Source organism: Schistocerca piceifrons, chromosome 9, assembly GCF_021461385.2.
Source record: "Schistocerca piceifrons isolate TAMUIC-IGC-003096 chromosome 9, iqSchPice1.1, whole genome shotgun sequence".
In the NCBI taxonomy this organism is placed as follows: domain Eukaryota; kingdom Metazoa; phylum Arthropoda; class Insecta; order Orthoptera; family Acrididae; genus Schistocerca; species Schistocerca piceifrons.
The window spans coordinates 120,315,766-120,459,944 of NC_060146.1; the positions used below are offsets into that span (position 1 = coordinate 120,315,766).

Genomic DNA, 144,179 nt, shown 5'->3' on the forward strand with positions numbered 1-144,179 from the left:
TGGGCAACTTCACTCACAGTGCGGTCATGGGCCCGTCCAAACACTACAGCTCTTTTCTGGCATTCTACAGGGTGGCGCACGAAATGTGTTACCAATTGTTTCTTTCACAATTTACGACGCACATTAGATATCCCGCTGGGATCTCTACAGCAACACCAGCAGAGCTTGGAAAAATAAATGAGTTAATTCACGATACTGCCGCTAGGAGACTAGTAAGCAGCAATGGCTGACAATGGAAGACTGACGACACAGCAACGATCGGCAATTGCGTTCCTTTTTCATGAAACGAAAAGTCTTGTTGTGACACAGGGGCGTTTTCGACAACAGTTTAACACGCGATGGGTCCCTTGCAAGAAGACAATCCACAGGTTGTACGATAAATTTGTACAGGAAGGATCAGTATTGGAAGCGAAGCGACCTCGGCCTAAGCCTGTTTGTTCGCCGGAGAAAATTGAAGCGGTACGAGTTGCCGTACAGAGAAGTCCCGGGAAATCGTGTAGAAAGGCAGCAGTGCAACTGGGAATATCCAGACGCTCCGTTCAACGCATTCTTAAAAGTGACCTTCATATGTACCCATACAAGATAACCTGTGCACAGAAGCTCACTGAAGAACACAAGCACCAGAGACTACTGTTTGCTCAGCGGGCGGAATATGGGGAAGAAACTCTCAACAGCCGGCCGCGGTGGCCATGCGGTTCTAGGCACTTCAGTCCGGAACCGCGTGACTGCTACGGTCGCAGGTTCGAATCCTGCCACGGGCATGGATGTGTGTGATGTCCTTAGGTTGGTTAGGTTTAAGTAGTTCTAAGTTCTAGGGGACTGATGACCTCAGATTTTGAGTCCCATAGTGCTCAGAGCCATTTGAACCATTTTTTTGAAACTCTCAACTACGTTTGGTTTTCAGACGAGGCGCATTTTCATTTAGATGTTGTGGTTAACAAATAAAATGTACGCTTTTGGGCCACTGAAAACCCACAAGTGCTTCATGAACGACAACATTATGCTCCAGGATTACAGCGTGGGCAGAAATTTCCAGTCACGGACTTACTGGACCCTTTTTCTTTCAAGAAACTGTGAACAGCGAGCGTTATTAGAGCATGCTTCGCAATAGCTTCATTCCACAACTTCTTGCTACTGCCTGGCCCTTCATCACGCAGTGGTTCATGCACGATGGAGCAAGGCCACATACTGCAAACACTGTGTTCGAGTTTTTACACGAGCATTTCGACATGTGGATCATTTCACTCAGGTTTCCAGGTCGCTTCAATGACGGACAAAATTGGCCCCCCAATAGTGCAGACCTCAATCCATGTGACTTTTTTCTTTTCCCGAAACGTCCACGTGATTTAATGGAGCTTGCAGTGAAATTACGGAAGACATGTGCCGTAGCGTAATCACTAACTTGAGTGTTCGTTTGAAGGAAGTTAGGAAACGAAATGGTGGACATATTGAGCATGTGCTGAGTTAGAACAAATCTCCATGGACGGCTCTTCATTGTAGTATATGTTCCTTTCACATTGTATTGACAATTAAGTTTATATTCAAAAACAAAATGGTAACACATTTCGTGCGCCACCCTGTATTACGACTCCACGTCAGCCCACCTTACTGACAGCCTTTATAGCCAAATTTAGTGAGCTCACTGATGCTGTACGGCAACAGTATGGAAAATGTGAACACTGTATCTTTATTGAAGAGTGCATAACCTTCTTTTTCTTGGTGGATCAGCGATTTCGACACTATTTTACAGTCAAAATGGATGCGCAATATCGCCCCCAATATTTCGTCCGCCACGTCCTCGTGCGGCCCCTGTCGAGTGTGTTGCTCCGGGTTTTAGTGAGCAGAAGAGTCCTCAGTTTCCGCTGGAGCGACGTAAGGTAGGCAACAAAAGTTTATCTTGCGTATTACGTGTGTACTGGAATGTTGCTTTTTCTGTTTGTTTCGTGTCACACGGGGAAGATGGTGGCAAAGTGATCCAACGATGCCGGCCGGGGTGGCCGAGCGGTTCTAGGCGTTACAGTCTGGAACCGCGCGACAGCTACGGTCGCAGATTCGAATCCTGCCTCGGGCATGGATGTGTGTGATGTCGTTAGGTTAGTTAGGTTTAAGTAGTTCTAAGTTCTAGGGGACTGATGACCTACGAAGTTAAGTCTTATATTGCTCAGAGCCATTTGAACCATTTTGATCCAACGATTCTACTGAAGCAGCAGCCGGCAGTCCGGGTCACTAAACAAAATGGTGCCTGCGGTTCGCGACGGCGAGAACATCGCGCCATCGGTGCCAAACCTTCTCTGCGCATTCCTATCAAATGGATGTTTGGTGCTGATTTATGTATAATGTTTCGGTTCACAAAAGATCTTGAACATGTAATGATCACTGACGTCTTATTAATAAATAGTGTGTTAATTTAAATATGTGTTCACTACATACGTTGAGTAGCGCAGCGATCCTACCAACAATCAAAGAAATTGTTCAATTCTACGGTCTTTTATGTAATACTGATATTTTTACAGAAAAGGACTTTAAATTTGACTTTCGTTGATCAGTTATGGCTCCTTTGGGGCTGTCTATTTTTAGAACTTTTGGAAAATCGGAACATATACTGAAGGATTAGATCTATGAAGAGCAAGTAAAAACTAACTAATTTGAGAAAAACTGTTTGCGTTATAAATCTGTAAAAATAGAAAGAGAGAAATCTTAATTTCTTTAGTGACTAATTTTGAACAAACCATTGAAATAGTTTCGATTAATTATTTAATTTGGTAGTAACTCAAGAGTTAATATCAGAATAGCACAGTTACAAGGACTTCGTCTCAGGTCAAAGATCCTATGGTAATTTCTCAATAACAGTTTAATATTCGATTTGGGTTCTGCGTTTAAGTGATCAAAGTGACAGTTAAAAGAATAACAGATCCCAAATTCTCACCGAATTTTGGTACAAAACCAGCTTGAAGCGATATACTTAATTATTATGCGGCGGCATACTCAGACAGTATCTGCGGCTGATCGAGGCTCTACGGCGCGACGTGTCATTCTTTTGGTTAACAACTAAGGGTCAAGTGGTTCAAATGACTCTAAACACTATGGGACTTAACATCTGAGGTCTTCATTCCCCTAGAACTTAGAACTACTTAAACCTAACTAACCTACGGACATCACACACATCCATGAACGAGGCAGGATTCGAACCTGCGACCGTAGCGGTCGCGCGGATCCAGACTGAAGGGCCAGACTGAAGGGCCTAGAACCACTCGGCCACCGCGGCCGCAAATAACTAAGACAGTTCTTGCAGTACGGTGGCGATTTACATAACGTTTTAGGAGCAGTCCCTTCTCGGCTAAGCAGACTAATCGATAGCGGTAATATAGGAAGAGATACGAATCCATTCTCCTTCAATAAGAACACAGAGTAATGTGAACAAGTATAGGCATCAGTTGTTGTCCTGAGGATTGTCACGGTTAGTTATATCCAAGAAAGAAGCTATCAATTATTTTCTGATCCGTCCGAGGGAAGAAAACAGCACTCAGTTATATACAGAGGAAACCGGCTCATCTTATCTGCATTTATGCAGTGACGGGCGCTCAAACCCGTGGCACTGAAGATAGAAAAGCATATAATTATTTACATTACGCCAAGCAAGAGAATACACAGCCGGTGAAGTACATCATCGCGGCATAAGTAGGAGGCGGCCCCCTTTAGAGCTACAGCTGTGCCCCTCGTCACCTCCCCAGTTCTCTCAAAGACAGCGTCCCCTCCCCCCTCCCCCTTCTCCCACACCCACTCCACCTCCCCCAACGTAACAAGTTAAACCCGTCAGTAGTGTATGATTCGAGAGTGGAGCAAGTGATCCGTGAAGGTTTGGTGGTTATATTCCCTACACGGCAGAGCCATTCTACGCTGTATGCTCCAAAGAACATGCCAATATAGATGCGTACATCTATACTGTATTTATGAAGCCAAATACATCAGACAAAAATGGAAAATACCATTTTATACGATACAATAAAAACTCCCTCCAAACAGGCCATGGAAGGCAAAATGGCACCGACCGACCGCCATGTCATCCTTAGACGTTTTGCGTCACTGAATGCAGATATGGAGGGGCATATGGTCACCACACCTCTGTTCTGGCCGTTGTGATTTTCTGTGACCGGAGCCGCTGTTTCTCAATCAAGCAGCTCCTCAACTGCCCTCACAAGGGCCGAGTGCACCCCGAAATTACAAGGTAGAAAAGATATCGTCTCCAACAGTTGAAACCTTCTCAAAGTCTACGGGATGTAACACGGCGCCAGATGAAGGCAGTGAGCTATAAACCCTGCAGTCCAAATGGCATGGCTGACCAGCATGCGACAAACTGTGGAGACGCAAACTGTCATGGTTCAGTCCAAGGCTGCTATCGACCAATGTGGTTTTGGAAGATTTCCCACATTCATCCAGTCGTACACTTAAGCAGACAAACCCAAAAAATGTACGTTGACAAACACACATCATTAAACATTAAAAATAGTCAATGCGTGACAAAATCACGAAAAAAGTCGGTGATCATACAACATAGCGTCTACCTACACGTAATTCAGTTGCTGACCAATCTGTAGGCCCAATTTCCTCTTGATATTTTCGAGGAACTGCATTATATTCATTTACAAAGTATTCCATCTTCGATAAGTAAACGTTCGATTTTCCAATCGCATCCACGATAGTTTTTTTCAGGAGATTAGACCTAAAACCTTTTACTAAAGATAGATGCCCTGGAATTATTAGAATAATAACGCTCTTCGTCGCCTTTTTAGTTAAATGCTTCGCCCTGATTTCTTCATCCTATGCTGTTTGTCGCTGCTGATTGTCAAATCTTAAGAGGTTTCTAAACTCATGTGCAGGATGATATTAGTCCCATTTCGCCTGTACAGGCAGGTTACGGAACGACTCGTAATCGCCGGCCGCGGTGGTCTCGCGGTTCTAGGCGCGCAGTCAGGAACCGTGTGACTGCTACGGTCGCAGGTTCGAATCCTGCCTCGGGCATGGATGTGTGTGATGTCCTTAGGTTAGTTAGGTTTAAGTCGTTCTAAGTTCTAGGGGACTGATGACCACAGCAGTTGAGTCCCATAGTGCTCAGAGCCATTTGAACCATTTGACTCGTAATCATCCGTTATGCTGGGACGAATGAACATCACGTACTATGAAACATGTACGTAGTTCTTGTGGGGCGCAACAGATTCAATTCGTACTTTGTCGCAGACTGACCTCGCGCCAAGTTTCACACCAGTTACATCGTAAATTGCTTGTACGTTCCGTGAGTCATAATTGCGATCTGTCGTCGTGATGCGGGACAATTCCACTACACTTTCTCAATGAAGATTATGGCTACATGCTGATCGTTTTTATGATTTTGAACTGTTTTTTCTCCATGCATACAGTGATTTGTATTTAACTATGGTGAGTGTATCTATCTTAAATATATTCTCTCTCTCTCTCTCTCTCTCTCTCTCTCTCTCTCTCTCTCTCTCTCTCTCTCTCTCTTCGTCTAAGAATTTGGTAGGCAGATATGATTTCAGTTCGCGTTTGAAGTTAACTGTATTGTCCATTTAACTGCTTTTATCACTGGCAGGCAGATGGTCAAAGATTTTTCTAGCTGAATACCTCACTCCTTTCTCAGTCGCAATAAGGCTGAGTAATGGATAATGAAAATCATTTCTCCTTCCAGTATTATTCCATTCGTAAAATACGAATGTTACTGTTGATTTCAAACCGTGATCCTTGAGAACAAACTTCACAAGGAAGAAAATGTTCTGTGCGACTTTTGCCAGCATGTCCAACGGTTTAAAAAGCTGTCTGCAAGATCTTCTAGAATGTATAAAACATGTCATCCTTATTACACGCTTCTGTGTAATAAACCCTTTTTTCCCTCAATGAAGAGTTACCCCAGAATGTTATGCCATAAAACATCAGTTATTGGAGATAGCAAAACGAAGTCAGCTTTCTTAAATTTTTACCTCCATTCTCTAACATTATTGGTAACGCAAAAGTTTCAGACCTAAGGCGTTCAGTGAGCTCTGTAACTTGTCATTTACAGTTCAGATCGTTATCAGTATAAACAATTGAGAATTTAGGAAACCTCTTTCATTTATTGATGTTCATGTGGTCTTCAGTCCAGAGACTGGTTTGATGCAGCTCTCCATGCTACTCTATCCTGTGCAAGCTTCTTCATCTCCCAGTACATACTGCAACCTACATCCATCTGAATTGCATAGTGTATTCATCTCTTGGTCTCCCTCTACCATTACCATTTTTACCCTCCACGCTGCCCTCCAATACTAAATTGGTGATCCTTTGATGCCTCAGAACATGTGCTACCAACCGGTTCCTTCTTCTTGTCAAGTTGTGCCACAAACTTCTCTTCTCCCCAATCCTATTCAATACCTCCTCATTAGTTATATCATCTATCCATTTAATCTTCAGCATTCTTCTGTAGCACCACATTCCGAAAGCTTCTATTCTCTTCTTGTCTAAACTACTTATCGTCCACGTTTCACTTTCATACATGGCTACACTCCATAGAAATACTTTCAGAAACGACTTCCAGACACTTAAATCTATACTCGATGTTAACAAATTTCTCTTCTTCAGAAACGCTTTCCTTGTCATTGCCAGTCTACATTTTATATCCTCTCTACTTCTACCACCATCAGTTAGTTTGCTCCCCAAATAGCGAAACTCCTTTACTACTTTCTCATTTCCTAATGTAATTCCCTCAGCATCACCCGACAATTCGATTACATTCCATTATCATCGTTTTGCTTTTGTTGGTGTTCATCTTATATCCTCCTTTCAAGACACTGTCCATTCCGTTCAACTGCTCTTCCAGGTCCTTTGCTGTCTCTGACAGAATTACAATGTCGTCGGCGAACCTCTACGTTTTTATTTCCTCTGCATGGACTAGCTACTCCGAATTTTTCTTTTGTTTCCTTTACTGCTTGCTCAATATACAGATTGAATAACATTGGGGAATGGCCACAACTCTGTCTCACTCTCTTCCCAACCACTGCTTCCCTTTCATGCCCCTCGACTCTTATAACTGCCATCTGGTTTCTGTACAAATTGTAAATAGCGTTTCACTCTCTGTATTTTACCCCTGCCACCCTCAGGATTTGAAAGAGAGTATTCCAGTCAACATTGTCAAAAGCTATCTGTAAGTCTACAGATGCTAGAAACGTATGTTTGTCTTTCCTTAATCTCTTTTCTAAGATAAGCCGTAGGGTCATTTTTTGATATACTGTTTCTATTTCTGCGGTCAGGCCTTGTGCCATCCCTTAAAGTATAATTTTTTGAGTTAATGTAGTACCATGTATCGAAACCAACTCAAGGGCGTCACAAATGTGGGAAAGCCAACACAAATTTCCGTCATACACGGACAGTGGTCGTATGGGATCCGGCGGATCCAATGGAGCATGCCCACTGAGCCACAGCTCCAGCAGCTCTGGACCAGGAGCAGCCTCTGTCGCTGCGATGTAGGACGGCCGCCGGCAGCCACACTGGCCCACTTGCACATGGAGCCGTTTTATTGCGGGACACTATGCAGACGCTGCCTAGTCGCGGCTCTGCCACCATCGTTAATGCGTTAGTTCACAGAGCCTCTCCCATGTTGACATTGAGAGCTAAATTCCATTTCTTGATGCGTTATTTGTAATGAGTTTTCGTACGCTTGAAAAAATAAAATTTAAGTGAACCTTCTGTTTACTATGTTAACGTTTCGCTGAACATTTCTGCTCCTGTCGAGTTTTCCTACGACAACAATTGCTGCACCACTCTGCAGCCCGCCTCTCCTTTCCATTGTGTACGAAGTCATATACAACGGGTAATTCATCACTTAGGGGGAAACTACTGATTACACAAAATTGGACAGTGATACAGTCTGTGGCGTCCACTTCCAGACATGCCAGTGGTCAGCAAACTGGACTCGCATTTGGAAGGACGACGGTTCAAACCCGCGTCCAGCTATCCAGATTTAGATTTTCCACGATTTCCCCAAATCACTTCAAGCAAATCCCGGGATGGTCCCTCAGAAAGGGTACGGCTGATTTCCTTCGCCGTCCTTCCCTAATCCGAGATTGTGCTCCATGTCTAATGACCTCGTTGTCGACAGCACGTTAAACACTAATCTACTCCTAGCCCCCCTTCCTCCCAGACATCCCGCAGTCAACTCTCCAGTGGGTTGGTTATTCCAACTGCCACTTCACAATTCATGCGTTTGCTAGGGAAATAATTGCAAGTGAAGAATTCCAGAAGGTAGTACTAAGGTGTAGACATCGTTTGGTTCACCGATGGGGCGAAAACAGATCAAGGCGTTGGGGCAGGGTTGTACGGGGTTCAGCCAAGATTGGAGAGCAGCATCTCTCTATGGAAACTGGCCTCTGTATTCCAGGCCGAAATTACTGCAATCAGGGCATGTGTGGAGGAGAATATGAGTAGGTGCTCCAATGGCCGTAGCATCTACATCTATTCAGACAGCCAGGCAGCCCTGAAACCATTAGCGGCTCCTGCAACAAGATCTAAGATTGTTGCAGATTGCCACAGGGCTCTGGTGGAGCTAGGAGGAAGCAATAGGGTGTACCTAGGGTGGTTCCCTAGCCACTCAGGGATCTGTGGCAATGAACAAGCCGATAGATTGGCTAGGATGGGGGCAACAACTCCATTTATTGGACCGGAAACTGTCTTGACAATCATCAAGGCTATGATCAAATTAGAACTACGGAACTGGCTTTGGAAACAGCTCGTAGGATATTGGACAAAGGTCCACAAACAAAAACATGGCCAAGCCTTGTTTTAAAAGAAGCTCTGTAACCCTGGGATTGAACAGGAAAGAGATCAAACTCATGACTGGACTGATGACCGGCCATGGGAACTTCAAAAAACGCCTACACACAATGGGTATAATGGAAGAGGATCATAAATGTAGAATCTGTGATGAGGGTGAAGAAACTGCATCACACCTAATCGTTGAATGCATGGCATTGGAGAGTAAAAGATATAGAATCTTCGGGACAACTAGACCTGAAGAAATTGTGTCTAACAAAAAACTGGTAGAGGGACTCCTTGCACTATTTAAGGGCACTGGTTGCCTTTACTAGATATACAGGGTGCGATACCGCACGATAAACCTAGCTTCGGTGTGGGCAGTGGCGGGTTAGACATAAGCTGTTTCAGCTCTCCTGTTAAAATCAATCAATCAATCAGTCAAGGTGTAGACCTACAACAAGAGAATGAGGGTGGGGGAACTATTAACCAATTAAAGTGCTAGTGGGCTAGAAGTCTACTAGTATCAAACAACAGCGCTAATTAGAGAAATAAATTTCTCAGAATGTATCTTTGGAGCACCGCAGTGTATAGAAATGAATTATGGAATGGGGGAAAACCGGAAGCGGAGAGGACTGGTGGTGTAGAAGGTTGTTGAAAATTTGGTGGACTGAAAAGAAATGAGAGCCTTTGCAGAATCGGCGAGAAAAGAAATGTGGGAAAAAGAATGACATGAAGAAGAGGCAGGATGATAAGAGGGCTATTTTTATTTCAGCCATAGATCGGTCGCGAAATTAAAACCACAGGGAAAATCCGGTGAAGCTTTGTGCAGGTGTGTTGGGCAATGTCACTAGAATGCCCTTCTGTCGCGTCACATTGAATTTTATGTTCTCAGTGCATAGTCAGCAGATATACGTAGAATGTAGTGCAAAGTGCGGAATCCTGCTGATCGGTTTCGCCTGAATTCATGCAGCCCACATAACCTGTCATGCAGTTCCTTCTTCATGATTATGGCCGGGTACAAACACAATGCAACAACGACGATGCTGCTGCGTTTATGATGGGAAGTGTTTGATCACCCACCACACAGACCGAACTTGGCTCCATCTGATTATCATCTCATCGCTCACGTGAACCGCAGAATGTGAAAACAGCATTTTCGCACATACAGCGAGCTGCAGACCAGAAAAGGTAATAGGTGGAAATGATAGGCTGCTGCCTTGGAAAGCTGTTAGCACGTTAACAAAAAAAATGTTCAAATGTGTGTGAATTCCTAAGGGACCAAACTGCTTAGGTCATGGGTCCCTAGACTTACACACTACTTAAAATAACTTAAACTAGCTTATGCTAAGAACAAAACACACACACACACACACACACACACACACACACACACACACACACACATATACACACATGCCCGAGGGAGGACTCGAACCTCCGGCGGGAGGGGCCGAGGACGTTAACAAATGTCTGAGTGAGGGATATCTAGAGAACCAACTAGAAGGCATAGCTAACTGTTGAACATTTTTGTATATATGATGATAGTAACTGTTCTCGAAAGAACAGACACCACTGATGACCGTGCAGCTTCTCTAGAATAAATGATAATTAATAAATGATAATTAATATCTGTTCTTTCGAGAACAGTTACTATCTTCATATACAGTTCAATGGCTACCCGGACATTGATCTTCGTCTGTGCGAATGCGCACAGATTGCGCGAAATCTTACGGGAATCATCACCTTAGTGGGCGCGAGTAATGAGTGGATGGGCAAAGTATCTATTAGGAACATTACGTATGTAAATTGTGGACGCTTGGGAATGTGAGTCTCACGGGAAGCGTGCAAGGGATAAGTCCCTGAAGTCGCGCTTTTTATCTGTGTCCTCGGTGGCTCAGATGCATAGAGTGTCTCCTATGTAAGCAGGAGATCCGGGCTTCGAGTCCCAGTCGGGGCACACATTTTCAGCTGTCCCCATCAAGGTATCTCAACAACACCTGTCGGAAGCTGAGGGCCTCAATTAATTATCATTTAAAACTGTTTTGATTCTCACTGTGGATTCCAACTCGCGAGCGATGGGAGGTTGAAAAAAATTGGGCGTCGTATAACATGCATTAAGACATCGGGTAATAACTTCCCTCAGCTTTCGTATTCTCCTGACATGGCAGCCAATGGCTGAGGGTAAAAACTGTAGGTGAAGACACAGATTAGAACATATCCAACGAGTAACTGATCACGTTGTGTGCAAGCAGCTTGCGATGTCCGCCCCTGGTAGCAAAGTGGTCAGCGCGACAGAATGTCAATCCTAAGGGTCCGGGTTCAATTCCCGGCTGGGTCGGAGATTTTCTCCGCTCAGGGACTGGGTGCTGTGTTGTCCTAATCATCAGCATTGCATCCCCATCGACACGAAAGTCGCAAAGTGGCGTCAACTCGAAAGACTTGCACCCGGCGAGCGGTCTACCCGGCGGGAGGCCCTAGTCACACGACATTTACTCCGGGATGGAGGAATTGGCACAGGAGAATAGTTTGCGGGAGGCCGCATCAAAGCAGTCGGAAGACCGATGACTGAAAAAACAATGGTGTCGTGCTAAGATTATGCTCGCAAGAGGCCAGGAACATTCTACCGAAATCTCCTTATGCGGGCTGTCAAGCCGAAAAATAGCGGAAATGTGTCCAAGGCAGTGTTTTTGCTCCACTACATTGCATCAACTCATTCTGCAGGGTCTCTGCTTCTTTGGGCTGCCAAATTTTCCCTCAGCTCTCGTTTTCTCCTGATATGGTAGCGAATGACTTCTTCCTCTTTCCTTGGACTAAGAAACTGTTGCGTGGCAGGCAGCTCCAGAGTACCAGGGAAATTATTTTCGAGGTGGAACCTTGCATGGACAGTCAACCTGGGCAAGTACCATAGTCAAGTTTCTTGGTCGCAGTTTAAGTTTTTCGGGGTGATAATTAACAGTTTGCGACTAATGCTCATAATGTAAATGTGACGAGATGAAGCAGACGTCGTTCACGGTATTGCAGGTTATCCATTTGAACGAAACACGGAAATCGTGGCTGCTTTAAGAAGGCACGTAAACGATACTAATCTACAGGTCAAGGTGTCATACGACTTTCGCTATTGCACAAAGAGTATCAAAACAAGAAAGCAAAACGTCATTCATAAAGACACTGATTCTGTGCGACGCTATGTACTTTACGGCTTCCCCTCTAAATGTCTGCTCTCCCTCTGCATCCAGAAGACGTGTGTCGGAAGTAGTAATATCTTTCACGGCTGTTGCTGCAACGTCTTCTCCAGGAATTTCAGTAGTAAGTGTACAACACCTCTCTTGTAGCGTTTATCATTGCTTTTGTTCAGCAACCCCGCTACGATTTGGCGCTGAGTAATCAAACTCGTACCCAAATGTGCCGCTGTTATTTGCATCTTTTGTATCTTTTCTATTACTCCCACCTGGTAGAGGCTCCAGTCTGATGCGCAGTACTTTTATGTGTAGCTGCACTTTATTTATTTACTATGACAAGATAATGGCGAACAGGCCCTCTCTTACCTCTGTTCAGGTATTCCACATATTTTGTACTTACTATTGCCTGCATCTTCATTAGCACATCAGTGGTTTTGTTATGATTAGTGATGGTGTGTAGGGAAACTATTGCATCTGCTACAACATCAGTTGCCCTCCCGTGTCTGCAAATGGTTCAAATGGCTCTAAGCACTATGGGACGTAACATATGAGGTCATCAGTCCCCTAGACTTAGAACTACTTAAACCTAACTAACCTAAGGATATCACACATGTCCTTACCCACTTAAACCTATTTAACCTAAGGACATCACACACATGTTTTTTGCTCGCGTATCATGTCATTTCTGGAAACCCAGAATCTACTCTGTAGGAATCAACATGGATTCCGGAAACAGCGATCGTGTGAGATCCAACTCGCATTATTTGTTCATGAGACCCAGAAAATATTAGACACAGGCTCCCAGGTAGATGCCATTTTCCTTGATTTCCGGAAGACGTTCGATACAGTTCCGCACTGTCGTCTGATAAACAAAGTAAGAGCCTACGGAATATCAGATCAGCTGTGTGCCTGGACTGAAGAGTTTTTAGCAAACAGCACACAGCATGTTGTTCTCAATAGAGAGACGTCTACAGATGTTAAAGTAACCTCTGGCGTGCCACAGGGGAGTGTTATGGGACCATTGCTTTTCACGATATATGTAAATGACCTATGACCTAGTAGATAGTGTCGGAAATTCCATGCGGCTTTTCGCAGATGATGCTGTAGCATACAGAGAAGTTGCAGCATTAGAAAATTGAAGCGAAACGCAGGAAGATCTGCAGCGGATAGGCACTTGGTGCAGGGAGTGGCAACTGACCCTTAACACAGACAGATGAAATGTATTGCGAATACAAAGGAAGAAGTATCCTTTATTGTATGATTATACGATAGAGGAACAAACACTGATAGCAGTTACTTCTATAAAATATCTGGGAGTATGCGTACGGAACGATTTGAAGTGGAATGATCATATAAAATTAATTCTTGGTAAGGCGGGTGCCAGGTTGAGATTCATTGGGAGATTCTTTAAAAAATTTAGTCCAACAACAAAGGAGGTGGCTTACAAAACACTTGTTCGACCTATACTTGAGTATTGCTCATCAGTGTGGAATCCGTACCAGGTCGGGTTGACAGAGGAGATAGAGAAGATGCAAAGAAGAACAGCGCGTTTCGTCACAGGGTTATTTGGTAAGCGTGATAGCGTTACCGACATGTTTAGCAAACTCAAGTGGCAGACTCTGCAAGAGAGGCGCTCTGCATCGCGGTGTAGCTTGCTGTCCAGGTTTCGAAAGGGTGCGTTTCTGGATGAGGTATCGAATGTATTGCTTCCCATACTTATACCACCCGAGGAGATCACGAGTGTAAAATTAGAGAGATTCGAGCGCGCACGGAGGCTTTCCGGCAGTCGTCCTTCCCGCGAACCATACGCGACTAGAACAGGAAAGGGGGAAATGGAGGTAATGACAGTGGCACGTAAAGTGCCCTCCGCCACACACCGTTGGGTGGCTTGCGGAGTATAAATGTAGCTGTAGATATACACTCCTGGAAATTGAAATAAGAACACCGTGAATTCATTGTCCCAGGAAGGGGAAACTTTATTGACACATTCCTGGGGTCAGATACATCACATGATCACACTGACAGAACCACAGGCACATAGACACAGGCAACAGAGCATGCACAATGTCGGCACTAGTACAGTGTATATCCACCTTTCGCAGCAATGCAGGCTGCTATTCTCCCATGGAGACGATCGTAGAGATGCTGGATGTAGTCCTGTGGAACAACTTGCCATGCCATTTCCACCTGGCGCCTCAGTTGGACCAGCGTTCGTGCTGGACGTGCAGACCGCCTGAGACGACGCTTCATCCAGTCCCAAACATGCTCAATGGGGGACAGATCCGGAGATCTTGCTGGCCAGGGTAGTTGACTTACACCTACTAGAGCACGTTGGGTGGCACGGGATACATGCGGACGTGCATTGTCCTGTTGGAACAGCAAGTTCCCTTGCCGGTCTAGGAATGGTAGAACGATGGGTTCGATGACGGTTTGGATGTACCGTGCACTATTCAGTGTCCCCTCGACGATCACCAGTGGTGTACGGCCAGTGTAGGAGATCGCTCCCCACACCATGATGCCGGGTGTTGGCCCTGTGTGCCTCGGTCGTATGCAGTCCTAATTGTGGCGCTCACCTGCACGGCGCCAAACACGCATACGACCATCATTGGCACCAAGGCAGAAGCGACTCTCATCGCTGAAGACGACACGTCTCCATTCGTCCCTCCATTCACGCCTGTCGCGACACCACTGGAGGCGGGCTGCACGATGTTGGGGCGTGAGCGGAAGACGGCCTAACGGTGTGCGGGACCGTAGCCCAGCTTCATGGAGACGGTTGCGAATGGTCCTCGCCGATACCCCAGGAGCAACAGTGTCCCTAATTTGCTGGGAAGTGGCGGTGCGGTCCCCTACGGCACTGCGTAGGATCCTACGGTCTTGGCGTGCATCCGTGCGTCGCTGCGGTCCGGTCCCAGGTCGACGGGCACGTGCACCTTCCGCCGACCACTGGCGACAACATCGATGTGCTGTGGAGACCTCACGCCCCACGTGTTGAGCAATTCGGCGGTGCGTCCACCCGGCCTCCCGCATGCCCACTATACGCCCTCGCTCAAAGTCCGTCAACTGCACATACGGTTCACGTCCACGCTGTCGCGGCATGCTACCAGTGTTAAAGACTGCGATGGAGCTCCGTATGCCACGGCAAACTGGCTGACACTGACGGCGGCGGTGCACAAATGCTGCGCAGCTAGCGCCATTCGACGGCCAACACCGCGGTTCCTGGTGTGTCCGTTGTGCCGTGCGTGTGATCATTGCTTGTACAGCCCTCTCGCAGTGTCCGGAGCAAGTATGGTGGGTCTGACACACCGGTGTCAATGTGTTCTTTTTTCCATTTCCAGGAGTGTATTAAACTTTGAGAGCTAAAAGCAATGGACGCGAGAGACGGGGTAAAGGAAGGAGAGCAGGAGGAACATACTTAAAACAACAAACGAAGTTTGCGGCAAAATAGCTGACTGGGGAACAAAGAAAGAAGCGGAACTGAGGGCAGGTAGGCTTTCTCTTTCGTTTACTGTGGGATGAGATGTATGTAATCTTTGATCCAATATGCTGGGGTGCTTGCGCGGTGAGGAGTCGATGAAGTAGACACAGGGTGTGGCCGCCGCGAAATTGTCCGGGAGCAATCAACATAACTAGGCGTAAGATGCAATGACATCGTCAAGTAGGCGGATGATGCATATGTAACGCACAGGGCTAGTTCTGACCGACTAAGGTGATCACACCCGTGCCGTATCGGAGTCGCTCCATGTGATTAATCTCCACCGTGTAATCGAACAGTAACGAGTCGTTCGTTCGGTCCCTGTGCAGGGGGTTAGATCTCTGTACGTCAATGACCAACAGCCAGTGTCTGTACCTAACATATATCCGCACGTTTCCTCCACTTCACTGAAGTCTTCTGGCGTTGCTGGCTACTTTTAGACAAGTCCATATTTCACGACAGTCTTTATGGAGCATCCGATAACGACCACTTGGTTAGTACCCGATGTGATCAAAAGTATCCGGACACCTGGCTGAAAATGACTTACATGTTCGTGGCTCCTTCCATCGGTATTGCTGGACTTATATATGGCGTTGGCCCATCCTTAGCCTTGATGACAGCTTCCACTCTCGCAGGCATACGTTCAATCAGGTGCTGGAAGGCTTCTTGGAGAACGCCAGCCCATTCTTCACGGAGTGCTGCACTGAGGAGAGGTATCAATGTCGGTCGGTGAGGCCTGGCACGAAGTAGGCGTTCCAAAACATCTCAAAGGTGTTCTATAGGATTCAGGTCAGGGCTCTGTGCAGGTCAGTCCATTACAGGGATGTTATTGTCGTGAAACCACTCCGAAAGAGGACGTGCATTATGAACAGGTGCTCGATCGTTTAGAAAAATGCAGTCGCCATCCCCGAATTGCTCTTAGACAGTGGGAAGCAAAAAGGTGCTTAAAACATCAATGTAGGCCTGTGCAGTGATAGTGCGACGCAAAACAACAAGGGGTGCCAGCCCCCACCATGAGAAACACGACCACACCTCAACACCACCGCCTTCGACTTTTACTGTTGGCAATACACACGCTGGCAGATGCCGTTCACTAGTCATTCGCCATTCCCACACCCAGCCATCGGATCGCCACATTGTGTACGGTGATACCGCAACAAATTGGTCCAAATGGCTCTGAGCACTATGTGACTTAACATGTGAGGTCATTAGTCCCCTAGAACTTAGCACTACTTAAACCTAACTAAGCGAAGGACATCACACACATCCATTCCCGAGGCAGGATTCGAACCTGCAACCGTAGCGGTAGCGTGGTTCCAGACTGAAGCGCTTAGAACCGCTCTTCCACACCGGCCGGCCGTGATACGCTACTCCACACGTTTGTCCACTGTTCAATTGTCCAGTGTTTAAGCTCCTTACATCAAACGAACCGTTGTTTGACATTTACCGGCGTGATATGCAGCTCTTGGGAAGCCACTCGACCATGAAATCCGCCGGACGATGTGGCCGAGCGGTTCTAGGCGCTTCAGTCCGGAACCGCGCGCCTGCTACGGTCGCAGGTTCCAATCCTGCCTCGGGCATGGATGTGTGTGATGTCCTTAGGTTAGTTAGGTTTAAGTAGTTTTAAGTTCTAGGGGACTGAGGACCTCAGATGTTAAGTCCCATAGTGCTTAGAGCCATTTGAACTATTTTGAACCATGAAATCCAAGTTTTCTCATCTTCCGCCTAACGCATAGTACTTGCAATGGATCCTGATGCAGTTTAGAATTCCAGTGTGATGCTCTGGATAGATGTCTGCCCATTACACATTACGACCCTCTTCAGCTGTCGGCGGTCACACATCAGTCAACAGGGGGAGTCGGGCAGTACGCTTTTGTGCTGAACGTGTTCCTTCACGTTTCCACTTCACTATGAGATCGGAAACAGAGGACCTAGGGATGTTTAGGAGTGTGGAAATCTCGTGTCCAGACGTGTGACAGAAGTGACACCCAGTCACCGGAACACGTTCGAAGTCCTTGAGTTCCGCGGAGCGCCCCATTCTGCTCTCTCACGATGTCTATTGATTACTGAGATCTCTGATATGGAGTACCTGGCAGTAGGTGGCTGCACAATGCACCTAATATGAGAAACGTATGTTTTGGGGATGTCCGGATACTTTTGATCACATAGTTTGTGTGCATAAGTTCGGCGACCCTTCTAGAAAACAGGAACGGTGTATGTGTGTGAGTTTTTCTCCCGTGGCTCGCTACTCTTCGTTATGACGGCGACCTCGCGGCTGCAGGCTGGATCGCCGCACAGCCCTACGGGCAGCGTCCGAAGCTGCGGCTCCGATCCCCCCACCTGATCTCGCGGGGACGCCGCGGACGTGAGAAGCACCCCCGGCCCCCACCACGGCGGAAGGCCTTCCGGCCGCTATATAACCGGTCCCTGGACTCCAGGCGCGCCTCACTGGACCGCAGCCAGTGCACAGTGGACGCAGCCCCATCTCCAGACGCCATGAAGATACCGGTGAGTCTCTAACAGCTGCGCTGCCCCGTCAACTTTCTCCGTATCCCGTGACATAGGCTTACCACTCAGTGCACCTGACGACGTGCCTCTCCAAAGTCAGGTTCGTATTCCTTTACTGATACCGTTAAAGCCAGAGATAAAGGCAATAATGTACAAGCAGAGTTTCGTTACTTCCGAAAAGCACTTGACTCTATTCAGAACCTAAGCTTATTTTTAAGGAAAGTAGGAATATAGGAGCCATCAAACAAAATTTGTGACTGGGCTGAGGAGTAATGAAGCGGAATGTTGTCTTGGATGGAGTGTCACAAACAGAGGTAGAAGTAACTTCGAGTGTGCTCCGGCTAAGTGATAATAAAGGAAATAGATACCGTCAGTGAGTGCGATCATTGTGGATATTTGTGATTCAGTCAGTATAAAAAATGGTTCAAATTGCTCTAAGCACTATGGGACTTAACATCTGCGGTCATCAGTCCCCTAGAACTTAGAACTACTTAAACCTAACTAACCTAAGGACATCACACACATCCATGCCCGAGGCAGGATTCGAACCTGCGACCGTAGCAGTCGCGCGGCTCCGGACTGAGCGCCTAGAACCGCTAGACCACCGCGGCCGGCTCAATCAGTATAGATCGGTTAATATATTATATTAATACATTGAGTAATCGATTATTCAAAAATAGTCTTTATTATTATTGTACCGCCAACCGGCTTCAACCCGACGTAGGGGTCATCTTCTGGGCGTTTACACCATTGGTCGACTGCTGGTGGTGTCACTCCTGTCTAGTATAGTTTCCTGCCGTTATGTAGACAGGAGTGGCACCACCAGCAGTCGACCAATAGCGTAAACGCCCAGAAGATGATGCCGATGTCGGGTTGAAGCCGGTTGGCGGTACAATAATAATAAATGCGATGTTTTTGAATAATTGATTATTCATACTAATCGCTGCTTCATCTCCACAACCATGTTGTCCAAAAATCAATATATTGAGTGATGTGGAGCGTTTATTGTTTATTCACAAGATATTCGGAGAAGTCTGATGGGATCCTCGCTGTCCATCGCTTATCGGGACTACACTAAAAAAAAAAAGTTAAGATGATGGTTCTAATGCTTCATGTTGTACATAGTCTTCCCCAGACTCGAGGACAACGTACAGAATGTTCACACAACCACGTGGAACTGTCAGGAAAGTCCTTCTTCAGGATTCTGTTCAACTCGCGTGTCTCATCGGCTTGAATGTCGGCTTTGTTGTCAAAGCGTCAGCCTTTCGTGCGAATTTTCCATTTTGTCGTTTTGTGGCAGGTTCTTATTGGTATCACCAAGTCTCGTCACTCGTGCTGAATTTTTCCAGAAAGGAACTGTCCACGTGTTGCATTTTAATCAAGTCGCGGCAGGCGTCCACGCGTCGTTCCGTTTGTTCGGGAGTCAAGCAATATGGGATTAACTTTGCACGTACAGGGTGCATCTGAAAAGTACGGTGAATGGTCTCAGAAAATAAAGGGAACAAGAGTTACAAACGAAGTAGCTTAACCGGCCTTCAGAGCGATCAATTGCAGCTACAACAAACTTCTGACGTCGCTGGTGAGGTTATTGCAAACTGAAACTTCCCGTCAGATTAAAACTGTGTGCCGGACCGAGACTCGAACTCGGGACGAAATTCATCGGGTTCTACGGACTGACGCTTCACGTTGCTCGCAGCATGGTTCATCTGCTTCACCCTGCACCGATCTACCGGATACTCCATCTGACTGTTTGTTTAAAAAATTACCATCTCAGGGCACCTCTTGCATCCATGCACCGCCGACACCTTACACGAGATGAGTATTAAGCGTGGCTTCGTTTGACTACAGTAGTCTGAAAAGAGTAGGCTTGTAATATTTCTCCAAACTGTGGCCTTAAGATTTAAGTCGCAAATTTCATTTTCTATGATTAATGACGTTATACAGAATGAGATTCTCACTCTGCAGCGGAGTGTGCGCCGATATGAAACTTCCTGGCAAATGAAAACTGTGTGCTGGACCGAGACTCGAACTCGGGACCTTTGCCTTTCGCGGGAAAGTGCTCTACAAACAGAGCTACCCAAGCACGACGCACGTCCCGTCCTCACAGCTTCAATTCAGCCAGTATCTCGTCTCCTACCTTCGCAGAAGAGCTTCTGAGAAGCTGGGAAGGTAGGAGACGAGGTACTGGCTGTGGGGATGGGTCGTGAGTCGTGCTTGGGTAGCTCAGATGGTAGAGCACTTGTCAGCGAAAGGCAAAGGTCTCGAGTTCGAGTCTCGGTCCGGCACACAGTTTTAATCTGCCACGAAGTTTCGTATCAGCGTACACTCCGCTGCAGAGTGAAAATCTCATTCTTATTGCAAACTGTCAGTAAACGCGTCTTCTGGAATCGTTCGAAGCACCGAGGTCACGCGTTACTGGTTATCCGCATCATTATAGAATATGAGACCTGGTGCTACCTGTACGACTCTGAGGCAAACCGACAGCCAGTGCCATTGCGCTCATCGTCTTGCTTCCCAAAAAGCGTCGCCTGACAAAGTCCAAGTTCAAGATGATGCTGTTCCTCTTTCTCGATAGCAACGGCTCGAAGCATCACGAATTTCAACCCGAGGGAGGCAGGGAAGACGATAAACACCGTCCAATTGACTGTCGCTTGGTCTCTGGATCGTAGTGGCAGCACCAGTTTTCATTACCTTCAATGATGTGGATATCCAACAACGCGTTACCACAACACTTCGAGTGATTCCACAAAACGCGTTTGCTGACAGTTTCCAACAGCTTTACAACCTTTGTCAGAAGTGTGCTACAGCTAATGGGGATTACTTTGAAGGTCAGTAAAGGTATTTTGTTTCTAACTCTTGTTTCTTTTATTGGGTTGGGTTGTTTTGGGGAAGGAGACCAGACAGCGAGGTCATCGGTCTCATCGGATTAGGGAAGGACGGGGAAGGAAGTCGGCCGTGCCCTTTCAAAGGAACCATCCCAGCATTTGCCTGGAGCGATTTAGGGAAATCATGGAAAACCTAAATCAGGATGGCCGGACGCGGGATTGAATTGTCGTTTTCCCGAATGCGAATCCAGACTGCTAGCAACTGCACCACCTCGCTCGGTTTTCTTTTATTTCCTGAAGCCGTTCACCGAACTTTTCAGACTCACCTTGCACTCTTCTCTTCTTCAAAACATTCTGCAGAATGTCTTGAACAGCTGATTTCGAGCTATTGCTCCATTGCTATTTCTGACGCGACAGCAATGATCATTACGGCCGCACGTCCACTACCTAACAATGCGTGCTCACTAGTCGAATGCACACCTATTGTTTACAGTTGTTAGTTCGAGCTGGCACCGTAGTTACTGCGCTGGCGACATACGCCAGGAATAAAATCTCTCTCGGAACGTTTTCGGACGGAATGCTCAATGAACTGGCAGACAGAGTCAACAGTAAGACCACACTTTCTGCGTATGACGCAGGTATCTGTAATGAACTGTTATCGCAAAGAAACATAAGAACTACTGACTTGTTGAAAAGGTTTCAGACTGCTGCAAAGATTGCCCAGTTACCATAACATTCCGTTGACAATACGAATAGTACAGCATTCAGCGGGACCACGGGTGGCTCGTCACCCCATTATTTTACTTTATAATTAATTTCAACATTACAAAACTTTTAGAGTGAAATAGGCCCACTGTTATTAACATATAAACACTTTAGAGCAATCTAATGACGACAATTAGCGTATTGTGCTGTAGGAGAAAGAAGATATGAAAATTTCTCTTCTATGGCCACTGCAAAGGGGCCTGAGCATTTTGCACGAGCTATTTTCGTTTTTCTGTCTTTATGATGTTTGGAGCACAAATAATGACATCTTGCTTGCTATTGCAGTTTCGTGGGTCTGCAGTTTTTGTTGGCAAAGTTAGCAGTCTTAGGAATTTTCACAGTGTTTCGACTTTCGTTTTTACTTTCCTTAGCTGTTACAATAGCTCATAAAAATCTATTCTTACCGTTGATAATGTTCTTTGGTGGTGCCTCCTCCTTTTATTGCTCCTGAAGTTGCAACTTCGGTCTCAGAAATGCGTTCACGTTATCTTTCTAAATTATCTTCCTCGTTTGAAAATGTCATGTCCACTGCTATTGTTGTCGTCCTTCCTCCAAACCATTTCCCACCAAATCTTCAAACCTTCGATCATTCACATTTACAACTTCCATGCTTGAAAAGCTTATGAAAGCTACAAGTCTAGCAAAGAAATTTCAGCTACGTAAATTGTAACAGGGGTGACTTAAAAAACCTGATGGTTGTATGATCTCATTTGGCGGTTGAAGGAAACTGATTAGTAGCACTACAGGTCAGTTACTGATTTATGCAATTATGGCAAGGGCATAGATAGGGGTGACAAAAAAATAAAACTATCATAGCAAACTTTACGAAAGAAACAAACATCACCCCTGTTATCACCGGAGGGTTAAATGTTCGTAAACGTAGAATTGTGTTTTTTGTAAACCGCAGAACTGCTGTTACTTCAGTACAAATGTGTCACTCTTATTATCAGTATACTCTGACAAATTCCAGCGAATATTAATATCTAGGAATGTGAAATGAAAGGATCACAGAAAGGCTCAGAAGATGTCAGACTGTTTCGTTGGTAGAGTACTGGGGAAATGCAATCATTTTACAAAGAAAATTGCTTACAAAGCTGTTGTGCGATCCATCGTAGAATTTTGCTCAGATGTGTTGGTTCAATACCAGATCTAACAGAACAAACTGAATGTATGAAGAGAAGAGCGGTTTGAATGGTAACAGGTTTCTCTGAGCTACGATGGAGCAGCATGGAAACGCTGTTGTGATCTGAAGTTTGAAACACACGAGGATGTCGAAAGAAGGTGCAATCGTATTTAACTAAAATGGGGCCATTCCTGGAGCAAAAACGGTTTAGAAAGTGGGCATGCGCCACCTACGGAGCTCGATCACACAGTCGTGTTTGTTCGTATGTCCTGCATTTAGTTACTTTAATCATTGGATGTCTCTTCAACCTCTGCATCTTTCAGCACTTATTTCAAACTGTTGGCAAGGAAGAAGCGTGCAGTTGGTCCATCACTCGTAAGACGCTTCAGCACGTGGCTGTAATCGTTCCTGTTGTCTTTCTCCTCTTTGTCGTCATCTGTAATGGTTCTAGTAGCAAATACATTGCAGTTCAGGTGACCTGTAATACTTTTTTGAATGCAGATTAGTCACAAGTAAAAGTACGTACCAGAAGAGGAACCGAACCACTCATTACCAAATTTCTTTCCCTACAACTATATCTAGTGTGACAGGCCACTTTTAAATGACCGATGCCAACGTGTCCCAAACTGGATATCGCGTTGGTTCGTTTTGGCTCATCAACGAGAGCTATAACGACGCGTTCTTATGGCGGTTCGAACGCTTGAAGCCGGCCGTTGTGGCCGAGCGGTTCTAAGCGCCTTAGTCTGGAACCGCGCGACCGCTTCGGTCGCAGGTTCGAATCCTGCCTAGGGCACGGATGTGTGTGATATCCTTAGGTTAGTTAGGTTTAAGTAGGTCTAAGTTCTAGGGACTGATGATCTCAGATGTTAAGTCCCATAATGCTCAGAGCCATTTTCTTTGAACGCTTCAGGTTTGTGTCATCTAGATTCTAGAGAATGGGGTAACCACATACCAAAGAGATATAGAGGAGACAACAATAAACAGCATGCAAGAATTTTTTCCATCGCTTGTAGAATGACGGAAATCATAGGAGATAGAAAGGTGATTTCGCATAAAGCTAGACAGCCTCCTATATTCATAGTCGACAGCCTGCGAACAGTGGATGCTGGCGAACACGTAGATTTCGTCTTCCTAGATTTCCGTGACGCGTTTAACACTGTACGGCGACGTAAACGGTCAAAGCACCACCATACGGACTACCTTCGGAGAAATGTTAGCCGGCCGGAGTGGCCGAGCGGTTCTAGACGCTACAGTCTAGAACCGTGCGACCGCTACGGTCGCAGGTTCGGATCCTGTCTCGGGCATGGATGTGTGTGACGTCCTTAGGATAGTTAGGTTTAAGTAGTTCTAAGTTCTAGGGGACTGATGACCTCAGATGTTAAGTCCCATAGTGCTCAGAGCCATTTTAAGCATTTACAGCAGGATTAAGATCACACGATCAAGCATGGCTACAATGGTATCGTGGAAGAGATGACTGGAAAGTGGAATGGTCTTTAGTGATCAGAGTAGGTTCTGCCTGTATCGCCTAAATGGACAAAGACATGTATGGCGTATGACAGGTAAACGGCTCATTTCAGAGTGCATTCGCCCACGACGCACAGTTGCCATCTCAGTCTTTAGGGCAGGGCCGGCCAAACGCTGCACAGTGTGCAGACGTGCGGAAGTGCTGCACATGTACGCACGTGTGCGACAGCGACATCTGTTATTAGACATGTGTCCTAAATGAACGGCGGTGGCTCCACTTCCCTCTTTATGTGGTACACGCAAGAGCTTGTTTGTGAACGATTTTTCTCGGTGATGAAAATGAATAAATCAAGGTTTCGATCAAGCAGAAGTGATGAAAATCTTCGCAACTGCATGCGTTTGTCAATGAGCCGTGCTTTTGCGCCCGATTTTAACCATATCATTTCTCATGACGAGTGATAAACGTGTTTGGATTTACTCCTTTCATAATTAAAAATTATTGCTTACTAATTGTGCATTATTGCCTCATTCTGCTCCATGTTACATTATTATCAGGAAAATTGGTCGTTAAACCGATTGTTCCAATGTATACTTACATTTAGGGTTTTTTTTAATGTGTGAAGGGCTACGCTCAGCTGAAGTCGATAAAACATAACATTCATCTAATTGTCGGTTATTATGGAGATTTCAGACGGAACAGATGAAAGATATAGCAAAAATGGTATTGAAATAACAGGTGATCATCGAGAGGTCTGCGGTTATCATTCTGTTCAGTGGTCAGTGAGACATACATTATGTGGGTGTAATGGAGGCCACCGAGAATTAGTTATAGGAAACCTTGCATTAGTTTAATATTATTTGAAATCATGAATAAGGTTCGTTGGAAGTCGCTAAGTGCTCTCTTTCTTAAATACTAGATCAAAAACATTACGCGTATTTACGTGCCGTCAGTCAAGCTGCCTTAATAAAAACCCACGGTTGTTAATTGTACTGCTTGTCTTACTGGTTTAAACTGTTAACATAAAAGTAGACGCCTCAATGAGTAGACTGTGACAGTATTTTAAATGTTTAATACGCGAAATGCCTTCCAATGGTTGGCTTGCAAGCTGTGGAAAGAGCACTAGAATGCGCCGGTACGGAGTATCCCAGCAAGTGGATAAAGCGACATCTGTGGGTAGAAACATGCACTACATGAACGCTGACGGCTGCGGCGTGCACGCTGTGACCCGGAAGTTGCACATGTGCAGGAGCACCGCACGCGTGCAGAATTTCTGGCCGGCCTTGCTTTAGGTTGTGGGTAGGTGGGGGGAGGGGGGGATGGACAACAGTTACAATTCACGATTACATTTGCACAGGCCGTTAACGCCGTGCTGCTACCATTTGTTCGACAGGAAGGTGATGTACAAAAAAAATCACGACGAAACACCTCCTGCTGCAAGACGCGGTGCCCTCCGTCGTGTGCAGCAAGCGCCCTGGCCAGCAACATCACCACAGCTACCACCAATTAAATACTTACGGGACATGATGGAATGGGAACTTACTCGTTCTTCAGAACTACTGCCAAACTGGAACAAAAGGTGCAATATGTTTGAGATAATCTATCGGAGGATGTCATTCGTCACCTTTATGATCGTTTGCATGCGACAATATACGTCTGCGTTGCTACCAGTGTGCTGCTGCGACGATTTGGGCACCCTTTTTGGAAATTTGTGGTAAGTTCCTATGCGAGCAAACTGCTGAGGTCATTGGTCCCTAGGCTTACACACTACTTAATCTAACTAACTTGCGCTAAGGACAACATACACACTCATGCCGGAGGGAGGACTCGAACCTCCGACGGGGGGAGCCGCGCGAACCGTGGCTAAGCGCCTCAGACGACGCGGCTACCCCGCACGGCGGGCATCCTTTATTGTGGCGTGTATAATACGTTAGATGTCAGTTCATTATCAAATACTTCTACAACCATGAACCACGTTTGCCTCACTTGTCAATAAAATGACCTCATCGTCGAGGATGTTGCATACTTTTTCTGCATTGGCTTTATACAGGGTGTTACAAAAAGGTACGGCCAAACTTTCAGGAAACACTCCTCACACACAAAGAAAGAAAGTATGTTATATGGACATGTGTCCGGAAACGCTTACTTTCCATGTTAGAGCTCATTTTATTACTTCTCTTCAAATCACATTAACCATGGAATGGAAACACACAGCAACAGAACGTACCAGCGTGACTTCAAACACTTTTTTACAGGAAATGTTCAAAATGTCCTCCGTTAGCGAGGATACATGCATCCACCCTCCCTCGCATGGAATCCCTGATGCGCTGATGCAGCCCTGGAGAATGGCGTATTGTATCACAGCCGTCCACAATACGAGCACGAAGAGTCTCTACATTTGGTGCCGGGGTTGCGTAGACAAGAGCTTTCAAATGCCCCCATAAATGAAAGTCAAGAGGGTTGAGGTCAGGAGAGCGTGGAGGCCATGGAATTGGTCCGCCTCTACCAATCCATCGGTCACCGAATCCGTTGTTGAGAAGCGTACGAACACTTCGACTGAAATGTGCAGGAGCCCCATCGTGCATGAACCACATGTTGTGTCGTACTTGTAAAGGCACATGTTCTAGCAGCACAGGTAGAGTATCACGTATGAAATCATGATAACGTCCTCCATTGAGCGTAGGCGGACGAAACTAAAATGAGCTCTAACATGGAAATTAAGCGTTCCCGGACACATGTCCACATAACATCTTTTCTTTATTTGTGTCTGAGGAATGTTTCCTGAAAGTTTGGCCGTACCTTTTTGTAACACCCTGTAGATGTAGGAATTTTTCGGACGCACATGCCCTGGAATGAGAAATACGACAGTCATCTTTAGGCCTTCCTGCTGTTCACTGCGTTCTGCGCTATAGACAACAACATCGACTGCGAACGGTCTCATGGACCTATTTACATTATGCACAACAGCATTTATATATACTGCAAACGGCAATCGTCCTATTGCGATTTCTTGGTGCACTCCTCATATTGCCTGTACGTCTGTTAATCACATTGAGAGCGATGTTTTGAGTTCCAGCTGCAAGAAAGTCCGGAATCCAATTACACATGTGGTCCGGAACTTGGGAAGCTCCTATTTTATTCGCTAATCGACAATGTGAAGATATAAGAAAGCCTTCCCGAAAGAACGCGACATCATCCTGGGTGCCGATGTTTACGGCGCTCAGAAACTCATGGGCCCGCAGAGAGAGCTCTTTTTCGCAAGTTTTGTGGAACGCATTTTGATTTTCAGTGATTTTTGTGATTTTTCACTCTCCTAAACGTCACAATAAATGAGAGTAGAACGTATTCCATAATTTTACGAGAAAATGAAATCTGCGATATAGGCCTTTAAGCATGAGCATCTGTCCTGTGACTATTGTTGGAAATGGGAATAAACTGCGCTTTTTCCGGTCGCTAGGGACCCTGCGCTGCTCCAGCGATCTACGATAAACTACTTTTAGGAGGGCAGCAACTTCTTCCTCGTAATCTCTGTGGAAGATTATAGCCGTCCCACCTGTTTATTATGCGTTTCAACTATAAAGCGAGTGTAGTTATTTTTTCGTGCCGCGATCACTCTCTCAATATCTGCCATTTAGGTCGGCTAAATAAACATATCTTAATCGCATAGAAATCGTTGTAACGTCCCCTTCGAAAAATTATAAACGACTGTGCTTAAACTGACACACAATATTTTTAGCGCAACGCAATCTGACTTTCAATAATCCCTACAAAAGAATGGCCCCGACTAACATTAACCTATACCTTTCACAAATCACTTACCTCACAAAAATCTTCGTTACTCGAACTACTGCAATACAGCGAGCGCCACTACTGCCGGCTAAATAAAAGATTCAAACTACTGAAGGCACTAACTACTGATAGGCACAGTTAGGAAATGAAAGATTTTGATAGAGAACAGACAATGTATTTACCTTAATAGTGTTCAAAAGTCATAATATATATAAAAGTTCATGACATCCAATCTGATGGACACACGTCCATATCACCCGCTCTCAAAACTCCGCCATCTCTCTCCCCACATCCAGCACTGCTGGCGGCTCACCTCCAACTGCGCAATGCTACGCGCTGTTAACATCCACCTGCCCAACACTACAATGGCGACTATTCCAACAATGCCATCCAGCCACAGACTGCACAAAGCAGAGCCTGCGATTTTAATACAAAACGCTACGTGGCATCACCAACATAAAAATCTAAACATCCTACTTAAAACGTCTGGGATTACTGGCAACAGTGGGCAAAGCGAAACAGCCAACATGGGCTTAGTTTGGTATCTCTAGGGGATCTATCAGTGAACAGTGGCATATGCAATACGGGATACTTGAGGAACCTTGCGGACTGTCTTCTCCGTCTAAGTGAGACAATTATCAGCAGTAGATAACAACCACTTTGGTTTTAGGAAAGATACAGGCGCCAGAGAGGCAATTCTGACATTGCGGTTGATAATGGAATAAAGAAAAATCAGGACACGTCCATAGGATTTGCAGACCTGGAAACATCGTTAGATGTGAAATGCTGCAAGGTGTTTCAAATTCCGAAAAAAATAGGAGTAAGCAATAGGGAGAGACAGGGACTAATACGGGTGGACGACCAAGAAAGATGTGCTCGGATTAAAAAGGGTGTAAGACAGGGGTGTGGTATTTCTCCCCTACTGTCGAGTCTATACAACGGAGAAGTAATGTTAGAAATTAAAGGTAGGTTCAGGGGTGGGATGAAAATTGAAGGTGAAAGGATATCAATGATAAGGTTTACTGATGACATTGCTGTCTTGAGTGAAAGTGAAGAAGAATTACATGGTCTCCTCAATGGAATGAACAATCTAATAAGTACAGAATATGGACTGAGACTAAATCGAAGAAACGTGGAAGTAATGAGTAGTACCAGAAATGAGAACAGCGAGAAACATAACACTCGGACTGATGGTCTTGAAGTTAAGGAATTCTGCTGCCTAGGCAGCAAAATAACCAATGACGGACGGAGCAAGGGAGAGATCAACAGCAGACTAGCACTGGAAAAAAAAGGGCATTCCTGGCCAAGGGAAGTCTACTAGTGTCAAACATAGACCTTAATTCGAGGAGGAAATTTCTGAGAACTTGGAGCGCAGCATTGTATGGTAATGAAACACGGACTGTGGGAAAACCGGAACAAAAGAGATCGAAACATTTGAGATGCTACAGACGAATGTTGAAAATTAGGTGGACTGGTAAGGTAAGGAATGAGGAGGTCCTGCTCAGAATCAGAAAGGAAAGGAATATGTGGAAAATAGTGGCAAGGAGAAGGGACAGGATGATAGGACATCTGTTAAGACATCAGGGAATGACTTCGTAGTACTAGAGGGAGCCGTAGAGGGCAAAAACTGTAGAGGAAGACAGAGAGTGGAATACATGCAGCAAATAATCGAGGACGTAGGCTGCAAGTGCTACTCTGAGATGAAGAGATTGGCGCAGGAGAGGAATTCGTGGCGCGCCGCATCAAGCAAGTCAGAAAACTGATGAGTCAAAAAAAGAAAATGCGGTGTTGTACGTTTCTAGGGACGTGTTCCCTGAGAAGTGACCTTTTTTTTCAGATTCTCAAGTTATGAGAAAACACGTCACTATTCTGTGCATTTGTTGGCTTTCTATCCATTCATCAGTTGGTTACGAAGACATATCGACGCCTTGCTTCGAAAGCTGCTTGAGCGGTGGAAGATGTGTGGGGCCGCGAGAGAAATCTATGGTGATCGGTGGTGTTCTCCGCGGCCGGTGACATTCTCGCGCGGTCTGTCCTTTACGGGGACGCGCCACCACTCCGGTGCGGATGAACTCACCACGTCCCTCGCCTGCGCGATCTCTCCCTGCGCTGCGACGAATCGGCTGTCCAGCTTTCTCCGCGCACCTATCGACGTTGTCGCTTTCTGAGTGGCCTCAGGACTCCCAGGAGGCAACTGGGCAACATTATCGCTCTCATTCTGGAAAAAAATGGCAATTCGGTTGTAACGGAGACATCATTGCTCCTCGAAATGACGAAGAAAATTCTGTTTTCCACCACGATCGCAAATAATTTCAACGAGAAGTTACCGGTTTCCCTGATATGCAAACGATTAGATTTTCAGAGCATTCACACAAGGTTGGCGCCGGTGGCGACACCTACAACGTGCTGACATGAGGAAAGATTCCAACCGATTTCTCATACACAAACAGCAGTTGACCGGCGTTACCTGGTGAAACATTGTTGTGATGCCTCGTGAAAGGCGGAGAAGTGCGTACCATCACGTTTCCGACTTTGATAAAGGTCAGATTGTAGCCTATCGCGATTGCGGTTTATCGTGTCGCGACATTGCTGCTCGCGTTGGTCGAGGTCCAATGACTGTTAGCAGAATATGGAATCGGTGGGTTCAAGAGGGTAATACGGAACGCCGTGCTGGATCCCAACGACCTCGTATCACTAGCAGTCGAGATTACAGGCATCTTATCCGCATGGCTGTAACGGATCGTACAGCCACGTCTCGATCCCTGAGTCAACAGATGGGGGCGTTTGCAAGACAACAACCATTCCACGAACAGTTCGACGAGGTTTGAAGCAGCATGGACTATCAGCTCGGAGACCATGGCTGCGGTTACCCTTGATGCTGCATCACAGACAGGAGCGCCTACGATGGTGTATTCAACGACGTACCTGGGTGCACCAATGGCAAAACGTCGTTTTTTTTCGGATGAATGCAGGTTCTGTTTAAGGCATCATGATGGTAGCATCCGTGTTTGGCGACATCGCGGTGAACGCACATTGGAAGCGTTTATTCGTCATCGTCATACTGGCGTATCACCCGGCATGATGGTATGGGGTGCCATTGGTTACACGTCTCGGTCACCTCTTGTTCGCATTGACGGCACTTTGAACAGTGGACGTTACATTTCAGATGTGTTACGACCCGTGGCTCTACCCTTCGTTCGATCCCTGCGAAACCGTACATTTCAGCAGGATAATGCACTACCGCATGTTGCAGGTTCTGTACGGGCCTTTCTGGATACAGAAAATGTTCGACTGCTGCCCTGGCTAGCACACTCTCCAGATCTCTCACCAACTGGAAACGTCTGGTCAATGGTGGCCGAGCAACTGGCTCCTCACAATGCGCCAGTCACTACTCTTGATGAACTGTGGTATCGTGTTGAAGCTGCATGGGCAGCTGTACCTGTACACGCCATCCAAGCTCTGTTTGACTCAATGCCCAGGCGTATCAAGGCCGTTATTACGACCAGAGGTGGTTGTTCTGGGTTCTGATTTCTCAGGATCTATGCACCGAAACTGCGTGAAAATGTAATCACATGTCAGTTCTAATATAATATATTTGTCCAATGAATAACCGTTTATCATCTGCATTTCTTCTTGGTGTAGCAATTTTAATGGCCGATAGTGTATGTGCGTGAGATAAAAGTGAAGGTATATGGGTAACGTCAAAATTAAAACGTGTGTGGTACAATGATATCATACGGCAAGCGGGAAGCACTAGTTAAGTCCGTACATCTGTACTCCGCAATCCACCTTGCGGAGAGTGGCGGAGGATACTTTGCGCATGACTGCCACTTCCCTCTCGTTAGTGCTCCTGAACCGGCGCGCGATAACTACAATTTCTGTCAGTTCAGTGTGACCTCGAGTACGTCTACTGTTACCTTAGCAGAGCTTGAAACTACCGCTTCAGTCATTTGTAAAGTTCTTTTTGTTTAAAACACGACCAGTTTCGGGTTCTTACGTGCCCATCATTAGGTGTTATCCAGAAAATAAACAAAAGACCGAAGCTAATAATGTTGCGATCTGCAACGCGTATTTCCGACTCTCTATGAGAAATACGTTACATTTACATTCACGTGAGGCCACTGCTATCGCTGCATCAAGCGTTGGTCCCCAGCAGGTTTCTGCTACTTTCCTCTATACGGTACCATTGTCAGCGAACTACATGGATTCTGATGTCGTGTGCACCACGGCGAGCAAGATGGCACCGTGATTAAAACTTGGAGGAGTGCATTTCAATTTCCTGTCCGTCCACATAGATTTGCTGATTTGCTGTTTGTATTGTTTTCGTAAATTCCTCAAGACTTGTCCTTGTAAAAAATGCGGAAGATTTCTTTTCACTACCTACGCATACGTTGATGACCTCATTTTCGACATGTTGCACTGAACTCTTCCTTCCCTGGATGCACTGCACATCCCCAGAATCCTCACAGTGAATCGTTGCTTAGGATTTCAGATGTTCGTCCGATTTCGTGTTATTGTAGTGAAACTGAAGTGATCGTATGGCATTGTTGGCCAGGAGGTCCCATTCATGTTCGACCGCCAAGTGCAAGTCTTATTTTAGTTGGCGCCACATTAGGCGACTTGCGGCCGATGATGAGAATGAAATCGCCATGAGGACAACACAGCATTCAGTCCCAGACCGGAGAAAATCTCCAACCCCGCCGGGAATCGAACCCGGGCCCAGTGCATGGGAGGAAAACACGCTACCACTTAGTTAAATAGGCGGACGTGTTATTGAAGCAACCCCAGGTGATAAATTTTGTGACATACTTAAGAAACTTGTAACGTAGTACCGGCTTGTTCTACCTTCACAATGCGGATACTGTGATGCCTTTTATTGCTGCCTACTGGCACTGCCACCACAACGAAAGTGTAATGTCCTTTTCCTACGCCAAGCCAATATTCTTCCCCTCGTCGAGATACGTGAATGCGAGGCGATACAACACTGTAATAAGGTCAATATTTGTTGATAATGTCTGCTCTTCGCAATAATTTGAGTGTATATTCAGGTTACGCAAATCTTTTGAAGAGTCTTTCTTTAATAAGTTTAAATCCGAATTATTAGTATTGGCTAGCTGCGTTGTTTAGCAGTTGCCGCCAAAGATGCTCATTAACAGTTACTAGGCGTTCTAAAAAAATTGATAGCTTTGATTTGCGTAGCACATGGACACCGAACTAATTTCTTCAAAAGTCACAGGGTTCATTTAACACAGCACGATGTTTTGTCCTTTGAAAATTGTTCCCTTTAATATTAATGTGGAATAAACTATTATCATTATTATTATTATTGTCCAGAGACAATCCAGTACACGGTTCGCTTCTCATGATATCTGTTCGAAATCGTGGGACACTATAGTTGTTCCTTAAGTCGGTTTTTATTAAAACAGTTTCTTTGATACGATTCACTACTATGAAGGGTCACACTCAAGCCCGATAATAAGTGTCCAAACAGGGTCTGTAATCGAAAGTCAAGTTGCGACGCGTTGTTTGAATGGTAGCTTCGGCAACAACTGAAGTTTATAAATTGGAATTAATGATATTTATCTTTTATCGATTGAGATGTTCGCTGGATGTTAACGTTGTCGCAGTTCTGTCAGTTTTCGTGCTTTCGGCAATAAATTTAACCAACAGAAAGTTACTTTTAATTAGCCCCGCTTCCAGTGAAGTTAACTGTTTCACACAGTGGTGCATAAACTTAGGAGACGGCAATACTCAAGACTCAAACGCTAAAAACTCGGATACTAAAATCTCGATCACAGACACTACTAGACACTAAACAGTTTCAAACGCTAAAGACGTTGCAAAACGTCCGTTGGGTTTATGGCTCTAACCACTATGGGACTTAACATCTGAGGTCATCAGTCTCCTAGACTTAGAACTACTTAAACCTAACTAACCTGAGGACATCACACACATCCATGCGCTGGGATTCGAACCTGTGACCCTAGCAGCTGCGCGGTTCCGGACTGAAGCGCCTAGAACCGCTCGGTCACAGCGGTCGGTGGTTGGATTTATATAGTAGTCGTGAAATAAAGGGCACGTTCTTTGGGAACTCTTTGAAAAAAAGCCCCTTGCTATTTTGCATATGATGCTCTATTTCATTGGCTCTTATTTAATTTTCTCTACTTTAAAACCGGAATCCATGATTTTATATGAAGTACAGGAATTGCCCGTGGCCAGTTCGAATAAATTATAATTTCAAGTAAGACCTGATATATAACGACGGGTTATAATGCGAACCGGAAACTTCCGAGTAGAGTCCTCAGCCGCAGATAGCACCGAGGCCTCTGCAGGGGGCCACGGGTAGGTACGTATTGAGCATGATACGCAGGTACAAGCAGTATTTCTCAGGACGTACGACTCGGCGCTTCCAGTGGGTCAGTAACCCGCTACACCTGTTCCGCTGTTGCCTGGATGAGCGGCCGTAACCTGAGCCTGCGAGAGAAAGTTGTGGCCACTCCGGTGCGAAGCACCTGCCGTTACTTCCAGAGGATACGCGTAGCGGCCACTGCCACATGTCTCGGGTCACAAGAGGTACCGTTACAGACACACACACAAACACACAATCTGCAGTGACCGTCCCTCTCTTACTGCATGTTTTTATTTGAATCTACACATAAGAGTCAAAGAAACTAGTAGACCTACCTAATATTGTGTAGGGCCCCTGCGAGCACACAGAAGTGGCGCAACACGAAGTTGCGTGGACTCGACTAATGTCTGAAGTAATGCTGGAGGAAATTGGTACCGTGAATCCTGCGGGGCTGCCGTAAGTCAGTAAGAGTACGGGGGGGGGATCACTTCAGTACGTAGCAAGGCATCCCAGATATGCTCAAAAATTTAGTGACCACCGGCCGTGTTTAAACTCAGAAGAGTGTTTCTGGAGCCACCCTGTAGCAATTCTGGACGTGTGTGGTGTCGCATTGTCCTACTGGAATTGCCCAAGTCCGTCGGAATGCACAACGTACATGAATGGATGCAGGTGATCAGACAGGATGCTTATGTACGTGGTACCTGTAAGAGTCGTATCTAGACGTATCAGGGGTTCCATATTACTCCAACTGCACACGCCCCACACCATTATAGAGCCTCCACCAGCTTGAAGAGTGCCCTGCTCACATGTAGGGTGCATGGATTCATGAGTTGGTCTCCATACCCGTGTATCTCCATTAGATCGACACAATTTGAAAGGAACGGCAAAAATCACTGCAGAACTGAATGTCGCGCTCTGAAATCCTGTCGTCTACGTCTACGTGATTACTCTGCTATTCACAATAAAGTGCCTGGCAGAGGGTTCAATGAACCACCTTCAAGCCGTCTCTCTACCGTTCCACTCTCGAACGGCACGCGGGAGAAACGATCACTTCAATTTTTCTGTGCGAGCCCTGATTTCTCTTATTTAATCGTGATGATCATTTCTCCCTATGTAGGTGAGAGCCAGCAGAATGTTTTCGCAGTCGGAGGAGAAAACTGGTGATTGAAATTTCATGAGAAGATCCCGTCGCAACGAAACACGGCTTTGTTTTTGTGACTATCTCCCCTATTTCGCGACAATACAAAACGAGCTGCCCTTCTTTGTACTTTTTCGATGTCATCCGTCATTCCCATCTGATACGGATCCCACACCACACAGCAGTACTCCAGAATAGGGCGGATAAGCGTGCTGTAAGCAGTCTCTTTGGTAGACCTGTTGCGCCTTCTAAGTGTTCTGCCAATGAATCGCAGTCTTTGGTTTGGTCTACCCACAATATTATCTATGTGATCGTTGCAATTTAGATTATTTGTAATTGTAATGCCTAAGTATTTAGTTGAATTTACAGACTCCAGATTTGTGTGACTTATCGCGTAATCGAAATTTAGCGGATTTCTTTTAGTAGGTCTAAGGCGCTGCAGTCATGGACTGTGCGGCTGGTCCCGGCGGAGGTTCGAGACCTCCCTCGGTCATGGTTGTGTGTGTGTTTGTCTTTGGATAATGTAGGTTAAGTAGTGTGTAAGCGTAGGGACTGATGACCTTAGCAGTTAAGTCCCATAAGATTTCACACACATTTGAACTTTTTTTTTTCTTTTAGTACTCATGAGAATAACTTCACACTTTTCCTTATTCACTTTTCGCTCCATACAGATATCTTATCTAAATCATTTTGCAAGTTGTTTTGATCATCTGACGACTTTACAAGACGGTAAATGACAGCGTCATTTGCAAACAATCTAAGACGGCTACTCAGATTGTCTCCTATGTCGTTAATATAGATCAGGAACAATAGAGGGCCTATAACTCATCCTTGGGGATATTACTTCTGTTTTACTCGGTGGCTTTTCGTCTATTACTACGAACTGTGACCTTTATGACAGGAAATCAAGAATCCTGTCGCACAACTGAGGCGATACTCCGTAGGCACGCGGTTTGGTTAGAAGACGCTTGTGAGGAACGGTGTCAAAAGCCTTCTGGAAATCTAAAAACATGGAATCAATTTGACATCCCTGTCGATAGCACTCATTACTTCATGAGTATAAAGAGCTAGTTGTGTTTCGCAGGAACGATATTTTCTAAAACCGTGCTGACTATGTGTCAATAAATCGTTTTCTTCGAGGTACTTCATAATGCTAGAATACGCGCTAAAGAAACGCGAAGGGAGCTCCATAGGCAGGGGACTGCAGGTCGACCTGGAATTGCAAAGCCACTCATCAGTGATACAAATACTTGTTGCAGAAACCAAAAATTCTGGACTATGGAGTAATGGAAGAAAGTCATTTGGTCGAATGATTCTTGTTGTACACTGTTTCCAACTTCTGTCGAGTTTACGTCCCAAGAATGAAACATAGGAGCCATTCGGTTACGATTTCGGCATCATTGTCGAGGTTTTCTATAGGCCAATTGGTTACTCAGCAAGGTTGCATTACTGCCAACGATTATGCGATCATTTGGGCGGATCAGGTGAATCTCAGGGCGTAGTGTTTGTTCGCCAATGCTGATGTGTTCCATAAGGACAGGGCTCCTGTTGTCGCACCCCGAATCGTTCACGACCAGTCTTTTCAGCACAAGGATGAATTGTCGCATCCCCGCTGGGGACCACAGTTATCACATCTCAAAACTGTACAGCCGTTGTGGTTTACTTTGGAAAGAACGGTGTGTTATACCTATCCACCTCCACCATCATTAACAGAACTTGCCTCTATTTTGCAGGTAGAATAGTGTAGGATTCCCTTGAAAACCATTCAGGATCTGTATTTATTCATTTCGAGACGAATGGAAGCTGTCTTCTGTGCCAGGGGTTTTCCTACACCGTATTAGGGATCATTATGTGTCGTGTTTCCGGTGTTTGAATGTTTTTGTTATTTCAAGCCTTTTCGACACTTTTTCACCCTGACACCCTGAAACGCCCCCTTGGAAAAATTAAGCATGACTATGCTGGAAACTTCTTACGTTATTTGATTTTCAAACAGCTGATCAAAACTGGACGTACTCAGACAGTTCTCTCTTTACTTATTCTGATCCTCACTAAACTGACACACAATATTTTTTAGCGCAACGCAATCTGATTTTCAATGATCCCTACAAAAGAATGGCCCTGACTAACTATAACCTATACCTTTCATGAATCACTTACCTCACAAAAATCTTCATTATTCGAACTACTGCAGTACAACGAGCGCCAATACTGCCAGCAAAATAAAAGATTGTAACTACTGAAGGCACTAACTACTGATAGGCATAGTTAGCAAATGAAAGATTTTCATAGAGAACAAACAATATATTTACCTTAATAGTGTTCAAAAGTCATGACATCCAGTCTTACAATTCCGCCGGCCGGTGTGGCCGTGCGGTTCTAGGCGCTACAGTCTGGAACCGCGGGACCGCTACGGTCGCAGGTTCGAATCCTGCCTCGGGCATGGATGTGTGTGATGTCCTTAGGTTAGTTAGGTTTAAGTAGTTCTAAGTTCTAGGGGACTAATGACCTCAGAAGTTAAGTCCCATAGTGCTCACAGCCATTTCTTACAAATTTCCTTTTCCTGACGGACACACATCCATATCGTCTGCTCTCAAAATACTGCCACCTCACTCCCCACATCCACCATTGCTGGCGGCTCACCTCCAACTGCGCAACGCTACGCGCTGTTCACTTCCAGCTGCCCAACACTACAATAGCGAATATTCCAACAAAGTCAACCAGCCACGGACTGCACACAGCACAGTCAGTGATTTTCATACAGAGCACTACGTGGCGTTACCAACGTAAAAACCTAAACAGCCTACTTACAAACCCCACGAAATAATGAAAGGATAAAAAATTATCGCATATTGCATATTCACCTTGAGAGAGAACAGCTTGTTCCATCTCATTATAATTAGCTTGTTCCATCGCATTATGTTGAATGCTATACATGTTTGCGATAGTTTCATCATTTTTTCAAATTTAAGAAGTGATATAACTCTAGTGAAAAAATGGACTACCTGTTTATTTAATTCATAACTACATAAATGCACTTCCTCTCCTTAATCCCTCTACATTGCCTTGGATTAATTAACTTCGAGTTTGTATTAAGAGTTCATCTGCTAGTAGTGGCAAGGCATAGATGTGGTCACTCTGTGGGATGGTTAGTGCCAACATAAATATGGGGTAATGACAGCGATGATGCACCTGTTTGCCATGGGTAGTTCGGGGCTGGCAACAAGTTCCCCTCCGCTCCAGGGCGGAAGAGAACGACCGGAGAGGGCAGCCATGACAGGGCCACTATGGTGGAAGTTGTTGAACTTAGCGAGCGGAATCGAGGGCGATCTCCGTCTTTGACGCCAATTTCTTTGTAGGATGTGGTATAATTTATTATATTGTTGCCCCATTAGCTGAATGGCAAGCGTGTTGGACTGCCACGCACGGGGGCCCGTGTTCGATTCCCGGCTGGGAAAGGAGATTTTCTCTCCTCAGGGGCTGGGTGTTGTTCTGCTGTCCTCATTGTCATTTCATCTCCATTGTAGACCGGCAGGTCGCCCAATGTGTCGTCGCACTCAATAAGACCTGCACTTGGTGGCCGAACTTCCCGACTGGGAACTCAAGGCCACTGACGCCATACGCTCATTTCCATTATTATATTGTTATTAATCAGCTCTTTCTCAGGATGGAAGTAGTTAGCATGTCTTTACGACCATCCATTTTTTTGAGAAATTTTACCTGTAAAAAATTAGAATTTTCAGTTAGGATTTCTTTTCCAGAGGTAGGCATGGATGGCTCACGTTATCCACTTGCAGTAAAGCAATCAGTAAGTGCCTTCAGTACACGAGAGCAGCAATTGTATCAAAAATCATATAGTTCCACTTTTAGCAGTAGCGTCTTGCAATTTTTAAATTTCTTACTGGTCTTGCTAAAGTAACGCCTAATTAGCTTAACACCTGTTCGTAACTGCTGATGAGAAATTTAGACGACGATTCTCTGTGAAACCTGCTAGGATATGCGTGTGTTTTGTATGAGTTACTTAAGGCTCTAAGCGTGTGACGTAATTTTTTTAGCAAATTTATAAATGTTGCGCACGGATCTCTTATGATTAACCCCCATTTGCAAGCAGCAACCTAGACGATGCTCCACGTCCTAACTAATTGGTAAATAATAGGTTGTGCGTGTGAATATTTGCATAGATTGAAAAACAAGAATGAACAGTGGGATGAGTACAAAAAATTAGCCGTTGGTGTCGATCACCCACGTCGTGTTGAATTGCACCGCCAGCGAGCCATCAGCTCGTTCTTGAAAATAGTTAAGGCGAGGATGCTTGCGTGTGCTGTAAACTGTTAATTTGCGTGTTCCAAATTTTGTAGGATGTTTTTAGTTTTAAGAATTTTTTTGTGTGTATACGAGATACGCTTGTGTCTGCTTTGTTCCCCTGTTTTCCGGCCAAGAATCTTTGCTATAATTCTGACTAAGGGAACGGTGCTGAGAAGTACTGGAGAGAGTGACCATTGAGGAGCCGAAGCGCGGTTCATTAATTCATAACGATTCGGTCCAAGTAATAACATGGGGTGCGAATTTCAATCACTGTCCAAACAGACGGACTACAGCTTCAGCAACGTAGATCCCTCCCCTTTTCCAGTGCACAATACCAAAAAACGAGACCAGACTTCGGATAGTATAGGAACCTTCAGTGTGAGAGAGTGTTGAATAGATTTCCGATAATATGGGCACCTTTAGCTATAAATAAGATAGAATTTATTCATCAGGTTACCTTCCATTCAGAAGGCTGTTGCACGCAGCGACTGTTATATTGAATTGTAAATAATAGATCTCGGCTATCAGTCATCGTTTTGAAACTTTATTGGCAGATCTAGATTTCAATTAGAAACTAGCCATTCAATTTTTTGATCAATGCATGTAGTGCCTGCTGGTCAGGCTTCATCCAGAGTTCATTGAATACTATTCGTCTTTGCTTTATTAACTGCAATTGTGAGATATCTTAAGTAGCGAGTAAAAAGAGATGGTTAAAATATTTGTAAAGTTTCTGGGTAAGTAATTAAAAATGTCGTATGTACTTAACTTCATGCATTGAGTGACTCATCGTAACAACCCCATCCTGTGTAGAGAACAATGTTGGCACTAAGATGAAGTCATGATAATCTGACGGGAATGAAAATTAACCAGGATAGATAATATATATCATGTTGGAGCGTGGAAATTAATTACTTGCCCACTTGGTTGCTTGAGCCTTCACCCGCGTTATCCGTTGCGAAATATTAATATAATAATCAGCTAATCACTCAGATACTAACCTTGGGCCACTCCCTTTCAATGAATCCTTCCAAGCATTGAACCAAGTGGGTAAGTAGCGTGTATATTAGATGCCTTGGTACACACGCAATTGGCACGCTCCAATATAGATTGAGAAAGTGAGAAAAAAAGATAGTAACGGAGAAGGTAACCGTTCAACCTTTGTGGAACTAAAACTTTGGCATCAGGCACGACATTTAGCTTATTACTTCTTCACTGCTCACTCTATTCATAACATAACTAGCAGACAGTATCTGCATGTAACACGGAATGAACCTGGAAAATTATATCATTGTACGACACGTACGAGGGTTATTCGGAAAGTAAGGAACGATCGGTCGCGAAACGGAAAATACAGTGAAAATCTGATGAAGCTTTGCACAGATGCATTGGGCACTGCGTCTAGTATGCCTGTCGATCGCATCATGTCGATCTGTTCAGTTCTAAGCTCACAGTGAGAACGTAAAGATGGTTAGAAAATAGCGTCTCCGGCCAAGTATGAGGGCCTGGCGAAAGATTTCGCCTGAAGCTATGCAATCCACATAACATGACTGTCATGCGGTTTCGTTCTGCACGACTATTTTCGGCCGTACTCTGCAGGGGCAATGAAGATGCTCCTGCAGCATTTTCGATGGGACTTGTTTGATCACCCACAGTACAACCCGTAACTGGCTACCCCTGGGGTTCATCTCTGCTCAAATGAACCGCTGGCTATGAAGACACTATTTTGACACATACAACGTGCTGCAGTCGAGAGTAAAAAACTGTTGAAAAGCACTGGCGGCTGTCTATAATGAGGGAATAGAAAAGTTGGTACAACGCTACGGCAGATGTCTAAGTCTGAGCGGCGACTGTGTAGCTGGAAGGTGTAGCTAACAGTTGCAAGTAAAACAGTTTTGATTTTCACTGTGGTTTCCATTTCGCGACCTATCGTTCCTCACTTTCCGAATAGCCCTCGCAGTTTAGGAGATATGACGTCATTAACGTCGAGAAAAGTGAAAAAAAAACTGTTCAGTGTTCGAGTTTTTAAGGAATCGGGGTGGGATTGTATGTATTGTATGTTATGGGGACCTGGAAACGACGGAGAGGCCCCGTCCCCGCCGCAGCCACAGTGGTCCACAACTCCACGACCACCACCGCAGTCCGCTTCACCCCTCCACCGCCCCACAACGAACCCAGGGTTATTGTGTGGTTAGGCCCCCGGTGGACCCCCCCAGGGAACGTCTCACACCAGACGAGTGTAACCCGTATGTCTGTGTGGTAGAGTAACAGTGGTGTACACCAACCTGGAGAACTTGTTTGCGCAGCCATCGCGGACATAGTGTAACTGAGGCGGAGTAAGGGGAACCAGCCCGCATTCGCCGAGGCAGATGGAAAACCACCAAAAAACCATCCACAGACTGGCCGGTTCACCGGACCTCGACACAAATCCGCCAGGCGGATTCGTGCCGGGGACCAGGCACTCCTTCCCGCGTGCAAAGCCGTGCGATAGACCACTCGGCCAACAGGACGGGCTTGGGTGGGGTTGCTAGTGCAAACTATTGGAGCAGGTATGTTGGCGCTATACAACACGTAAGCAGGCTGAGCATTACATCCCAAGCCTCCTGTCACTCCCTGGACGTCAGACGCTGTCACTTGCTCTGCTGGTGTTGAGTTGGTAGGACTGTGCCCTGGCCGCGCAGGATTAGCCGAGCGGTCTAACGCGCTGCAGTCATGGACTTTGCGGCTGGTCCTGGCGGGGATTTGAGTCCTCCCTCGGTTGTGTGTTTGTCCTTAGGATAATTTAGGTTAAGTAGTGTGTAAGCTTGGGGACTGATGACCTTAGCAGTTAAGTCCCATAAGATTTCACACACATTTGAACATTTTGAACATTTGGACTGTGCCCTGCTGCAGGTGTTCCTGTTGCTCGCCGCCTGCCTGTGTGCCCGCACCACGGTGAGCGCCGCCCCCACCACCACGGAGGCGACCCCTGCGGACGCCGTCACCACGACGCCTTCTCCTGCAGAGAACGCTGCGGACGAGGAGCGAGAGGCCGTCGTCCCAGAGGAGCCGGTGTCCGACAACACCGCCCTCGAGTCGGAGAAGGACGTCGAGGTCGAGGTACGTCACTCACTGCTTTATTTCTATCCTTCATTTTCGTTTCATGACCCCGCCTATGAGGAACGTTTGCTGGACCTGTTGGATGGAAAACAGTCTAGTGAGCACACATTATGGGTTGATGGTAAATCGAAGAAAGATGAAAGAAGTGAGGAGTAACAGAAATGATGTTAGCGATAAAATACAAATCCGAGACCACAGACAAAGAGAAAAAAGAGAGATAAACCCACAGCGGACGAACCAAGGAGGACACGAAAAGTAGACTAACCTAGTCAAAGGAGGCACAGGTGTCCAACAGAAATCTGCTACTATTAAACACAGGTCTACATCTACATCTACATCTACATTTATACTCCTCAAGCCACCCAACGGTGTGTCGCAGAGGGCACTTTACATGCCACGGTCATTACCTCCATTTCCTGTTCCAGTCGCGTATGGTTCGCGGGAAGAACGACTGCCGGAAGGCCTCCGTACGCGCTCGAATCTCTCTAATTTTACATTCGTGATCTCCTCGGGAGGTATAAGTAGGGGGAAGCAATATATTCGATACCTCATCCAGAAACGTACCCTCTCGAAACCTGGCGAGCAAGCTACACCGCGATGCAGAGCGCCTCTCTTGCATAGTCTCCCACTTGAGTTTGCTAAACATCTCCGTAACGCTATCACGCTTACCAAATAACGCTGTGCGAAACGCGCTGTTCTTCTTTGGATCTTCTCTATCTCCTCCGTCAACCCGATCTGGTACGAATCCCACACTGATGAGCAATACTCAATAAGCCACCTCCTTTGTTGATGGACTACATTTTCTAAGGACTCTCCCAATGAATCTCAACCTGGCACCCGCCTTACCAACAATTAATTTTATATGATCATTCCACATCAAATCGTTCCGCACGCATACTCCCATATATTTTACAGAAGTAACTGCTACCAGTGTTTGTTCCGCTGTCATATAATCATACAATAAAGGATACTTCTTTCTATGTATTCGCAATACCTTACATTTGTCTATGTTAAGGGTCAGTTGCCACTCCCTGCACCAAGTGCCTATCCGCTGCAGATCTTCCTGCATTTCGCAACAATTTTCTAATGCTGCAACTTCTCTGTATACTACAGCATAATCCGCGAAAAGCCGCATGGAACTTCCGACACTATCTACTAGGTCATTTATATATATTGTGAAAAGCAATGGTCCCATAACACTCCCCTGTGGCACGCCAGAGGTTACTTTAACGTCTGTAGACGTCTCCCCATTGATAACAACATGCTGTGTTCTGTTTGCTAAAAACTCTTCAATCCAGCCACACAGCTGGTCTGATATTCCGTAGGCTCTTACTTTGTTTATCAGGCGACAGTGTGGAACTGTATCGAACGCCTTCCGGAAGTCAAGGAAAATAGCATCTACCTGGGAGCCTGTATCCAATATTTTCTGGGTCTCATGAACAAATAAAGCGAGTTGGGTCTCACACGATCGCTGTTTCCGGAATCCATGTTGATTCCTTCAGAGTAGATTCTGGGTTTCCAAAAACGACATGATACTCGAGCAAAAAACATGTTCTAAAATTCTACAACAGATCGACGTCAGAGATATAGGTCTACAGTTTTGCGCATCTGCTTGACGTCCGTTCTTGAAGACTGGGACTACCTGTGCTCTTTTCCAATCATTTGGAACCTTCCGCTCCTCTAGAGATTTGCGGTACACGGCTGTTAGAAGGGGGGCAAGTTCTTTCGCGTACTCTGTGCAGTTTGAGAAAGAAATTGCCTGAGAATGCACTGGTGGCATTCAGTAAGTAATGCAACACTTTTTTCTGCAAGGACCTTGATTTTATTCAGGATTCCAATACACCACCATATTATTCCCCACTGTTTCGGCTATAAAACTCTATTTTTCAACATAATCTCCATTGAATGCGACATCCTTACGCCACCTTACTGGGAAGGCAGATATGCCGGCATGGTACCACTCTGCTGGTCAAAGTCAGAGCCAACTTCTTGCTGCCTCAATAACCTCCCCATCATCCACGTACTGCTTTCAGCCGAGTGCATCCTTGGTTGGGCCAAACATGTGGAAGTCGGAATGTGCGAGATCTCGGCACACTCCTTAGAGTACTCCAAGTGATGGACGACTGTGTCAACACTAATAACAGAAACGTTCACTTTAGCAACCAGGTGTTTTATTGTCATCAATCTATCACTTCCAATGAGAGTGTCCGCACGTTCCAACACTGAAAGAGTCACGGCTGTGTGCGGTGAGCTTGCACGCGAGAGAATGTACAGGACTGCGGGACCTTGTTGCGGTGAGGACAGACGCCTCGCCCAACGACTTATCGTGCTTTTCTTCACTGCCAGATCTCCGTAGACATTCTGTAAGCGCCTACGAACATCTGCGATGCTCTAGTTTCCCGACAAAGACCAAAAAAGAAAACTCAATGGTCGGCCGGAGTGGCCGTGTGGTTCTGGGCGCTACAGTCTGGAACCGAGCGACCGCTACGGTCGCAGGTTCGAATCCTGCCTCGGGCATGGATGTGTGTGATGTCCTTAGGTTAGTTAGGTTTAGGTAGTTCTAAGTTCTAGGCGACTGATGACCTCAGAAGTTAAGTCGCATAGCGCTCAGAGCCATTTGAACCAAAACTCAATGACAGGTCTCTCCTTGAAACGCACCTCTGTCACAGACGGCAGTTTGAATCCTACATACTGCGCCCCCACCTTCGGAAATTCATAAAACTACAGGAGGTGAAGCAGGAATATTTCAAAAATTTTTTTTACAGAAACTGGCCTAGGAAAGGAATGTTATAGCACTTATTGAACTATTCTCGCACGTTTGAAGCATAGCATTGTGTGGTAGAGAATGGTGGACAGTGTGAATACTGGAAAAGATGAAATTCGAAGGGTTTTGGTTGTAATGCCACACAAGGATGATAAGAAATTATGTTTCCTGTAAAATATGCGAGAATAGGAATATGTGGGAAACACTGACAAGAAGAAGAGACAGGATGATAGGAAATGTATAAAGACATCGGGGAAAAATTTCCATCTCACTAGAGGGAGCTGTAGGAGGTAAAAACTGTAAGAGGCGGCAGAGACTGGGGTGCCCCGTCAGAACGAAGAAAGCTATACGAGGCAGGGTCTATTAAAGATAGAGAAAAGTTAGGCTGGTAGTTTTAATGCTTCGGGTGGTCTACTTAGTCCCCTTTCACTTGAGTATAACGCGCAGAACGCTCACACATCCACGTGATTCTGTCAGGAACGTCCTTCTCTGGGAAGTTGTTCTACTCGCTTGTCACATTGACTTCAATGCCGGTCATGTCATCAAAGTCTTGACCCTTCGTGTGACTTTATGCACTTTGTCCCTTTATCGCAGGATAATATTGGTAATACCAAATCTTATCATGTGCGATGATTTTTTCCACAAAAGACTGCTCGACATTTTGCATTTCAGTCGATTTGAGACATGCGTCACGCGTCGTTGTTTTTGCCCAGGAGACTTAGTACACACTTCTCAATTCTTTAACACATTCTGAAGACTGCCTTGAATGCTCTGTGCACAGATATTACTCCACTGCAATTTGTGATGTAACAACGTTGACACACTACGGCCGCATGTCTATTACTTAACACAGCCTGCCCGCAACTGAGTGGAATGGTTAGTTCAAACTGCCACCGTAGTACCGCGCTGACACCGCTTCTACACCAGGCACAAATTCAGCACGGAAACTTGTTGGACGGAGAGAGAGAGAGAGAGAGAGAGAGAGAGAGAGAGATTCTAATTCTAGTAACTTAATAGTTCTTGAACGAGCTAATCGAAGAGCAGGCGTGAAATTCAAGGGCTTGCACCACGCCGTTGAGCCGCAGGAAATTATTATCTCAGAAGTAACAAGTAAGACGACGTAGCAAGCAATTCACAATAGAAAGGCGCTGATAACGTTGCAAAATATAAACCATGAAACCTGGACACTATTCATGAAAAGCTATGTTCGGAGGACAGATCTGATCTCAGAGGCACAGGTGGAGCTCCAACATCAGTAACTCGGCTCTCATGGCATTACATCACGTCTGCTGCTTACGTGCGACAGGTGCGGAAGCGGTATGTTACGAGGGATTTGAAAGATGTTCCCAGCATGTTTGCACTTTCCCCTCTGCCACTAAAGGTGTGAATTGTGAAACGTTGTGGAAAACCTTGCGGCCACATAGAGATATGCGACATTCTCAACTGTCGCTCGCTATAGACGTTCACTCAGCTTCACAAGTGTAACGATGACATGTTAAAATCTATCCTCAAAATATGTTTCTATCTTACGGCGTAATTCTGCCTTTGGTAAGACGGTTACAATGACACGAGTAATTTCTCCGAGTCGTTCTACCGAGCGAGGTGGCGCAGTGGTTAGCACACTGGACTCGCATTCGCGTCCGGCGATCCTGGTTTAGGTTTTCCGTAATTTTCCTAATTCGCTCCAGGCAAATGCTGGGATGGTTCCTGCGAAAGGGCACGGCCGACTTCCTTCCCCGTCCTTCCGTAATCCGATGAGACCGATGACGTCGCTGGTTGGTCTCTTCCCCCAAAACAATCCAACCCGAATCAATCTACATGCTGAGCTCTGCCGTACTTCTGTAAATTAGTCTCTCTTTGCTATATCTACCAGTTGTACGGAGTCCGCTATTCTTTATGATTTAGGAAATTTATTTTAACTTTGAGGCAGCATTCCCATTAGTAACCTGAGGAACGCAAGCAGTGTAAGCCATCCGTCTTAGAATCGTCTAAATATTCTCGTGTGTATTACAGTTTTTTTTTTTTTTTTTTTACTGTTTATGCATCGTAATTTCTGAGGAGGAGATTGGACACCAGTTCATCATTTACCTAAATGACAGATGAAAACCCTCTAAGGAACCACATCCAAGGTGTGAGTGTATCAGACCTATGGTCGTTTCCACTAAATTAAACTCCTTTCCTTTAGCACAATCTTCACCGTTATTTCCGATGGAGAATTTTATTTGTTGGTCCGCCGCTGAAAGTGTTCTACTGGAAATAGTTCCACGTTTTTTGTTGTTGTTGTCTCAGTCTGATGTTTGATACAGGTCTACATGCTAGCCTGTTCTCTGAAAGTGTCTTCTTCTCTCCTTGTCTACCTTGGTCTCCCTCTACAATTTTTAGCCCCACGCTTCAATCCATTACTACACTGAATATTGCTTGTTCTCTCAGGATGTGTCCTGTCAACTGTTCCCAGATGGCGGTCGCTACTATATTTCCCATAACGGAGATGAGTGTGACTGCGTACTTGATCACCCTGAATTGTTTGAGCTTGTAAAGCAGAGAAACTGACATCATTTTCGGTATCTGTTGTGTCAAATTCTTATTTTCTACAAAGACGTTATTTTGGAACGTTATGGACTGACACCTGTAATCAGTTCGTGTTTGATCTTGAGTGAGTTATAATGTGCAGATACACTATGTGATCAAAAGTATCCGGACCCCTGGCTGAAAATGACTTAAAGGTTCGTGACGCCCTCCATCGCTAATGCTGGAATTCAATCTGGTGTTGGCCAACCCGTAGCCTTGATGACAGTTTCCACTTTCGCAGGCATACGTTCAATCAGATGCTCGAATGTTTCTTAGGGAATGGCAGCCCAATCTTCACGGAGTGCTGCTCTGAGGAGAGGTATCGATGTCGGTCGGTGAGGCCTGGCACGACGTCGGCGTCCCAAACCATCCCGAAGATCTTCTATAGGATTCAGGTCAGGACTGTACAGGCCAGTCCATTACAGCGATGTTATTGTCGTGTAACCACTGCGCCACAGGCCGTTCATTATGAACAGGTGCACGATCGTGTTGAAGGATGTAGTCGCCATCCCCGAATAGCTCTTCAACAGTGGGAAGCAAGAAGGTGGTTAAAATATCAATTTAGGCCTGTGCTGTGATAGTGCCACGCAAAACAACAGGGGTGCAAGCCCCCTCCATGAAGAACACGACCACACCATAACACCACCGCCTCCGAATTTTACTATTGGCATTACACACACTGGCAGATGTTCACCGGGCATTCACCATATTCACCATGCCCACACCCTGCCATCGGATCGTGATATTGTGTACCGTGATCCGTCACTCCACACAACGTTTTTCCACTGTTCAATCGTCCAATGTTCACGCTCCTTACATCGAGCGATAGTCGTTTGGCATTTGCCGGCGTGATGTGTGGCTTATGAGCAGCCCCTCGACCATAAAAAACAAGTTTTCTCACCTCCCGCCTCACTGTCATAGTACTTGCAGTGGACCCTGATGCGGTTTGGAATTCCTGTGTGATTGTCTGGATAGATGTCTGCCTATTACACATTACAACCCCCTTCTACTGTCAGTCAACAGACGTGGTCTGCCTGTACGCTTTTGTGTTGTACATGCCCCTTCACTTTACAACTTTACAGTCACGTCGGAAAGAGTTAATCTAAGAATGTTTAAGAGTGTGAAATCTCGCGTACAGATGTATGACACAAGTGACACCCAATCACCTGACGACGTTCGAAATCCGTCAGTTCTGCGGAGCGCCCCATTCTGCTCTCTCAAGACGTATAATGACTATTGAGGTCGCTGATATGGAGTACCTGGCAGTAGGTGGCAGCACAGTACACCTAATATGAAAAACATATGTTTCTGGGGGGTGTCCTGATACTTTTGATCACATAGTGTATTTTTTCCTATTTGTTATTGATTATATGGATGATTTGTAAAACTGAGTTTTAAAAGAAGTGTTTTTGACTCATTTTAATGCTGAAGACTGTTACAAGATAATTAAAAATACGTTACCAAAAGGGCCTTAGCAATAAATATGAGGGCTATTCGATAGGTCACAAAGTGGAAACCACAGTGAAAATTAGTTTCATCTTGTAGTTACATCTTTAAGGGGGTAGGACGTCAAACGGGCCGACTTGGAGCAGGAGAGGCACCACAGGACATTTTAATTTCCACTGTCTATACTTTTACAAATAAATTCATAAAACTTTGTCAGCATGACCAGGAAGTATTCAGAACTCACACTCATCGCAGTGCAAGTTCGAAAACATAACAGAATGATTTTTGTTACTGTTGTGTCGGTAGCTGTGCCGACACCGTGAAGTTAATTGCTGAAAAGGAATGCTAGACTAACGCTGTAGCCGATAGTGCACGCACTGCTAAAGCAAACGGGCGTGAAGTCTGGAACATGAGAACTTATAAATGAATAAGAAGAAAAGTAGGTAGATGCTTAGTACTTATCTTTTATTTAGGCCTTGGAATACATCTCTCTTGAATACTTGTAAGCTATAGGCACTGATACAACTGGCGCCTTGCTAGTTCGTAGCCATTAACTTAGCTGATGGCTATTCTGTCTCTCGGCTGATGAGAGAGAAAGGCTTCATACATCTGGTCGGTAGCTAGGTTCTCGTACAACTGGGGCTGTAGCTAGGTTCTCGTACAACTGGGCGGTAGCTAGGTTCTCGTACAACTGGGCGGTAGCTAGTGCTCTCGTACAACTGGGTGGTAGCTAGTGCTCTCGTACAACTGGGGCGAGTCCACTCTCGTATCACGAGACCTGCCTTGGTGGTGGCGCTAGGTCTGCGATCACAGTGGCGACACGCGGGTCCGACCTGTACTACATGGACCGCGGCCGATTTAAGCTACCACCTAGCAAGTGTGGTGTCTGGCGGTGACACCACATTCCTCCCCCGCAAATCGGCGAACGGTCGTGAGATAAGGCTTCCGCCCGCCGTGGGGAGGACCACATGTTGACGTATGCGATGAGGTGGGGAGCCTAACAACAGGCGAGGCTGTGCCACCCGCACCCGGCCATCCGGTCCGAGGGGAGCTAGGAAACGCCTGCAAAACTAGTCCAGGGTGCACGTCAACATGCGGTGTATGCGCCCGTAATAAGACAGGAGGGACCGAAGGGTCGATTTCCATGGCGTCGGGGTAGCCGACGCGCGATGACGTCATGTGGTCCGGAGCGGGCGGGAGTTCCATGGCGGAGGACAGCTGGTCACGGGAAGCGATCGGCGGCGCGTGACCCTGGGAGGCGCTTGGCGGCTGCAACGAAGCGTCTAATGCGGGCGACGCCGGCGGGAGAACAGGCGGCGGCGGCGGCGGCTGCTGCTGCTGCTGCGGCGGCGCGTCGCCATGGGGCAAAATGGAAGGCATCGTCGGTAACACCTGGGGATGAGGCGAGCCAGTAGATGGGTCCCCAGGGCGCTGACCGGACGGCACCGTCGCTGAAAGCAGACGGGGAGCGGCAGAACCCGAGCGACGACAGAGGCGCAGCTGATTGAGATGCCGACGCACCTCACCAGAGGCCCCCAAAACCAAATACATCGCGCGGCCGAGGCAGCGAAGAATGCGCCCTGCGAGCCAACGCCGTGAACCTCGATAGTTGCGATAAAATACAACTTCGCCTGGAGTAAAAGCAGGAGTCTGCCGCTGCACAGGAACCTGATGCGGCGGATGCAGCAAAGACATCAAGGTGCGATGAGGACGACCGTGGAGCAACTCAGCCGGCGAGCGACCATCTCGGGGCTGAGAGCGATACGAAGACAAAAAGAGCAACAACGCGTCCTCCCGAGAATGCGACTCTTTCAATTTCAACATCTGTGACTTGAAAGTCCGGACCAATCGTTCAGCGGCACCGTTGGACTGAGGCGAAAACGGCGCGGATGTCAGATGTTGAATACCATTGGCCTGGCAGAATGACTGAAATTCTGCGGACGTGAATTGTGGGCCATTGTCGGAAACAATAGTCTGCGGAAGACCTTCTATGCAAAAGATAGCAGACAACGCTTGGATGGTGGCGGAGGACGTCGTGGAAGACATCCGGACAACAAAAGGAAAATTACTGAAGGCATCGACCAGAACCAACCATCGAGCATTCCAGAATGGACCAGCAAAATCAATGTGCAAGCGTTGCCAAGGGGAAGTGGCTTTTGGCCACGCAAAGACTTTCCGCGGCGGTGCGGATTGTTGTTCGGCACACGCCGGGCACGAAGAACACATATTCATAATCGCAGCATCGATTCCGAACCAAGTACAGTGCTGACGAGCAAGTTGTTTCGTTCGCACTATACCCCAATGTCCTTGGTGAAGAAGCCGTAAAACAGAGGACTGTAACGAACGTGGGACCACGACTCTGGACTGATCATTATCAGAACGCAACAACAAAACACCACGTCGAACAAAAAGTCTCTCCTTGTGAGCAAAAAATCGGCGAACCAACGGATCCTCGATCCGAGACTTTGACAAAGGCCATTGCGTAGCAACAAAACGTAAAACAGTAGCAAGGACAGGGTCAGCAGCTGTGGCTGTAGCGACACGACGAAAATCAATCGGAAACGATTCGACCACTTCATCGGTTTCCGAATCAATGAACATGCAAGCAAGTTCGGAAGAATCGAATGCTGTATCCTCAGCAACAGGCAAACGGGACAACGCATCGGCGTTTCCGTGCTTAGCAGTGGACCGATACAAGATATCGTAGCGGTACTGCGAGAGGAAAATAGACCAGCGAATGAATTTCTGCGCTGTACGTGGAGGTACAGGCTTGGTCGGATGAAAAAGCGATGTCAAAGGTTTGTGGTCTGTGATGATGGTAAAGTGACGACCATACAAGAAATCATGGAACTTAGTAACACCAAACACGAGAGCCAAAGCTTCTTTCTCTATCTGTGAATAATTTCTTTGCGCAGACGAGAGCAATTTGGACGCAAAGGCAATAGGGCGATCATGCGAGCCAACTTTGTGCGCAAGCACAGCACCGATCCCGAAATCCGATGCATCTACCATCAACAAAAGGGGTTTCTGGGGATCGAATGGCGTAAGGCAAGTATTAGAAAGCAACGCCGATTTCAACTGGCGAAAGGCGCGTTCACATTCCGGCGTCCAGACGAACGGAACACCTTTACGGCGTAAGCGATGAAGCGGAGCTGAAATGGAAGAGGCATTGCGCACATATTTATTGTAATAATTAATTTTACCCAACACACTCTGTAGCTGTTTCAGATTTTGAGGGGAAGGCAAATCTTGTATGGCACGGAGGTGCTCTGGACTTGGATGTATGCCTTGGGCATTAATGACATGTCCCAGGTATGGTAAGTCACGAGCAAAAAACACACATTTGTCCTTCCTCAAGCGAAGACCATTTTGCCGCAAGACCTGAAATAATGTTCGTAAATTCGCAAGATGATCTTCTTCTGTCTGTCCGGAGATCACTATATCGTCCAGATAGTTTGCTGCAGTAGGGACCGACGCACAAATAGTTTGTAAATATTGCTGAAACAAGGCAGGGGCGGATGCACACCCGAATGGCAGTCTTTTGAAGCGGTACAATCCAAGATGCGTGTTAACCACCAATACGCGCTGGGATTCGTCGTCCACCGGTATTTGCAAGTACGCATCGGCTAGGTCCAACTTTGAAAAATATTTTCCCGGGCACAGTTTAGCAAAAAGATCTTCCGGGCGGGGCAAAGGAAAAGTAGCAGTCACTAGCTGTGGATTCACTGTGGCCTTGAAGTCCACGCAAAGTCTCAATTTTCCGGAAGGTTTTGGCAAAATGACTAAGGGTGAGGCCCAGAGAGAAGCTTGCACACGTTCAATTACACCCTGTGATTCGAGATCGTGTAACGTTCTTGCGACCTCATCACGCAATGCGTGGGGAACATTGCGCGCCCTGAAAAATTTCGGTTGCGCGTTTACCTTCAGTTCTAAATGTGCTTCATAGTTTTTAGCGCAACCTAAGCCCGGTGCAAAAATGTCTGCAATTCGTCACACAGCCGAGAAACACTGTCTGCAGGCACAGTCTGATTCACTGATAGGACCTGATTTACAATAGACATGTTAAACAACTGAAATAAATCGAGACCAAACAAGTTCACTGCAGAAGAAGAACGAAGAACGTAAAATGACACAAGTTTTGTTAGTCCCTTGTATGTTGCAAGAAGGCTGCACTGTCCTAACACAGGAATTTTCTGTCCGGAATATGTAGTTAGCTTAACATTTGCGGAACGCAACGGAGGTTTGCCCAGTTGTTTGTACGTGTCATGATTGAGCAATGAAACTGCAGCTCCGGTATCGAGCTGGAATGGTATCACTTTGCCTTCAAATTCTAAGTCCACAAAAAGTTTATTGTCCTGCTGACGACAAGAGCGACTGTTTTGTGCAATTGGAACAGACACTGGTACAGAATCACTGGCTAATTGACGTGATTTCCGGCGACGTCGACGCACAGTTTTTGTGGGATGAACACAGTTACTGTTAGAGAAAGTGTCACTGGACGAAGCGGAATTAACGACATGAATGTCCATAGGCGAAGGTCCACGAGCCTGTGTGTCCCTGGTTCGATTCCGGCGCGAAGCAAAGGGCCTGGAATGATTGTGATTGTCTGATCGGAGCTTTTTCTGGCAAACACTTTGAACATATCCTTTCTTATTGCAGAAAAAGCAAATAGCTTGGCGTGACGGGCAATGTTCACGCGAATGTCTAGTAGCACACCGCGGGCACGATTGCACTACATGTGTGTGCTGGCGCGGCACACCTGGCTTAGCGCGCGGCGGCAGCTGTGCGGACGGCCGCGAGGGCAGTTGACCGGGCCGCGTTGCGCGAGCGCGCCCGGCGGGCCGGTTAATGTTACACACAGCTGGCGAAGTTACAAAAGATTCCTGAGCACAGTCAAGTGTGTCCTGTCTATCCAATATGTCTATTACTTGTTGAAGGGAGGGATTAACTAGTTTCAAAATTTGCTCCCGTATGCGAACATCAGAAACGTTCTGTGCAATTGCATCACGCACCATGGTATCTGAATAAGAAAGACCACAGTCACATTCAAAGGCACAGTCCCTAGTAAGTCCTTGCAATGTTGCTACCCACTCCCTATTAGTTTGACCGGCCGTACGGTTTGTACGAAAGAACGTATACCGTTTTGCAACCACATTAACTGTTTCTTTGAAATAGGCATCTAATGCAGACAAAATTTCCTCGTAGGACAGAGTTGCTACGTCGCGTCGGGGAAACAATTTCACTATCACACGGTATGTGGACACACCGACACAAGAAAGCAAAAACGGCTGCCGCTCATTACCTTGAATTCTGTAGGCAGCGAGGTGGAAGGCAAACTGGCGGGACCACTCTTGCCAGGTCTCTTGGTTCGGGTCGTAGTGCCTAAAAGGCGGTGCAACGGCAGGTTGTGGCTGCGGTAGCGGTGAAGCGGCTGCGGCCGCATCGGTGTGCAGCGCACGTTGACCCTGGACGAGCTGTCCAAGGGCATCCAGTAACGCCTGCGTCTGCTGATTCTGCAAGCGATAAAATTCGGACAGTACATCTGGAGAATGTGGCGAAGCCATGACACAATTAAATGTAAGCAATCAGAAAAAGTTCACTTTTCCCTCGTCGCCAATAAATGTTGTGTCGGTAGCTGTGCCGACACCGTGAAGTTAATTGCTGAAAAGGAATGCTAGACTAACGCTGTAGCCGATAGTGCACGCACTGCTAAAGCAAACGGGCGTGAAGTCTGGAACATGAGAACTTATAAATGAATAAGAAGAAAAGTAGGTAGATGCTTAGTACTTATCTTTTATTTAGGCCTTGGAATACATCTCTCTTGAATACTTGTAAGCTATAGGCACTGATACAACTGGCGCCTTGCTAGTTCGTAGCCATTAACTTAGCTGATGGCTATTCTGTCTCTCGGCTGATGAGAGAGAAAGGCTTCATACATCTGGTCGGTAGCTAGGTTCTCGTACAACTGGGGCGGTAGCTAGGTTCTCGTACAACTGGGCGGTAGCTAGGTTCTCGTACAACTGGGCGGTAGCTAGTGCTCTCGTACAACTGGGTGGTAGCTAGTGCTCTCGTACAACTGGGGCGAGTCCACTCTCGTATCACGAGACCTGCCTTGGTGGTGGCGCTAGGTCTGCGATCACAGTGGCGACACGCGGGTCCGACCTGTACTACATGGACCGCGGCCGATTTAAGCTACCACCTAGCAAGTGTGGTGTCTGGCGGTGACACCACAGTTACATGTGAAATTTCATCATTTTTTTCACTTACTAATGTCAGTACTTGTTGCTATAGGTACACTTTTCTTCATAAGTAAGAGAGATTGTTCGATGAATTTTGCACAGCATACAAACCATACTTAAAGATATATGAAACTCTAGAATTTTCCAAATCTATTAAAAACTGTGGTAAAAATTGAGGTATTAACTACAAAATTTGTGTTTTTTTCTAAACATGAAGTTTAAAATACAACAGCTCATTCGTTTTTTCATAAATTAAATAAATTCTAGAGTTTCATACACCTGTAATTATGGTATGTATGCTGTGCAAAATTCATCGAAGAATCTCTCTAACTTATGAAGAAAAGCTATAGCAACAACTGCAGCCATTAGTAAGTGAAAAAAATGATGAAATTTCGCATGTAAAAAAAAATTATTTTGTTGTGTTTTCGAACTTCCACTGCAATGAGTGTGAAACCTGAATCCTTCCTGGTGATGCTGACACAGTTTTATGAACTTATATGTGAAAGTATAGACAGTGGAAATTAAAATGTCGTGTGATGCGTCTTCTGCTCCAAGTCGGTCCATTTGACGTCCTACCCCCCTTAAATAGTTGTCGCTTTGACGTAGACTTTTTTCGTGGCGTTGTAAAGACTTTCCAGTACCGTCGTCACATAAAGCAGCCGCCTGTGCCTTCCGCCAATTCTCTGCAGTGGTCTGCCTTTCATTGTTTGTGCCAAAGTGTTGTCTTCGTAGCCAGCGTTTGATCTGAGGAGAGATGAACAACGGAGGCAGCCAATTAAGGACTGTATTGTGGGTGATCGAACATTTCCCATCGAAAACCCTGCAAGAGCGCCTTCATTGCCCATGCAGAATGCGGCTGAAAATTATCTTGGAGAAAGAAACGCATGACATGTATGTTATGTGGGCTGCATAGATTCAGGGGAAATTTCTCACAAGATCCACATACTTGGCGGGAGACACTGTTGTTTTAGGCATTTCTGGGTGATCACTTGGCGCTCTGAACTGAAAAGAGCGACGTGAAGCGATTGACAGGCACACTAAAGACACTGCCCAACACATCTGTCCAAAGTTCCATCGGATTTTCACAGTGGTTTCTATTTCGCGCCAGAACGGACCTTACTTTCCGAATACCCCTCGTATACAGTTACCGCTGAGTTAAAGCCATATCTGAGTATTCCACTAATGACCCCAACCTCTGTCACAACCGACCCTGGCATGGGGGTCTGATGTGATAAAATAATACGTCATCTAGAATTGGTCCTGTGAAATAGCTGTTCCATCCAGGAATAAACTTTCGGAATTGATATGAACACAGATGTACACACAAAGATAATTGTGACATAGAGGTGACACTATGGACGGAGATATAAAAATTATCACAATCGTATCCAGTTTGCCCTTCGAGATTTCAGCGCCGTTTTCCTAGCTATTTATTACACTGTTGTCGATATTTCGTTTGACACACCCTCGCAGAAATTGAAGCTGTATCTGACCCAGACAATTGGGAATTAAGGAAAATGGGAAGGACCACGCCCACAAATCAACTCGCTGTTATTTCATGTAAATAACAATTTATTGATTTATTACTTTTGAATACATTGTTGGAGCGAACAGTGATCAATGTGTTACAAATATTTTCTATCAAAAACAGTCTTGATCACAATTTATTTATTACGGTGATCGGTTTTGACCACTACTGTGGTCATCTTCAGACCAATGAGTAAGAATGTCCTTCTGGTGGAGAATCAGCAGTAGTGATTCTCCAGGAGTAGGAGGTTCTTACTCATTGGTCTGAAGATGACCACAGTAGTGGTCGAAACCGATCACCATAATAAATAAATTGTGATCAAGACTGTTTTTGATAGTAAACTTAAAATTTAACTTAACATCAAAGAAATAAATACTGAAATTTAAATCATAAGGCCACATTTTAAAAGAAATATAACATACTTTTAATAATTATAATACGAAAAGAGGAAGATATGTAAAAGTTCAGGTGAAATTTGCAATTTAAATCTTGAGGCCAGAGTCTGAAGGAATATAACATGCTTTTTTAATAATAATAATAATAACAGGAAAAGTTCAGGTGTAATTTGCAGATTAAATCTTAAGGCCACAGTTTGGACTAATATGATTACAAAGTTACTCTTTTCAGACTACTGTAGTCAAACGAAGCCACACTTAATACTCATCTCGAGTAAGGTGTCGGCGCTGCATGGATGCAAGAGGTGGCTTGAGATGGTAATTTTTTAAACAAACAGTCGGATGACCTATCCGGCAGATCGGTCCAGGGTGAAGCAAGTGAACCAGGCTGCGAGCAACATGAAGCGGCAGTCCGTAGAACCCGATGAACTGCGGTGTCACTAACCAACGATCGGAAGACCCAGAAGTAGCCCCTCTCCACAGCCGGAGGCCCCACTAGCTGGCGGACACGAAGAAGCCAAGCCCCACCAACCGACCTAAACGCCCCACACAGCCAAAGTCCAACAACCAATTTCCTGTGTCGGACGGATGCGGCTTTCGCTGACCAACTTGGCTCAAACAGTCCAACATAGCTCTCACATAGCGACCAGATGTCACAAATAACTCTACTCTAATGTGCAACTCCGGTGTCTAAGACCAACTGTCTCTCCCTCCCAGAGACATGCCGCCAGCACTTCCTCCTAGGCCGACTTCGACCAAAGACAGAAAATAAACAGATAGTAAATGAAAACTGTGTGCCGGACCGAGACTCGAACTCGGGACCTTTGCCTTTCGCGGACAAATGCTCTACCATCTGAGCTACCCAAGCACGACTCACGCCCCGTCCTCACAGCTTTGCTTCTGCCAGTATCTCGTCTCCTACCTTCCAGAGTGAAAATCTCATTCTGGAAACATCCCCCAGGCTGTGGCTAAGCCATGTCTCCGCAATATCCTTTCTCTCAGGAGTGCTAGTTCTGCAAGGTCCGCAGAAGAGCCTCTGTGAAGTTTGGAAGGTAGGAGGCGAGGTACCGGCAGAAGTAAAACTGTGAGGACGGGGCGTGACTCGTGCTTGGGTAGCTCAATTGGTAGCGCACTTGCCCGCGAAAGGCAAAGGTCCCGAGTTCGAGTCTCGGTCGGGCACACAATTTGCCAGGAAGTTTCATGTCAGCGCACACTCCGCTACAGAGTGAAAATCTCATTCTAGTACAATATATGTTAAAAAATGACGAAATTCCTCCAGCTGTATTAAGGTGTTGGTTTTATTGGCGACTAGTTTCGATGTTGTTACAACATCATCTTCAGGCCAATACTTGTTGACGGCAGCTGTATTTGTCTAACACTAGTAGTCAGTCGTGAGATAGGCGTGTGATGGAACACGCCTGTCTCACCACTGACTACTAGTGTTACACACATACAGTTGCCGTCAACAAGTATTGGCCTGAAGATGATGATGTAACAACATCGAAACTAGTCGCCAATAAAACCAACACCTTAATACAGCTGGAGGAATTTCGTCATTTTTTTAACATAGATGGTAAACTGGAGCCGGTGCCGCCAGACAAGACCAAACCGAAGTAAAGTATGACACCACGGCTTAGTACCAACAGGGAAGCACAAATGCTGTGTGGTGACTGGCGTCTCTGTTGACAGGTGAAGAGCGACGACTCTAGCAAAGGCAAGCGCACCATCGAGGGCCAGGTGTCGTACGGCGGCGGCGGCAACGCCCTGGGCGGCTTCGGCCTCAACCCGCAGCTTCAGACCTACTACCAGCAGTACGCCCGCGGACTCTTCCAGCAGGAGCCCAAGAAGTTCCAGCACTACTACTACAAGGGTGAGTCTGTCCGCGCGCGCCGTTGCGTCTCTGTGTAGGCACGTGGTACTTGTACAAATCTCTTTCGTACATTGGTCGAGCGATACTGGCAAGGCAAACGCCCCATCGCATCACCCCGAGATTAACAAGGAGAGGCCACGACGTTTGGAACGCGCAATTTTCTCAATAAGCGTTACTGAGAAAATCGCAAGATACTTTCGGTCGTCAAATATACCGGGTGATCAAAAAGTCAGATTTGAAAACTTAATAAACCACGGAATAATGTAGAGAGAGAGGTAAAAATTAATACACATGCTTGGAATGAGATGGGGTTTTATTAGAACAAAAACAAACAAACAAACAAACAAAGTATTGCTTGACGCGTGAAAGATCTCATGCAAGTGTCGTTTGGTGATGATCGTGTGCTCAGCCGCCACTTTCGTCATGCTTGGCCTCCCAGGTTCCCAGACCTCAGTCCGTGCGATTACTGGCTTTGGGGTTACCTGAAGTCGCAAGTGTATCGTGATCGAGCGGCATCTCTAGGGATGCTGAAAGACAACATCCGACGCCAATGCCTCACCATAACTCCGGACATGCTTTACAGTACTGTTCACAACATTATTCCTCGACTACAGCTATTGTTGACGAATGATGGTGGACATATTGAGCATTTCCTGTAAAGAACATCATCTCTGCGTTGTCTTACTTTGTTATGCTAATTATTGCTATTCTGATCAGATGAAGTGCCATCTGTCGGACATTTTTTGAACGTTTGTGTTTTTTTGGTTCTAATAAAACCCATGTCATTCCAAGCATATGTGTCAATTTGTACCTCTCTATCTACATTATTCCGTGATTTATTCAGTTTTCAAATTTATACTGACTTTTCGATCACCCGGTATACCTATCCGTGCCCGTTTTTACCAGAATGCGGCGGCAGCCGAGTGGGTAGCGTTCAAGCCCCGTAATCGCTTGATCAAGTCCCGTTCGTAATTTGATTTTTTATTTTTAACACAGTCATTTTCTTTACTATTTATATTACTATTGATACAATTGGAAAAATACGTGTAATCGGACGAACTTTTATTAAATTTACAATGTTATTTGGCAGTCTACAAATTTTTATTGTCACAAATAATATAATATTCGTAACTATCGACTAGTAAACGACCAAACGCATAAAGTGATACTGAAAATGTATGTTTATCCGTGATTTGAGAAATCCCTTATACCTGGAAGGAGTCCGAAACTGTTTGTTACCTCAAAGTTTTGACCGGCACAGACGGCTTTCGAAAGATGTACAATTAATCATAGCTTTCGACATTACGAGTACAATGGCAGGATCGTATTTTTCGTAAAAACATGGAAAATACTAAGTTAAACGACACCAGCTGCATTGAATAAATGCTGTTTCCGAATACGCAAGGTCTTTTGAGGTTTTTCGTGGAAAAACAAACCTCGTTCACATCTTCAAAAACCTCTCTTTCGACCGATAATTTGGAAGCAAACCATGCATAACGCAGCATTTCCTCAAATATCGGCCCTGATAATTGATCACGCAGTATCGAGTGTATTTTAATAGCGTCTTCACGAGAAACAATTTTTCGTTCTTTTTCGATTAAATATGAACAGTTTTGAAGACACGGACAAGCATACATTTTCAGTATCACTTTATGCGTTTGCTCGTTTACTAGTCGATAGTTAGGAATATTATAATATTTGTGATAATAAAAATTTGTAGACTGTCAAATAACATTGTAAATTTAATAAAATTTTATCCGATTACACGTATTTTTCCCATTATATCAATTTTAATATAAATAGTAAAGAAAATGACTGTGTAAGAAATAAAAAAAAACTGACGAACGGGACTCGATCCAGCGATTACGGGGCTTGAACGCTACCCACTCGCCTGGCGCCGCTTCATGTAAAAATGGCCACGCACAGGTATATATCTGACTACCGAAATTATCTTGCAATTTTCTCAATAACGCTTGAGAAGTACGCGCTACTGCTTACACATTTTGTTGTCCTAATGGAGTACTACGAGTGTACGAAGTTTACAGTAAATCCGCGTTCCAAACGTCGTGGCCTCCCCTTGTTAAGGTAAGATGGCTGGTGGCTGGGTGTTGTGTGCTGTCCTTAGGTTAGTTAGGTTTAAGTAGTTGTAAGTTCTAGGGGACTGATGACCATAGATGTTAAGTCCCATAGTGCTCAGAGCCATTTGAACCATTTTTTTTTTTTTTTGGTAAGATGGTGCAGTGGATAGTGCATCAAAAACTGAACACAGATCAAGCATGGAAACAGGAAGAAGGTATACTGAACTACGAAAAATAACAGAAACAGTGAAGGGTTGAAGAACGACAATGACAATAAGGAACAGCGTGGGATAGTAATGGCGTCGTGGGTAAATGCTCCCGCCTTTTTGGGCTGCCCAGAGCCGATCCGTGTTCAAAACTCCATACTGCCAATTTTTTTTCACACCATTATGAACTGTCCGTCTGGTCACTGAAATGTTTGTTCTCTTTCTTGTAGTCTTGGCAGCTCTCATACTACACATTTGTTATAGAATATGCGTCATGTGGTAAGAATACGTTAGCGTCGCAAGTAAATGTGATGAATAGCGAGAGTACGCGAGATATCACATAGACGTCTCACAGAAATGAAAACAACAAATAAGCGGGTGTGAACTATGTTACAACAAAGGAATGCAAGAGTCAAAACTTCCAAAACGAAACGCAACTTAAAACACGTTAAAAACATACACTCCTGGATATTGAAATAAGAACACCGTGAATTCATTGTCCCAGGAAGGGGAAACTTTATTGACACATTCCTGGGGTCAGATACATCACATGATCACACTGACAGAACCACAGGCACATAGACACAGGCAACAGAGCATGCACAATGTCGGCACTAGTACAGTGTATATCCACCTTTCGCAGCAATGCAGGCTGCTATTCTCCCATGGAGACGATCGTAGAGATGCTGGATGTAGTCCTGTGGAACGGCTTGCCATGCCATTTCCATCTGGCGCCTCAGTTGGACGAGCGTTCGTGCTGGACGTGCAGACCGCGTGAGACGACGCTTCATCCAGTCCCAAACATGCTCAATGGGGGACAGATCCGGAGATCTTGCTGGCCAGGGTAGTTGACTTACACCTTCTAGAGCACGTTGGGTGGCACGGGATACATGCGGACGTGCATTGTCCTGTTGGAACAGTAAGTTCCCTTGCCGGTCTAGGAATGGTAGAACGATGGGTTCGATGACGGTTTGGATGTACCGTGCACTATTCAGTGTCCCCTCGACGATCACCAGTGGTGTACGGCCAGTGTAGGAGATCGCTCCCCACACCATGATGCCGGGTGTTGGCCCTGTGTGCCTCGGTCGTATGCAGTCCTGCTTGTGGCGTTCACCTGCACGGCGCCAAACACGAATACGACCATCATTGGCACCAAGGCAGAAGCAACTCTCATCGCTGAAGACGACACGTCTCCATTCGTCCCTCCATTCACGCCTGTCGCGACACCACTGGAGGCGGGCTGCACGATGTTGGGGCGTGAGCGGAAGACGGCCTAACGGTGTGCGGGACCGTAGCCCAGCTTCATGGAGACGGTTGCGAATGGTCCTCGCCGATACCCCAGGAGCAACAGTGTCCCTAATTTGCTGGGAAGTGGCGGTGCGGTCCCCTACGGCACTGCGTAGGATCCTACGGTCTTGGCGTGCATCCGTGCGTCGCTGCGGTCCGGTCCCAGGTCGACGGGCACGTGCACCTTCCGCCGACCACTGGCGACAACATCGATGTACTGTGGAGACCTCACGCCCCACGTGTTGAGCAATTCGGCGGTACGTCCACCCGGCCTCCTGCATGCCCACTATACGCCCTCGCTCAAAGTCCGTCAACTGCACATACGGTTCACGTCCACGCTGTCGCGGCATGCTACCAGTGTTAAAGACTGCGATGGAGCTCCGTATGCCATGGCGAACTGGCTGACACTGACGGCGGCGGTGCACAAATGCTGCGCAGCTAGCGCCATTCGACGGCCAACACCGCGGTTCCTGGTGTGTCCGCTGTGCCGTGCGTGTGATCATTGCTTGTACAGCCCTCTCGCAGTGTCCGGAGCAAGTATGGTGGGTCTGACACACCGGTGTCAATGTGTTCTTTTTTCCATTTCCAGGAGTGTATGTTTTGACAGAGCACAGAAACTGTGTGATTATAAAAACGTTACGTTCATTTTTTGCAGATTATGTAACAAAGTATTATGTTATCGTCATTTCGTTGCGAGTGATCACATTCACACTCACACGAACATCTATATCGGACAAGGAGGTATACCTCACTTACTTACCTTTCGTAAGGGTTAGGTGCATCGATAGCAGATTCCTATTATGTGACACACGCACCGTCACTAGTGCCATGCCGGCCGGTGTGGCCGTGCGGTTCTAGGCGCTTCAGTCTGGAACCGTGTGACCGCTACGGTCGCAGGTTCGAATCCTGCCTCGGCCATGGATGTGTGTGATGTCCTTAGGTTAGTTAGGTTTGAGTAGTTCTAAGTTCTAGGGGACTTATGACCACAGATGGTAAGTCCCATAGTACTCAGAGTCATTCGAAGCATTTGAACTAGTGCCATGCATGACACAACAAACGTGTTTGCCAATGCAGGATTCTGTTGACTTGTCGTCTTGTCATCAAACATTTGGGTTCCCATTCGAAAGCCACTTCCTTTCGGCTGCTAATAGAGTACTAATGCAGAATCAGATGCCATTATAAGTATCTTCCTTATACCTTGCTGTTGCAAACGGACGTTACACCACTGAAATAGACACAAATTTCAATAAAGCCAACAGCGGAAAAAAAGGCACATCGGGTATCTGAACGTAGGTCGTCCGTATGGAAGTCCAACACCGAAACCACATAACCACGACATCACTTCTGCTCCCGTCTGCTCAAAATTGCACTTCTTGCACCATTCGCTGTTTCTATTTTGTTTTGTTTTCACTGTCCAGTACAACTTGCCCATGTTTTCATGCTTGATCTGTGTTCAGTTTTTGACGGACTGTACACTGAGTGTTCTGTATTTGCTCCCTTCGTATCAATAGCGACTGCTTCACAAAATATCATTCAGCCGGTGTACGTGATAAAATGATTCAAATGGCTCTAAGCACTATGGGACTTAACATCTGACGTCATCAGTCGCCTAGACTTAGAAGTGCTTAAACCTAACTAACCTAAGGACATCACACACCCATGCCCGAGGCAGGATTCGAACCTGCGACCGTAGCAGCAGCGCGTTTCCAGACTGAAGCGCCTAGAACCACTCGCCTACAGCGGCCGGCTGTACGTGTTCCATTATCTGTTGCACAGCATTATATACACATTCATATATACTTGATTACTAACAATAAAGGATTACTTTTTCATGTACACTCTTCATTCATTTCTCCACACATTCTGACAACATAACAACTTCGCAGGGTTGTTAACGAGTACCTCAGGGGTTTCAGAACTACGACTGTGCGAAAACTGCAAGGCCTACGGAAAACAGACGCATATCAGTGAACAGAGCATCTGCTCAAGTTTTCAATCAGATTACAGGTGCTGAATATGGGTTTCATTCGTGACTCGACAAACGTCAATACGGGCGTTGAAATGTTTCAAGTCTCTTACATGATTGCCTGCAAAGGTGCGAGTCCAACATCGTTTGCAATTCGGTTCGTTGGGTTGCCTCTATATGCTAACAGCTCGACATCGCCTGCAGCGCCTTACCTGGACTCATTACCCTGTCGGTTGAACCCTAGACGACAGAAAAACGTCGTCTGGTCAGATGAGTCCCGATTCAGTTGGTAAGAGCTGATAGTAGGGTTTGTGTGTGGCGCTAACCTCACGACGACGTAGACACGAGTTGTCAACAATGAACTGTTCAAGCTGATGGTGTCTCCATAATGTCTGTGTTTACATGGATTGGACTAAGTCCTGATTATGTTTGGCTACTTAGAGACAATTTGCAACCATTCATTTAGTTTTAAGTAAATTTCCATACCTCAGCAACCAATAAAGTCATCAACTTCAGACTTGAATGGATCTCTGGCGTTAATATTCGAAAGAGTTGGTGGAGCGTAGTTAAGCTCTTTGTGCTGGAACGGACGTCATTATGAAGAAGGTTTGTGTATGATTTAGGGACTCAATACGCATAAAAAGCGTTCAACTACTTCTCTCCGACAATATCTTCTCTGCTACATGCTCAAAGGCGATGGATGCTGTCTCTCTGTGAATATCGATGTATTACGCAGTGAACTGCGTATTATACCATTGCACGTTCTGACCAGATCGTCCAGGAATAGCAGAGAGCCATAATTTTCTGTTTCCGTGATGAATTACATATTCCCACCAATTGAATTCAGATGGTCTAAGAAATCTTGTGCGAGACGCCACACTATGAAAGTATGGTAAAAATTTCTCCAAAAGCTTTTTAAATGCTACTGACTTAAGTGCACCTTCTCCTCCGTAAACACTGATGGAGAAACAGCGAGTTACGTTCGTTGTCCAGTTCGAATCGTGCTCGGATGTACACGATTGGGCGCAGTGCTGAGACTTCATTGAATATTCAACAATCTGGGAAAACTTAAAGAACGCCGCAAACCACTGTACAGCGCATGGCAGTGGGTGCTTCGTAAAATACTTAACAAATCACAATTTCGATTTAGAAAGGGTTGCTAAATTGATGATACAAATTCACTCAGCACATTTATCAAGAATTAACTAATAAAAAAACATCGGTCGGTATTTTCTGTCAACTTTTGAAAAAATGTGGCTGTAAATCACATAATTGTGTTACAACAAACTGTGTTTTAATACATTTTACAGTACAGATAAGAGATGGATTGACTTATACACAACAGAAAGATCTTCACAGCTAATCAACTGTGGACTGTCAATATTTTTCTGAATGGGGAGGCATCATTATTAATGGCGTTCCTCAACTTTGAATATGGACTCCACTGTTATTTGTGAGATACGTTAACCATTTTCCATTTACTCGAAAGGAATTAGGTATTTCTGAAGATGACACAAAAATTACCGTCAGAACCAGTAGATTTACAGCAACATAGGAAGTTTTAAATAATGTTATTAGAAGGATTACTGACGTCTTTTCTATATACGAGTATGGTCTCTCTTAATATTAAGAAAACGAAATATATTTTATTCTTCTCTTAAAAAGGTACAAGAATAGCAGTGACAAATTTACTACATGAGAAGGAATTATATTTTCAGAACTTTTGGTTGTACATAATGATGAAACTCAAATATAAAGAAAATACATGTCAGAGTTTTTGATACAACTGTTATTCATGACATATTATTTCAAAACTTGGAGAAACATAACTCAGCAAATTTTTTACTTTTTTATTTTCATTCAGCATTACATACAAACATATAATACTTAAATACATACGTACATATCCAGCGGTCACAGGCTCTGCCGACCATGAGCTTCTTACGCAGATTGCCTCCATCCCGGTCTGTTTTGTGCTCGGTTCCTCCACGTGTCTTCAATCTCCAGGGCTGCCAGGTCGCCCATCCAGCGTCCTGTGGGGCATATCATGTTTGGTTTCCCCTCGTGCCTTCTTCACCTGGCTTTTTACTGGAGTCTTTTGCTCTTCAGCTCCTGTAGTATCGTTGGTTGTTGCATCAAGAGGTACATTTCCTCACTCTGCTTCCATCTCTATTTTCCATTAGATTAGATTAGATTAGTGCTTGTTCCATAGATCATGAATACGATACTTCGTAATGATGTGGAACGTGTCAGGTCAATAAAAGGCGTCTATACAAGATATTACATTACACAAAATGTTACATGATACTTAAGATTTTTAATTTTTTTTTTTTTTTTTTTTTTTGTGGGTGTTGGGGAAATCGCCCACTCACTATATCCAAAAATTCATTTAATGAGTAGAAGGAGTTGCCATTAAGAAATTCTTTTAATTTCCTTTTAAATGCTATACGGCTACCTGTCAGACTTTTGATGCTATTAGGTAAGTGACCAAAGACTTTTGTGGCAGCATAACTTACCCCCTTCTGAGCCAAAGTTGGTTTTAACCTTGAGTAGTGAAGATCATCCTTTGTCCTAATGTTGTAGCCATGTACACTGCTTACTTTTGAATTCGTTCAGATTGTTAATAACAAATTTCATAAGTGAATATATATATATATATATATATATATATATATATATATATATATATATATATATATATATATATATATATATATACACTCCTGGAAATGGAGAAAAGAACACATTGACACCGGTGTGTCAGACCCACCATACTTGCTCCGGACACTGCGAGACGGCTGTACAAGCAATGATCACACGCACGGCACAGCGGACACACCAGGAACCGCGGTGTTGGCCGTCGAATGGCGCTAGCTGCGCAGCATTTGTGCACAGCCGCCGTCAGTGTCAGCCAGTTTGCCGTGGCATACGGAGCTCCATCGCAGTCTTTAACACTGGTAGCATGCCGCGACAGCGTGGACGTGAACCGTATGTGCAGTTGACGGACTTTGAGCGAGGGCGTATAGTGGGCATGCGGGAGGCCGGGTGGACGTACCGCCGAATTGCTCAACACGTGGGGCGTGAGGTCTCCACAGTACATCGATGTTGTCGCCAGTGGTCGGCGGAAGGTGCACGTGCCCGTCGACCTGGGACCGGACCGCAGCGACGCACGGATGCACGCCAAGACCGTAGGATCCTACGCAGTGCCGTAGGGGACCGCACCGCCACTTCCCAGCAAATTAGGGACACTGTTGCTCCTGGGGTATCGGCGAGGACCATTCGCAACCGTCTCCATGGAGCTGGGCTACGGTCCCGCACACCGTTAGGCCGTCTTCCGCTCACGCCCCAACATCGTGCAGCCCGCCTCCAGTGGTGTCGCGACAGGCGTGAATGGAGGGACGAATGGAGACGTGTCGTCTTCAGCGATGAGAGTCGCTTCTGCCTTGGTGCCAATGATGGTCGTATTCGTGTTTGGCGCCGTGCAGGTGAGCGCCACAATCAGGACTGCATACGACCGAGGCACACAGGGCCAACACCCGGCATCATGGTGTGGGGAGCGATCTCCTACACTGGCCGTACACCACTGGTGATCGTCGAGGGGACACTGAATAGTGCACGGTACATCCAAACCGTCATCGAACCCATCGTACTACCATTCCTAGACCGGCAAGGGAACTTGCTGTTCCAACAGGACAATGCACGTCCGCATGTATCCCGTGCCACCCAACGTGCTCTAGAAGGTGTAAGTCAACTACCCTGGCCAGCAAGATCTCCGGAACTGTCCCCCATTGAGCATGTTTGGGACTGGATGAAGCGTCGTCTCACGCGGTCTGCACGTCCAGCACGAACGCTGGTCCAACTGAGGCGCCAGGTGGAAATGGCATGGCAAGCCGTTCCACAGGACTACATCCAGCATCTCTACGATCGTCTCCATGGGAGAATAGCAGCCTGCATTGCTGCGAAAGGTGGATATACACTGTACTAGTGCCGACATTGTGCATGCTCTGTTGCCTGTGTCTATGTGCCTGTGGTTCTGTCAGTGTGATCATGTGATGTATCTGACCCCAGGAATGTGTCAATAAAGTTTCCCCTTCCTGGGACAATGAATTCACGGTGTTCTTATTTCAATTTCCAGGAGTGTATATATATATTGTTTTCGGTTCTCCTTTTAACAGGTGCTGTAATTCTTCCTCGCTTTCATTGTGAATAGCAATGTCATCAGCGAATCTTATCACTGGTATGCTTCGACGCTGAATTTTAACCCCACTCCTGAACTTCCTGTTATTTCCGTCCTTACTTCTTCAATGTGCAAGTAGTATACGGTTTAAGAAATATTACATCCCTGCCCTATACCATTTTTATCTGAGCTCGTCGTTCGTGGTCTTACGTTCTTGTTATGTAACTAATTATCCAGTATTAGCGACGTTCCAGAGACCTGGTACCAGATTTGTCCATCTTTTGCAGGAGAGAGCAGCCAACCCGACCAGGAGCAGTTGCTGAGGCAGTACTACCAACAGCTGCAGGCGCAAGGCACCGCCAAGGGATCGTCTACGTCCACGGCAGGTGAGGCACTGATTAAGAACAATACGTCTACACGTCTCCCGCTTAATAAGTTAACGCGGCACGGGCATTCGGGGCGAGCACCAGGAGTCATCACCACGTTGATCTTTCCACCTATGGGACTCGAGAATTAAGTCTTCCCAAGATAAAATAGTTCAAATGGCTCTGAGCACTATGGGACTTAACATGAGGTCATCAGTCCCTTAGACTTAGAAATACTTAAACCTAACTAACCTAAGGATAGCACACACATACATGCCCAAGGCAGGATTCGATCCTGCGACCATAGCAGCAGCGCGGTTCCGGACTGAAGCGCCTAGAACCGCTCGGCCACAACGTTCGGCTTCCCAAGATATACTGGAGAACATTTATGTCAGGTACACAACTGTACTGTGCTGGTGGCTTGACAAATGCATGTAGCGTATAATGTGGTGTTTATGAAGGAAGACAGTGATGCCCAAAGACAATAAGTGTACCCTTCCTCTTAAATATTTCTCTTAAACAACATTAAAGGAGCCTTGCAGCTTAATGTCTCCATACAATGGGGGTCAAATCATGTGGCTTCACCTGTCATTACCCAATGGAACGATGTCTGGGACATTGATACAAAGTTTGGTGAACACAAGCCTTGGGACTAACGAACTTGTTGTTGGGGTTGTTTGGGGGAAGAGACCAAACAGCGAGGTCATCGGTCTCATCGGAATAGGGAATGAAGTCGGCCGTCCCCTTTAAGGAACCATTTGCCTGGAGCGATTTAGGGAAATCACGGAAAACCTAAATCAGGATGGCCGGACGCGGGATTGAACCGTCGTCCTCCCGAATGCGAGTCCAGTGTGCTAACCACTGCGCCACCTCGCTCGGTTTGGGACTAACGAACGATCATCATTCATCCACCCCACACTCACTTATGCAAATATAGCAAGGATCTCAGCTTGTCTCCAGTTCCTTGTACGTCATTGACTTAGCCTCTCTTTCCACCTTCTCCCACCAGTATCCTGCATCGGCTCAAATGTTTTTCGCACCAAATCAAAACACCTTGATCAATGTCACCTATGCCACATTCCCCACATCCTCCATTATTTACAATCTAAAGCTGCCGTCGCACCTGTCGCAGCACATCACTTCTTTCTTTTACCTCCATACAGCCATTTAATTCTCTAGGGATCTTTTAACAACTTCCATTTTCGAGGCCGTGAGAAAATTCTTGAGACCTACTGATCCAATTAACTACGGCCTACCCTACCTGCCTCATTCCAAATGGAAGCTCCAAGACAATCTGTGTATGACTTATCGTATTCAAGCACCCAATCGTATAACCCAACTACCAGTTCAATACCTTGAAACACATCATTTTTATACGCCATCTGAATTATATATCTGCAGTATCCAGATGTTCCCACAGCCTTCCTGGTCGGAGATTTCGAGTGTTGCATTTAATTACTTTATTCACTACCGGTTCCAATCAACATTATCGTATTCATCTGTTTTGAACAGTCACTCACCTTGTGCCAACCCCTAAGTTTTCAATTATTTGTTTGATATACGTAAGAGACCTATACTCCCGTATTCCTGTCTTCAAAATGGTTCAAATGGCCCTGACCACTATGCGACTTAACTTCTGAGGTCATCAGTCTCCTAGAACGTAGAACTAATTAAACCTAACTAACCCAAGGACATCACACACATCCATGCCCGAGGCAGGATCCGAACCTGCGACCGTAGCGGTCGCTCGGTTCCAGACTGCAGCGACTAGAACCGCACGGCCACTCCGGCCGGCATCCTGTTTTCCCCTAAACTTTTCTACTTCCTTCTTTCGTCGATTTGTTGAAGTATTTTGTCTGTTACCCATGGTGCCTTCTCAGATATCTTCCTTGTACATATGTTCAACTTGTGTGATCGCCTATTTTAGAGATGTCCATTCTTCTACCGTTGAACAGATCATTGTGACATTCATTAACGCACAGTCTCTAAGGCCTTTCAGAATTTCAAATGCCTTTCATCGTTACTCAGTACTGCAGCACTTTCCACATTGATTCTCCTGAACGGTTCAACTTCAGCCTGTACGCAACTGAAATTGATGTCCGCGTGTCTGTAAAGGCCGGCTACAGTTCAGCAATAAGCTTCGATATACTTAACACTAACTTACTCGTAGAGTACACATCCACACAGTATTACTCCAGCCGTCATCTACCTGTACTGCCGAACGTATGTTGATTATGAGAACAGTGTAGGCGCGTGACAGTTGTTGCAATAGTATGTGAATGTGTGTAGTACTGTAAGCGTATTAGTGTTGAGTATACATAAAGTTACTCATGGACTGTAACCAGCGCCTGGAAGTGATGCACTACGGACCAGAGTATGAACTTCGTCTTCCGTACCTGATGGGTTCATACAGAATGAAACTCGCGGTGAATGAAGTGGCTTTAATCAGCAGCTGAAGGTGTGGGTCGCAGTGTCATTCTCGAACTGTATCACAGCTGTTAAGAGACGCTTATCAGAAACGTTCCCATTATGTCACTCAGCAGATAAATGTGCATCGCCATCCTTCTGCCATAAAGTAATTGCTGGTTTACCATTTTAATGTTTGTTTTCGTACCACATTAAATTTTCTGTGCCAAAGGCCAAATACTAGCAAGCGTGCCTACAGCCAGCCAAATCCAGACACAGTGGATTGTAAACGCCGTGAAAGTAACTAGAAAAGCAAGAATTTTAATCCACACTTCCCACATGGCCATGGCTAGAGAGATGTATATGCAGGTCTTCACTTTTAATGTCCTTCGCTTATATCCACATTTGTCCGTACTGTAGCCCAGATGTGTGGTCGCCAATCTCAATGCCCACTTTTGATCCATTCCGTGAGGGAGGAGAGGGGGGGGGGGCAGCATTGTGTTTGTGGCACAAGCCTCCAGACAGGTCTCTAGGTGGTTGGGGCGCAATGCGGCTGCTTCCCTGGCTCTTGCGAGTGTCTCTGGGTGGCAGGTGTTCTCTCTATCCCACACATTGTCTGGGCCCGGCTGAGCACGTCGTCTGGCTGATTCATTGCAAGTGTAAACGTATCTTCAGGGAAGGTCAATGTAAATACAAGTGTTTAACTGAGGTTTTGATTAATGATGACGTACATTCAAAGTTCTCTGATGCTGTACATCCTGTGATATACCACAGTAGTGGAATGACCATGTCTAAAACGGCCAACAACAAACATTAGACAGAACGAAATTCAAAACATCAAATACTATGGACAGATGGTGTAGATAGAAACTATACGTTGAGCATCTTGTGAGACAGGTATGATAGAAATTAGAAGTATATCTATTTGCATACCATGGGGATCCAGTATTAAAGTCAGAGTGTGACAGAGATTTAGATGGCTTGTAATCAACACAAAATACATTAACAAAAACGTAAATGTTGGTTTGTTCAAAATAATGTATATCTGAATGTTTTTGACCGATTGCTTTGAAACAACGTTAAATTCTAATCCTGGCGTGGTTTTAGCTACCTAAATTTTAATATATGCATATTTTTAATACCTATTATATATACAATATATAAATAGGGCAGACATTGTTGCCAAACATCACTTCCTGATAGCAAGTTATATTTTTGGATTATTGCTTTGTGGTTAGAATACTACCACACAACCTAAATGTGCAATAGCAATAAACAAGGCTCAAGGTCAGACAGGGGGGGACGAGGAGATGAGCGAGGGGTGGCAGGAAATAGATGTAGAAAGGGGGGAGGAGTAGTTAGCCAGAGAGAGGGGGCAGGAAGAGATGAGAGCGGAGGATTTTATGGGCTGAGAGAGAGGGAAAGAGAGGGGCAGCACAAGACAGAGAGGGGAGAGGAGAAGATGGACAGAGTGAGGGCGAGGAGCTGGTGGACAGAGAGAGGGGGAAGTAGGTGGAGACGGAAAAAGAAAGGGAGCAGGGGAAGAAGGACAGAGAGAGAGTGGAGAGAAGAAGATTAGGATGTATATCAAATTTTCATACATGTTAGAAACGTGTGCTTTCTCTTTCCTTTCATTTTCATTTAAGCAGACTGAGCCACAACAACATGGACAGGTACAGCTAGTGATAAAATTCTGACCGAATATCTAAAATCATTATAGGAAGTGACAAACTATTAATAAGAAGGATGTGTGAGAGAGTTGACATATCTTTGGACTTTCATATGAATGTCAACTTCACAAGCGTGAAGGCGTCATGTGCAGAAAAATTATAGATCTGGACGTCAGGCATCCATGTCATGTACCAGAATAATGTACAAAAGAATGGAGAAGAAAATTAAGGATGTGTTTCTTAACAATAATTTCGAGCTTAGGAAACTTAAGGACACAATAAAAAGAGCTCTGACAAGACACTTGATAACTATGTAAGCTTAAGGCTGAATAGGGGAAACAGGCTACTGTCACCTCACACAATATAGAAGGAATGCAAATAATGAGTAAATGGTTAAGGAATCTTAAGCTCCTACTTCCACCACAATACTGGATATGCCTGTGCAGCGTCACTACCCTTATATTCCTGCACACCTGTGCCTGTGCTGAAGCCAGCTGTGTGGTTGCCGACAGCCGTGGCAGCACAGCAGTATAGCAGCGGCCAGCAGACAGCCGGGGACAGCACGACACAGCAGGTGTACTACAGCCGGCCCCAGGCCGCTGTCCCCACCACCCACGCCACCTACAGTCAGCCTGCCACCGCCACCACCACGCTTTCGGCCAGCTCCCCCTACCTGGCAGCAGCCCAGCAGCTGTACCACCAGCCCGCGGCAGCTGTCGCCTCGCCATATCTCGCTGCTGCTGCCACACCAGCTGTTAGTGCCGCAGCACCGCTGTTCTATCAGGTATACAGTCTCAGCTCAAAAGAGCCGTCACTGCAGACTAGTCACATCTATGTTGCTTCAAGATTCAACAAAGTGGTGTGAAAGTACACTGTGTCGTGTAATTTATGACATTTTCCATCAGGATACTCGTAATGTCACTAAGATAACTGTTTGTGGTGTTTTCATTACAGTGTCTGACAGAAACATAAAGCACCCAGAACGGGAGGAGGGAACCTAAAGTAGCTCCACAGCTGGAAGGCGTTTATGATGTTACTTTAGTGATTACAAAATCGAGTTAAGTTTATGAAGAACACAGCAGTATGAACTCTATATGGCCTCGATGCATGCACTGATTCAGTAGAAAAGGGTGTTATAAAGCTATTGTTTCCTCTCCTCAGGCAAACTGCCCTACAACTGTTGTAACTAGTCCTTGATATCCTGGATACTGGCGATAGGACAGAATTAATGTCCGAGCTTGTCCCACATGTGTTCCAATGAGGACAGACTGCAGACCTTGCTGGCCACAGGAATAAGACAGCACCATGTAGACCATTCATAGACATGTGCCGTGTAACGCTAGCACTGACCTGTTCAAAAATAGCGCCCTGATACTGTCGCATCCAAAACATGGGCACACACGAAGTCCTTGACGTATCGTTTTACCGCCAGAGTTCACTCGGTCAATAAAAGTCAGATCTGACGTCACAGCCGATGGCTTCCCACACTGTGACTCCAAGAGTAATACCAAACCTCTGCGAAACGCCAGAAGAATGGGACATTTCTCCAGGAGGCCATCGTATTCGCTGATAATGGTCATGAGTGGTAGTGCAGTCCTGCACTGCTATTCATTGTTGACACAATAACACACCAGGCAGTGCAAGCTTCCCAGACATGGGTCTGCAGCTTGTGGTCTAGTGGTTAGCTTTGCTACCTCTGGATTACGGGTTCCTGGGTTCGATTTCCAGCTGGGTTGGGGTTTTCTCTGCCCAGGGACTCGGTGTTTGTGTTGTCTTTATCATTTCATCGTCACCATTGGCTAGACTGCACTGCATTAGGACTGGGACAGTGTACAGGCGCTGATGACAGCGCAGTTGAGCGCCCCACAAACCGAAGATCATCATCACATCCCAGACATGGGAACACTAGAAACGCAGCCGTTTCTGTTGCTATGTTAGTGATGCCTTGTGCATTTGATGATAACACCCTACTCTGCCTGTCTCCAACCAGTTTTGTTAGATCATACAGAGAATAGTGCAGGTTGAAATGGCTCTGAGCACTATGGGACTTAACTTCTGAGGTCATCAGTCCCCTAGAACTTAGAACTACTTAAACCCAACTAAACTAAGGACATCACACACATCCACGCCCGAGGCAGGATTCGAACCTGCGACCGTAGCGGTCGCGCGGTTCCAGACTGTAGCGCCTAGAAGCGCTCGGCCACCCCAGCCGGCAATAGTGCAGGGAATCAATTACTTGTTCTAGACGGCAGATGCAGATGCAAATGCGTTATGATATGCTTCTGCGTAACACGGAAATACTCCCTTGTGGAGGTCAGACATGGTCACCAGGACCTTGACGACTCGTATACCTGCTCTCACATTTCCTTGCACTCCAAAATCGGGCCCCTATCACATCTGGAAGCTCCATAAATCAGGATAAAGCACGCCTTGACCACTTAGACCAATGCAGGTACGCACTAAGACCCCTATGTAACTCTGCCACGTGCTGACAACGCTATTTCACACAAGTATGTGGAATCTCCGTGTCCTTAACACTGATCACTGATCACTGATGAGCTGATGGTGTTCACGCCCTTATACACACTAGCACTCCTGGTAACAGAACTAAACACGAACATCTCTAATGCAACTCTTCTGGCTGTTCTACCTGTCAGGGAATTGCATCCACATCAAAGGTGTGGACGCGTATGAAGTTACATTAACATCTGATCATGTTTTCTGGTTACTTCACTGTTTTGTTATGCTTTGTAATTGCCAAATTATGCGGTGTTTTTATCAGATAAGTGAATATAAAGTTTTAAACATGGCTGCACGTTCAGAGACCGTTTGTAGGTTACATTTGCAAGAAATGAGCCCTCGGTCACTATTTTTAGACTTGATTAACCTGGTTTCGACACTACAGGAGTACCTTCATCAGAATTGAAAACATTTAAAGTGGCCTATAACATAGTCACAGAGTTATAGAGTAAGACATTTTTATATAAGGAGTGAATAACAGTAAAAGACAGAGGCAGTACTTACATGTCACTTATAAAATAATTAACACGCCAAAAGGGCTTTAGTCACAAAATATTTAAGATGGATTACGTGAAGGTGGGCCACTATGGGCTACTCATACTCGTACGGCCACAGGATGCAGACTGGCGTATCAATCGAGGCGGTCATGGAAAAGTGAGAATGAGTTATCAACCAGTTTTCAAGGTGTTTCACGACATCATGAACACGAGAACGTTAACCGCACGCTGGTTTTCGTGACTGCCCACAAGCACTCAAACAGCCTGCCTAACCGAGGCTGCAGTGGAAATATTGCAGCCGTGTCAGGCCAATACAGACAACTTCAAATGGTTCAAATGGTTCAAATGGTTCTGAGCACTATGGGACTTAACTTCTAAGGTCATCAGTCCCCTAGAACTTAGAACTACTTAAACCTAACCAACCGAAGGACATCACGCACATCCATGCCCGAGGCAGGATTCGAACCTGCGACCGTAGCGGTCGCTCGGTTCCAGACTGTAGCGCCTAGAACCGCTCGGCCACGCTGGCCGGCCAGACAACTTCCTTTGCCACCTAATCACCACGGACGAGTGTTGGCTGTGACCCTGAAATGAAGAAGCGAAGAAGTGGTGAAAAAAGGTGAATTTAGGCAAGGTGTTTTTTGGAACGGTCATGGCGTGATGGTAACAGGTTATACTCCATTTTGGGTGGTGCTGGCAAAATCTGACGAGTTTAAGGGAAGCTGTCGGACGAACCGCCACGATGAAAATTGTAAGGGAGGGTTTTTGCTCCATGGTGCACAGGATGCACTCAAATATGCTGCTTTTTTGGACTAAATAATTTTGCATCAGTCCCCATTTTCTCCTGACCTTGCACCCAATGATTATGTCCTCTTGTCTTGCCTGAAGAAACCATTGAGTCGTAGGCACATCCAGAAAGAGGAAGAGGTGATTTTCAGGGTCGAACTTCCCTGAACCGCGAAAACGCGGAGGTCTGCAACCAAGGCTCTGCCAACTCATCCACCGTTCTGAAAAACGTGCCGCAAGAAAGGTGACAATAGAAAGAAAGACAAACAACAAGTTCGACGGTCACAAATTTATTCTTTTCAGGTGATTACAAAATATATGTGATTACCCATGTATAAGCAAACATATGATTGGAAATTCATATGATGTTTCTTGTCTTGATGTTAAATATCAACAACTATTCAGAGAACAATACATGTCTAATTGATGTAAATTTCATTTTGATCTCAGTAATGTTTACTGTGTTTGCAGATTTTGTCAACTTTTATGTGCTGTGTTCATTGTGACTGCAGTCAGACTGTCTCACTGGTAACAATTGCTATCTTACAGGGAGGAGTATCAGCAGGTGTGAACCCACTATCGGCGCTGCTGCAGCCCCAGGGTCTGGGACTTGGACTCAACCTGCCTGTGATCATCCTGAGGGTCCCCTCAGCTGGACACGGCCCAGCCACGGCCACTCTGCTGGGAGGTGCTGGCACTGCTGACCCCCTGCAGGCGCTGCTCTACCAGTACATGCAGCAGCAGCTGGCCACTGTAAGTAGCTACCAGAACAAGCACAAGCAGCTGACAGCTCTAAGTATATACACTCCTGGAAATTGAAATAAGAACACCGTGAATTCATTGTCCCAGGAAGGGGAAACTTTATTGACACATTACTGGGGTCAGATACATCACATGATCACACTGACAGAACCACAGGCACATAGACACAGGCAACAGAGCATGCACAATGTCGGCACTAGTACAGTGTATATCCACCTTTCGCAGCAATGCAGGCTGCTATTCTCCCATGGAGACGATCGTAGAGATGCTGGATGTAGTCCTGTGGAACGGCTTGCCATGCCATTTCCACCTGGCGCCTCAGTTGGACCAGCGTTCGTGCTGGACGTGCAGACCGCGTGAGACGACGCTTCATCCAGTCCCAAACATGCTCAATGGGGGACAGATCCGGAGATCTTGCTGGCCAGGGTAGTTGACTTACACCTTCTAGAGCACGTTGGGTGGCACGGGATACATGCGGACGTGCATTGTCCTGTTGGAACAGCAAGTTCCCTTGCCGGTCTAGGAATGGTAGAACGATGGGTTCGATGACGGTTTGGATGTACCGTGCACTATTCAGTGTCCCCTCGACGATCACCAGTGGTGTACAGCCAGTGTAGGAGATCGCTCCCCACACCATGATGCCTGGTGTTGGCCCTGTGTGCCTCGGTCGTATGCAGTCCTGATTTTGGCGCTCACCTGCACGGCGCCAAACACGCATACGACCATCATTGGCACCAAGGCAGAAGCGACTCTCATCGCTGAAGACGACACGTCTCCATTCGTCCCTCCATTCACGCCTGTCGCGACACCACTGGAGGCTGGCTGCACGATGTTGGGGCGTGAGCGGAAGACGGCCTAACGGTGTGCGGGACCGTAGCCCAGCTTCATGGAGACGGTTGCGAATGGTCCTCGCCGATACCCCAGGAGCAACAGTGTCCCTAATTTGCTGGGAAGTGGCGGTGCGGTCCCCTACGGCACTGCGTAGGATCCTACGGTCTTGGCGTGCATCCGTGCGTCGCTGCGGTCCGGTCCCAGGTCAACGGGCACGTGCACCTTCCGCCGACCACTGGCGACAACATCGATGTACTGTGGAGACCTCACGCCCCACGTGTTGAGCAATTCGGCGGTACGTCCACCCGGCCTCCAGCATGCCCACTATACGCCCTCGCTCAAAGTCCGTCAACTGCACATACGGTTCACGTCCACGCTGCCGCGGCATGCTACCAGTGTTAAAGACTGCGATGGAGCTCCGTATGCCACGGCAAACTGGCTGACACTGACGGCGGCGGTGCACAAATGCTGCGCAGCTAGCGCCATTCGACGGCCAACACCGCGGTTCCTGGTGTGTCCGCTGTGCCGTGCGTCTGATCATTGCTTGTTCAGCCCTCTCGCAGTGTCCGGAGCAAGTATGGTGAGTCTGACACACCGGTGTCAATGTGTTCTTTTTTCCATTTCCAGGAGTGTAGTAGTACATGTGTCAGCTGTAAGTAGATAGTGACAGACGAAATAGCAGCTGGCAGCTGTACATATCTACCAGCACATGAAAAAGCAGCTCACTGCTGTAAGTAGATATTTGAAGATGAAGCAGCAGCTGCCAGCTGTAAGTAGCTATAGGCATATGCATAAGCAGCTAGCTGCTGTAAGCAGATACCACTAGATGCAGCAGCATCTGGAAGCTTTAAGCAGCTGCTAGTACATGCAGTTGCAGCAGTTGGCAGCTATAAATTGCTACTAGTATATGCAGCAGCAACTAGCTGCTGTAAGTATATACCTGTACAACAACAGCAGCTAGCTGCTGTAAGAATGTGCCAGTACATATAGCAGTAGCTGGCCACAGTAAGTAGTTACCAGCACATGCCCAAGCAGCTGGCTGCTGTAAGTAGAGATGCAAAAATGCAGCAGCAGCTGGCAGCTGTAAGTTGCCACCAGTATATGCAGCAGCAACTGACAGCTCTAAGTAGAGTAACTGTGCCACATCACTGTGTGCATTGGCTGAGCGTGACTGCCTTCAAAATCAAAACATGACTTACAGCTGTTAAGTGAACAGTCATACAATAGAACATGTTTTCGTAACATACTTCCATCCTGTGCTGTCATATGGAATAAAAATGTGTGTTTTGAAGAGATTTAGTCCATTTCATAAAATTACACAATTTTATTTCAAGACTAATTGATACCATCTAAATATATAATGTCGTTGGTACTAGTGGAGTCCAGCCATTCACTTATAAAGATGAGAAAATCCTGACCTTACGTTTCATATATGAATAGTTTGTATTGGCGCTCAATGCTTTGTTCTTGAGCAAAATAAGACTTAAATACTAAATTCGAAAAATTGGTGAGATTCACCAAAATTTTGGTCATGTTGAAACTGAAAATTATTTATATTAGAAAATAACTGGAACTTGTGCAATACTCAGAGAATTCGATACTAAGCACTTAAAAATTATGAAAACAGTGCCACTGGAATATGAAAGTCCAGACTTTTGCAGAATTCAGTCCAAGTGCTAAATTGAAAAAGATGTATCACTGTAGTGCTGTGATGAAATAAATACTTGCCTATTATATAGTTCAGGGTCTATTAGGCCGTTACAGTATATTCTAAATCCACTGTTGTCCAAAATTACTAAAAGCAAACAGAATTTACTTTTATATCTTGAAGACGTGCTGACACTGTGATAAACAATTTTCTTAAAGCAGATGCTGCCACCTACTGCGAAAATGCAGAAACAAAAACAAATCACAAGGTGTAACGTATATACTACAACCAGGAAGAGCGTGTTTGTTTTGTTAACTGAGCCACACAAAACATAAAATCTGTGTTTAGCACACCTCCTACATAAGCACTGAGCAGGTTACCAGTTTTTATTAGTTTCACCAACATCAATGAAAAATATTTTTAATTACTATGGATATGTCTGCTTTACTAAATGTCAGAGAAAGACGTCATGCATTCAGGTTTTTATCATTTGTTTTGCCAATGAAAACCAGCGACAACAATTTCTCACAATAAAAATTATGCAGTTGACTAACTAATCGAATGTAGCTTATAATGATAACTAAATAAATTCCACTAACGTGCAAATGATATTAAAAATAATAATGGATCTATTCCTGCCACTGAGGTAGGAGTAGTATGAGATATTACAGGGCTCCCGACAGTGGCCGAAATCAGTACTATTTCATTAGTGATGCTATCTTACGATTTACTCCTCTTTGTTATGGCTGTACCTCTGACAATATTATGGTGATAAGACAATCCCTCATTTTTCATTACTTTCAAATGAGATTAACTCACATATTACCAAAATAATTTGGTTTTAATAATTCTGCAATCGATTCGAAGGTCTTGCATTTCTTACTAGTTAAATTTACATGCCTAAACTAATGTCTTCTTGCTGAAATTTTTCACACCGACTAAATTTAGACACGTTTTCCTTAAAAATAAGAATAGGGCATAGAGTTGGTCATGGGTCAAATTTTTGTTCTTTTTTTAAGCCTCTTTTATTATTAGAAGTGAACAGCTTGACTCAATTAGTATTGACGATATAGGACCAAGTCAAGAAATTTTCAAATAAAGACAGTATATTTTCTACATAAATCAAGAAAGTAAGTTAAGTTTGGCACCTCACGATGTGAACACTGTCACATACTCATTATAAATTGGAACGTTGTCACTTACGCCTCTGGGGCCTAGAGAGGATTGTGTCGATCAAACTGGTGTGGAACCTTCTGGCAGTACCTAAGGTTCCACAACCAAGCAGGAAAGAGAGAGGAATGTTCGCATTGCTTTATGGGAAGACGGAGACTGTGATCTGGAGTAATCTCTCACGACTGACCACACCACAAAGTATAGTAACTTTAAAGTTATCTAACTTGGTATTAGAAATACAGGGTGTTTCGAAAAGATAAACGATATTTCACAAAATTATATCTGCTACATGAATAAGGACAGAAACTTGGGGCAAATTTAAAGTCACACATAGAACTGCAAAGCTATTGCTATCAAAAGAAGTACCCTATACAATAGGTCTCACACAACTGTGAAGTAATTTTGTGACTTAGGTTTAGTACCAATGTTTTCATTTGCCTTTTACAACTGTTCATTGTTGCCTTCACTGGTGCATAAAAAACGTACAGGCAACAGTTAAAGTAGTAATTCACTTCTGCCAGTGGGTCCAGGATTACTACACACAGTAGTGTTACTATGTGGTGTCACAGTTCATCCAGAGTTGTTAAAACGCTAGTTGATGCTAGCAGTCAGTGCATACTTGCAGTAGTACATCAAACGGATAACAATTCTAGACAGCCTTAAGATGAAGACATACTTACTTCTAAATGTATGCAAATAGATTAAAGCAATAAATACATGAGTGGGAAAACATGGTATGACAATAGTCTTTCTTCTCTGTAAGAAAATATATCACACCTGATGTCCCCGTTTAGCATTATAGAGCGAACATGAAAGAAAATAAGGTTCCAGTGTGCAGTAAAATCTATGCCAATGTGAGGACGTAGCTAAAACATGTTATGGAATAACATAATAAATAAAAAATAATTACGCAATTTAGGCAGTATCATTTGTGAAACTTTCAACGACTGTAAGATACATATGAGCTCAAAATAAAATGGAGAATGAAGTAACCACTTCTCTATTAAAATCACTTGCTTAGTTGGCCTCCACTCTGAAACTCAAACCACCTAAGATAAATGATGCACATTTATCCATACACTTTGCTGCCTTCAGTAAAATATTTCATAAAGCGAAGGTAAAAAAAACCTCACCCAGTTATACTTGCAGAAAAAAAAAGTAACAAATAAACTATAGAAATACATCTTTATCCTAACACCTGATAGATGACACCTGACACTCGATGAAAAATTGAAATACACTCAGCACATGACTATAATCTTCCATAAAAATCTCTTCTAATGTCATGATAATGTTTTCTTTCGTCTTCCACATTTTTCTAAAGTATTAGTCATGGTTTGTTTTGTTCTCGGATTTCAGTTGCTACAATATCTATCAGTAATACATATTTACATTTGTGACTATGTGATTGAGGTAAATAAAGAGGTAAGCTGACAAATGAAAAGACTGTCTAAGGCTTCTATCATTCTTGCAGCAGTCATACCTCCAGCAGCCCCTGGTCTCGGCGCCTGCGTCTCCAGTGTACGCTGATGCACAGGCTCAGACACAGCCACAGCTGCAAACTCAACAGCTGAAGACTGTCTACATCCAGCCCCAGGCTCAGCTGCACGTGCAGCAGCAACAGGCACAGCAGCAGGTGCAAGGCCTCACAGCTGACAAGTACCAGCAGCAGCTGCAAGGCCTCACAGCTGACAAATACTCACAGCAGCTGCAGTCCATCACAGCTGACAAGTACCAGCCACAACAGCAGCTGCAGCAGCAGCAGCAGCAGACGGTCTACTACCAGGCACAGCAGCAACAGCAGCAGCAGCAGCAACAGCAGCAGCTAGCTGACAGGTGAGTTTACAGCAGGACTTCAGGGTAACCAGATTCTATAAAACTTACAACTATGAGCCACACTGTCTTACAAAATTCCATCATTATTGTCAATGGGAAAGTGTTAGTACAATTCTCAGTCAATGAACGTCTGAGTGATCAGAAATGGTTGCGCTACATTGGCTTCTATGCAGTGGTCATAGGTCATTCGATTGTTACACAGTGACACATCACACTTATGACATATATATCAGATCGGTCATGTTCACCAAGTGTCTTTGTACTGATTCAGCATGTTACTAAGTGTGATTAGCTTACACACACTTTTTGTTTCATAGATCTATAGTGTAGAGAGACTCACGGATGTAGAACACATCATGAAACAAGTAAATATAACATGTATTCGTAAATCAGGAGCTGCTAATATTCCTTCCACAGAACTAATGTGAAATGGCCGCCTTAGATGCGGAATATGTTACAAATCTGAAAGATATTTTCATTTACGAGATAATAAAAATTTTTACACAAAAAATATAAATGTACTTACACTGAGGTGCAAATGGTAATTATTACGCAACTGAAGCCACAAATCGTCAAAGAGAACAGTTTAGAGCACATATTTACACTAATTACGTAACTGCACAGAAGTCAGATTTTATGCTACACTCATTTTTATTACTATCGATGTTATATCAACCGATTCGACTAAAATATTTATTAGTGGAGGAGAAGGAGCTGTTGACCAGTACATCACATAGGCTGATGATAAAATGAACTTCATTAGTAGTGAAACTTCTTAAGGCTGCTGGTGTGTAATTGCACTCAGAAGAAGTAGTTAATATCCCTAGTTTTTGAAACAGAGAGAGCTATGACTTGATCAGACACAGCTATCTGGTGTTTATGTACAGCTTTTTCACAAAATAGATCCAATGCTACAGTTGTATCATAATGAAATTTCAGGGAACATAAACAGTGTCTGAAATTTTCAGGAATTATCAATACATATATATATATATATATATATATATATATATATATATATATATATGAAAACTAATTTTTTTGGTTCTGTACTGTCTATAATGATCATTAAAACCAATGTGGAGATGTTTTACATAACAAGGAGACACAGTGCTCACTTTACTTTTTCCACAATTTGTAGCTTCAAATTTCTTAATGAGTTTTACACCTGGTTCCTCCATGGGGATGTATGAATGAAAGGAAATCAACGTCTCTGCGGCTTTAACATAATTCAAAGTCTTATTATACACCTAAATTGTCTGTGTCTGTGAAAGTATTAGCTGATTTCGAATTCACTTGTTCCCACTGCCTCTTCTGTTGCTAAGAACATGTATTACTGTCTGGTACAAAAGAAAACAAAATGTATGTGATTTAGTTTTTTAATTACCTTTCCCATTTGTACCTGAATTATTTTTAATGGACTGTACTGTTTGAGTAGCTCAAACTTTTATAAACTTGTACACCCAAAGTTTGTAAATTCACTTACCTTTACTTCTGTACTTCATTTTTGTTGGTAGTAATCCATTTTCATATTGAAGGCCATATTCTACTTTTATTCCTACAAAAACAAAGGAGGGTACATCTGTTGGAAATTACGTCCTAATTCTTACTATACCATTCCCAGAAATTTTATCTACTGCTGTCTGTAAGAAAGAGTAGTTGCAGAGCTTTCTCGTTTGCGCAAGTACTAAGTGTACATAGCTATAATTAATCAAAAGGTCGTTCATATGTATAACATATTTGCATTGTCCAGAAATTTAACCATGTGGTACTACATTCGTCGTTCTCCAGAACCAACACATTCTTTCCTTGTTTTAATTGCACCAAGAACCAGCTTTTTGGCTCAATCAGTTAAATGTTATCCAAATCATTTGGTGATAACCTCATTAAACTCATCAAATATGGGTTTTTTCATGATCCAAACAATCAAAAATTAAATAAAAACTTCATAATGAATACCAATTTGTGATCTTTTGTTTTTAATGTCTGTTACATTTGGTAACTGTATAAATGGTATTCTCAGCCAAACAGTGGTTCTGCATACCAAACCATGAAGTATAAAGTAAATTGTTTCTGGCTTAATGTATTACAACACAAGTCAGAAATTTAGCATCCCAAATGTAAAATGTCTTCAAGGGAACTATATGACAGTTATAGACATCTTTCACACCACATTTTTAGAAAGATGTTTACTGCTGGCATGTTTTAATGTGAGTGACATTTAAGATGTGTCAAATATCATGCAAAAGACATAACTAAAGTGTTATAAAACTTTGCAGAATAAGAGTGCATAATTTTATTTGATAATGCATATTTTTGAGATTTTTTTGTAGTTGCAGTAGTTTAAGAATTCAGTGCTACTTCTGGTTGCAAAAACTGTTGTAGAACTATATTCTCAATAATCTCAGTTCTCCTTAAAACAACCTTTATGACCCTTGTTTCTTATTACACTGGCAAACCAATTATGAAATTTGAATATAATTTGTGACTTATCAGTCACAGAGTTTAATGTGATATTTTCATCGGTACTAGCTGTTTAATGTCTCTTTGTTGTTATAGATTTCGCTTTTCTGCCAGAATTATGAATTTTTCATGAGATGCATATATATGAACCTCATCAAAAGTATTCTTAAAACAGTGTTGCATATGTTCTAAAATGCAGTGGTTCTGGTAATCCCATACGTTTCTCTTTTCCATCGACAACATATTCTACTCCACTTAACAATTAATTCATTTAGCTGTCTTTTCTATTAGATTTTCTGGACTGTTCTCTACTTTCAAATAATGTTACAAATTCATTATGAAGCACTTTGACTTTTACATTAGAAAACTCTTATTATATATCACATCCTTCCCTTATATTTGTTCAGCATAAAACACTGTGCTCTGGTATCATTAACGATTGTATGGAAATGTCTTGTAACGGTAGGGTTCAACATTATTTATTTTCAGTAATTATTCACCTTAGAGCAACAGTGCGTTAATAATAGGGAGCGTATTAAATTTTTAAGAATGAGTTGTCTGTGAAAATGTTATGGATCAGATTTTCTTCTCATGTGACAAGTGGCTGAACAACTGTTATGGATATCTTACAAATAAGTGATAGTTTTCTTGTAGAACTCTGCGTTCTGATATAATTATAAAAGAAGCTTGCTTCTGTAAAAACTCATATGTACACTTTTCAGGGCTCTTAGCTACACAAACTCTTTTCTTTCTCTTTAGTTTGCGTGCACGTTTTAAATATGTATGTTTTCCACCTATTGTAGTGTCAATACCTGCAGAGGAAGGTAGCCTGTAAGAAAAGCATTCTGATGTCTAAAGACAGATGTAGGGCAGAAAATAGTTTTAGAAAAGTAATAACTGTTTCAAGGAAAGTGTGGCTGAATGGGTGGTTTTCTCTCAGTACTTCAATCTTCTAAGTCAGCCTGGGTAAAATAATATCAGTACATTCCACATGGAAGTCTGAAACTCAATATCAGTCCTGCAACTTTTTTGCTACATTGCATTTTAAATAAAAGGTTTGACTTCATTTCATAAGTTGCTAGCAAGTAATTTCACATGTTTGTGTGATGTTCACAGGTACCGTATCTACACTCGCCAGCCTACAGACGACAAATATGGCGGTGCATCAGCTGTGTACAGCGCCAAGAAGGCTGCTGCAACCAAGGGACGCAAAACTGCTGAGTCCGAGTATCCCCATCAGTACAAATTTGTGTCTGCTTGAAAAGGGTCCTTATTTTCCAGTGGAAAGGATTCTGTACATTCCACTGTTGGAAAGACACTTTACATGTCCTTTACATTGCATATCACGAACAATATGTTATTTATAAAATTGTCATATTACATTGGTCTTACATCTGAAAGCTGATCGATGTGTGCAACAACATTTCGGACATGACTCTAACAAAAAAAAAATTGTTCTGTCATATAGTAATATATTGCAGCCATTCAGCTCCCGTCTAACATCATCAGGTTTCAGTTATGATGGTTACCCATTCATCTTACACAGTTTTGTTGAATGTGAACAGAAGTCCAAGGAAATAATATCTGAAACAACCAACTGACAGAAATCCAGAACGCATTATCTTTATGATCTCATCCTGCTAAACAATCCGTTACATAAGATACGAAAAAATAAATGTGGCAGGCAAAAGTAGTGTACTTGGTTTCCTTCAGAATCAGATGGATCAGTGTGGGTTCATATTATCTATATAAATCACTGTCCATATATGTATTGGTTTTCTGCCAAGATTTATTTCTGTTATTGAATTTTCTATCATATCTTGATGATTTAAAACTTTTGAACAATGGATCATATACACTGACATTTATATCACATATTGGTATTTGTTTCCAAAAAATGTAGTATTTAGACACAGAAAAGAATTTCTGCAACTTTTAAAGTCTGGAAACACTTTGAAAGAAATGAAGGAACGTTTTTAGAGGTCAAAAATATAATATTTTTCATTAACAAACTATCTCAATTCTTCTATAATAGAGGAATCAGTAGTGGAAAAATATGTTCACCACATCTCCCAAAATCATGACAACCATACTTCATTGAGAATCTCTGACTTAGTCATAAGCAGACACTTGCTTACAAAAGAAAGTTTGTCTGATTTTTGTATCTATATTGTGTGCCAAGTTATCTACATCATGTAAAGCAGTGTTCCACAAGTTAGAAGACTGAGAAGCTTCTGTTACATAGATCTAGAAGTGGATACTTCTTTGAAGAATACTTCAGTAGCTTTCTAATGTAAAAAGCTGAAGTCTAAACATGTAAATTAATTTTTACAAATGTTGCTACCTTAAATGATCTGCATCTTTGTATTTTTTTGTTAATTTTCTGTATTTTTGTTATGTATTTTTATACTTTTGTAATAAATGTCTTTTGTATAAAATGATAATTGTAATTTGTTGTGATCCTTCCTCAGTGAACCTACAAATAGCGATTTTCTAATTATGAGCTGTGTTGATGGTTTCAGTATAATAATATAGAACAGAAAAATCTACAGAGTGCTGAAATCACTTTGATACATAGACTTATCCTGCTAATTTATCCGTGAATGTGTATAATAATCTAAATTGCCTTGGCATAAAAATATCTGTAATTATTTGTCTACTTTTGAAACATGGATCGCACAAGTTTATAACATGAATTCATTTGTTAAATGTGATAAGTCGTTAAAAGAAATCGTTTTATGATTGTGATTAGGAAGGTAGTCAAATATTTTCACTCATAAAATTCATTTTATTGCGAACTACAGGAAAATTTAATGATCTGTTTGTGGGGCTAGTTACTCATTTAGAACTGTAATTGATAGTCTTCAACAAATCCTACAGGATAAATATGTATTGTAAAGTATACAAATTCATAACTTTGTGCCTAAAAGATTATAAAGACTTAATTGAGCGCCACATGTAGTTTTTACATTGTACCAATCCATAATGGAAACTCTGTTACCAAATTATGTGATGCTAGAAGATATTAAGGTTGGAAACATTAATGAACGAAAATAAGCAAAATATTTCAACTTAATGATTTAAACTGTTGTTACACTGACATAAAGCACGAAAGCCACTGAAGCAATTAATGGAGGAAGTGACATAGCTTGTCATGATACCTTGAAAAATGTCTGTGTAATTTGGTGTAGTACATCAACATTTAAAAGACTGATGAACGACAACATCTTAAGCAGCAAACATCTTAAAAGCTGAGAGGTGTTAGTGGCAAGTCAGTATTACATTCTTTGATAACAGGAAAAGGAACTGTACCAACAGCTTCATGACCTTCATATAGGAGCATGAAATTAACAGTTCAAGAGGAAGTGAAACATAAATTTTCTTGAGTCGACCATACTAATATCAGTGGTCACAACACAGTTCCTAATGATGGTACTTACAACCATACTGTCATTAGAACAACATTGCTGAAGGAATTACGATTTGGGATGGTCAAACATCAAATGAAATACAGAACAATTAAAAACAAGGGAAAGCACTGTTTAATTAGAAAAACTGCTTGATATCCTAAGTCTAAGTACACAACTCTAAACTCTGGAAGTAGATAAGTACAACAAAAAAGTATGAGCATTCAATATGCATAGCTAAATTATACCAAAAGATGCCCAACTGAAACACCAGTTAAACAGGCAAAAACTTCCATGTGCAGAAAGTAGAGGAAATGGAGTCATTTCACATTCACTATATTCACTCATCAATGGAATGTAATACTAAGCATAGCATTTTAAAAAAAATTGGTACATAGGTGTCTCAACATTTTATGTATGTAAATTAGAGAATTTAAGATAAGTTTTAGTTAGATACAGTGGAAATTAGCAAAATTCAGTGGCTGTATAAATAAGACATCTGGTCAGGGGAGTAGAGTGTTATAGATACAAAATCGTGTAGGGGTAATGAGGGAGTAGATCTAATAATGAATAGGAAAACAAGAATGCCAGCAAGCTACTCTAGCAGGGAAAGAATATGGACTGGAGGAAACGAATGCAAGAAGAAGCTACCTGATAGAATTTTGCATGGAGCATAATTTAATCATCGCTAACGCTTGGTTTAAGAATTATGAAAGAAGGCTGTGGAAAAGACATGGAGACACTGGAAGGTTTCAGATTCATTATATTATGGTGAGACAAGGATTTTGGAAACTGTAAGACATTTCCAGGGGCAGATGAGGACTGTGATCAGAATGAATTGTTATGAACTGTAGATCAAAACGGAAGAAATTGCAAAAAAATGGTAGGAAATTAAAGAGATGGGACTTGGATAAGTTGAAAGAATCGGGTTTTGTTGAGAGTTGCAGAGGTAGTAGTAGGCAACGATTGACTGAAACAGGGAAAAGGAATTCAGAAGAAGATGAAAGAATAATTTTGAGAGATGAAATAGTTATGTCACCAGATAGGTAAAAATACAAGAAACCCTTGAAAGTCACAAGAGACATTGAATTTTATCGATGAAAAGATAGTATATAAAAATGCTGCAAATAAGGAGATGAAAGGGAATACAGACATCAAAAACGTGTGACCCGCCGAAAGTCCGAAGTAGTTACGCAGAAATGGCAAGAGGGCAAATGAAATGCGTGACTAAAGAAGCATGCCTAAGCAGGGGAAAGATAGGGACCGCCTATTGCAAAATGAAAGAGACTTTTGGAGTAAAGAAAGCAGTTGTAAGAATATCAGGAGCTCAGATGGAAAATCATACTAAGAAAAGAAGAGAAACCTGTGAAGTGGAAGGAATATATTAAGGGTCTATACTGAGGAATTTAGCGTCTAGACAATATTATCGAAAGACAAGAGGAAGTAGATGAAGATGTGATGGGAGATATGAAGAATTTGCCAGAGCACTGAAAGACCTAACCCAAAACAAAACCTCTAGAGTAGATGACATTCCTTCAGAACAACTGATATCCTAAGAAGAGCCAGCCATGTGATGTGCAAGGTGTATAAGATGGCCGAAATACTCTCAGAATGTAATAATTCCAATTACAAGGAACGCAGATGCTGGCGGGTGTATTAACAAACTACCACATAAATAAGTCACAGTTGCAAAATAATGACACGGTCATGGAAAAATGTAAGAATTGTTATAAGCTCATCTTGGGGAAGATCAGTTTGAACTCTGTAGAAATGCAAGAGCACCCGAGGAAATACTGACCCTACAACTTATCTTAGAATATAGATAGAAGAAAGACAAACCTACGTTATAGCTTTTTCATTTTTAGAGAAAGTCTTTGATAGTGTAGACTGGAATACATTGTTTGAAATTCTGGAGACGGCAGGGGTACAGTACAGAGAGTGAAATTTAGATGAAACTAGTAAAGAAATCAGACGGCAGTTATAAGAGTCAAAGGGCATGAAACGAAAGCAGTGGTTGAGAAGTCAGACGGGGCTACAGCCAATCCCTGATGTTATTCAACAAGTCTATAGAGCAAAACGTATAGGAAAGGAAAGAAAAAACTGGAGAAGCTATTAAAGTTGAGGGAGAAGAAATAAAAACTTCAGGTTTGTCGATGACATTGTGATTCTACAGACACAGCAAAGGACTTGGGAGAGTGGGTGAGTGGAATTGGCAGTGTCTTGAAACAAAAATAGAAAACGAACAGAAAAAACAAAACGAAGGTACAGGAATGTAATCGAATTAAATAAGGCGATTCTGAGAGAATTAAGTTAGGAAAGAGGCATTGAAAATAGTAGATGAGTTATGCTATTAGTATTTAGACAGTAAAATAACTGATGATGGCCGTAGAAGAGAGGATATAAAATGAAGACTGGCAATGGGAAGAAAAAAGAAGATAAATTCCGTTTCATGTTTTATGTGTTGAGAAGTCTGATTAAAAATTATATGCAGTATAGTTTTGTGGCATAACTTGGTTGAAAGAAGGTGTTGATTGACACCACACATTCTGAGACGTCAAGGAATCGTCAGCTTAGTATTCGATTGAAGTGAGGGAGAGGTCTCGTAGCAGCAGCAATGCTGCAGAGTTCTGTGAGCTGACACAGCTTCAAATAAGAAGCGACATATTTCAAATTGTTTAGCTTCGAATCCTACATTTTGTCCAAGTCTGTGTATTTATCAGGCCATCTTTAGTGTGAGTAGGAAATGTGATTGCTGTGTTCAGATATGAGTCAAGCTGCTGAGCCTTTGCTCACAGCTAAAGGTAGAGTAGGCTTCAGTCAAGCAGAATGAGGCTGTTACCAATGAGCATCAGTGTAAGGGGAGATCTTAGGACGCCCAGAACGACGTACATGTTCCCTGGCCGGTCCACTACTGTGGCTGCCCTGAATACTGCCTGTACTGAGGTTGATTCCTCATACATGGTCGAATTGGAAGCCGTTTCAAGGTGTGGCTGGCAGCGAAAGGCTTTTGTTAAGGGCCGATCAGAGTGCCTCCATGCTTCATTTGGCCAACACGATTCAGGCACTATCTGTGGCTGACAAAGTCACTGAGCCACATGAAGTCGCCTGACCTATTCCAGAGGAAGCCTCTGGGTCCATAGCGTCTGGGCATTCATAGAGGGTGAAATTTCTGGTAGTTGGGTGTTCTAATGTTAGGTGCATGATCGGGCCATTTAGGATGACTGCGAAGGAGGGGAAGGAGTCCAGTCTGTGTTCTGTGTGCACACTGGGAGATGTGATTCCAGAGGTGGACTGGGTGCTTCTAGATGTCATGAAGAGCCCAGGGTGCAGCCAACTGCCGGTAGTGGGTCAAGTTGGTACTGACGATGTTTGATCCTTAGGTTCAGACGACTAGCTTAAGTAGTAAAGGCTGCCTGTCTTGCTTGCGAGATGGTGGAGAACACCATCTGGAGCATCATCCACAGAACCGACTGTGGTCCTTTGGTACAGAGCCGAGTGGAGGGTCTGAATCAGAGGTTTAGACAGTTCTACGCCAATGTAGGCTACATTGTCTTTTACATGCGCTATAGGATTCACTAAATGGATCAGGAGTTCACTCCACAGCAGGAAGCGGCTAATGGGTAGCGGGGCTGCGTGGAGGGACTGGACGGTTTTTAGAGGGTTTCAAGAAAGTGCAGGAAGAGCTTCAGTTTCTAAGGGTACAGGACCAAAACAATATGAGGGTAGACATACATGAACAATACTCAAGAAACGGGCGAACAAGCGCCTTATAAGCCACTTCTTTCGTGGATGAGTTACATTTCCTAAAGATTCTTCCGAAGAATCTGAGTCTTGTGTCTGCTTTTCCCACTATCTGTTTTATATGATCATTCCACTTAAGGTCGCTCTGGATAGTTACGCCTAGATGTCTTCCGGCAGACGCTGTCTCCAGCTGATTGCCATCAATAGTGTAGCTGTACAGTAGTGGATTTTTTTTCCTATTTATAGGCGCAATATGTTACATTTATTTACGTTCAGGGTCAACTACAGAGTCTGCACCATTCATCAATTCTCTGCGGGTCGTTCTGCAAATTCTTACTTTCTTCCGGCGTTGCTACTTTGGTATAAACAACTGCATCATCTGCGAATAGCCTTAAAGAGCATCCGACGCTTTCTACTAGATCATTTAGATATATTGTGAACAGCAACGGTCCTATCACACTTCCCTGTGGATCTCAGGGAGGAACCGAGTGAGCTGAGTTTCGCAGGATCTCTGTTTGCGGAATCCATCTTGATTTCTACAGAAGAGATTTTCATTTTCCAATAACATCAGAATTCTGGAGCATAAAACATGTTCCATAATTCTACAACAGATTGACGTTAACGATATAGGTCTGTAACTGTGTGTACCTGTTTTACGGTCTTTCTTAAAAACTGTAGTAACCCTCCTTTTTTCCAGTCGTTAGGTACTTTTCGTTACTCAAGCGATGTAGGATAAATTACTGCTTAAAGGGGAGCAAGTTCTTTCGCATAATCTTTATAGAATCTTATAGGTATCTCATCTGTTCCTGAAGCATTTCCACTAACAAGCGATTGTAACTGATTTTCAACTCCGCGATCGGTTATTTCAATGTCTGTCATTTCGATGTTCGCACGACGATTGAAAGGAGGGACAGTGTAACGATCTTCCGTGGTGAAACAACTTCCAAACACGGAATTCAGTATTTTGGCCTTCTCTCTGTTATCTTCCGTTTCAGTGCCGGTGTTGTCACGGAGAGAGAATGAATAGATGATTTTGACCCACTTACTGATTTTACATACTACCAAAATCTCTTAGGGTTTTTACTCAGGTCGGTTGACAACGTCTATCTTTCGAAATCATTGAACTCTTCTTTCACTGATCTCTGATTTTCGCTTCTTTCACCTTTTGTTTGTCACCTAGGTTTTTACTTTCCTTGAATCTGAGATGAAGTGCTCTTTGTTTACGTAGAGCTTTTCTAACACTGCTATTAAACCATGGTGGATCTTCCCCATCCCTTAAAACCTTACTCAGAACAGGTGTAGGGCATGTTGAACGGTGCTTTGGAATTTTTCCCATTTGTTCTCCTCATCCTCATCCTCATCACAGAATATTTGATACTGACTGCTGAGGTATTCTGAAATTTGTATCCTGACACTCTTGCTAAGCAAATATATCTTCCTACCATTCTTAACATTCCTTGTAGGACCCGTCATCATAGATGCTGTCACAGCTTTACGATTACTGGTACCTTCATCTACGTTGACTGATTCGATAAGTTTAGGTCTGTTTGTTCCCAGAAGGTCTAAGACGTTATTGTCAGGAGTTGGATCTCTATCTACTCAAGGTAATTTTCTGACAAGACATCCAGAACAATACCACACGATTCCCTGTCTCTGGCGCCGGTTTTGATGGCATAACACTCCCAATCTATACCAGGCAAGTTGAAGCCACCCGCTATTACAACGGCATGGTCAGGAAAATTACTAATGATATTCTGCGTGAAGAGTTTGACAGAGCACTGAAAGAACTAAGTCGAAACAAGGCCCCGGGAGTAGACAACATACCATTAGAACTACTGACAGCCTTGGGAGAGCCAGTCCTAACAAAACTCTACCATCTGGTGAGCAAGATGCATGAGACGTGCACGCCACACGTACTCCGCTACCCTAGTAGCCGCTTCCTGCGTGTAGTGCACGCCTGACCTACTGAGCTGAATCAAACCAGTCTCAGGACTGAAGACCACAACAACAACAACATTCTGCAAACTCTGTCTGAAGAGCTCGACAACTACAAATCCTGGACCAGGTGGTCTATAAAAGCATCTATTCACCGTTTTTGAGCGTTCTTTGTTACTCAGTTTCACCCAGATTAATTCACATTTTTTACTGTAATAAACACGCCGCCACCATTGGTGACTAACCTGTCCTTACGATAAACATTCCAGTCTGAACTCAGGATTTCGTTGTCATTGACGTCTGACTTCAACCAGCTTTCTGTTCCCAATACTATGTTCATTATAATCTTCAATGAGCGATACTAATTCTGGGACCTTTCCTTGGATGCTCCTGCAGTTTACTAAAATCGTATTAACCTTTTCTATTTCTGATCTGCGAGGACCAAGATTCTCTGTGGTCGCTGTGGCTGGTATAACAGGCAAGTTGTGTTTGCTCCCAAAGGAGGGGTCCTCTAACCCGATAGCGGTCGTGAAATTCCCATCCGATACAGTCGCAGAGTCGTCTGAGCCTCTGGTTTAGACCTTCCACTATGTTCCAAAGCAGAGGACCGCGATCAATCCTGGGTACGATGCTACAAATAAACAGCTTAGTCTGCACCCCGCGTGCGTTGCTAGCTGCCTTTACCAAACCAGCCAGCCGCCGAAAGGAGCCGAGGATGGCCTCAGAACCGAAGCGGCAGGCGTCATTCGTGCCGGCATGTACCACTACATGCAGCCGGTAGCACCCAGTGCACTCGATAGCCGCCGGCAGGGCCTCCCCCACATCACGGATGAGACCTCCCGGAAATACCGAATGCGCACTGGAATACTTTCCCGCCTTGCCTGCTATCTCCCCCAGGGGCTCCATCGCCCGCCTAACATTGGAGCTCACAATGGCCAGCATACCCACCCTCTCTACTTGTCCGGGCTGGCCAGAAAAATCGACCGTTGACCCAACAGGAGAGGCATCCCATGCTGGCTCAGAGTTATCATCAACACTGGGTAGCACCTTTTACCTATTGCTAAGACGTAGGGAGCCAGCCGCACAGCTTGCTCCCTCTCTCATCTTCCGCCCAGTGACACGCGAACCCACCACTGTCTGCCACCCACTCTAGAGTGAGAAGGCACCGGTCAAATGTTGCGTATCGGAAGCCGCAGCGACGTCCGGGCCACCAGGGTATTCCAGTGACACCAAGGCTGTCGCAGGTCTCGTCACTGGCGCCCGACGTCACCGCAACTTCGAGCATTAGCTGGAAGCTTGTCGACGGTAGCCAACGCAGCTTCCAGCTGTTTACGGACAGTAGCCAACTCTCCTTGTATCCACTCACAACAAGCACAGTCCCTAGTCATATTGTGTGTGTGTATAAAATAGATATGCTAGCGCTACTGAGTTTGGAAATATACCAAAGCAGAATAAACTAACAATAAAAGTTGGTGTGAAGATTTCCCACTGAACTCTGAGACCGCAAGCTATTAAACAGAAATAAATTTCTCTATATGGAAAATTCACAATACGAAGCCGAACTACACAGCGATATTCACAAGATTTACGCAAAAACAAAAAAACTACGATCAATTTTTTAATCACTAGTCTGCAGAGTAAAATACACACGTTCAGTTCACTCCTTTGCAGAAGCACGTCAACAGAAATCAAAGTCTAAATTAATTTTCAGTTAATCACACAAGTGCTGCTGCTGCTGCTCAGCTGCGCGTCCTCTCAGCTCGGCGGCTGCCGTCGACAAAACTTTTACAGACGATCTAACAGTGTTCAGATGGGATACATCCGATATGTAGTGTTTATTGCTGTCAGACGTACTTTATCTCGTAGTGAAATTGAAGTTGATAGTTCTTATGAGTTAGTATCGATAGAGGTTGTACTTGACGACCGGAATAAATTAATAATTGGTTCTCTTTACCGAGCCCCCAGCTGAGGTGATAAGGTTGCTGAACAATTGAAATGAAACTTTCATTTCGAATAGGTAACCCCCTCATTCAATTAAAGCTGATGGTGACTTCATTTTCAATCAACCCTCGATATATTAGTGAAAATACATGTTTAACGTCGGTTGTAGGCATATGACGTCGTCCATGAAGGTACCAAAAGCCTTCTCAGAAAATCATTTTGAACATTTAGTTCAGGAGCCCACCAGAAGTGTAAATCGTTGCGAAAACCTTTTTGACCTCTTAGCAACAAATAATCCTCACCAAACAGCATCATGACAGGTACAGAGATTAGTGAGAACAAAGTTGTTTCATATACACTGAATTCAAACCCATCAGAAATAAACGCAAAATACATCTATTTATAAAAGAAGATAGAAACATACTTGACACCTTCCGAAGAGACAGTCTCTCCACCTTCGAATCTGATAATTTAAGCGTAGACCAGATGTGGTTTACATTGAAAGAAATAGGACTGACGGCAATTGATAGATATATACCAAGTAAATTAGTAAGACAAGATACTTATCACCTATCGTACACAAGTCAGAACACTGTTACAGAAGAAACGGAAAAAAGCATGCCATATCTGAATGAAGGGAAAATCCCTAAGATTGACGAAGTTTTATAGAACCTCGAAATTTAGCAAGAACTTCAATGCGAGATGTTTTCAATAGTTTCCCCAATGAAACTCTGCCTCTGCCAAATTCAAACATGACAGATTAAGTAGATGGAAACTTTATTTACAGGAGTTTAATTTTACAATTGTTCATATTTCCGGTGCGAAAAATATTGTAGCAGACGCACTATCCTATTCTCTCAGCAACAATCAATAAGACGTCGCAGCCAACTTCTGCCAAACTAATTTCAGCCTCATATATATTCAACAAGTCGCATTTGAAAATTTCATTTCGTCCTCATTACGAGACATTGCGAAAGAACAGCAACAATTGGTTACTCTGCATTCCTGAAGAGCTTGTTAACAAATTAATTTGGTACACTCATTTAAGCTATGCCCAATATGGAGCCGGAAAAAGTTTTCTTATCTTAAGACAGAATTGTTATTTTGCCAACATGGAGAAACGTATTCGACGAGTTTTAGCGTCATGTAAAATCTGCCAGAAAGCTAAATCGGCCACTACTTCACATATTCCACCGTTATGTTCTATTGTACCCATTAAATTAAGGCATATGGCCGCTGTAGGCATATTTGGACCGATTCCTAGGTCTAATAGAGGTTTTTGTTATATCTTTGTCGCTATTGAACTCACTTCGAAATTTGTTACCTTTACTCTGCCACGCAAAGCTACTGCTAAATCGATTTCAAATGCCTTCGTAAAACATTTTCTACCTCGTGTAGGTTCATATATTGAAATTACTACAATTTAGATCTGCTACGCAAAGCTACTGCTAAATCGATTTCAAATGCCTTCGTAAAACATTTTCTACCTCATGTAGGTCATGTATTGAAACTATTACAATTTACATCTGCAACATGGACACATATGTTACAAGCTATAAACATTTCTCCGATTTATATATCCAAGTATCATGCTTCTTCAACCCTTCTGAACGACGGATGAAAGAAATTGGTAAACTATGTAAAATATACTGCCATGAGAAACATATTGTTTGAGGCACACACATTTTTTCATTCCAAAATGTAAATAATTCTATACCAAATAAATCCACTATGTTATCTCCTACTGTTATTTTGAAGAACGTTGAACCACAGAATAAAATTAATGAACTGGTATCTTTTCCTACAACACGTCGACTACGCCACCACGAAATAATTGACATAGCGCTTAACAATATCAAGCGTGCCGCACAGCGCCACAGAAGATAGCAAAAAAAGGGTTTGTAAACTCCATGAATTTCACATAGGACAGAAGATATTGGTATGCACACATTATTTATCCAACAGAGGAAAGAGTAGATGCAGTAAATTTGAACTTCTATACGCTGGTCCATATAGAATCCGCAGCATTCCTCATCTGAATGTAGTACATATAGAAACTTTACGAACCAGAAAGTCAAAAGGTAACCACCACATTTCAAACGTCAAACCCTTTATAGAATAAGCTTGTTTTATGATTTATCACACTGTAATGCCATTTACAGTTACATTTACATTTGTGTCGCCACATACTGATTATGATCATATTTTTCTTGGCAAGTGCCCGGCAAGGTAAGGTTAGCACGTCGCTTTTATTGTCGTAATATCGGACTGCGCGTATTTTATAAATGTAATTTTTCTTGGCAAAGTCCCAGTAACTTGAACTTAGCAGGTCAATTCACTTACTGTTATCACAGACCTGACACATTTTCCACTTTATGATGCATATATGATGGTTTTCCTATAGACAGTAGAATATTCTCTGTAAGTACTATGTAGTTTTTAAGGTATAACAAACACCAGTTCACTTTGACATTTTGCCTTATGATATCCCACTGTCTTGTTTATTCCATATTTATTTATGCCGCAACATTAAGATACTTGAAAATATTTTTGCCTATGGATTTGACCTACCACATTTTCTATTGTGGTATGCTGTATGCACGTATATTGACGTACGTTATAAAACAAAAAACTTGCTATGTTATATTTAGTTATATTATTAGAAATAAGTTTTCCCTTAATGTGTTACTGATATAAATGCTAGGTATTAATCCATAGTCATCATTTTCACAAAGCAATACCCTGTAAAAGAAATCAATTAAATAACCACAGTATTTACTGTAAATTGACATGGATATCTTACCATCAGAACGAAAGAAAGAAAATGCAACACTGTCATGAAAAGTAAATGGGCCAGAATTAACAAGCATTAACAAGAATATACTATACACACTGTATGATAGCAGTCTGAACTAATAATTTTTCTTTCAGAGAATGACTCGATTATGGCAGGCTATCAAGTAAAACTATATATATTAATTTTAGTGATGAGGTCTGTAAGAAACTCTATAACATATGAAATGATGATGAGAATGAATTAATATGAAAGAGAATAATAACAGTAATAATGTTATAATAAGAAAATGATACTAGAGAAGTTATGCCTTGAGCTGACACAAACAAATTATGATGATGAACACTGAAGTCTTTATTTTTTGCATATGATGACAATGGTGAAGTTTTCCTTTGAATTATGAGATGCTACGTAGTTGTTTAAGTATTTGTTGTAGTTCTTTTCGACAGTATGTCATATATCACATAGTATAATGAATGAATGTTTTTGAAGAGACAGCTAGAATACATTCATATTAAACACAATTTTTTCATTACCTGTTAATTCAGAGGTTATTACTTTTCAACATAATATGCATATATATCTTCTTTCAGCTTAATAATCCACTTTGTATTTTTCCCAGGAATAATATTACATGTCATCAGAATCATTTCTTAAATATTTTTTGTTATATGCTATAGACACTTAATTATTAAACCTGCTCCACTACTTGTATTTTACCTACTTCTTTCTATCATTCATGAATGTGATCACATATACTTTACTTATTTGATAACCTTGATGCAACTGACTCATGATGAATGACAAATGACATCAGTCATTTTATTTCCAGCAATAAATCAAAAGCAAATCTTCCCATGACCCAGCAATTAACCATTACTCCTAAAGCAATGCATTGCTAGTCCAATATATACTGCAAAGTTACATTCTTGTCTTATGTATTGATTCCATTACCTGTATGCATCATTAGGCTAAGCACCTTGATCACTATGTTAAATGTCATACATTATAGGTATCTCTTCTGCCACTTGCACAATATTATATGTACTTACTAACTGCTAAATGCTATATGTGATAACACCTATTTCTGAATAATGATTTGTATATCATCTGTATCACTTAATGTAATATTGATAGGCCACTGAGTCCCACAACTAGAATTTAAGATTACTAATGATAATTTATATGTTACAATTATTTAATTTTTTAATTTTATGGTTTGGCCTTTGAACGCCACCACATTTTGTAAAATTGTCATGTAAAGCTTCTCTGAAGCCACTTAAATTAGTAACATAAATTTTTTTCTTGATCTACTAATTATGTCATGTCAAGTATATATCTATGTAAAACCGCCAATGGAACGCTCATGTGAGCTTATCTTACATGTGTTGGCTGGCTCTGAGCACTATGGGACTTAACTTCTGAGGTCATCAGTCCCCTAGAACTTAGAACTAATTAAACGTAACTAACCTAAGGACATCACACACATCCATGCCCGAGGCAGGATTCGAACCTGAGACCGTAGCGGTCGCACGGTTCCAGCCTGTAGCGCCTAGAACCGCTCGGCCACTTCGGCCGGCTTACATGTGTTATGGGACAGAAACTCGGATTATACTTTGTAACTTTGGACTGATGTCAATAACGTAATTTTCAGAAAATGTTATAAGACTAAATGTATCCTTCAACCTCTGACCCAATTGTCACCAGTTAATGAGACTTTCCTATATCCTGACCATTTATCAGTTTCAATTCTCAGTCAATTTTGTACCGGAAATTTTTATATACGGGAAGGTTACTACTGTTTACGTGAAAGTGGCATTTTGTTTATTGTTAGGAAGAACAGTAAGTTCTGTGCAAGTTGGTTTTAGTACTGGTGATGCTTGTAAGAGAGTTGATTGTGGTTCTGACCTCTCCCCCATCGAGCACGAAATTAGATAATTGGGAAGAGTATCCAGGGTTGGTTACCTAAATTGTTAAACATTTACTAGGGTATATTCATTTTAAGGCCCCTTTGTGTAGCGTCTAGTCCAGTGGTTCCGAATCTTTCTAAGACCATTACCCCGGAATGCAATCAGATATTACCTAGTAGCCCCGCGCTCCCCTACCCAGCCCCCTACCGTCTTTTGCCCCCCCCCCCTTCCCCCGCATAATCTACTAAACTGTAGAATGAAAGACTGTAGAATGTTGCAAAGCATACATACCCTCCATTACTCCTCTCCATTGCGGTACTTTCTTGGCCTGCACACAGCAACCCCATTTACAATGTGTGCCTCATACTTACTGTCCATAAATCACTTGATTGCTGCACTCTTTACTTCTGAACTGGCAGAAATTGGAAGACTTCAGGCTGTTAATGCTTTGTTTCTGCCCAAGCAATTTCTGGACTACTGCAGTCACTATCTGCAACTTAGAGACGACATTTTCTTGACATATTAAGCATTTGTTACATATATGGCTCAGTTTTATAATCAGAAATTTGTGTGGCAAAGCACAACATATGTGCGTAGTGGGTGGTCTATGTCAGGAACCTGTAACATGCACTGCATTAGTGCTACTAATTAAGGAAAATTAATTGTTGATAACTTATGTAATCACTACCAGTCTTACGAAATTGTGATAATAGTAATGATCTTTTGAAAATAATCTACTCTTGTGACTGAAACAAAATCGAATCGTTTAGTGTACACTCCTCAGAAAATTTCATTTTACCCCTTAGCGGGTAATAACCCCCAGTCTGGGAACCACTAGTCTAGTCGGATCGATGACTAACAAGGTGCAACCGAGTTCTCCGGGTGACTATAAATAACGTCCTATTTAAAAGCGGTCTAACGTGTGGTGAAATAACGTGTAAGCCCCGCGTGGCAGGTCTTGCCGACTCACCGGAGGAGAAACACCCCTCTGAAGATGTCCAGCGCAGCTCTGGACGAAACGTTAGGAGCTGAAGAGTTTCATGGACCACGACCTTACATCCCGGAAGGTTTACCAGAAGATAAAGTCATCTTGCTTCCAGATAAATGGTTTACAGCCTAAAGATAAATTTGTTCTGACTCATCCATCATTGGAGACCTTTCCATAACCGAAGCGAGCGTTTTTGGCTCCTCCGCTTTTGATGCGGACAGACCACGGTGCGTTCACATGCATTTCGTAAACGGCGGAGCGAAGTGACTAAGGCAGTGAGTGGTGATCACACTGGACTTGCATGGGTGGGGACTGTGCTTTTGGTCATCCAGTTTTCCGTGATTTCCCTAAATCGCTCCAGGTAAATTCCAGGGTGGAACTTTTGAAAGGGCACGACCGATTTGATTTCCCATCCCATCTTTGAAACAGTCCGAGTTTGTGCTCCGTCTATGGTGACCTAGCCGACCTCTGTGGTCGAGCGGTTCTAGGCGCTTCAGTCCGGAACCGCGCGACTGCTACGGTCGCAGGTTCGAATCCTGCCTCGGGAATGGATGTGTGTGATGTCCTTAGGTTAGTTAGGTTTAAGTAGTTCTAAGTTCTAGAGGACTGATGACCTCAGATGTTAAGTCCCATAGTGCTCAGAGCCATTTGAACCATAAAATGACCTCTATGTCGTCGAGACGATAAATCCTGAGGTATACTCTATAGCACTTTAATATTCGTCCCTACCTCCCGGACACCATCTACTTTCACTTATCTGTCAGTAACTACACTTTACTTAATAGACTGTTCATCCCATTGAAATAATTGTTGCTCGTCAGATTACCTTCCATTCGGAAAGTGGGTGCACTCAGCGACTGTTATGTGGCTTATAAATTACAGAGTGCAGCAATCAGTCTTCCTGTTTTAGATTTTATTACGCAAATCCAGATTTTGGCTAGTGGCTTGCCGTTCTCAATACAATATTTTTTATTCTCGACGTATATAAGTCCCTGTTGTTCGGGCGTCAGTCACATTTCTTTCAGTATTGAAAGAAATCTGACTGACGTCCGAGCAACAGGGTCTTACATGCATCGAGAATAGATGGTTCAAATGACTAAGCACTAGGACTACTTAAACCTAACTAACCTAAGGACACCCATGCACGAGGCAGGATTTGAACCTGCGACCGGAGCAGTCCATTACCGTCATTAGCGTGTGCCGTGCTACGCTCGTTAGAGCGAGTCCATATTTGAGGAAAATTTTAAAAGTTGCTTCAGATCGCAGAGATCACGATCCGTATTTGATAGGAGCTTCTTTCTCTACGAGATAAGACCTCGCCCCCTCCACGCTGCCTGTATGAAAACCGTGCGTTCCCGCCTCGCTAAGTGGTCCACTTAGGAGGTGAGCCGCCCCCCGCCAACAGCTTTCACTGCCCCCAGGCAGCGTCGCGTGCTGGCGCCGTCTCCCTGTGCGTGACGACTATCAGGCGAGAGTCGCATTCCACCCGGACCGGAACGCCATGTAGCTGTTCTTGGCGAGATTTACCATCGCAGATCAAGGAGCATCCCAGCTGTGCCGCACAGCCCAGGAAACTGGCGAGCAACTCCTTGACTGCGAGATCGCAAGTTCTGTCTATAGTAAGGCTCATCTCAAAGTGTTGTGTTAAAAATTATGACAGGAGAAATATTAGCTGCTAATGACTCACCATGTGCATGAGGAGAGCGACAGAAAATGAGTGTCCCAGAGGTGTAGAGATCAATCTTCTTTCTTTCTTTCCTTCGCTACTGCCTGCAGCCCGCATTGTGAGCAGGGTCGGCAGGGTTAAGTACGGGATTGGCATGGTTAATTTCAAGGGGTGGCCGGATGCCCTTCTTGCCGCCACCCCGTACCTCCCGAGATGGAATTATAGTACCTCAGCTATCTGCGTCTAGGGTAAATCGTGAAATAGAGTGAATGTGTTTCAGAGGTCTGCGAGTCGTGTAACTGTGGCGGGACGTGGGGACCAGCCCGGTATTCACCTAGGAGGATGTGGAAAACCGCCTAAAAACCACATCCAGGCTGGCTGGCACACCGGCTGTCGTCACTAATCCGCCGGGCGGATTCGATCCGGGGCCGGCGCGCCTACCCGTGTCCACGAATCAGCGCGTTAGCGCTCTCGGCTATCCTGTCGGGTAGAGATCAACCTTCTATGTGATGTATTTATTACACTCCACAAAATGCACATCGTCGACATTCAAGAAACGTCCGAAACAAAGCAGTAACTTGTACCTTCAACATCGAATGAGTAACAGCGCGCCACAGTGATCACAAAGGTTCGCACCATCGAGATCTAAGGCAACCTCGAGAGTTACAAACCGTGCAGGACCTTCAGTGAAGAATCCACGCTTAAAGAATGCGTATAGAATCATATTGTGTAACTGGGCTACGAGAAATGATGGAATACGATGGCATGCAACCGAATTAGAAGCAGCCTGTCTTGGGAATTACAGTGAAACTCGCTATACTATAAGGCATAGCTACAGATGGTAGGATAATATCTTTTATAGGCACGGAAAAAACAAACATCCAATGGCTGACTCCGTGCAGTGGTTCTCGGGGGTATAAACTGCAATGCCGCACGCTTTTAAGGAGGGTTGGTTCAAATGGCTCTGAGCACTATGGGACTTAACTTCTGAGGTCATCAGTCCCCTAGAACTTAGGACTACTTAAACCTAACTAACCTAAGGACATCACAGACATCCATGCCCGAGGCAGGATTCGAATCTGCGACCGTAGCGGTCGCGCGGTTCCAGACTGTAGCGCCTAGAACCGCTTGGCCATCCCGGCCGGCTTTTAAGGAGGGACAGAGCAAACTGGGAGGATAATTTTTACACACAGACCAGGAATCAAGCAAAAGCAAGTTATTTTGACGAGCTAGTGGCCAAAAATATTGCTCATGCCATAGGTATAGTTATTATTAAATGAAACAACAAGTTTACTGTTACCAGTCACTGTTTATTTATCTCCACGACGTGTTTCAAACGTTTAAACCTCCAGCATCAGGTTGATTTACATTTCTTAGTATGACATTTGTGTGTGTGTTGTGTTACGATTTTTTTTGGAGGAACGTGTGGCACTGTCTAGTGGAGAAACGAAACACAATTTCAGAGCATAGTTTTGGGTTTCTTTTGACAAAAAATTAAACGTGTATCTAACGGTAAACATAAAATAAGTAAAATTAAGTACCTCCAGTGGTCACAGATTCCTTTCACTGTCGTAACACACCACATCTATACTGTCATGCTTAAAAAAATACATTAACCAATGTATTACCCCAACCTTTAGACAGTTATTACATGTAACAGATATAATCATAGGACCCCTTGCCTTGTAAAGTTTGCTCTCATACAATCACTCTTTCCACCCTCTCTCTCCGTCTCACTTTCTCTTTCTCTTCTTCTCCCTCTGCCTCCAGCCGTTCATATCTATCTATGAATCCCAATGAAAATCGATATTTGTGTATAATTTCACCACTATAGCCAATATGATTATTGTACTTAAAGTTTGTAAAACTTCACCTGATTGCATAAACGAGTATGAAGTTTGAGCTATTTTAACTTGTCAAAATCGAATTTATCACCACCTGAAGTATTTATTCCAACAAATGTATTCGACACCTCAAAACAACACCTCCAAATCCTTTAAAATTTATTCTGTGATAATGTTGTTAGGACGTATATTCTTTGTGCTTTGTGATAATTTTTTCTCTTGTGCTGTACGATCGATGCACCCAATAGTTTCCGACGCCATATTTGTTTACAAAGTATGACAGTATACATTTGATGTGTTTCGACCGTGAAAGGAACCTATGACCACTAGAGGTACTTTATTTTACTTATTTTATGTTTACCGTTAGATACACGTTTAATTTTTGGTCAAAAGAAAGCCAAAACTATGCTCTGAAATAGTGTTTTGTTTCTCCACTAGACAGTGCCAGAAGTTACTCCAAAAACTCGTAACACAACACACGCAGACACACAAATGTCGTACTAACAGATGTAAATCCACCTGATGATGGAGGTTTAAACCTTTGAAACGCGTCGTGGAGATAAATAAAGAGTGACTGGTAAGAATAAACTTGTTGTTTCATTTAATGTCAATGACAGCCAGGGTAAGACCGAACCTAAAATGTACGCGGTTATAGTTCTCTTACTTTCATTTTCCCACTCTTGCTTGCTGTGACGTAAATGTTGGCTACTGCTCTTGCAAGATCAGGCACCGAGAGAAAGTGGACCTCCAACTACTCGCAGCACAATACACAGTTTTCCAGCCAATTTACCATCCAGATTAACACTCAACATAATTGTATATGAATGTGTTATGGCATTGATGTTATTTGACCTTGATAAAACTCTCTAGGTATCTCTAATTTCCAGGGTTCCTTTCATATGCATTTTCTCTTCAAATCTCGATTGGTTGGAGCTGAAAACCAAGTCCTTACTGCAGGATAGAATAAGTTTGTTTATTTCATCTAGAAATTTCAGGCCGATTCTGCAGTTTACTTTGCATCGTCAAGTCGACGTTTTGTTTGACATTTCGTTATCTTTTTCCAGTTCTGTAGAACTGTCTGAAGTTACGCAATCATTCAATGCTTTCCTAGAAATCACTGTAATATATATCGCTCGCGATTTGACAGGCATAACGTTGCATGTTTACGGGTATGGAGACAATCTCACGAATCCGTGAACCCTGCATGTCAGCAGCGGACTGGTCAAGCTGGTGGAGCCTCTGTAATGGGATGGGGTATGTGCAGTTTGAGTGATACGGGACGACTAGAAAAGGAAATAAAGTAAAAGGAAATAAAGTAACAAATGAAGAACGTGATATAAAATATTTAAAAAGATTTCCATGAATTCATGTTAGAGAGAATTACTTCTGTCCCCCAAAGACTGTGATGATGAGTCACACCATCCAAACATAGATTTGGGTGAATCCGATCAAGAAGCTGCATTTGGTGTCAGCAAGCTTGTCAGTGGCGACACTGCGTGGCTCTTTCGTGACGCTGTGCATACAGAGGACTGTAGTGGCGGCCTGTGGCTGCAGGTGAAATGTGGGACCACAATGAGTGTGCTGGCTGTGAGACTGGCATTTATGTGTGATTTTTGTAAAAAGATGAAGTCTTTTTGTAAACACTCAAGCTTTATGAACCTTCATAATGATGATTTTTCACATAAATACAATATAGGGACGACTTCCAAGTAGACTTCCTCATTGCACGAGGGCTATTTGGAAAGTGAATTCCGACCGGTCGCGAGATGAAAACCACTGTGAAAATCCGATTAAGTTTTGCACAGATGAGTTGGGTAGTGTTTCTAATAAGCCTGTCGATCGCTCATTTCAATTCTGAGCGCACATTGAGCGCATAGAGATGCCTAGAAAGTAGTGTCTCCCGCCAAGTATGAGGGTCTGGTGAGAGATTTCGCCTGTTGTGCAGTCCACGTAACACAACTGTCATGCGTTTCGCTCTTCATGATATTTCTCGGTCGCAACTCTGCAGGGGCAACGGAAATGCTCATGCAGCGTTTTCGATGGGAAGTGGTTGATAACTCACAATACAGTCCATAATTGTCTCGTCCTAAGTTTCATTTCAGCTCGCATGAACCACGGCTACAAGGACAACTTTTGGCACAGACAACGAGCTGTGGACGAGAGTAGAGAATTGGCGGTTAGCGCAGGTGGCTGCCTTCTAAAAAACAATTTTGATTTTTAAAGTGGTTTCCATTTCGTGGCCGATTCGAACTTAATTTCTGAATAGCCCTCGTATGCTCCTATAATTATATTTGATTTAATAAAAGTGTGTTACTTGTAACTTTTGTTTTAATGTATAGAATTTGTCGCATGGTCCTCAAATTACCAGCACAAGTTTTTCTGAAGATTGTGTAAGCTTCCGTAAAACAAATTATGAAAGGGTTTGAACTTTAATAGTAGCAAACTATTTATTTACAGCTCGTACAAAATAGATACGTATTTCAAGGTTTTACTGACCTTCAAAGTAGCCACCAACATTGTGTATAACCCGTTGCCAGCGATCTGGAAGTCGTAGGATATTCTTAGCATTGCCAGTTGTGTCGATAGTTCGAGCGGCGCGGTCTATTGCCCGACGAATTTGTAGCAGCTCTGAAGCGAATGCCGTGAAGTGTTTCTTCAGTTTAGAAATCGAGTTGAACTCACAAGGGCTTCAGGGGAGCGAAGTAGGTGGTATAGCCCTTAGGAGCCCCATAAGTCAAAGAAATGAGTAACAGCTTACACTGTACGTGCTTGAGTATTGACCTGCAAAATTATGGTCAGGTCCTGCAGAAAGTGTCATCACTTCTGTCTCTAAGCTGGTCGTAGCTTGCGTTCCAAAAATGAACAGCAGAGAGATAGAAGTGATGACACTTTCTGCCGGACCTGACCATCATTTTGCAGGACAATGCTCAAGCACGTAAAGTGCAAGCTGTTACTGATTTGTTTGACTGATGGGGCTGCTAAGTGCTATACCACCTACTGCACTCCCCTGACAGCCGTAGTAAGTTGAACTCGATTTCTAAAGTGAAGGAAACACTTCACGGAATTCGCTTCAGAACTGCTACAAATTCGTCGGGCAATAGACCGCGCCGCTCGAACTGTCAACACAACTGGCACTGCTAAGAGTATCCTACGACATCCACATAGCTGACAATGTGTTATACACAATGCTGGTGACTACTTTGAAGGTCAATAAAACCTTAAAACACGTATCTAGTTTTTACAAGCTGTAAATGAATAGTTGCCACCATTAAAGTTCCTCGTATCTTTAGCCCCTTGCATCAGTCCTGAAAGATTTGTATCGTAAATAACTCAAAGATATGTCGTAGGACGTGCACAGGAACTCTAAGCAGGCAGTGAAGAAATTTCGGCAGTAAGTATAAAAAATCAAAGTGGGAGCCCATTATACCACCGCTTCCTCTACTCTTTTTTTTTTTGTCATCAGTCTACTGACTGGTTTGATGCGAATTCCTTTCCTGTGCTAACCTCTTCATCTCAGAGTAGCACGTGCAACCTACGTCCTCAATTATTTGCTTGACGTATTCCAGTCTCTGTCTTCCTCTACAGTTTTTGCCCTCTACAACTGCCCTCTACAGCTCCCTCTAGTACCATGGAAGTCATTCCCTCATGTCTTAGCAGATGTCCTATCATCGTGTCCCTTCTCCTTATCAGTGTTTTCCACATATTCCTTTCCTCTCCGATTCTGCGTAGAACCTCCTCATTCCTTACCTTATCAGACCACCTAATTTTCAACATTCGTCTGTAGCACCACATCTCAAATGCTTCGATTCTCTTCTGTTCCGGTTTTCGCACAGTCCATGTTTCACTACCATACAATGCTGTACTCCAGACGTACATCCTCAGAAATTTCTTCCTCAAATTAAGGCCGGTATTTGATATTAGTAGACTTCTCTTGGCCAGAAATGCCTTTTTTGCCATAGCGAGTCTGCTTTTGATGTCCTCCTTGCTCCGTCCGTCATTCGTCATTTTACTGCCTAGGTAGCAGAATCCTTAACTTCATTGACTTCGTGACCATCAATCCTGATGTTAAGTTTCTCGTCTACTATACGTGCAATGAAATACTCGCACTCTCTTGGACGATCAATCGAGTCAGAATTGAAAGCACTCAGAAACGGTTTTGCACCACCTTCATACCTGCGAGAGTGTGTGGGCTTAGGTTCAACGGGAATAATGAATGGAGCCGCATGAAATTAGAAAAAGTAAACTAAAGCGTAAGAGTGGATCCTATACAAGAGCTCGCTACCTCAGAGAAAAACCTCAGTAGGTTGCAGCAATCGAACCCAGATTGTTCTGCACCGTCGACACCGACGCTAAACAATCGGCAACGGAGGCGGAGGCGGTCAAATGAAGTTCACAATGCAAAACAGTTACCAAAATAGAGGTGAGCCGTGTTGCGGTTTGCGTTGGTGCCGTTGGTAGATTGGCATCGTGTAACAGCGATAGAGACGTCTCGTTTTCTTCTTGTGTTTGTAGGCGCCACTACGTTTGCTAGCGTTGTCTGTTGGCGAAAGGCAGCAGCAAGCGGTTATCGATATCTAGTACCGTGGTACTGTCTTTGGAAGGACGTCAAGTGTTTTTCCGGGTCGGAGTGTGTCGGCAGTTCGGTTGGGACGGAGCAGCAGTGAGGTTCTGCAGCGCGATGACATGCCTGGATCGCTGGCGGCACGTAGGCACTGACGGATCGAGGGGCTGTAGTTGCGAGGGCGACATCCTCGTTTTCCACCGGACTTAGGACTTTGAGTTGGGTGAACATTAACCCGATAGTGAAACCTCCACTATTTTGAGATCACGCCGTTTGTTTGACGTTGCTGCTCTCAGCTTCGCTGACACGAAGAGCAACGTGTGGAGTGTTTGTGGTTGGCGAAAGTAATTAGGTGTCCTCCACTTCTTATTATTAATCATTGAATTCCTTGTGTTTGGCTCAAATGGCTCTGAGCACTATGGGACTTAACTACTGAGGTCATCAGTCCCCTAGAACTTAGAACTATTTAAACCTAACTAACCTAAGGACATCACACACATCCATGCCCGAGGCAGGATTCGAACCTGCGACCGTAGCGGTCACGCGGTTCCAAACTGACGCGCTTAGAACCGCACGGCCACACAGGCCGGCTTCCTTGTGTTTATTGGTGAAGTTCAACCAGCGGTATTTTTCTGCCCAGTTACCTGTCCTGGAGGTTAGCGTATTTTCGCGGCAGTGTACCTTTCCTCACCTTGCCGCTACTGTCCGCTAAAGCGTGTAATTCGACTGCCTCCTTGATTGTGGTCCAGATATTTTGTTCTTTTGGACTACCTTGGTCATAGTGGTTCCTTCTGCTTCTGGATGTTCTAAACACGGGATCCAGAAGACCCAGTGCTGTCGACCGGTTCCGCCTCGCCTGGGTTATTCCAGAGTTGTGTTGGTTATCAGATGTTTGGTAGATTTTGCAAGAGTGTTGGCTTGCGTTTAAACTGTCACTAGTTTGAATTGCCATCCGGTTAAGTGAATACAACTCTTGACTACCTGTCTCATCCGTTACGAAGTTGAGCGGCTTTCCCAGGCTGATCCTTGGAGTACTGTCTGAGGCCTACTTCTCTCTCGGTTTGATCAGATTGTGATCATTGTTTTTTTTTAATATTTTTATTTTGAGTTATTACTATTTGGGCCTTCAGCCAGCAAATAATTTGAATTTCAGGTCAATAAGGCCTTCAGCCGTGAATGCCATTTGTCTAAAGAATTTTTAATTAGATTTTGTCTCTTAATAGAGAAATTTTGATGATTGCATTTTTTAAAAATATTTTAGTATATCTTGGAGAAGTTTAATTGTTCTTAAGAATTTGCTACCCAGGCCTTCACCCATCAAATTGTTTTTGAGTAATTACTATTGGGGCCTTCAGCTGACAAATAATTTGAATTTCTGGTCAATGAGGCCTTCAGCAACTTGCTTAAGAATTTTTTATTAGATATTGTTCCTTTACAGTCAAATTTGATAATTGTTCCTTATTGTTAGCCTTATTTGCAATTGGTTCCAAATAAAGGGGATGTGTGTGTGTGTGTGCGTGTGTGTGTGTGTGTGTGTGGTTTTTTTTTTTTTTATTTTATTTATTTTTTTTTTTTTTAAGAAACTGAGCAACCAACGGTAACTGAGTAAGGCCCCATCCACACCGAATCCTCCCTTTCCCTAGGTCTCATGTTTCAAGAGGCAGTCTCTTCGAAGTGTGCTTCAGTGACATTAAGGTCTGCTGCTGGGTGACAGTACGATGCTGCCTCCGTCCCGTTTGTACAGTTCGAGATAACTAGGAGCCTCCTCTGCCCTCGACCTGCTGTCCGTAACATGGCCGAGGCGTCGCGGTTGCAGCCTGTACTACTACACTGCCCAACGGCAGAGCTGCTGTGGACACCCAGTGTGTGAGGAACTTTCACAGGACGACGCACTGCGACTTTCAACTGATCTGAACCACGATGGAAAGGTTATATGTCAACAGGTACAGCAGGCCATTCCTTTCGCTCGATCCTATCTGCTGGAGTACAGGTGTCCACTAGGTGAGCGCAATATGATCGCACATGATGCAAAGACGACTCTATCGTCAAAATAATGACTGCGTGATGGCACAATCTACACCAGTGTCTATAACTACACTCCTCAAGCCACATGCTGTGGTGCTGGAGGGTGCTTACTACCGCTTACCGCCTTTCCTAGTCAAGTCACGCATGGTCTGCAGAGAGAACCTTCTTTTCAGTTAGAACCTCTCTAATTTCATTCACGTCTATGAATACGGCCTGCATACGAAACATAAATATGGTATCACCCCCACCAAAGTGTGGGCCTATCGTTGTGATGCCCTTTCCAGGACCTGCGGATGAAGTGAAGCTTCACTAAGCTTAGTGGACCCCCTTACAAAACTCATCATCTCAGGAAAATCCGTGACACGTCAGAAAACGAACCCAGGACTCAATATCAGTATCCAACGACATCAGATTGCTAAATTGCACTGACAGTTAAACCTGCAAAAGTTGTCTACAGATCATCAAATACATACAAGACTCACAAGAATATTGGAAGGCAGGAACATAACTACAATATTACGATTGCTGCTACAGTCCGACACCGATCGATGTACAGGCAATGTCTCCTCTTGATGGCTGTGGTTCTGGAACGAAACTCAGTATGTATAGCCGACATAATTTTCCACGTGAAAACTCTCTCTCATATCCTCGTGGTTATCAACATGCTGAATCTATACGTCCCTCACGATAAGACACACCCATCTTCTCTGGTCATGCCACAACATAAGCCACAGTATATCTATGGTGCTGTCTGTCCTCATGACATATGTAAGAATGATGTAAAAGGGGCGATTTTTGTTTGGCATAGGATACGAATTGTATGATTACTACATCGACATGGTACGAGGTGATATATTGCTGGGTTGGAGATTGGTTTCACGCTCTAATATTCAAGCTCATGTCTCCATGAGGGCAGTGTAATTGAGTAAGAGTCTTTCAGTGTTTGACGATATGTATGGCACATTGCGAGTATTAGTTGTCAGTGCAATATGGCGATCAGTGTAAAATACTTTTCTGCCACTGAAAGTCTTGTCTGCAGAAAGAAAAAAAAAAGGCAGACGGTGCTACCACACATCACAGCATCAGTAATTCGGTGAGTAACTTCGATAAGAGCCAGTCATAATCGCACATTCATCCAAAAGACATCCAATGTGCTGGGATATAGGGGTCTCTACATAGTGGTGAGAACGTTTGTGTATGTTGGAATCAGAAAGGGTAACACGTGATAGACAGTGTGCTATGTTAGGACCGCGTTGAAGAACGAATTCGGGTTTTCCGTGTGGTTCTATCGATAGTGATGATGATTGCAGTACACGAACCCGAGTCAGTGATGTCTTTCCAAACATTACGTCTGCGTGTGCAGTATTCATTATCACACATAGTGCCTGATGCCTGTCCTTCAAAAGATTTGCTTGAGAGAATCTTGGCAGGACATGGCATCTTCCAGAAGTGCTGATTGTAAGACTTTGTCAGATAATTTCCTAGTACTGAGGAGAATCGAGACATATAGCCAGTGTGAGTGTAGGTATACCATAATTTTTTCGGATGCTGCACAGATATAGAAGATAACTGCACTGTTTGTGTATAATGTGTATATATTGCATTGTAAAGTTACTGTGGCTTACGTTGTGGCATGTCCAGAGAAGATGAGTGTGCGTCCTATCGTGAGAGACGTATAGATTCAGCACACTGATAACCGTGAGAGTGTGAGAGAGAATTTTTACGTGGAAAATTATGTGGGCTATAGATACTGAGATTCGTTCCAGAACCACATCCGTTAAAACGTTGCCTGTACATCGATCAGTGTCATACAGAAGCAGTAATTGTAATATTTAATTGTAGTTACAGTGGTAAAAAAGTTCCTGGCTTCCAATATTCTTTTGAGTCTTGTATGTATTTGATGATTCGTAGACAACTTTTGTGGGTTTAACTGTCAGTGCAATTTAGCGATCTGTGCATAAGAATGTTACCGCTGAAAGTCTCATCCGCAGACCATAATTGCGGATGGTGCTCCCACTAGACCTGCAATGCACCATCGCTCCAGGAATGGTAAACTTTCACATGCTGTCGGCAGTGGTGAGAAAGCGATGGTTTGCATCCGGTGGTGGCTCGCGGTGGTGTCTTCACTTCTGTCTGGCCGCGTTAGCAACGGTGCCTAGGTGAACATGTATTTCGAGGGCAGGTACCAAGTATGAAAGGGAAGTCGCCACCTCATGCATCTGGGACCCGAATGGGCACCTGTGTGTGGTTTGACAGCTGACGGCTGCGTCTCTTTGTGGGGCTATTGGTAGCCTCCTGTGCAGTCTAGTGGACAGGGTGCAGCGGAAGTCAGTATGCGCGTGCTAGGTACAACGCCTTTATCAGTTTGTGTCCATTTTGGGTGATGTATTCTGCATGTCGATGGAAGAGCAGTATTTTATCTATCCAGACATCGAGATATTTGGTATGTATTCTGCATGTCGATGGAGGAGCAGTATTTTATCTATCCAGACATCGAGATATTTGGTATCAGGAAACCCTGGAACTTAGACGCCTGCAATAATGACGTTGTAGTGGAGGATTGGACGCCGTTTAGTGAAATAGACTGCCGTAGTTTTGGTGGCATTGAGGGCAATCTTGTTTGAACGACACGAGGGAACTGTCGTGTCCACCTGCCTCTAGAGAGCAATGAGCTGATCCGCATTGAGGGCGGTTGTACAGAGCGCCGTATCATCTGCTTATCGCGCCAGGTGGCAGTGTGGGATGACAGGCATATCATTAACATAAACATTAAAGAGGAAAGGAGACAACAGGAGATTGCCGATTCACAACACTAAGTTTATAACAAAGTTGGCGCAAAGACTCCGTCGAGTTGCTTCTTCCATGGCGCCCAGGCGCATACGTAATGTGATACTACATGCCCGCTCTGTGCCGGAATGCAGGCTCGCGAAGTTAAAATTCGGATGTCAACATTAATAAAATTGAGTGTCACTATAAGAGTCACTAATCATGAAAACTTTCCTCTCTAAAGGTATTGATGAAATCACGGGGTTTCGCGTCTTATCTACTTGAAAGCCGCCATAAAATTAATAAGATCTTCCGTGAAACGTATTTCCACCGACTTCTTAGTAATGAGTCCCAGAAGGATCTCATCAAGGCTAAGATTTCCGTAACAGAATAATCCATGAATTGTCCTGTGCAGATATAACCTTCGGTTATGACTGTCTCACTGGGCTGATAAAGGCGAGCGTGGTGATCACGTTAAATAATCGGTGAAAATGTGTTTAGCGTTCAAAAAAATGTTCAAATGTGTGTGAAATCTTAAGGGACTTAACGGCTAAGGTCATCAGTCCCTAAGCTTACACACTACTTAACCTAAATTATCCTAAGGACAAACACACACACACCCATGCCCGAGGGAGGACTCGAACCTCCGCCGGGACTAGCCGCACAGCCATAACTGCCGCGACCCAGACCGCTCGGCTAGTCCCGCGCCGCTGTGTTTAGCGGAAGATCAATAATCGTGATGGCGACTTTGAACTGGGTAAGGCGTGGCACCCGGTGATTCCATGCTGCTATCTTTCTTATAGTGCGCAGGGATAATTTGCACTCTACTGACTTCTCTCAATCCTGCACCTCCCCCTGCCCCCCCTCCCCCCCTCCCCCCTCCCCCCTCCCCCGTCCCCCCTCTCCCCCTCCCCCGCCCGGTGATCCGACTGGAGGACTTAAAGGTGCGGATAATTTACAACTGAGCAAAGCCATGGGGTTCTCATGGGAAAAGCATGAGTGGTGGTTTCCCGTTGCCTTCAACTGACCTCCAATTGCTGTTTGCTCGCTGACTCAATTTCCCGCTGGCGTTGGTTACCCAACTTTCCTCTGATCTGCTCAGCAGGTAGGAAGTTGGAGAATTGAGGTGACAGAGGCTAAGAGAACTCCCTTGCTGAGTTCTTGTAATCCCGTATCACCACCGTTGTTTTGCCAGAGTCTCAAGGTGTTCGCAGAGACTCGCTCAGGTCATTTCCTGTGTCTAGCACCAGCAGTAAAATTAGGAGGCGGTTGTGTTACGGTGCGGTAGTGTTTTTCATGGAGGGGTCTTACACCCTTTGTTATTTTGCGTGGCGCTATCACAGCACAGTCCTACATTGATGTTTTAAGCACCTTCTTGCTTCCCACTGTCGAAGAGAAATTCGTGGATGGCGACTGCATCTTTCAACACGATCGAGCACCTGTTCACAATGCACTTCCTGTGGCGGAGTGGTTACACGACAATAACATCCCTGTAATGGACTGGCTCGCAGAGAGTCCTGACCAGAATCCTACAGAACACCTTTGGGATGTTTTGGAACGCTAACTTCGTGCCAGGACTCACCGACCGACGCCAATACCTCTCCTTAGTGCAGCACTATGTGAAGAATGGGCTGCCATTCCCCAAGAAACCTTCCAGCACCTGACTGAACGTATGCCTGCGAGAGTGGAAGCTGTCATCAAGGCTACAGGTGGACCAACAGCATACTGAATTCCAGCAGACGAGGTCGGCCTGTACGCTTTTGTATTGTACGTGTCCCTTCACTTTTCCACATCACTATCACATCGGAAACAGTGGACCTAAGGATGTTTGGGAGTGTGGAAATCTCGCATAAAGACGTATGACACAAGTGACACCCAATCACCTGACCACGTTCAAAGTCAGTGAGTACCCCAGAGCGCCCCATTTTACTCTCACTCGATGTCTAATGACTACTGAGGTCGCTGATACGGCGTACCTGTCAATAGGCGGCAGCACAATGCTGCTAATATGAAAAACGTATGTTTTGGGGCAGTTCGGATACTTTTGATCACATAGTATAAGTGAATCATATACGCATGACCAAATTACTAAATCGTCAATATTATTGGAACACTCTAACTCATCAGTTCTGCAGTGTGAAAATCCGCATTAACATGCGCTAATGAAAACACGTATGGTTATACGAAGTATACAAGTCATAAAATGGGATGGCGTCTGGGTAAAAGACCCCAGCTGATGATAGTGTTGTAATATTGCTATTGGCTGTGGTCCTCTCCTCCAATTTAACAGGATAGATGTTTTTGTAAAATTTCGTCGTGTTGATCAGGACTTCGTTCCTTTCACGGCCGAAGTTCGATCGTACGAGGTTAACCTTGTGAGGTTACGAAATACGTAAATGCCCTTTTGTAATCGCCGGTACGGAGAATTCGTGTAACACGAGGCCCCGGTTTTCCGTCACTCCAGCTCTGGAGAGCGGAATAATGGCGCGAGCGGCCGTTCTCCAGCTAAACGCCTGTAGTCCAGTTTCCCGTCTCGCTCTGCTGCAGTCCCATCTCGTTCTGCCGTGGATCTGCGTGAAGCAAATAGAAAGGGCCTTTCGTTAAACCGAACTAACCTGTGACGCCCACTCGACTAATTGTTAACTTGCACAAGGTCAACAATGTCACGCATCTCGCTCACGAATAATTGAAAGTCGTTCCCGTCAGCTTAGAGACTTGTAAAGGTCCTGTACTAAGCAAAGAAGGCAAAGCCGAAAGGTGGATGAATTTATAGAAGGGAAATGAAGACAGTATTAATGCAACGGAAGATGAAATGAAAGGTATGGTACAGCGAGAAGAATCTGACAGATGACTGAAAAGCCCATGTACAAACATGACTCGTGGAGCAGACGACATGGGCTCACAATTAGTAAGATCCTTCGGATATTCAGTTATGGCGATACTGCACTGAACAGGCACAACATTAGGATCGTGTGCCTAATAGTAGTACTGTTGATACGAGGGCTATTCGGAAAGCAGGGAACGATAGGTCGCGAAATGGAAACCACAGTGAAAATCAAAACCGTTTTATTTGCAAAAGTTAGCTACAACTTCCAACTACATATCTCTATAGTCGCCGATCCGACTTAGACGTTTGTCGTAGCGTTGTACCCTCTTTCCAATACCCTCGTTATAGATCGCAGGCGCCAGTACTTTCCGCCAGTTCTCGACGCTGGCCTACAGCTCGTTGTCTGTGCCAAACTGTTGTCTTCATAGCCAGCGGTTCATGTGAGCAGAGATGAAACTCAGAGGGAGACAATTACGGGCTGTATTGTGGGTAATCAAATATTTCCAATTGAAAATGATGCAGGAGGATTTTCATTTCCCCTGCAGAATACGGCTGAGAATTGTCTTGAAGAAGAAAACGCACGACAGTTATGTAATTTTGGCTGCATAGCTTCAGGCGAAATTTCTCACCAGGCCCTCGTACTTGGTGGGAGACACTATTGTTCTAGGTATATTTATGTGCTCCCTGTCTGCTCAGAACTAAAAAGAACGACGTAACGCGATCGACGGGCATACTAGAGACACTGCCCAACACACTTATGCAAAACTTCATCGGATTTTCGCCGTGGTTTCCACTTCGCGACCGATCGTGCCTTACTTTCCGAATAACCCTCGTAGTTTTAACAATATCGGGTATCCGAAATATCGATATTTAAAAAACTATCATTATCGGTCCTCGATATATTGAAAATAATATTGATATGTAGATATATTGGCTGAAAAATTAAAAAATTACCGACGCACGAGAAAAAAAAAACCGGCAAATATACTGCCCGTTTTAGAAGCAGCCTGCTTATCCCCAGCAGAGCAAGAATTGAAAGGAAAACGACAAACGTCGGCAAGCCCCTGCATATCAGCAACACTGACTGGCAACTACCAGCTGCTATTAGAGCCGACCAACAGGCCACAGCAGGGACACCGACGAGCTGGCCCACAGACGCACAAACAATCTGCCAACATTCCCTCACACTGTGCCTCCGGTATATGACCTATCGGACACAAGATCGATAACAAACCTAACTGTTGCAGGATGCTGACGCTGAACGAGGACTCTGTACCTGCACCCAGCGCCAGCCGCCGAGCAGCACAAACTCACAACGTCAAGGTATCGACATGCATGATACCCACTACTAACAAAGCCTATCCTTACACAACCTATCGCAGGCAGCAAGACAACCGCTACTGCTCTTGCCGCCCGACCTAACTTTCGCAGTGGTTTTTTTCCCTTGGCCCTTGCCTTGGCACTTTTTTTCCTCTGCCCTTCAAACCGCTACCCTTCGTCAGATTTCGACCAATCTATCTCCAGATGAGCGCGTATTAATGGTTAATCCTAACCAGACGTACGCAAACATCGCAGTACCCACATCCTGCGACACCTCACTTTAGTGAATACTAACCCTTATGCAGAGATGACAGTAGACCTTTTGTGTTGGCCATCATGCCGGTGTGGGCGTGGAGGAGCTCCACCTCTATATAAAAAGGAAAACGATGCACGTTCACGTTTGGCAATAACCACTTTGCTAACATGGTAACTGCATGGAAGATGTCCGATGGGTTCGTCGTTCGGTTTCATCAGGTGTCGGATTTATCTGGAACACTTCATGTCGACTTCTCTGTTTCCTCATTTCTGCAAACGCCAGCGACCCAGCAGTTGTAGCATCGTAATTTCGTACTGAAGCTAAACGTTGCAGTTTCTGTTGGTAGCGCCGACCGTCGATTACGTCAGCGTTTTCCCTCAGGGGTCTCCGACCAATCTTGTCATTTAGATTTTTGCTAATAGTTTCCAGCAAATGTTTTTGAAGAATGCCGATGTGAAGAAATAGCACACCAACTGCGTCAAAAATTGTTTTTTAAAGCACCTGGTATGCGATTTCTTCACATCGGATATCTTCTTGTTATTCTACTCACACTGCGCCCCCTCCCCCCAGTGCGATCGGACTTCTTCACATAGAAGAAGAGAAAGACTGGACGTGATGAAAGCTCGAAAAGAAGTAAGACTCCTTCACAAAGTGAAAGTAAAATTGTCTTCCACTGCAATTTCAAAAGAACAGCTTCAAATATTTATCGAAAATTTCGAAAAAATATAATATTAACTAAAAATGTCGGCACTCGATGTTGCCATTTCGATATCGATATGTCGGCGTAAAACACACTATGTGATCAAAAGTATCCGGACACCTGGCTGAAAATAACTTACAGGTACATGGTGCCCTCCATAGGTAATGCCACCATTGGCCTTGATGACAGTTTCCACCCTCGCAGGCATACGTTCAATCAGGGGCTGGAAGGTTTCTTGGGGAATGGCAGCCCATTCTTCGCTGAGTGCTGCACTGAGGAGAGGTATCGATGTCGCACTTTGCGGTCTGGCACGAAGTAGGCGGTCCAAAACATCCCAAAGGTTTTCTGTGGGATTCAGATCGGACTCTGTGAAGGGAAGTATATTACAGGGATGTTATTGTGTAGCCACTCCGCCACAGGCCGTGCATTATGAACAGGTGGTCGATCGTGTTGAAAGATGCAGTCGCCATCCCCGAATTGCTATTCAACAGTGGGAAGCAAGAAAGTGCTTAAAACATCAGTGAAGGCCTACGCTGTGATAGTGCCACCAAAACAACAAGGAGTGCAAGCCTCCTCCATGAAGAACACGACCACACCATAAAACCACTGCCTCAGAATTTTCCTGTTGCCATTACACACGCTGGCAGATTGACGTTCACCGGAGCTTCGCCATACCCACACCCTGTCATCAGATCGTCGTATTGTATACTGTGATTCGTCATTCCACTGTTCAATCGTCCAATGTTTACACTCCTTACACCAAGCGAACCGTCGCTTGGCGTTTACCGCCGTGATTTGTGGCTTACGAGCAATTGCACGACCATGAAATCCAAGTTTCCTCACATTCCACCTAACTGTCATAATCGAGCGAGGTGGCGCAGTGGTTAGCACACTGGATTCACACTCGGGAGGACGACGGTTCAATTCCACGTCCGGCCATCCTGATTTAGGTTTTTCGTGATTTCCCTAAATCACCCCAGGCAAATGACGGCATTGTTCCTTTGAAAGGCCACGGCCGACTTCCTTCCCCGTCCTTCCCTAATCCGATGAGACCGACGACCTCGCTGTTTGGTCTCTTCCCCCAAACCAATCCAATCTAACTGTCATAGTACTTGTTGTGGATCCTGATGCAGTTTGGAATTCCTGTGTGATGGTCTGGATAAATGTCTTCCTATTACGCATTTCGACCCTCTTCAACTGTCGGCAGTCTCTGTCAGTCTACAGACGCTTTTACACTGTATATACTTCTCGTTTCCACTTCACTATCACATTGGAAAAATCGATCTAGGAATGTTTAGGAGTGTGGAAATCTTGCGTACAGACGTATGAAACAAGTGATATCCAATCATCTGACCACGTTCGAAGTCCACGAATTCCGCGGAGCGCCCCATTCTATTCTCTCACGTTGTCCAATAACTACTGAGGTCACTGATATGGAGTACCTGACAGTACGTGGCAGCACAATGCGCCTGATACGAAAAACGTATGTTTTCGGAGGTGTCCGGATACTTTTGATCACATAGCGTATATCTCCGGTATATATCTACATCTTTTTGGAAAAATATCGACATATCGACATATCGATATGTTGCTGTTGTTGCGGTCTTCAGTCCTGAGGCTGGTTTGATGCAGCTCTCCATGCTACTCTATGCTGTGCAAGCTTCTTCATCTCCCAGTACCTACTGCAACCTACATCCTTTTGAATTTGCTTAGTGTATTCATCTCTTAGTCTCCCTCTACGATTTTTACCCTCCACGCTGCCCTACAATACTAAATTGGTGATCCCTTGAAGCCTCAGAACATGTCCTACCGACCGATCCCTTCTTCTAGTCGTGCCACAAACTCCTCTTTTCCCCAATTCTATTCAATACCTCCTCATTAGTTATGTGATGTACCCATCTAATCTTCAGCATTCTTCTGTAGCACCACATTTCGAAAGCTTCTATTCTCCTCTTGTCCAAACTATTTATCGTCCACGTTTCACTTCCATACATGGCTACACTTCATACAAATACTTTCAGAAAAGACTTCCTGACACTAAATCTATACTCGATGTTAACAAATTTCTCTTCTTCAGAAACTCTTTTCTTGCCATCGCCAGTCTACATTTAATATCCTCTCTACTTCGACCATCATCAGTTATTTAGCTCCCCAAATAGCAAAACTCCTTTACTACTTTAAGCGTCTCATTTCCTTATCTAATTCCCTCAGCATCACCCGACTTAGTTCGACTACATTCCATTAACCTCGTTTTGCTTTTGTTGATGTTCATCTTGTATTCTCCTTCAAGACACCGTCCATTCCGTTCAACTACTCTTCCAAGTCATTTGCTGTCGCTGACAGACTTACAATGTCACCGGCGAACCTCAAAGTTTTTATTTCTTCTCCGTCGGTGTACTACTCCGAATTTTTCTTTTGTGTCTTTTAATGCTTGCTCAATATACAGTTTGAATAACACCGGGGAGAGGCTACAATCCTGTCTCACTCCCTTCCCAACCACTGCTTCCCTTTCATGTCCCTCGACTCTTATAACTGCCATCTGCTTTCTATACAAATTGTAAATAGCCTTTCGTTCCCTGTATTTTACCCCTGCCACCTTCAGAATTTGAGAATCAATGTTTTATCATCAGCCCTACTTAATACAATGTTGCTCCCCCTCTGGAATGCAGTACAGCAGCGATTCCACGGGGCACGGATCCGACAAGTCCTTACTAGGGTTTCCGGAGGTACGTAGCACCAGATCTCCACACACCGATCATGCAGTATCCGGATATTACGGATCGCTTGTTTATGGATGAGAATCTGGCGCCCGATAGCCTCTCGTATGTGTTCCACCGGGCTCAGGTCAGGCGAAAATACTGGTCGCGATTTGAACGTGAGTTCACTGCCATACTCCTGAAACCACTGCAGTACGACTGTGGCCTTGTGACACGGGTAGTTATCCCGCTGGAAGGTGCCGTCTCCGCCGTGGACGATATCGAGGACGAAGCGATGCAGGTGGTTGGCAATAACATACGTCTAGTCCACAACTTACATAATGCCTTCTATGATTAACGCAAGTCCCACGAAAATCTTGCTGAATAGCTCCCATCCCCACCAGCCTAAGTCTGTGGCAGGAAGCATGTTTTGAGAAGCCGTTCACCTGGTTGAAAGAGTACTGGTACACCTCAATCGATCTTTCAAAACGAGAAAAGTGATTGAACCAACCAGGCGACAGATTTCGTTGATCCACAGTCCAGTAAGTGACAATGTCAGTAGGTCAACATCTGAATATTTAAGATGCCGTCTTATGTCCAGCCCCACGCTCAACATAATGCACTGAACGGAGTACCCTGAAACACTTGTGGTTGCACCAGAATTGTACTCTGTTGCCAATTCTTCCACAGATCTCCGCCAATCCTCCTTTACACTAGAGGCTGGTGTCCGATCTCCAGATGGACGTCCAATATCTTGTCGTCTACTCGCGGTATCAACTTCCTTCAACAACTTTCAATAGATGCTCACAACAGTAACACACGAGTAGCCGACTAGATTCGCCGTTTCAGAGGTTCCTATTCCCAGGAAGCAGGCCACAATATCTGACGCTTGTGAAAATCGTGCATGTCAATGCAATTCCCTATTTGCGGCCTGTATCGCCGCTGGAATAATTGCCCATTTGCCTCTGTTCCGCTTGTGTACTTTGTTTAGTCACTGCACGGAGTGACAGTAGTGTTTTGGCTCGTCATTGCATTTCGCCGGCAGTACTAGATACGCTACCAGAAGAAAAAGATTAGTACACCTGGAAAGAGGAAGTCGAATTTGGTCCGATGGCTGCATTTGCCACCTGAGGGACAGTACATGTGCTGGTAATGGTTTCAACGTCGTCCGCCAACAGATAGCGCAGTGCTCACAGCCAGAAGGCTCAGTCTGGTGCAAACGTGTGACGAAAGCAGGCAGCCGTACCATGAAGATGAACTCGTGCTTCCCCCAGCCAACTGAGAGAGCTTCAAAGCGGTCAAATTGTGGCCGACCGAGTGGCAGGGTGAATCGCCACACATGTTTAACTTTATCATTTTTACTTTCAGGCTTATGTAACAATCTGTGATAAATAAATCTGTGCAATAATTACCTATAAAATAAGAAAAAAATACAGCAAAACTACGTACCATTAGTTACAGAAAATCTGATGATGGCAATTCATCCCAATAGGTCTATTGTAAAAATAAAACCAATCAGGCTTAGCAACGCACTGGGAATTATAATTATATAATATCTATATGCAGTTAGAAATCTTTATGGGTCCAAGAGACAATATTTTATTCTTTTTAGTCATTTTTCACCCGGCATTTACTCCCTGGACATATTTTTGATTCCCTTCGCTGCAGTTCAATATGCGGACTGAACACTGTAGGAGAAATATTCCATACATTGCCTTGAGCCCTTTTTATTAGTGCAATTGTCTGTGGTATTGTGCTGTTACTGCTCCCTTGTGTTTCTTGAATATATTTTATATTGCACATCTTTACTCACAGCGTGATACGTACTTATACTTCGTAATTTAGTTACTGAAAGAGAGTGCCCATGAGCAGATCCCCATAACCGCAACTCCCGTGGATATGAGAAGCTAAGAAGATTATGACTGTACATATTATTGTACCATAGTTATAACCATGGATGGCCACTCCAATTCTTTTATTTTTATCGAAATATTTAGGGATTTTAATAATTTTGATATATACTACAGATTTTGACCAACTCTTTTCTATGGCAGTTATATACTGTTTTTGAAACGTGGTAGGCAAGAAAGGCAGGATTCGGTTACGATTGTGGACAGGGCCGTAATCAGTTACTAGTGGTTGGTTTTTCTTTTAATCACACACAATTTATTTAAAAACGACATCAAATTAAAATAATGGCAATAATTTAATAATTGTTTCACGGCTGAAGGCCTTAATGGGAATAGATTAAGAATTGTTTAGACTTGTTGTAACTTACAATTACAGTTGTTCAAAGATAAAAGACAAATCACCAAAGATCTTAAAGCTCGATGCTAAAATAGAATTACCAAATTAGGATTTTAAAACAAGTAACCATGCTCACAGCTGAAGGCCTTAATGGCAATACATTAAGGATTGAGTCATAGCTCAAGGCCTTAAACACAAAGAATGGCAATTATTCAAAAAATTTAACAAACGTACATAAAATACAGACACAGCAAATAATGTTTTGAAAACAAGCGAATGTGGCCGCAATGAGAACTTTAAGGCAAGTAACCACAGTCTCGGCCGAATTCCTTTAGCGCCAAAAATGGCAATTATTAAAAAAATTTAAGAACATACAATAAAACAGCAAAAAATAATAACAAAGGTTAATTAAAAAGGACAAGCACTGATTACCAGACAGGTGATACAATGATGGTAACTTGGTACTATGATAATAAAATAATAACACAATAAAAAACACAAGGGCCAGTCACTGACGGTGCTCAGGAATTGGGCTCTGGGTAGATCAGGCCAAAAACACTTTCACGCGCAATGAGAAAGGCAGCCAAGAGTTGCATTCGCACCACAAGATGATAACTCAGACTAGTGGCAGTCTAACGAGTGACTAATGATAACCTTGGTGAGGCTACCTGACGTCCAATAAACCAAACGCAAAGACGTAAAAATACGCCAAAGCCGGAACCGGCGGTCTGGGTTCTGTCCACAGAAGGAATCACTACCACCAAGGTAGAAGAATCGCCAACCAACCTACAATCAAGAAAGCTGTCAAACTTACGCGCCTCACCTGACAGCGGCGGCAAGGCGAGGAAACGTACACTGCCGTTGCATAAACTAACCCCCCCCCCCCCCCCCCCCCCCAGGGCAAGTAACTGGGGCGTTGGCGGCTACCAGGCAGGAAACTACCGCTGGTTGAACTTAACAATTGTAACGAGCTGAACGCAGTAAACAGTAATAAGAAGTCCAGGAAAGCTAATGAGATCCACCTTCCCCAAGCACTCCACTCGCTGCTCTTTGCCTCGGCGACAGTACGAGCAGCAACACGAACCCAAGTCACTGGAGAATCATGAGATTTCACAGTGTTGAAGGTTTGTCTATTCGAATTGAAATGAACTCAACTTTAAACTTGCAGGATCCGGTTTCGACGAGGTCGAGCAGCCTCGTGAGCACAGCCCTTCGATCCGGCTGTCCATGCGCGCCGCCAGCAGTCCCGGCGTGTTCGCGCTCTGCGCGTACCTGGCTCCTCCTGCATCCCCAACCGTACTGCCGTACTGCTTACTCATGCGACCCGGAAGAACAACGTCACCCCAATGATAGGGCTGCAGTTACTACATATCGATAACGCCGCTACTGCCACTAGCGGACAGGCAACGTTTGCAAAACCAAGTGGCTCCACTCAACACAAGAAGAAGACAAACAACCGCAACCATGTCAACTAAACGATACAGTCTGGTTTACAACAGAGGACGTAAACCTACAAACAGCACCAACGCGAGCCGGAGCACAGCCCAGTTTTACTCTTGGAATTGACATGTATTTTACAGATACTAAATGTGCTTCTTTTATTTATATGTTTTCTGTCGTCAGTTACTGTAGTCATTTTTTTTAATTTTATTATTTTATGTCTTCAGAGAACTTTACTTTCACATAATTTTACACAGATTTATTTATAAGATCAATGTACTATTTTATTATAGAAATATTTCGTTAATACTAATACATAGCGATTTTGAAGATGGCACTGTCCAAGTTCATAACAAGTTTCTTTGGCAGTAGTGTACGATCAATGCAGGTGATCGCTTATGCTGTTTATTCTGATCACTGGAGGCAATATTGCGGCAGCAGTCAGTCTTCGCTACTACTGTCGAACAAAATTGAAGCACGAAGATCGACTGCCAAGCCACCAGCGTTCTGTCCTCCGGCATGGTCCCTGTGGTGGGCCTCGCTGCAATGCAACTACCAGTACTGACAATGCCTGCAGCGGCTGGTCCCAGCGGAGGTTCGAGTCCTCCCTCGGGCATGGGTGTGTTTGTTTGTCCTTAGGAAAATTTAAGTTAAGTAGTGTGTAAGCTTAGGGACTGATGACCTCAGCAGTTAAGTCCCATAAGATTTCACACACATTTCGTCATTGTAAAGATCTGTCTAAAACACTGGGAATTTTTACTGCTCCGTGTGGATACATTTACCAGTGAGTTGTCCACATCAAAAATAACATTTGTCATTATTGATTTTGATTTATATGCCTGCAGGGGGCAGTCTGCACACAGTAGCGATTAAAGCATGCCCGTCATTTTGTTTCTTTTACTTAAATTAATTATGGTAGGATTAGACGTGTAAAATTTTACGTAAGTGATTTTTGTATTTACAAACGGTCAAATGTGTGTGAATTTCTAAGGGACCAAACTGCTGAGGTCATCGTTTTCTAGACTTACACACTACTTAAACTAACTTATGCTGAGAACAACACACACGCCCATGTCCGAGGGAGGACTCGAACCTCCGGCTGGACGGGGCCGCGCGATTCGTGACATGGCGCCGCTAACCGCGCGGCCACTCAGCGTGGCTTTTGTATTTATTTCTGTATCTATTTTTCATATAAATTCGACTAAACCAATCAATGTAGCGTATCTCATGCATGTTTGGTTGTCAGTGATGTAGTACTGAAGGCGATAGGCGGAGCTTACTGTATACAATCTCGACTAAAGCTGCTTTATTCGGCAGTGACATCCTTACTTTTATCTCTCTGCCTGTCTTACTTCTGGCTCCGTCTGTCGCCACCAGCGGCCATAATGGGTATAACATCGCACCTTTTTAATTTTTGTAACTTATATTTTAGTCGCTGTTTAGTCATATTTTCATCCCTCAATACTGAATACGTCTTATTACTGTATTGCAGCGGGGAAAAGACTGAAGATGATTTGAGGAAAACGCTGATCCCGGTTGCTAACGAATAAAAATCTGGAAACGCGATTGATACTGTTTTCATTTGACTTGTAGCATTTTATACCGATCGTTGCTTTGCTACAATTACAGAATGGTTTATAAGATTTTAAATCCCGTGGATATTTTTACACTCGTCTTGTGATCGTTGATTGTCCAGCGTTGCAGGCGACGGGTCCATTTTACCACTGAGGCGATCTTCTCTTTGTAAATACGAGGGCTATCCACAAAGTACATTACGTTTTGGAATTAAAAATAAATAAAGTATTGGAAATTTTTTTTCTTATATACAGATGAATGCCACACTTAAATACTACTTTTCCACATAGTTGCCATTTAAATTAAGGCACTTATCGTAGCGATGGACGAGCTTCGAAATTCCTTCGTCGTAAAATTCGGCCGACTGCGCCTTCAACCATGTGGTTACCTCTTCTTGAAGCTGTGCGTCGTCATCAAAACGCTGGATAGCCAACCACTTCTTCATTGCTGGGAATAAGTGGAAGTCGCTCGGTGCCAGGTCGAGACTGTACGGCGGATGAGGAAACAACTCCCACTTAAAAGATTCGAGAACTTCACGAGTGGCATTTGCCGTGTGGGCCCGGGCGTTGTCGTGAATCAGCAAGATCTTTGAGCCCAACTTTCTCCTGCGCTTGTTTTGTAGCTCTTCTGAGGTTGTGCAGAGTTTGGCAATACCTTTGAGAGTTTATTGTAGTGCCTCTATCCAGGAAATCCACAAAAATCACACCTTTTCTGTCCCAAAAGAGGTAACCACGTGGTTGAAGGCGCTGGCGGCCGAATTTTACGACGAAGGAATTTCCAAGCTCGTCCATCGCTACGATAAGCGCCTTAATTTAAATGGCAACTATGTAGAAAAGTAGTATTTAAGTGTGGCTTTCATCTGCATATAATAAAAAAATTTCCAATACTTTATTTATTTTTAATTCCAAAACGTAATGTACTTTGTGGATAGCCCTCGTAACAGACAAAATCTTTGAGTAATATTGGTTTATTACTGCACAGTAAAAAAAAAAGACATCTTGCTCATGGCTCAGTCAATGTTGCAAACATATTAGATAATAACACCGAAAAGCCCGAATTTCTGCTCTAACTAACTCAACAAAGTCACTCAACACAGTCCAGGAGCCGTCCACACAGCAGCCCACCTTGTTGGGGCTGCTACTTTAATCCCCTACTTCAGAATTACAACGTATCTTGTGAATCGATTTAAGTTTCACATTGTTGTTGTTGTGGTCTTCACTTCTGAGACTGGTTTGATGCAGCTCTCCATGCTACTCTATCCCGTGCAAGCTTCTTCATCTCCCAGTATCTACCGCAACCTGCATCCTTCTGAATCTGCTTAGTGTATTCATCTCTTGGTCTCCCTCAACGATTTTTACCCTCCACGCTGCCCTCCAATACTAAATTGGTCATCCTTTGATGCCTCAGAACATGTCCTACCAATCGATCCCTTCTTCTAGTCAAGTTGTGCCACAAACTTCTCTTCTCCCCAATCCTATTCAATACTTCCTCATTATGTGATCTACCCATCTAATCTTCAGCATTCTTCTGCAGCACCACATTTCGAAAGCTTCTATTCTCTTCTTGTCCAAACTATTTATCGTCCATGTTTCACTTCCATACATGGCTACACTCCATACAAATACTTTCAAAAACGAATTCCTGACACTTCAATCTATACTCGATGTTAACAAATTTCTCTTCTTCAGAAACGCTTTCCTTGCCATTGCCAGTCTACATTTTATATCCTCTCTTCTTCGACCATCATCAGTTATTTTGCTCCCCAAATAGCAAAACTCCTTTACTACATTCCATTATCCTCGTTTTGCTTTTCTTGATGTTCATCTCATATCCTCCTTTCAAGACACTATCCATTCCGTTCAACTGCTCTTCCAACCACTGCTTCACTTTCATGTCCCTCGACTCTTATAACTGCCATCTGGTTTCTGTACAAATTGTAAATAGCCTTTCGCTCCCTGTATTTTACCCCTGCCACCTTCAGAATTTGAAAGAGAGTATTCCAGTAAACATTGTCAAAAGCTTTCTCTAAATCTTCAAATGCTAGAAACGTAGGTTTGCCTTTCCTTAATCTAGCTTCTAAGATAAGTCGTACGGTCAGTATTGCCTCACGTGTTCCAACATTTCTACGGAATCCAAACTGATCTTTCCCGAGGTCGGCTTCTACTACTTTTTCCATTCGTCTGTAAAGAATTTGCGTTAGTATTTTGCAGCTATGACTTATTAAACTGATAGTTCGGTAATTTTCACATCTGTCAACACCTGCATTCTTTGGGATTGGAATTATCATATTCTTCTTCAAGTCTGAGGGTATTTCGCCTGTTTCATACATCTTGCTCACCAGATAGTAGAGTTTTGTCAGGACTGGCTCTCCCAAGGCTGTCAGTAGTTCTAATGGAATGTTGTCTACTCCAGGGGCCCTGTTTCGACTCAGGTCTTTCAGTCCTCTGTCAAACTCTTCACGCAGTATCGTATCTCCCATTTCATCTTCATCTACATCCTCTTCCATTTCCACAATATTGTCCTCAAGTACATCGCCCTTGTATAGACCCTCTACATGCTCCTTCGATCTTTTTGCTTTCCCTTCTTTGCTTAGAACTGGGTTTCCATCTGAGCTCTTGATGTTCATGCAAGTGGTTCTCTTATCTCCAAAGGTCTCTTTAATTTTCCTGTAGGCAGTATCTATCTTACCCCTAGTGATACTCGCTTCTACATCCTTACATTTGTCCTCTAGCCATCCCTGCTTAGCATTTTTGCACATGCTGTCGATCTCATTTTTGAGACGTTTGTATTCCTTTTTGCCTGCTTCATTTACTGAATTTTTATATTTTCTCCTTTCATCAATTAAATTCAGTGTATCTTCTGTTACCCAAGGATTTCTACTAGCCCTCGTCTTTTTAACTACTTGATCCTCTGTTGCCTTCACTACTTCATCCCTGAAAGCTACACATTCTTCTTCTATGTATTTCTTTCCCCCATTCCTGTCAATTGTTTCCTTATGCTCTCCCTGATACTCTGTACAACCTCTGGTTTAGTCAGTTTATCCAGGACCCATCTCCTTAAATTCCAACCTTTTTGCAGTTTCTTCAGTTTCAATCTACAGTTCATAACCAATAAATTGTGGTCAGAGTCCACATCTGCCCGTGGAAATGTCTTACAATTTAAATCTTTGTACCTAAATCTCTGTCTTACCATTATATAATCTATCTGATACCTTCTAGTATCTCCAGGCTTCTTCCAGGTATATAACCTTCTTTCATGATTCTTGAACCAAGTGTTAGCTATGATTAAGTTATGCTCTGTGCAAAATGCTACCAGGCGGCTTCCTCTTTCATTTCTTACCCCCAATCCATATGCACCTACTATGTTTCCTTCTCTCCCTTTTCCTACTATCGAATTCCAGTCACCCATGACTATTACATTTTCGTCTCCCTTCACTATCTGAATAATTTCTTTTATTTCATCATACATTTCATCAATTTCTTCGTCATCTGCAGAGCTAGTTGGCCTATAAACTTGTACTACTGTAGTAGGCGTGGGCTTCGTATCTTTCTTTGCCACAATAATGCGTTCACTATGCTGTTTGTAGTAGCTTACCCGCATTCCTATTTTCCTATTCATTATTAAACCTACTCCTGCATTACGCCTACTTGATTTTGTGTTTATAACCCTGTAGTCACCTGACCAGAAGTCTTGTTCCTCCTGCCACCGAACTTCACTAACTCCAACTATATCTAGCTTTAACCTATCCATTTCCCTTTTTAAATTTTCTAACCTACCTGCCCAATTAAGGGATCTGACATTCCACGCTCCGATCCGTAGAACGCCAATTTTCTTTCTCCTGATAACAATGTCCTCTTGAGTAGTCCTCGCCCGGAGATCCGAATGAGGGACTATTTTACCTCCGGAATATTTTACCCAAGAGGACGCCATCATCATTTAACCATACAGTAAAGCTGCATGCCATCGGGAAAAATTACGGCTGTAGTTTCCCCTTGCTTTCAGCCGTTCGCAGTACCAGCACATCAAGGCCGTTTTGGTTAGTGTTACAAGGCCAGATCAGTCAATCATCCAGACTGTTGCCCTTGCAACTACTGAAAGGGCTGCTGCCCCTCTTCAGGAACCACACGTTTGTCTGGCCTCTCAGCAGATACCCCTCCGTTGTGGTTGCACCTACGGTGCGGCCATCTGTATCGCTGAGGCACGCAAGCTCCCCCACCAACGGCAAGGTTCATGGTTTATAATTTTAATTTATGGTGATGGCCCAATATGTGGATAATTCATTCATTCCAACGGAAATTGAGAGTCCCTCATAAACTGCCAGCTGTGTTCGCACGCCAATCGTGTTTGTAAAATATTGACTGAACCGGATTGAAAGGGGAATGGAAGGACTAAAGATGTAGAAAAACAGAAGTTACTACAAGAGAGCCAAAATAAAATTCAAACAGTGTGTCATAGTGATGTACAGTATATCAAACGTTTCTATTTGACCAGAGGATTACGAGAACATAACTGGATTTCAAGTGGCCAAAATACTATTCGTATATATTTATCAGCGCTTTAGTCAATTAATAGTGAGTAAAGCATCGTATTTTAATTAAAACCAATTATCAGAGTCGAGGTATTCTGACGTCGTGATTCGACTGGTTTTTCCAACAACAGGTGCCAAAATTAAGACGACTAGTGTTCTCAACAAGCCGTTGCAGGAACAGTCGATGAAAGGTATTCCTCAAGAAACCTACTACGCCACTGCGCATATGAGATGATTCTGACTTTCAATACATGGTAGTAAAGTTGGGGAATAATTTCTACAAGAGAAACCAAGTACGAAGACTTTAGCCACAAGAAAAAACTGATAAAGTAAGTATATATAAGATCCTTATGGAAACGGACGCATAACCGGGAGCAGTTTTGTGTAGCTGTCGAAAGAATGTGCTATGTTACGTTAGAACCAAATTTCAGTTGGAAGAAACAAAGCAGTTGTCATCTGAAGCAATAGATCCGTCGATCTCGCATTCATGAAAAGAGCGGCTAGTTCAGTAGAAGTATAATATGTCTTGATTGCGCTGACGTTTTACTACAAACATCAAGCGAGATGTCACAACTGCCTCTCTAGTAGCTTTACCGTTCCTAACGGCAAACTGATCGCCAGCTAACAGATCCCCGGTGCTCTTGGAAACATGCTGTGTGAAGCTGATTATACGGTAGATCTCTCTCTCTCTCTCTCTCTCTTTTTTTTTTTTTTTTTTTTTTTTTTTTTTTTTTTTTTTTTTTTTTTTTTTTTTTTTTTTTTTGCCACGCCATCTACGCGGACTGTGGACGCTGCTGTTCCGGAAGTCCGACTTCCTTACATCCTACTGAGAGAAGGAAGATCAGGGTCTGAGGCGGCGTCGCGGACCATCACCTCTGACGGCACTTCAGCTGGTACCGAACAGGATGTCGCCAGTACACCTATGAAAGAAAAGCTCACGGCATTCCCTTTAATCAATTTGAGGAAACCGTGGAAATTGTAAATTTGCATGGTCAGGCGGTCCTATGCACGCCACAGTGACTAGAAGATTTTCCAACAGCTGTTGCTCTGGAATTTCAACTCTTCACTACAACTTGTTCAAATGGTTCAATGCTTCAAATGGGACTTAACATCTGAGGTCATCAGTCCCCTAGACTTAGAACTACTTAAACCTAACTAACCTAAGGAAAACTTTGAAAATAGCTGCTAAGGTTCAGTGACCGTGTCAGAATTATATTAGAACAAATAAGCCCTCGGTCACAAATACAACAAGTCTTTTTGCAACCCTTGTTCACCGTACGAGCAGCCCTTAGCGGCTCGCCATTTTATTTACAACTATTCATGACGTCTCCTTTCCGGCTTAGATTTATTAAAATGTGATTTGTAAGTACTGCATTTCTTCCCAGTCAGTACAAACTTTAATTTTATTTATGTATTATATACCTAATATGTTTCAGAACAGTTAGTTTAATACTGAAGACGACGCTCAATTTTGACTTAATATTTGTGACCGAAGGCTTATTTGTTCTAATATAACCTAAGGACATCACACACATGCATGCTCGAGGCAGGATTCGAACCTTCGACCGTAGCAGAAGCGCGGTTCCGGACTGAAGCGCCTAGAATCGCTCGGTTAACTACAACTTGTCCTCTGACTTACGTAGAGGCTTCCGTTTCTGGCACGAGATACATTAAATCGAAAAGCTATCCATCTCTTGAGCCTGCTTCTGTTTGGACATACCCTTGTTACTTTTAACACTAAATAGCATTGTAAGCATTACATGGTGCTTACAAATTCCTGCTATCATTTGAAAAAAATCATAACTTGCGAACTATTAGAGACAGAGCATCCTGTTTTGTTGAGAAACATTTATCAGTTTTCAAAACTTTTTTCTGTAACGCCAGAATATCATTGTGGGCCACACTCGTCGCAGCAGCAACTGTTCTTTCCAGAATGAGATTTTCACTCTGCAGCGGAGTGTACGCTGATATGAAAATTCCTGGCAGATTAAAGCTGTGTGCCGGACCGAGACTCGAAGTCGGGACCTTTGCCTTTCGCGAGTAAGTGCTCTACCAACTGAGCTACCCAAGCACGACTCACGCCCCATCCTCACAGTTTTCCTTCTGCCAGTACCTCGTCTCCTACCTTCCAAAGTTCGAGTCTCGGTCGGGCACACAGTTTTAATCTGCCAGGAAGTTTCATATCAGCGCACACTCCGCTGCAGAGTGAAAATCTCATCCTGGAAACATCCCCCAGGCTGTGGCTAAGCCATGTCTCCGCAGTATCCTTTCTTTCGGGAGTGCTAGTTCTGCATGGTTCGCAGGAGAGCTTCTGTAAAGTTTGGAAGGTAGGAGACGAGGTACTGGCAGAAGTAAAGCTGTGAGGATGGGGCGTGAGTTGTCCTTGGGTAGCTCAGTTGGTAGAGCACTTGCCCACAAAAGGCAAAGGTCCCGAGTTCTGGTCTCTCTCTGGCACACAGTTTTAATCTGCCAGGAAGTTTCAACAACTGTTCTGATTGTGTGGTACCACATACACACAGCAACCTACAGGCGTCGTAAAATCGGCAACGGATCTGCAAGTTTCCGTCAGACACCAATACCGGTCGTTCGGGATCCAGTGGACCCAGTGGAGTGCATCCGCTGGGCCACGCCTCCACTGGCTCCGTACCATGAGGGCCCTCTGCCGCAGTGATATAGGACGGCTGGCAGCAGCCACACAGCCCACCCACACTTAGAGCCAATTCGCTATGTGACTCTACAGAGACACCACCTAGTTGCAGCTCTGACATTATCGCCTGAGTCTTCCACGTTGACACGAGGCGTTTCACAGACGTTTTAAGTAGTGTCTCTAGTATGCCCCTGCCGGCCGTTGGTGGCCGAACGGTTCTAGGCGCTTCAGTCTGGAACCGCACGACCGCTATGGTCGCAGGTTCGAATCCTGCCTCGGGCATGGATGTGTGTGATGTCCTTAGGATAGTTAGGTTCAAGTAGTTGTAAGTTCTAGGGGACTGATGACCTGAGATGTTAAGTCCCATAGTGCTCAGAGCCATCTAGTATGTCCGTCGATCGCATCAAGACACACGCTCTTTTCAGTTGTGAGCGCACTGTGAGCGAGTAAAGGTGCCTAGAGCAACGATGTCTCCCGCCAAGTAGGAGGGCCCGCTGAGGGGCTTCGCCTTAATGAATGCAGCCCACCTAACACAACTGCAACGCACCTCCTACTTCATGGCAATTCTCAGCCGCACTCTGCAGGGGCAGTGGAGACGCTCCTGCAGCCTTTACAATGAGAAGTGTTCAATCACCCTCAACACAGCCCTAATTTGCTCGTCCTGAGTATCATCTCTGTTCACATGAAATGCTGGATACGAAGACAAGGGCGCAGGCTACACGGTGTAGACCAGCGTAGAGAATTATCGGAAAGCACAGGCGGCTGCCTTCTATGACGATGTTGTTGGAAATTTGGTATAACGCTCCGACAAATGTCTGTCGGAGCGGCGACTATGTAGAGAAGTACCTGGAAGGTGTAGCTAAATGTGCAAAGAAAAGAGTTTGACTTTCACTGTGGTTTCCATTTCGCAACCAATCGTTCCTTACTTTCCGATCAACCCTCGTAGTTTCCTTTGTGAGCCGGCCGACGTGGCCGAGCGGTTCTAGGCGCTACAGTCTGGAACCTCGTGACCGCTACGGTCGGAGGTTCGAATCCTGCCTCGGGCATGGATGCGTGTGATGTCCTTATGTTACTTAGGTTTAAGTAGTTCTAAGTTCTAGGGGACTCAGATGTTAAGTTCCACAGTGCTCAGAGCCATTTGAACCATTTTTTTCCCTTTGTGAACAAAAACAAGCCCGTCACCCTATCTTGCATTACGCTGCACCAAACATTACACTTCAGGCATTCATTGTGTCGCTTTTCACAGCTCCAAATCCTAATTATGTGCCGATTCACATACACAGAAATGTGGAACTTTGCTTCATCTGAATACGGACGTCGTCTTCAGCATCTATGGTGGAACATGCGAATCCGCACAGCACAATCGTTTTGCTGCAATACTCGTACTATTTGCACTTTGCGTAAGAAAAATAAAGCATAACCGCTTGTGTAACACTTAACGCACGCTCACCTTCCCTTCTGAAATTCCGATGATGCTCGGCGAACTGACTTATGGGGGCTGCATTGAAATGCAGCTTGCACTTCGTTTGAGGCATAGGGAGGGGGATGGGGGGAGCGGGGGAGGATGTCCTATTCGAGGACGGTAACTGACACTGCCTACACTGCCTGTCTCGTTACAGTTTTCCATTCACCTCATTACGCTTGTTTTTGCCGGTGGTGTCCTGTCATACAGACGTGAATAATTCTGCAGTACCGTCGTCACAGATTCCGAGACGGCCGCGGTGGCTGTGCGGTTCTAGGCGCTCCAGTCCGGAGCCGCGCTGCTGCTACGGTCGCAGGTTCGAATCCTGCTTCGGGTATGGGTGTGTGTGATGTCCTTAGGTTAGTTAGGTTTAAGTAGTTCTAAGTTCTAGGGGACTGATGACCACAGAAGTTGAGTCCCATAGTGCTCAGAGCCACAGATTCCGACTCTACGTACCAGATGACACACTGCGCCTTCTACTTTTCTGTCATCATTTTGATGCACTCCAAATCAAATCTGCAACAATCAATAAAGGAAAAAACATTGGGAGCTGAGAAATGTTTCACAACAAACTATGAGGCTGTATCTCTAATAGTTATGAGTTTTTTTTAATGACAGCAGGACATTATAAACACCATCTATATTAAAGAAGAGCTTTATTTATGTACCTCTTCCCATGGCCCTTCGCATAATATCTCTCTCAACACCACGATGAAGTGACTTTGAGTTTGCACTATGCATCAGATGGTCAGAATTTATTATTATTATTGTTGTTAAATCTTCGCCACACTGCTGAAGTAACCCGTTGCTCATCCACTTTTGTGTCTATATCAGTGAAGCCAGATCGGGCCAAACAGAAATACTATGAGATGACAAGAGTCATGGGATAGCGATGTGCACATATACGGTACAGATGGCAGTAATACCGCGTACACAGAGTATAAAACAGTAGCGCATTGGCGAAATTGTCATTTGTACTCAGGTGAGTCGCGTGAAATGATTTCCTCGAAATATATGTTATGCGTCCTCATAATCAAACAAAAGTAGAAAATTGCAACAACAATACTACAGCTTCAAAATAGCATCCTACCAGAGAAAAAAATATATCGCAGAGCAACATAGTCTCCTGCGAAACTAAATGGAAGGACTATTGTCACTGATGGGAGACGTATATGTATATAAGAAGCTCTAATCTGCAACATAAAGACGGAAAGGGAAAGTAATGGTGTTTTCTTTTTTTAAAAAAAATAGAATATAGAAAGTAAGGTCAGTCTCTTACACTGATTTACAGAAGCAATAGAAATTTATTGCTATGCTCTGGTACGATTGGAAACTCGATTCTCCAAAAGAATCATTTATACAGCACTGCAATAAATGGTTGTATTTATTGAACCACTTTTCGGATACATTACCAATAGCTTTGGCGTCGTTGTCTATTTCGTTGTCCATTCTATAAACTAACGTCCACGCAGTAATTCTGCAAATTTGACGAGCTTGAGTTACGACCAAAATTACTTACGACTTAGGACAGCTCCCGAACGTGGCACATTACTACAGTCGTCTGTGACGTTTCATATTGGCTTGATCAAGCGCCTTTCAAATTACTGGCCTGTCTGCAGGTGTAATATTACTTCTACTTTTCTCTTCATCATTTCTCAGTTTTCTCTTATTTCATATGTCTTAAGTTTCCCAAAAATATAGTATGGCTGTTAGTTTCTAGAGCAACGATTGATAAGTATTATCAAGGAACTAAACTGACTTAGGTTTACGTGGAAGAAGTATAAGTTAAGAACCACTTTCAACTTGGTTGTGTAGGCTACTGCTGAAAAATGACAGTGACCTCTTGTAAAAATTCGAAACAAAAACTAAATTTATTGTAGACCCTGTATCTTCCGAAACTTTCTATTTTGGCAGAAGTTTGTTATAAAACGCATTAGGAAAAATCTGGCAACTGAGAAAGTAGCTTAACAATTTTTTTTGTTTTGAGACATCAGTCTTCAGACTGGTTTCATGCGGCCCACCAGGAATTCCTCTCCTGTGCCAACCTCTTCATCTCAGAGTAGCACTTGCGACCTAGGTTCAAATGGCTCTAAGCACTATGGGACTTAACATCTGAGGTCATCAGTCCTCTAGACTTCGAGCTACGTAAACCTAACTAACTTAAGGACATCACACACTTCCATGCCCGAGGCAGATTTCGAACCTGCGACCGTAGCAGCCGTGTGCTTCCGCACTGAAACTCCTAGAACTGCTCGGCCATAGCGGCCGGCTGCAACCTAGGTTCTCAATTATTTGGATGTTTTCCAATATCTGTCTTCCTCTATAGTTTTTACCCTCTATGGCTCCCTCTAGTACCACAGAAGTCATTCCTGATGTATTATCAGGTGTCCTATCATCTTGTCCCTTCTTCTTGTCTGTTTTCCACATATTCCTTTCATCCTTCATTCTGCGTAGAACCTCTTCATTACGTTCCTTATCACTCCTCCTAATTCTGAACATTCTTCTTTAGCACCACATCTCAAATGCTTCGATTCTTTCTATTCGAATTTTCCCACAGTCCATGTCTCACTACCGTACAATGCTGTGTTCCAAACGCAGATTCTCAGAAATATATTTCCCATATTAAGGCCTGTATTTGATACTAGTAGATTTTTATTGGTCATGAATGCCCTTTTTGCAGTGCTAGTCTGCTTTTTATGTCGTCCTTGCTCCGTCCGTCATATGTTATTTTGGTGCCTACGTAGCAGGATAACTTTATCTGTATCGTGGTCACCAATACTAATGTTAAGTTTTTCTCTGTTCTCATTTCTGCTACTTCTCATTACTTTGGTCTTTCTTCGATTTACTCTAAATCCACATTCTGTACTCATTAGACTCTTTATTCCACTCAACAGATCCTGTAATTCTTCATCACTTTCACTGAGGATATCAACGCTATCAGCGAATCTTAACGTTGATATCCTTTCGCCCTGAATTTTAATCCCACTTGAACCTTTCTTTTATTTCCGTCGTTGCTTCTTCGAAGTATAGATTGAATGGCAGGGGCGAATGTGTACATCCATGTCTTACATCCTTTTCAATTCAAGACTTCGTTCTTGGCCTGCGATTCTTATTGTTTCCGCTTGGTTCTTGTACATATTATACATCACGCGTCTCTCCCTATAAGTTACTCCCAGTTTCTTAGAATTTCGCTATTTTAATCGTCGAAGGCTTTTTCCAGGTCGACAAATCCTATGAACGTGTCTTGTTTTTTCTTTAGTCTTGCTTCAATTATGAACCGAAACGTCAGAACTGCCTCGCTGTTACCTTTACCTTTCCTCAAGCCAAACGATCGTCATCTAACACATCCTAAATTCTGTTTTCCATTTTTCTGTATATTATTCTTGTCAGTAACTTGAATGTATAAGCGGTTAAGCCGAGTGTGCGGTAGTTGTCACACTTGTCGGCGCTTGTAGTCTTCGTAATTGTGTGGATGATGTTTTTCCGAAAGTCATATGGTATATCGCCACTCATACATTTCTAAACAGCAACGTGAATCGTGTAAGATACAAGAGCTGAAATAAGTCATTAATAATTGATTCACACCATTTAAACTTAAGATCGAAACGATTCTGAGTTCATTCTCACATGATTTCTGACACTCTTGTTGACTGTGAGCTGAATTGGTATTTTGCGTATCCAAAAGCATTAATGGAAAACGCCGGACGAGATCAACGTTAATCTTTGGGTCCTAAAATAAATCGACAAATGAATTAATTCTCGACTGGGACGGAAGAGGGTGTATTGCCGTACCATAAACGTCGCCTGGCAAGGTATTGCAGACTGACAATGTACTTTAGCGTCAAGATCCGATCAGACGTTAAGAGGCTTACCACATTTATTTTCTTTTGGTTCTGACAGCTTTTGGTTCTGACAGCTTTGATACGGACGTCTACGACTTGCTCTCCTGTGCCAACATCTTCATCTCAAAGTAGCACTTGCGAACCAGCGTCCTCAATTATGAATTCGATACATTCCAGTCTCCGTCTTTCTTACAGTTTTTTCCCTTTACAGCTCCGTCAAGCACTGTGCACGTTATTCGTTCATAGCTTAACAGATTTCCTGACATTCTGTCTTTTCGTCACTGTCCCGTTTTAGTTTATACAGTCCAAAAGATAATCATACACGATCGGTTTTTGCTCATTTTTTTCGGTATATTGTGATCCATTAGCTCAGCAGATACTATTAGCCGCGGTATCACAAGAACGTTGTATGTATACTGGGTGATCAAAAAGTCAGTATAAATCACGGAATAATGTAGATTAGAGAGGTACAAATTTACACACATGCTTGGAATGACATGGGGTTTTATTAGAACCAAAAAAATACAAAAGTTCAAAAAATGTCCGACAGATGGCGCTTCATCTGATCAGAATAGCAATAATTAGCATAACAAAGTAAGACAAAGCAAAGATGATGCTCTTTACAGGAAATGCTCAATATGTCCACCATCATTCTTCAACAATAGCTGTAGTCGAGGAATAATGTTGTGAACAGCACTGTAAAGCATGTCCGGAGTTATGGTGAGGCATTGGCGTATGATGTTGTCCTTCAGCATCCCTGGAGATATCGGTCGATCACGTTACACTTGCGACTTCAGGTAACCCCAAAGCCAATAATCACACGGACTGAGGTCTGGGGACCTGGGAGGCCAAGCATGACGAAAGTGGCGGCTGAGCACACGATCATCACCAAACGACGGGCGCAATATGGGGTGGAGCGCCATCCTGCACAAACATCGTACATTCCAGCAGGTGTTTATCAGCTAGGCTGGGGATGATGCGACTCTGTAACATATCGGCGTACCTCTCACCCGTCACGGTAGCAGTTACAAAACCAGAATCACGCATTTCCTCGAAGAAAAAAGGCCCGATAACGGTAGATGTTTTTTTTAGTTCTAATAATACCCCATGTCATTCCAAGCACGTGTGTCAATTTTTACCTCTCTATCTACATTATTCCGTGGTTTATTATGTTTTCAAATTTATACTGACTTTTCGATCACCAGGTATATATATATATATATATATATATATATATATGTATATATATATTATGACGTCCGCTACTTAGCGAAAAATTGCTGACTATGTACTCTTGGTCATCCTGTTTTCTCGATCGGAACATGATTTGATTTTATTGCAACTGGTGATGCGCCTAAATTGTTGAGAAACCAGTTGTGGTTATAAACAAAGAACTCATCTACAAAATGTATATCCAGGCTGTAGCTGCATTGACTATAAAGTCGCTGCACAAAGAACGAAGTTTACATTACCAGGCTGTAGCTGCCTTGACTATAAAGTCGCTGCACAAAGAACGAAGTTTACACTATTGACAGACAGACTGCACATGATATCACTCCCTTAGGCTACCCTGTCACAAATTCAAATAGTGAAATTAAATGAAATTTGCCATATGCTGAAAAAGCGGACTCCGTAGAAGGGGGATAAACACTACGGAACTATTTCGTTTGCTATTCTTCCCCAAATGGAGCTTCTGCTCTAAAGGCCTTGTCATCAACAGGACTCTCCTCTAATGTTTTCGGCACTGCAGACCGATGGAACTTGGCAGTACTTGGGACCTTCCAGCCTGACGGTAGCCGCAGGGCTCCAGGCAAGGAGATGGTGCTTAGGTGAGGAGCGTGCGGTCCGCCTGGACGCCCCGCCCGGCGTGTAATTGGCTCCACACGCGGTGGAGGCGACGTGCTTTGTAGAGCGTGCGGAGCGGCCGGGAAAAGCTGCGGCCGCCTATATAGCGGGGTGCCGGCGGCGCGGCCGCAGCGAGTGTACTGGCGCCACGGAACTCAGCACCAGCCGCGGCTGCAGACATGGCCGACACCAAGGTGAGCGACCGCTCCGTCTCTACAGTGAGCTCCCAGCTGCACGTCACCGACACACGTCCACATGTTTCACTGTAGGCTCACATAGCTCCTTTCTGGTCTACTGTGCTGATGTCGTCGGAAGGGGGAAAAGTTTCTGTGCCTGTGAAAAAAAATAACGAGGGTGTCCCACATGGTTCAGTTCTGGGACCACTGCCTTTTCTTATCTACAGTGAATTTGTCATCAGCTTGCAGGTTGGTTTGTACAACACAGTGCTCTAACATGATGTGGTCCTACTGTAGATAGTTTACTGCAGTGTTCCTCCTAGGGATGCGGTTATCGCTAAAACAACTGGTTTTCAGTTATATCGTTTTTCTTCCACACCAATTTAACCTGACTGTTAAAATCTCTCAAAATAACAGGTTTCTGAAATAATCGATTTCCTCTTTTCTTATTACAATATTCCCTGTAATAAACGTAGAAATCGAACAAAGATTGAAAAATTTTGACTCTCTCGCTTTCAAGATACACACAATCAAAATATTAAACTAAATAGGCGAATAAAAGGAAACTTCATCTGTCCACAGTTAACTCCTTTCCTTGAAAAGCGGTAACAGGGTGAATAGTTCAAAAAATCACCATTATTCTCCTACTGATCCCGGTTTCCTTGAAACTCTGTTCAAAAGTCATGTTGTAATCGGGGATCACACCGAACTTGGGCATTAGGAATCGTCAGGGCTAACGGCTGACAACAGATGTTGAA

General features: G+C 44.0%; 1 protein-coding gene across 2 annotated transcripts; it reads left to right on the forward strand.

The window, feature by feature from the left end:
- Positions 1–17,906: 17,906 nt before the first annotated feature.
- Positions 17,907–88,634, forward strand: LOC124717170 (RNA polymerase II degradation factor 1-like). Of its 2 annotated transcripts, none has more exons than XM_047243941.1 (8): positions 17,907–17,952; positions 42,595–42,801; positions 59,431–59,611; positions 69,613–69,711; positions 74,279–74,550; positions 78,119–78,322; positions 83,458–83,819; positions 87,399–88,634. In XM_047243941.1, the coding sequence occupies exons 1-8, from the start codon at positions 17,941–17,943 to the stop codon at positions 87,541–87,543; spliced, it is 1,482 nt and encodes a 493-aa protein (XP_047099897.1). In that variant the 5' UTR covers positions 17,907–17,940; the 3' UTR covers positions 87,544–88,634. The 2 variants fall into 2 exon arrangements, with proteins under 2 accessions (XP_047099897.1, XP_047099899.1); XM_047243943.1 differs by having other exon boundaries at positions 83,461–83,819.
- The last annotated feature ends 55,545 nt before the right edge of the window (positions 88,635–144,179 follow it).

Coding starts and splice junctions, on each gene's coding strand:
- LOC124717170 (XM_047243941.1), top strand. Junction 42,802..59,430: donor AGAAGGACGTCGAGGTCGAG/GTACGTCACTCA, acceptor CTCTGTTGACAG/GTGAAGAGCGACGACTCTAG. Junction 59,612..69,612: donor CCAGCACTACTACTACAAGG/GTGAGTCTGTCC, acceptor CATCTTTTGCAG/GAGAGAGCAGCCAACCCGAC.